Below are 131,431 nucleotides of genomic sequence, written 5' to 3'. Positions count from 1 at the left end.
CAAGCCAGGTTCCGCAAAGGATTCAGCACCATCGACCATATCCACACGATAACCAAGCTCATTGAGGTTTCTCGGGAGTTCAAGATGCCACTCTGTTTAATGTTCATTGATTTAAAGAAGGCCTTTGATTCTGTTGAGATGGAAGCAGTCATTGAAGCCCTAGCCAATCAGGGCATTCAAGCCCAGTACATCAGGATCCTCCGTGAGCTGTATTGCGGATTCACTACCAGGATCTGACCATTCTACAAAGAAGTGATCGTTGATGTCAAGAGAGGGGTTTGGCAGGGTCATACCATTTCACCGAAACTCTTGAGTGCCACCCTCGAGAACATCATGCGATGACTAGAATGGGAAGGAATGGGAGTGAAGATAGATGGTCGGCAATTACACTACCTCCGCTTTGCTGATGACATTGTTTTAATAACACCAAACATCAGCCAAGCGGCACAAATGCTGGCCGACTTTGACCGTGAGTGTGGAAAGGTAGGACTACAGCTGAATCTTACGAAGACAATGTTTATGAGAAACAGCCTCGTTCCTGACGCCCCATTCACTCTCAACGGAACGACCATCTCCGAATGCAACAGTTATGTGTACCTAGGTCGAGAGGTCAACATGACAAATGACCTGGCACCTGAGCTGTGCTGGAGGAAGAGAGCGGCTTGGAATGCCTTCAAGAACGTTGAAGAAATAGCTAAGAGGACGAAGAACCTCCGGCTCCGGGCACATCTCTTTGATTCCACTGTTCTTCCTGCATTAACATATGCCTCAGAGACCTGGGCCCTACGCAAACAAGATGAGAACGCTATTCAGGTCTCCCAAAGAAGAATAGAAAGAGCTATGCTTGGAATATCACGTTTCACTCAAATGAGAGAAAGAATCCAGAGTTCTGACATCCGTCGACGATCAAGAATCAGGGACGCTGTCTCATTTGCCAAGGTGTCGAAAATCAGATGGGCTGGTCACGTAATGAGATTTAAAGATGACCACTGGACTAGAGCTGTTACCGACTGGATTCCACAGGTTGTCAAAAGACCGCGTGGCCGCCCACCTACCAGATTGTCAGACTTCTTCGTCAAGATCATGAACGATCGGTTTGAGGCCCTTCATGTTCCCGGAGCGAACAGATGCCATTGGGCTACACTAGCACGCGACAGGGACAAATGAGACGTTACTGGCGCCTGCTCGAGCAAATCGACGACTAACGGGAAATTAAGTGAAGCGATTTAAGTGATGCTGCCAAGATGTCCATTGCTGTTTTGGTCTTTAAATATTTTGTTCTGCATAATATAAAGAGTACAGGTGGAAAAAAAGATATGAACACACTCACTTGAATGAGTTTTGTATCACTTTTCAGGAAGTGATCTTTAAATAGTATTTCTATTTTAAACTTAAAAGTATTTAAATAAATGCAAGTAAAAAAAAGATATCAATCCACACCAGTGAGATTGGAACACATCAAAAAGAATAGAAACAATCAGTGCTAGCAAAGAATGTTCTCATCCACTGTTGGTAGAAATGTCATAAATTTTGACTTCCATGGTAAACAGTATAAATTTTCAAAATTAAGAATTGAGCTTCTCGTGCCTCATGAGCAAATGGGATAAGGCAGCTGGAATAGAGAAAGGATCACTAAGGAAAAGATGGCTAGAGGAATTGGTCGGGATGGGAGATGTGTGCAGAAAGTCGATAAAGGAACAAGCATGATAACCTCTCAGTGTCTGTACTGCAAACCATAATGCCCCAAAGTAGAGAGAGATTATAGGGAATCATGTCTGCCATGAAGGCAGGGGGAGACTGGGAAAGGGGGGGTGTACTGGGGATATTGGTGGTGGGGAATGTGCACTGGTGGAGGGATGGGTGTTTGATCATTGTGTGATTGTAGCCCAAACATGAAAGTTTGTGACTATCTGACAGTGATTCAATAAATTTTTTTAAAAAAAGAATTGAGCTTCTTTATGACTCAGTCATATCACTTCTTGGCATCTCTCCCTAAGATGATACTTTGAAACAGATACTTGCATTCCTAAGTTCATAACAGTGCTATTCACAGTAGCCAAGATTTGAAAACAAACCAAATGCCTAAAAACAGATAAGTAGGATTTAAAAAAAAATCTCTGGGGCCAAAGTGATAATAAAGCAGGTAGGGCATTTACCTTTCATGTGGCCAACCCAGGTTCAATCCATGGCACCCCATATCCCAACATGATTCCAAGCCCCACTAGGAGTGAGTGATCCCTGAGCACAGATCCAGAAACAAGCAGAGTTGGGTATCACCAAAACACAGTCGAGTATCACCAAAAAAATCAAAACAAACAAACCCTGTGGTATATATCTATCTATATAGATACAGATATAGTGATGTATATAGACATCTCTGGGCTGGAGTGATAGCATAGCATAGCAAGAGCATTTGCCTTGCACATGGCCGAGCCGGCTGACCCGAGTTTGATTCCTCCACCTTAGATTCCTTCACCCCTCTCTGAGAGCCCGGCAAGCTACCGAGAGTATCTCACCCTGGCAAGCTCCCCGAGACGTATTCAATATGCCAAATACAATAACAAGTCTCACAATGTTACTTGGCCTGCTCAAGCAAATCGATGAATAACGGGAGGACAGTGACAGTAACAGTGATAGACATCTCTATATCTATAGGGTTACATATAGATATATATACAATAGAATATTACATGGTTCTAAGAAAAGATGATATAATGCAATTTGCTGTTGGGTGGATTGAACTGGATGATATGTTGAATAAGGTCAGTCAAGGTGGAAGGGACAAATAGGGAACTGCCTTTCTTATATGTGGAATGTAAAATTTATAGTAAGGTAATAAAAAAGGGCCAATAGTAGCAAAACCTAGGCAAAACCTAAAAGTTACTCAATAGAACTGAATTGGTCAGAAGAGTGTGGTGGGGGAGGGAAGGAAACTTGAGGCACTGGGGAGGGACACTGATATTTTGGTACCGGGTCTAGTTCTCTTATTATTAAGGTATTATAAATAATGGTGCCTAAATAAAAAATTGGAAAGAAAAATATGCACAAAAAGGAAATAAACTTATTCAATTAGTCCATTATAGCCTCTGAAGAATATAGTTTGGTTATTCTATCTAGTCAGAAGTTTCTCACAGTGATGAAAGTGCAAATGAGAAAGTGATTATGTAAATGTACTGCAAATAGTCATAAATACAACTCCTTTGACACAGGATATTTCATCATTTATTTCATTTTTCTCCTTCCTTCCTTCCTTCCTTCCTTCCTTCCTTCCTTCCTTCCTTCCTTCCGTACTTCCGTACTTCCCCCCTCCCTCCCTCCCTCCTTCCCTTCCTCTCTCCCTCCCTCCCTTCTTTTCTTCCTCTTGAAGTGCTCAGGGCTTACATCTGCTGCAAGACAAGTGCTTTACCCACTATTCTATGGTTCTGGCCCTGATACAGACTTTTGAAAAAACAGTATATTTATGTGAGAAAACATCAAAACTACTTAGAAAAGTCTTTTATAATGAAGAGAAAACATTTAAGTTTGGTCAGTGAACTTTCATGAGACATTCCTCTTCAAATTCTGATTTTAACTAACTAACCTCTCATTTATATAATTACCTCCCAAATCAGAAAAAAAATTAAATTTAATTAATTGGGGGACTGCACACTTGTATCGATCAAGGGTTATTCCTGTCTCTACTCAAGAGTGATGCTAGGAGTGTTTAGGAGAAGATTTGTGTTGATACCAGACATCAAACTGGGAAAAAAACACAAATAAGGCAAATAACTTATCCCCTCTGCCTTACTATCTTTCAAGCCTGAAAACTGAAAAATTTTATTTTGTATTTTTTTTCTGTTTCTGGACCATATCCAGCTATACTCAGGGGTAATCCTGGCTCTCTATACTCAGGAATTACTCCTGGAAGTGCTCGGGAGACCAGATGGGATGCTGGGGATCAAACCCAAGCCAGCCACCTGCAAGGCTGTCGTAGTCATCCTATACTATCTCTCCAGCCCCATCAAATTGGAAATTCTTTAAGACATATGGAAACTCTAAATTACTTGAAGTTATTTATGAGAAAAATAAAGCACTTCCTATATATTTGGTTCATATTTATATATGCAGATGTATATGCATGCATTGTCATATTGTAGTAAATTAGCCATGCCATATTAGCACAAAATAAAAACTAGAGAGATGGTAGCTTGGTGAAGGTACTTTCCTTGCATGTAGCCAACCCTAATTCAATCCCCACCACTGCATATGGTTCCTGAATCCCTCAGGGAGTGACTATGAGCACAGCACTGGGGAAAAAGCCCCCAACACCAGCAAGTGTGGCCCAAACACTCCTAAATAAAGGACATCACCTACTGTATGTAAGACATCAGTTTGAAGCAGGTTATCGCAATTACTTGTTACTTGATTATAAATAGGAATGAGATAAGTGTATTAACATTCATAGTAATGCATTGTATGGAAAGCTTAAGCCTTTGTTATTATTACGTCATGTCCATTTCCAAGCAATAGTTGCAAACTTCAGGGACATTGTAGTACAAGTCTATTAGTTGTCAAATATAGATAAGAAAATGTGACAAGTCAGTCAGAGATCTTGATACACTTCACTCAAGTATAATAATATTGGGAAAATTTACAGAATAAATAAAAACAGACAGTTGTCTCTGGCATGTACAACCCACATTTGTTTTGCTTATTAGAATGTTGTTACCAGTTTTCTAGTAAAGAAAAGGCTTCTCGGGGAAGAAGATGTGTAGGAGGAATAGATGTATTTGACTTCAATGACTTGTGTTTTGTAACTCAGGGAATACTAGGGATGTCTGGGGATTTGCTGTTTTCTACAGGAGACAGTCTCGTAACTTGAGTCTGAGCACTGGGAGCGCCTAAGTTCTAATGCTGGACTGGGCAGTGATTCCATCAGAGGCACTTGACAGCTCTCACATTCTGTGCTTCTGACACCAGTAAACTGGGAACAGCCGTTTCTCTGACTTTGAAAGTCTTCCATCCCGAGGTCTCTCAATGAGGTTTAGGATAAATCCTCTTGGAAGCAGCTATGCTGTTAGATAAAGTAGGCAGCCCTGAGTACACAAAATGGGACACTTAACTATGGACTGAATTCATATGAGACACCAGTAACTGGTTCTTTCTCTGCAAAGTCTGCACTGGTTTCTCAAGAAAGCTATTTTTTTAATGCTTTGTGGAAGACAGATTACTAAAATGGAAGATTCAGGGGTCAATGACTTCTATTTCAAAGCATCTGGATACTCCTAAAGATTTTTTTTACTCCAGTTTGTTCAATATTTTGCAACACAGTGGCCATTTTAATCACCTTTGAGTGAAAGAGGGTGACATTTCCTAAGACTTAACTCATTTGAGACCCTGAACCTGAACTCAACTCTATTCAAATTGGGGACTTACAGTTTACCCAAGAGGCTAACTTGAGGCTGTGGCATGGAGAATGCTCTTATAAATCTGAACTTTAACTACACTTGATGATACTGACTTCCTAGGGTGATTCTAACATATCTGAAGTCTTCTTACAAGGAAACAAGGCAATTTATTAAACAATAAAAATAAAGCTTTTGTAACTTAATTTAAAAAAAAATTGGAAACATTGGTTGATACAAAAACTAGCTTGAAAAAAGAAAAAAGATGGGGTATGGTGCCACCAGCAGGTCAGTCTGTACCTCTGGGTTGAGTGAATCAGCAGCCTCATGGCGCCTTCAGACTTCCAGATACCCCAAAATGGCTGCTGAGCCTTTGGCCAGACCACAAAAACTTGGGGCAAAGTTTGCCAAGAAAGTAAGCGGCCAAAAGTTAGGTATGTAGGAGACACACCCACAAACCACCTCCGGTTCAGCTATATAATTGGAGGCATGGCCTCTCGGGTTCTTATCAAATTGCATAACGGCCATGATTCCAGAGACTCAGAAACAAATCTTAAAACCCAATGGCTTTTGGCAGAAATGCGTCCAGTCCAGTGGGTTACCGGCTCTGGGCCACCCAGGTGGGAATAGGTTTCGTGCCTTGGCCTGTTCCCCCTGGCGGCCCTGTGGCCATCATCCTCCAGAGGCCACTGGATAGTCAGGTTTGGACCTGCAGTGACAAGACACATGGGACCTCAGTGATGGGGGTGGAGCTGGCTCTTTCCTCACCATCCCAATGAGACCCCGAGTCGCTGCCCACGAACAGCCTCTCTGGCTCCTGATCAAGCTGCTTAACAGCCATGATCCCAGAGACTCAGAAACAAATCTTGAAACCCAGAGGCTTTTGGCAGAAACATGTCTGGAGCATGCAGTAGATTATTGTTGCCAAGCCACCCCAGGGGGGAAAGGGTGCTGTCCCTCTGCCTGCTCCCCTTTGGTGGCTCGGTGGCCGCCATCTTCCAGGGGCCATTGGACAGTCAGGTTTGGGCCTGCAGTGCCTTGGTTTGGGACATGCAGGGCCTCACAGGATGGGGGTGGAGCCAGTCCTTTCCTCCCCACCCCAACAAGACCCTGTGTCGCAACCCACGAACGGCCTCTCTGGCTCCTGATCAAGCTGTTTAATGGCCATGATCCCAGAGACTCAGAAACAAATCTCGGAACCCAGTGGCTTTTGGCAGAAAAGCGTCTAATCTCTGCAGTAGGTAACCAGCGATGGGCCACCCCAGGTGGAATAGGTTTCGTGCCTTGGCCGGTTCCCCCTAGCGGCCCAGTGGCCGCCATCCTCCAGAGGCCACTGGACAGTCAGGTTTGGGCCTGCAATGATGAGACACACAGGCCTCATGGGATGGGGTGGAGCTGGCCCTTTCCTTCGCGCCCCAATGAGACCCCGAGTCACCACCCACGAACGGCCTCTCTGGCTCCTGATCAAGCTTTCTAACGGCCATGATTCAAGAGACTCAGGAACAAATCTCAGAACCCAGCAGGTTTTGGTAGAAATCCCTCCAGATTTAATTGTTAAAATTTCCGAATTTAAAAATAGCAGAGCCACTACTGCAGCCACACGACATCATATGTTATTCATAACCAGCAATAGAAAACAACTTGTCTACTGTTGCCTTTTCAGCAGATCTGAGTGTTGGGGTAAAATCCCAAATAATAATGGTGGGTCTGGTGTCAAAATATTGAATGTAATCAAAGTAGAGAGAGAGTAATGTGGAAATCATCTTCTCCACAAGTAGGGGGAAGGTGTGAGATGGGGGTATACTGGGGTTTTTGATGGTGGAGAATGGGCACTGGTGAAGATACGAGTGTTTCATTGTATGACCGAGACTTAAACCCAAAAGCTTTGTAACTGCTTTCATGGTGATTCAATAAATAAAATTATTAAAAATGAAACAAAAAGTAGGTGGAATTCATGCACAATTCAATCAGCCTAATCAGTGACTGAATAAATAGCAATACTCCTACTTAAAAAAAGAACCGAAAAAAGAAAAAGAATAAATAAGACCATACAACCCTCAGAAAATATGATTTAACATATAACCCTTTAAGAGATTTAAGATGTAGAATACTAAAACTATTTTAAATAAAAACTATGTGAAAAGAAAAATGTTGAGAACTCCAGGGCTAAGAAAAAAATAATAAATATTTTTATATTTCAAGATTAATTAAATAATTCAAGATTGTTCAAGATTTTAATAGTTCAAGATTTTATTCTATGTATATGGGAAGAATCTTGAGGACATTTGATTTGTTTTAATATGCTGTATTAGGGCTGGAGCAATAGCACAGTGGGTAGGGTGTTTGCCTTGCACGCGGCTGATCCAGGTTCAATTCCTGTACTCTTCTCAGAAAGTCTAGCAAGCTACCAAGAGTATCCTGCCCACACGACAAAGCCTGACAAGCTACCCATGATGTATTCGATACGCCAAAAACAACAAGTCTCACAATGGAGACATTACTGGTGCCCACTTGAGCAAATCTATGAACAATGAGAGGACAGTGCTACAGTGCTATGCTCTATTAAGGCTACTTTAAAAATCACATCTTCTGTTTTGTGGTTATTTTTTCTAGTTTTGAACCACACTAATGTTTACACAATGCTTACTTCTGGCTTTTGCATTCAGGACTCACTCCTGGCTGGCTCAGGTTTTCCACACGCCATTCCAGGGATAGAACCCAGGTCAGCAATGTGCAAGGCAAGCACCTGCCCCATTGGACTATCTTTCCAGCCCCCCAAAATCATTTGTCCTGGACTTTAGGTTCACAAAGAATTTCACAGATATTACCTCACTTGATTTTTACATGCATGCAAGGTAAATGCCCTACCTGCTGTACTATCGCTCTAGCCCCAAGAGTCACAGTTTCATGGCCGACCTGAGTTCGATTCCTCCGCCCCTCTCAGAGAGCCCGGCAAGCTACCGAGAGTATCTCGCCCGCACGGCAGAGCCTGGCAAGCTCCCTGTGACGTATTTGATATGCCAAACACAGTAACAACAAAGTCTCCAATGGAGACATTACTGGGCCCGCTCGAGCAAATCAATGATCAATGGGAGGGCCTTTACCTTTACCTTTTACCTTTGATTTTTACAACTACTCTTGGCGAAGGACAGAGAATGGGTTAGTCACCTTCACTCTATCCACAAGAAAATCCATTTTACAGGTCACTGAGATAGTAAATTCCAGAGCAAGGTCTAAGCCTAGAACTCCTGACCTCAAATCCCAAGTTCTTTCCACACTATCAATTTCAGTTTAGACAGTCATAGTTCATTATAGTAAAGAAGTGGAAATAATCCAATGTCCATCAAATGGAGAATAGATAACTCACTATGTCATCTTCATGCAAGGAAATATTATTTGGCAACATATCAGTTCAACCTGGATGAACCTCAAAAACATCAAGGTAAATGAAGTCAGAAACAAAACTACTATTGTATTGCTCCATTTGTATAAAATGTCCAGACAAGATAAATATATAAAGACAGAAAGTACATGCATGGGTGCCTGGTGGGTAAAAACAAACTTTGACTGCAAATGGATGTAGAGATCTTACTTGCAGAAATTCTCTAAAAATGGTTTGTAGTAGTTGTTTCACAACACGGGAGATTCACTGAACATAATCAAACTTTACATTTGAGAGTGAATTTTACTGTATGTAAATTATAAGTAAAGAAATCACTTAAAAAAAAAAGAATACAAGTAGCACTGAAGATGATGCTGTGCTTACAACTTGACTTACGGTGTAAACCCAACCTAGCCATGGAATCAGCTGGCTCAGAGTAAAGCACTGGGTTCTTTGCTAGCAGCACAAGATTTACTAGTTTTGCATTGCTGATAAGACCATCAAATGCACATGATGACACAGAATTCATAGGCAGCAAGATGCTTCCTGCCTTCACCAATCTTTCAATCCCTCAACCCAGACAAATGCACTTGGCACTGCCAAGCTATGATATTTTCACGTTACTTGTAATATGCTTGTGGGCGAGATACTCTCAGTAGCTTGCTGGGCTCTCCCAAAGAGGCGAAGGAATTGAACCCGGTCAGCTGGGTCGGTCTCGTGCAAGGCAAACGCCCTACCCACTGTCCTATATGCCAAACACAGTAACAACAAGTCTCACAATGGAGACATTACTGGGCCCGCTGGAGCAAATCAATGAAAAACAGGAGGACAGTGCTACAGTGTTACTTGTAATATGTCCTTCCCACCCTCCATTATAATTACTTATAAAAGTGAACATAGTAAATCAGAATGGGGAGCTAAAAATGAATGTCCTCTTGTCCTATTAAGGGGATGAATTGGCAAGAAACCATTAGCAATGGGAGAGGTCTTTTGAAACACCCTTGAATACCCTGGAGGTTGCACAAAATGAGAACAGGAGTGAGGAACAGTGGTTGGAAACCAGTGCCAAAGGAAATGAGAGAAGGCAAACATTCAAAGACTATGGAGCTAGAACACAGGGGAACTACAGAAAGAAAGGTCAGTGAGGAAGTTTGAGTCTTTGTGAAAAGACTGTGCTGAAGATTTTTGTGATAAAATTGCAAATGAAAGTGGCCATTTAAAAAAAAAAAGTGTTCCACTAACCAGGTATCAGCTCTCTAGACTAACTGCCCCATTATTGGGCAAACCCAGTCTCCATTTTCCTGTTCTTTAATTGAATTTGCCTTTCTGGTCCCTCTTCACAAGAGGACCACACATTTTCTATCCTTTAAATTACCATATCCCTGCAAGTCTTGAGAGTTATCTTAATTGGCATTCTGAGCAGCTTTCATAAAGGAGATTTTATTTGAAGTGCCCTAGAAGACAGGAGACTTTCATTTATTTCAGTTACTTTTGCTATAACCTTGCAAGTGGATTGTACGATTTTGGGCAGATGTGTTTGCTGTGGTGTAAGGATGAATGAAGTGCAGGGACTGAGACATTATCTTTCCCTGGGCTGTTTTCCTGGCCAGGCTCATAACAATTTATATAGACTCATCTTCCTCTTTATGAGTGGGGAATTACTCATGATTTGCAGCAAAATCACCTGATTAATGACATTCAACTATTCACTCTTAATTATTGAGCTCTATCTGGAAATAATTTGTTGTCTTTGTAGTTTTAAACATTATCTGTTTCTCATTCCATTTGCTTACAGGGGACATATTTTTGCTTGTTTGAATTGGCTCAACATCGACAATTAAACCTACTGTAAACAAAAGGGAAAACATTAGGTACTTTATTAAAAAATTCTGTCTTTGGGGTAAGAGTTTATATGGGGTGTGGAATGTGCTCAGTGAGTATATTTCTTGCATGTTCCAAGGCTGGATTTGAACCCCAATACATGGGGGGAAATTTTATCTTGCATTCCATCTGTCTTTAACTTTGGGACATCTGAAAATGACATACTAGCAAATCACAGTATAAAATGTGGTTCGGACTTAGGGGATATAACTATATTCATCATGTACTTGCTGGGTTTACTTAAAGATATTTTTTAAAAAACTGCCAAGAACCTCAAAATTTATTTTCATCCCTTATAAAATAAAAGAGTATCTATTTCATCAGGTGTTCCCTCACAGGGACTGAGTGATAGCTGCACACAAGTATTAAACAGATGGCATTACTATGTTAGACTGCTTGGCACTTTCGCAAATGTATTTCTAGTTATAGACGCTATATAATTGCAAGGTATTGCTGCACATAACTCTAACAATATTAATATTATAATCTAATAATATTAGATTTGAGTCATACTCACTAGCACAAGCTGGCATAGCTGGGGAGGCTTGTGTGACTGCCAAGCCTGAGAGTGAGTCTTGATAAGGATGATGCCAGTTCTCATCTGATCCCTGTGGCCTGTTTGGTTGTTGTCTGTGCAAAGCTTGACCTTTCCCTGACATTCCCCCTGGGAGCCTCTTTTCAGCTATCTGAGAAGTTCCCAGCAGACAGATTGAGTCAAGTCGGAAGCTTAATTTCCTTCGGGGTCATTATGTTAGTTCGGCAGCCTTACAACAAACCATCCCATCTGTAGAAAAATCAAACCCTTCTATGCCATTAGGAAACAGGTTCAATATAGCACAGGAGTTTTGTGACTGTACAAGAGAAACTGAATTTTTTTCTTTCATTCTTTCTGTCTCTATCTCTGTCTGTCCATCTGTCTGTCCATCTGTCTGCCGCGCTCTCTCTCTCTCTCTCTCTCTCTCTCTCTCTCTCTCTCTCTCTCTCTCACATTGTCATTTTCTTTTTCATTTATTCCAGACTGGCTCGGGAGACCATACAAGGTGCTAGGGATGGAACCCGGTTGATCCTGTGGAAGGCAAGTGACTTATCTGCTGTACTATCTCTCTGGCCTAAATAAGTCTTAACAAATAGAACTACAGATAGTTTTAACATTTGGGAGAGTCAGAATTTCTATTTTCCCCATTTTACAAATGACTGGATATCAAATAATTCCATGTTTTCTCATAAGAAATTTCATTTCATTTTTCATTTCATCATCCTGTTATTCATCGATTGCCTCGAGCAGGCCCCAGTAACGTCTCTTTCATCCTAACCCTGAGATTATATTCAAGGCTCTTTAGGAGAATGAGACCCATCATTGTTACTGGTATTTGGCATATTTGGTACGCCACGGGGAGTTTGCCAGACTCTGCCCTGTGGGCAGGCTACATTCGATAGCCTGCAAGTTTGTCCAAAGTAGGAATGAGATAATAAAATGTCATAAAAAGATGTTCTGATAAGATGTCGTGCGGCCGCGAATGCGGCCGCGCGGTTACGGGAGCTGGATTATATAGTCTCTGAGTCTTGGCCGTTGATGGGATTACACGGCACCAGGGGGCCAAGTGGTGGGTGTGACCCCCGCCTACTGGAATTTGGAGGATCTGGGTGGAGGATGCTCGACTCCAATCCGAGTAGGCTGGGAGATCTCGGCCCCGGAACCCGCGTGGATTTGTCCCTCTGCCAGTACCTTCATGTGTGCGGAGAGTGGTCTCAGCATGGTGGTGGCTGGTCCTGGAGGTCTTCGGCTGCCGGAGCCCTGGTCGCGGCAGGGAGGAAAGCTCAATCCGCTCCCCTCCAACGGACCACGGCGAGGAACAGCCAGGCGCGGGGGCAGAAGACTGCACTGTTCTCGTCCGGGAGCTGGATTTTATAGTCTCTGAGTCTTGGCCGTTGATGGGATTACATGGCGCCAGGGGGCCAGGTGGTGGGTGTGACCCCCGCCTACTGGAATTTGGAGGATCTGGGTGGAGGATGTTCGACTCCAATCCGAGTAGGCTGTGAGATCTCGGCCCTGGAACCCGCGTGGATTTGTCCCTCTGCCAGTACCTTCATGTGTGTGGAGAGTGGTCTCAGCATGGTGGTGGCTGGTCCTGGAGGTCTTCGGCTGCCGGAGCCCTGGTCGGGGCGGGGAGGAAAGCTCAACCCGTCAACCCACTCCCCTCCAAAGGGCCCCGGTGAGGAAATTGAAGCTTATTTAAATAAGAAAGAAAGATATCCATAGAGCTTGAGAGATAACTCAGGTTCATTCTCTGGCACCCCATATGGTCCCACAAGACACCAATAATAATCCCTGATTAAAGAGCCAGGAGTTACCCTGGGTATAGCTAGGTGTGCCCCACCAGTGACATCTGCACTTGTTTGTTCATTGCAGCACTCTTTACAATAGCCAGAATCTGGAAAAAACCTGAGTGCCCAAGAACAGATGACTGGTTAAAGAAACTTTGGTACATCTACACTATGGAGTACTATGTAGCTTTTAGAAAAGATGAAGTCATGGAATTTACATACACCTGGTACTACATGGGAAGTATCATGTTAAGCGAAATGAGTCAGGAAGAGAGGGATAGACATAGAAAGATTGCATTCATCTGGGGAACATAAAGTAACAAAATAGGAGACTAACACCCAAGAGTGGCTGAGATTAGTACCAGGAGTTTTGCTTCGTGGCTTGGAGGCCTGTCACACACTCTAGGGGAAAAGGGAGCTCAGATAGAGAAAGGAGAACCAAATAAAGCGTGTTGGGAGGATCCTCCCAGGATTGGAGAAGCATGCTGAAAGTAGACTACAGACCAAACATGACTGCCACTCAATGCTTCTTTTGCAAACCACAACACCCAAAAGGAGAAAGAGAACAAAAGGGAATACGCTGCCACAGGGGTATGGGGGTGGGAGGGATACTGGGACCCATGGTGGTGGAAAATGGGCACTGGTGGAGGGATGGGTGTTTTATCATTGTACAATTTTGATTGTACAATTTTGATTTTGTTTGGGGGCCACATCTAGTGGTGCTCAGGGTTTACTCCTCTCAGCTTTGTGTTCAGAAGACCACATGTTGTGCTGGGGATTGAACCCAGGTTGGCTGCATGCGAAGTGAGGGTCTTACCCGCTGTACTATCTCTCCAGCTCCTGAATCAACTATTATTAATAGTAGCAAAGAGATGTTTTTGTTTTTTTAAAGTAGACTTTCTGTGCTTGACCATTACACAATCACTTTCTTGAAGAAAAAGAAAGGAGACAGCATATTCACTTTCCTTAGAGAAAATATCTTTCCTCATAAGATACAAATAAGTTTCAAATAAGCAATTCTAGATAGATTGTCACATAGAGAGATTTGAGAACTAAACTGTTTGTGAACATCAATCACAAGGTCCTTTTGTTTTCGTCTTGACTTGTTTTTGTTTGAGGGCCACACCCAGAGGTGCTCAGAGGTTATTTCTGACTCTGCACTCATGAATCCCTCCTGGCAGTCTCAAGGAACCATATGGGATGCCTACAATTGAACTCAAGTCAGCATTTGCAAGGCAAATGCCCTACTTGCTGTATTATGACTCCTGCCCTGAAAAGTTTCTTTTTACATCGGAGGGATTCCCAGGTTGCCCATTTTTTCCCCTGGAAATTTGGGGGTTAATAAAGAAAACAAACAATGGAGTCTCTCAACCAGTGGAACTGACAGTCAAAAGAATATAGCCACATATGCCATTTCTATCTGTCCATCAATATGAAAAGTCCAGCTGGAGTAGCTACTAAGTTATAAGTTTAAATAGGAGGTTTATGATCACTGCCTATAAATGGTCTTTATTGAAATATCAGATTCGCTGATAGGACCACTGTAGCTGATTTTTGGAAATGCTGCCTGGTGAATTTTTCTCTAATTCAGTCTTCTTTAAGATTAGGACACTTGGTTAAAGTTTTGCCTATTAAAAAGGTAACATGTGGCTATGGATGATGATTCCAGGGATACTATTAGATTTCCACTTAACACCAGATTATAAGAGTCTAGAATTCCTTGCCATGGCTCTACAAATTAAAAAATACAACATGACACTTCCCAGGCAGTGGGCATGAGCAGGGGAAAATGAAAGAAAGGAGGAAAGTAGTTGAAGGAGAAAGAGCGAAAACCAAGACAAGTCTATCTAAAATAGTAAATGAACCAAAGGCCACCTTCTGCCTATCACCACTTATGTCCTTATGCCAACATGACAGGAAATTGGTTTCTACCTTTGTGAATGTGTTCAAAGGCTTCTCTCTCTCTCTCTCTCTCTCTCTCTCTCTCTCTCTCTCTCTCTCTCTCTCTCTCTCTCTCTCTCTCTCTCTGCCTCTGTGCCTTTCCTGACACTACCCATGTTCTTTGCTACTTTGACGCTTCTCTCCTTGACACCTTGGAGAAGTTGTAACTTAAGTGTTATTGCCAGCTCCCTGCCTCTCTCCCAGGAGCCTGATCTGTGAAACCGGATCACTTTCTGTTTTTCTCTTTGTAATTCTAGCTTCTAGCACAGTGCCTTCCCACACAGGAGGTACTTGATAAAAGTGTGTTAAATAAACAATTAAAATATTTCCGGGGAGAAAAAAAAAAGAAAATGCAAAAGGAGAAAATTATATCTATTTTCAAAAGAGAATTACTAATATACTGGGAAATAGTCTGGGTCTGATTGCCAATCATAAATCATAAAAATAATTCTCTAAACATAATTTTTAAACAAAAATACTAATCTTAAATAAAGCTTGCAGGGTATACTAGAGCTCAAATGGTAGGGCATATGCCTAACATATGTGAGACCTTGAGGTTGATTGCCAGTACCACATGCCCTGTATACTCCAGAACATCAGGTATAGCCATGGTGGCTCCAATACAGAAAGAGATGGAGAAGTGAGAGCATGTGTTATATATATATGTGTTATATATATATATATATATGTGTGTGTGTGTGTGTGTTATATATCTGTGTTTTACATATATAATATATATTTATATATGTATAAATTCTTTACATGTATATATCTTGTAGAGGCCAGTAAGCTATTGAGAGTATCCTACCCACATGGCAGAGCCTGGCAAGCTCCCTGTGGCATATTCGATATGCCAAAAACAGTAACAATAACATGTCTTATTCCCTTGAAAATGAAAGAGCCTCCAATATGGCAACGTTGGTAAAGATGAGTAAGAGAGGCTGCTAAAATCTCAGGGCTGGGACAAATGGAGAGGTTATTGGTGCCCACTCGAGTAAATCTATGAACAATGGGATGACAGTGATACAGTGATATATATATGTACGTATATATATATATATAGAGAGAGAGAGAGAGAGAGAGAAAGAGCTTATAGTTGTAATATTGTTAAATCTAAAAGTAATTCTGTCCAAAATCATAAGGTGATCAAGTGGAAATCCTCAATTAGAAAAGGCTGATGCTTGGACCATGATGATTGACTTTTTCCCTTCTATGTAAACAAGTTTGAAAGGAAATATAAATTATTCATCACATTATATCTAGCCAGGGTCAAGTGGTAGTAATAAAACAGAATTTTATCCAGTGGATCAAAACTTTGTGGTAAAAGCTTGAGGGGGGATCCAGTAAATAAAGATCAGACATTAATTGTAACTATGATGATTATCCAAATGATTTGTAAGAAACATACTGATATACAGATAACCATTGTTTTAAGGGAGTATCAATGATACATTATAATTTTAAGAATTACAGTAATATCTTCTTTCATGGAAGCATTCTTAAAATGATTTATGGGCCCACTCAAGATTTGGGAGAAGATACTCCCAAGAAATTATATCCTGCATTGTTTTAATGAGAAAGCTAAAATATATAGGTTGATTTCTCAAAGATAATTTTCAATACAAAAGAAGAACTTTTTTATAACCTGAGCTATCTGACAAATGAAGTAAATTCCTGCTGATATATAATTTTTACTGAAAAAAATTATCAGATTGCTAGAGCAAGAATATTAGTATATTTCAAAATTCTCTTGAAAGCTGAGAATTTGTAATTTTGAGAATATCGGAGCAAGTATTTACAGTCACACAAAACATGTATTATAATTTTCAAGCATTAACATTTTTAGATTTCTGCTCAAACATCACTGTCACATAAGTTTCTTCCCAACAAGAAACTTTAGCCCTATAATCTTTTTTCTTCCCTCTCACTCTGCTCTATTTCTTCTCATAGAGCTTTTAATATGTTCTATGTTTACCTGTTTAAATTTTGCCTCTCCCCTAAAAATAATGGTAAATGTAGTTCCAAGAACAAAGGGACTTTGTGAGTTTTCTTCACTACTCTAACCCTACCTCCTAAATCAGAACCTGTCACTTAATATGTTTTATAAATTGTCACATAAAAATAACATTTAAATGTATTAAAATATTAGAAATATAAACAAGAAATGAAATGTAATTAAACTATTTTATACATGCACCTCCAAATCGAACAGTGGTCAGAATATATTCCCAATACATAATCATAGAAAGAATGAACTTGTATACTCACTTCTGTGTACTTTATTTTCATTTTTTTTATTTGATAGATTATGATGTAGTTGTAACCATCATTTATTTTTTGACCTAAAATGTGAGTAAGTAACTAGTATCACATAGAAATGGCTTAAGAAGAACAGAGATAAATAGAATAGAGTTGACTATCTAGAAATAAGCCCATATATTTGTGGCCTATTAATTTTCCACAAAATTGCCAATACAATTTAATGGGGAAAGAATTATCTTTCCAACAAATCAGTCTAAGACTATTGGATATCTTCATATGAAAGAATAACATAGCCTTGCAAATATGTAAATATTAAGTCCAAATTAATAGTAAGCATAAAAATAACAGTAATAGTAAGCATAAAATCTTGAAACTATTAGAAGATAACATACTGATTCATGAACATATTACATTTCTATTTATTTAAGTCTTCTTTTTTTTTCAGAATTATAGATTTCAGCACTAGGTATTGCATATATCTTGTTAGATTTAGTCCTAAGAGCTTCATTTGTCTTTATGCTAATAATTTTATGCCAATATTATTCATAAATTTCTATTTCCAATTCTTCACTATTAGTATCTTAAATATTACTTTGTATATTGATTTTGTATTCTGTGAATTTATTGAACTAATTTTTTCTTTCTACTCATTAAATTTCTTTGGAATTTGACATGTAAATGTCAATATTTTTTTTCCTTCCCCCCACATTCCCTAACTGTATGCTTTTAATTTTTTTATACTGCCTTATTGCTGTGGTAAAGAGTAGTTAGAGTTAAGTATTAAGTAGGAGTAACAATAGCTGCCTTACTGACCTCCTTCTTTTAGGCAAAAGTAATCAATCTTTGCTTCTGATGTCCTGTATCCATTTGAAAAAGCTCCCATATATTTCTATATTCCTGAGCACTTTTATGTTGAATTTTTTTTCCTGTTATCACACTAATTGGTGATCATGGTTCAGAGCTTACTCCTGGCTCTGCACTCATGGATAACTCTGGAGGTTTCATTGGACTATACATGGTGCCAGCTATCAAACCCAGGTTGGCCATGTACAAGCCAAGTGTCCTAACCACTGTACTATCATTCTGGTCCCTTGAAAAGATGTTGGCTTTTGAAAAAAAGAAAAGAAAAGGAAAGAAAAGAAAAGAAAAGAAAAGAAAAGAAAAGAAAAGAAAAGGAGATGATGACATAGAGGTAATTCTCTCTGATCTTGGGACATTAAAGTCAATTTTCTCTGCTTTCGGATTATAATATAAAAAACTAAAGCAGGGGCGGAGAGAATAATACAGGGTTAGTGAGAAAGTCTAGCATGTGCCTGACCCAGTTCTATTTCTGGTACCAAGAAATCTGTAGAGTTTTTCTGGGTACAAACCCAAAGGCCTACAGCACCAATGGGATGTCCCTGGTATCCCAAGAACTGCAGGGTACTACTCTAAATGCACCCTCGGGTCCCTGTGCTGAACCCACAGGAGGTTGTTGAAAAATTGTCAGTGATGGCTCCAGATCTCTTGAACACTTCCTGGGATACCTCCACCCCAGATACTAAAGCAACAGAAGAAAACGATTATATACTGGACTTCATAAAAACTAAAGTGTGCACTCTTTAAAAGGCACCAACCGACAAGGCATAGAATGACGGGACACATCTGCCAATCATGTGTTGATAAAGCCCAGAACACTTAAATTTAGAACCCTTATAACTCAGTGAGATAAGCCCTAAGCACTACTGGGTGTGGCTCCAAAACAAACAAAAAAGTGTTGAACATAAATTTACCATATAATTTAGCAATTCCATTATATATTTACATAATTTTCCCCAAAGAAATGAAAACACATTGCTACACAAAAACTTGATGCAAATGTTCATTGCAGTTTTTTTAATAATAATCCAAACCAGGAAATGATGCAACTATTCATCAACAACTGAATATTTGAGTATTTCCTTTTTTAAAAATATGTGTATATTTTTATGTGATTATTTTAAACTATTTTTACCTATATATACTAAAATTATATATATTTGAAATCCTATAATCTCTGCATCTTGTCACATTCATAAAAATACACACGACAGATAATTTATGTTCATCTTTCTTCAGTTTTCAGTTCAGAAACAAACCTGAGTTCAAATTTAAGCTCTTCCACTTCTTAGCTCTGGTCTCTAGTTACTCCTTGGAGTTTATACATGTAAAATATAGGTAACATACACTATAACATACACATAATTGTAAATAACTGTGGGATTATATGAGATTAAACAGACAAAATGCTTAGCAGTAGGCTGGCACAGTGTCAGTTCTTAGCAAACCATATGCAGTACTAGCATTAGTCTTTTTGGAGTTTTATTTGCACATCGAGTGTCTCACTAATATTTATAGCAAGGAGAAAGAAGCTTTTTGTTAGGTGGAAAAAGCTACTTCTACGTCTCTAGCGGTCTGACTTTAAAATTTTCACTTAGGAAATTTCTCAGAACTCTAGTTGCCAAGTATATAGAATGAAGAATGTTAGTCCATCTCACTGGACTTGTTATGATTAGGAAAACTTTATGAAGATACTTTGTAAACTTCAAGATACAATAAAATATAAAGTACTGAATTAGTATGACCTTCTAATCCGTCAGTGCCACCCACAATACATTTTTAGGAGAACCAGAATAACTACTCATAGATTGATGTGTTGTCCTTTCTACACCGCTAGGATTATAATGAAAGCATTTTCCCTGCTAGGCATGGTGGTGGTGGAGTGTCAAAGTCAATTTTATTCTCCTGTTATTTGGATTCAAAGTTACAGGACCTGTGTTACTCTCTATCTGAAACACTCTGTCTGTCCCCTGTCCTTTTGAGCTATCAGGCTCAGCTAAATATGTCCCTGGCCAGTATGTTAATAATCCCCAGTGCTTCTGAGACCTCCATCCACCACCGATGTGACATTCTTTGTGTTCAAATGTCTAGCTGACGTCTGATGCTTAAAACAGCCTATGCTTTCACCCCTCTCTGCATTGTCATAGCCCTGTATCATCACTCTTAAAAGGCTATCACAGCCACTCATAGCACCAGTTGCTTTGCTGACCAGCCTGCTCACTTGCCTCCCTGCCTGCTTCTGACAGCCTTGAATGCCTGGTTCTTCGAGCACCTTGTGGGTCTGACAAAGCAGGGACCATGTCTACTTTTGGCTACCGAAGAGGACTTAGCAAATATGAATCCATCGATGAGGACGAACTCCTGGCTTCCCTATCAGCAGAAGAGCTGAAGGAGCTAGAGAGGGAGTTGGAAGACATTGAGCCTGATCGCAATGTTCCCGTGGGGCTCAGGCAAAAGAGTTTGACCGAGAAAACCCCTACAGGAACATACAGCAGAGAATCACTCATGGCCTATTGGGAAAAAGAGTCCCAAAAACTCTTGGAGAAGGAAAGGCTGGGGGAATGTGGAAAGGTAGGCTCTCAGGATCTCTGGTTGGCTAATCCCACCATCATGATCCCATACCCTTTCCCAAACCCAGAAACCTGTGTTTATCTAACTCTATGTTTCTTCACTTTTTTAAAAAATTAAATCCCATTGTACTTACTGCTGAAAATTTTATCAGGCTAATATAGTCGTGTAACTTCTAGAATCATTCAATAACATTATGTAAAATTCTTAGTTGGTGTTCTTTGACTAGACATGGTATCTACAAGAGGAAAATGAGTCACAAGCCAAGTGTGGGTTTAGATATGTTGCCAAATATGAGTCTAACTGGATGTATAAATTGGTCATGTGACATAGTATCTTGCTGTGATGTTGATATGTTAGAGTATGTGTATCTGTCATGTATCATCTACTGTTATCAATTAAATTAAGTTCTTCTGTTAAGACAAAAGTGGGATCTCCAGTTACTTTGACTGCGATGGAGCTACAGTAAAATTATTTTTTCCCAAACATTAAGAAATGTGGGATGGTAGGAAGTATATGGTATGGAGATTGGGGGACCTTATTTATACTTTCAGTCCCAAAGTTTAGACTGAACAACCTGCCACATCTTTGAGAGTCTATTTTCTACATGTTCATGGGAGAAATTGAGTTCAGTTTTTGAAACTTGATAAGTTATAGTCATCAAGAAAATGCTTAAGTGCTGGAATATCCTCAAGAATAGACTCTTTAAATGATGGCATTGCTCCTGAAATCTCTCTGAGGACCCAGGCTGAGGAAATGTATTTATGTTAAAGTTCATGCCTCTTATGCTCCTGTGAACATTTGAATTTATGAAATGAGTCATTCACAGATGATGTTCAAAAGTCTATGGTTTTGGAAAAGAGTAAAGGCAATTAGAATATTAAGACAAGAAAAATTTCTGAATTTGTGGAGTACCAAGGTCAGAAGCAACTGCTTAAAAATTCTGCACTATACTGGAATTATCTAAAATCAAAATATTCTAAAGTCAATGGCAAGACTCCCATATACTAATCTAGGTGCTGTTAGATGATCGCGACGATAAGGGTGTGTGGGCTACATTTGCAGCAAGATATGTGTGAGCTTTGCCCACATCAATCATCGTAGGAAGGGCCACTGGGCCTGAGCCAGGGTCTGCCAAGGCCATAGTAGCCGCCTGGATTAAGAGGCTGGAGTGGAAGGTGAGAAAGAAGGACACACAAAGATGGTGAGAAGCTAGTAGACTTGAGGTGGTCAATTTCTTCACAACCATGATTTTTAGAGAGTAATTTTTTTCCCTCTGAAATGACAACATGTCAAAAATATTACATTTTTAAATTTAGAAAATAGAACATTTCTCTATAAAAATATAGAAAATGGCATTTGGGTTATATCTGTAAAGTACCTCCATAATAAAAAGGATTCAAACTGCCTCTGAATATCCAGGACAATCACCATAATAATAGTCCCCCAAAGACATCGTAATGTCACAGTGTCTACACAGTGTCACAGAGATCAGTGGAGAACAAAAGACAAGGCCTGTAGTCTGTCTGTCAGCTGAGGAGCCACACCTGACCCTGTCAATGGAGGAACTGTGGCTCGCTGCCAAGGGCTTATCAACTCAATTAGAGAGGCTGCTGTGTTGATGAACTTTGATTCCTTTCTCGGTGGCTTCACTTTTCTCCCACTGCACTTTCCTCTCTGGCCAGTTGTCTCTGCAGTCACAAGGAGTGCTGAGTAGAAGCTTGCTGGTGGAGAGTGTAAATCCATTCCCACCACAGGAAAAGGCCGAAAGCAGCCTAAAGCAGCTGACAGGTGCTTGGGGGAGGGAGACAAGATCATAAGTAACAGTGTGGATTACAGGGCAATGGGAATCTTGGTTATCAGGCTCTTGGCTTTTATGAAAACCATGTTCGGTGACTCATGGTCTCTGCCATCTAGGGTCAAACAATCTTCTGCTGTCTTGGAGCTCCAGGGGGGATCTCAGAAATATCTGGTTAATATCCATCTCACTGGAGTAGCTGTTGGGACTTGGACATTGGTGGCAGTTCACTCCCAGCATGCCACTGACTTCTATTTGTGAGAACTGAGGCCGGAAGATGTCTAGAAACTAATAGTTGATAAGTAGAGCTGAAATTCAATCCAAGGTCTGTTGGCACAGACCATGATTCTCCAAATATGACTGGCCCACCTGGAAACTGTTCGTTTTAGAGCTGTCTCAGGTTTGCTGAATGAATTTGTCAATCCAGCAATGAGTGGTCTCCCAGTAACTGTAATGATGCCAGGGATGTGATCAGAAGAAGTGCAAGTCCTTTTTGTTGTCTTATTTATTTCTAAATGGACCGACACTTACCTTCTCTTGTTCATCTCTCGCCATCTCACTGCTCCATCTTATCTCTGGCTTTTCACTCCATTTTTACCAGGATGAGGAATTGCTTTGATAAAAGGCAGAAAAGAGAGTTATTATGCCAGAATAATTTAAAAGTATGCAAATTTTTTTTTTGTATCCTTCTGTCTCCCTTCTCCAGACAATTGCTTTCCTTTTGGTGTTCTCCTAGATGTTCCCCCCACCCAACAGTGACTATCTCAGAAACCATAGATTTTAAAACTGAAAAGCCTATCCCGGGCTACTATTCAGTTTCAGGCAAAAAGGGACAGTTGCTTACCTTATTTGAAGTTTTTCACCATTTTTCTCCTAAGCCTGTTCCTGATTATTCTGAACCATTAACCAATGTTAATTTTAGTCCTTTGGGCTAAAAACCAATTTATTGAGCTGCCACTGCTTGCTAAAAGCTTAGGGGCTACGAGAGCAAAACAGACATCATTCTACTACCCAGAACTCTTTTAAGAAAAATTACAAACGAATGGTTTTGCTCATGGAAGTATAATACCAGGGACATATATAAAAAGGATACTTTGAGGAGGTATCAAAGAAGGTTTTCTGGTTACACCAAAGCACATTCAGGTTTACAAGTTCTTATGTAACTGCTCCAAGAACATTTGTTTTTGTTTTTGTTTTCGTTTTGCTTTTTGGGTCACACCTGGCAACACGCAGGGGTTATTCCTGGCTCATGCACTCAGGAATTACTACTGGTGGTGCCCGGGGGACCATATGGCATGCTGGGAATCGAACCTAGGTCGGCCACATGTAAGGCAAACGCCTTACCTGTTATGCTATCACTCCAGCCCCTCCAAGAACATTTTGAGGGGAAAATATTTCTCTGAGACACAAATGAAAGGTCTTTTAAAAACTTTCCAAAAATTTTCAAAATGAAACTTAAAATAAAAATGTTCTCATTTTGAGGTAGGCCCCTTTCCTTCAAATATGGAAGCAGCTAAGAACAAATACATATGTATATAGATGTGCGAATGTGCAATTGACATAGCCTAGAATTAAAAGCTTACAGGCAATTTCTTCTTTCAACTTACCCATCTACCCCTGCTAGACATGGGGGAGGGCTCCCCCTCTGTTCTCTTACAAGTCAAAAAGCTGGTCTAGAACAAAGCTCTTTCTTTCTCTTACGTTTTTTGGACTGTCATCCCACCCTCTCACCACACATACACAATGTCCCCCCCCCCCTCCTGCTCCTGAAGAAGTAAATTTAGACTGGACAAACTATCTCAGGAGTGGCTGACCCCTTCCCCAGGCCATCACTTGGTGCCTGCCACTCCAAACAAGTGGATAACTGGAGGCTATTTTGTGATAGCAACTGGGCAAACAAACCTGAAGACAAGCATAGTGTTTCCAAAGCTCATTCCACATGCCACAGGCAGCAGGAGCCCACAGTGTGAAAAAGAAACACCACCCCCACCAAAAACCAAAAAAAAGTAACAAAAACCTCAAACCACTGCCAATGGAGTCAGGAACATGGCTTAGAGGGTGAGCAAAGCCCTAGGTTTGGTCTCTAGCACTGCATGCCCGCCCTTTCCAGAACCTTGGTGTGTGTGTGTGGGGGGGGGGGGGTGGTTGGCCTCTAAAATATTATAAATAAACTAATTGAAAAGAAATAAACGACCAACATAGAAGAAAGAATAAAGGCTTTGTGGATAAGTGAAAAGATATAAAACCAAAAAGACAGCAATTGGGGGAAAATCAGAATTGGCAGCGATTTGTTTTACTAATCAGAAAACAGAAAGGAAAAGAAAGAATAAGTTAAGGCTTCTTCATACAGAGACTTATAAACAGGAAAGACAGAGAGAATAAAATTATATTAGCTTGAAGGACTTTCCAGACTGGTACCTGGTAAATAATCTAAGTCTGTCAGGCTGAGGCAACGACCTGCTTTAAGGTTTTTCACTCTTTTCTGCAGTTCTTATTAGGGTTAGAGTCTAGTTAATGCCAAGGACGATGATCTTTCTCTCCTTGTTTTCTACTGCCAGGCTCCTTTTAGCCCAGTGCTAGGATGACATTTCAAGGTGATTTACTGAAAGGGGTGACCTGAATGTTTGTTTTTGGTTAGAGCTGGGCTTTGACCTACTGCCGCCCTTGAAGGGTCTGCCTGCTTGGCTTTCCTCTCCAGATGAGGGGTGGCAAAGCTCACAGGTGAAGCGGGGGTCTCAATGGTGCTAGGATTCCACAGGTAGCTAACTGTTGGGGAGCCAAAGACACAACCTCTGTGTCCTCTAAGAAAGCCCAATATGGAACACTCAGATCCTGCTGGAACTGCTAAATGTGGCACAATTAGGGAAGAATTTTCCAAGACAGAGAAAGCAAAACCATCATGTCAGGAACATGTCTAAAATGCACAGTCTAGGGGGCTGGAGAGATAGTACAAGGGTAGGGCACACAGCTGACCCCAGTTCAATCACGGGCGTTCCATATGGTCCCCCAAGCACCACCAGGAGTAATTTCTGAGTGGAGAGTCAGGAGTGACCCCTGAGTACTGCTGAGTGTAACCCTAAAACTAAAATCAAATGAAGTGTGCATGGACTGTAGTGATCCCCATTACCGGATGGTCCTCAGAGCACTACCAGGGTGGCCTGGTTGCCCCTAGTTCTACTGGACCCAAATAGTGCCTCCTTGCCCACCCTGAGCTGGTTTGGCTTGGGAGTGCCAAGAGTTCTTCGTGGGTCTCCTATTCATTGCCTGGAAGGCTGGCCCAAAATAAAATTAAAAGAGAATCCAGAAGAATGTTGGATATTTTTATTGTCACTTGCTGGCAGGAGAAAATAAGGAAGGACAGAGTGGTGATTACAGAAGGGGGGTTTAAATTTGGCAAACTGCAAGTTGTCTAGGAGGTAAGGAATTCAAAACAGGTAGTTAAGAGAATGGAAAATGTAGCAAAGTCTCTCCAACGCTTAAGTTCCTCCCTGCTCAAATGGACAAAATGATAGTATAACATTTACTCAGTGAATTAAATTCTGGGTATTTATTCTGCCCAAAACAAAAGTAATGAGTGTGGAAAAAGTTCCTGAAATGTATACCTAAAATAGATCAGAAACAACTTTCTCCTTTGTTTCTTTTGTATTCTTTTTTGTGTGTCGCTTTGTTATGGATTGAGGTGTAATCGATAAATCATGTCATTTTAGTTTAAGGCTGTCGAAATTATTGATTGTAACATGAGTATGTATTTTGAAACTGAATTTTGCTCATTTAAAAAATATCTCAAAAATGGTTTAGTGATGATCTGCTCCCTTTTAGGTTGCAGAAGAAGACAAAGAGGAGAGTGAGGAAGAGCTTATCTTTACAGAAAGCAACAGTGAGGTTTCTGAGGAGGTGTACACAGAGGAGGAACAGGAGGAGGAAGAAGAGGAGGAGGACGAGGAGGAGGAGGACGAGGAGGAGGAGGAAGAAGAAGAAGAAGACAGCGAAGAAGAGGAAAACGAGAGAGGCATGAACGGAACTGTGAATAGCTGCAGTGTCAACGGGCCAAAGACCTTTAAGAGTCAAATCGAAAACATAAATTTAACCAACGGCCACAGTAAAAGGTCCACGGAGGCGCCGACGGCCGCCATCCACCCGTGCGGAAACCCCACGGTCATCGAGGATGCCTTGGAAAGGATTCGCAACAATGACCCGGACACCACGGAAGTGAACTTGAACAACATCGAGAACATCACCTCGCAGACCCTCACCCGCTTCGCCGAGGCCCTCAAGGACAACACGGTGGTGAAGACCCTCAGCCTGGCCAACACGCACGCCGACGACAGCGTGGCCGTGGCCATCGCCGACATGCTGCAGGTCAACCAGCACATCACCAACGTCAACGTGGAGTCCAACTTCATCACGGGCAAGGGCATCCTGGCCATCATGCGCGCGCTGCAGCACAACACCGTGCTCACCGAGCTGCGCTTCCACAACCAGCGGCACATCATGGGCAGCCAGGTGGAGATGGAGATCGTCAAGCTGCTGCGGGACAACACCACGCTGCTGCGGCTGGGCTACCACTTCGAGCTCCCGGGACCAAGGATGAGCATGACCAGCCTGCTCACCCGGAACATGGATAAGCAGCGGCAGAAGCGCATGCAGGAGCAAAAGCAGCACGAGGCGCACGAAGGCGGAGCCCAGCTGAGGACCAAAGTCTGGCCAAGAGGCACGCCCGGCTCTTCGCCCTATGCGTCTCCCAAGCACTCGCCCTGGTCCTCCCCGAAAGTCTCCAAGAAAGTGCCCACCGTGAAGAGCCGACCCCCTTCTCCCGTGGCCCCGCCGCCGCCGCCGCCGCCGCCCCCTCCTCCGCAGAAGCTGCCGCCCCCGCCGCCGCCGCCCCCTCCTCCGCTCCCCGAGAAAAAACTCATCACCCGCAACATCGCCGAGGTCATCAAACAGCAGGAGACCGCCCAGCGGGCCTTGCAAAACGGACAGAAAAAGAAAAAGGGCAAGAAGGTTAAGAAACAGCCCAACTCCATCCTAAAGGAGATCAAAAATTCCCTGAGGTCCGTGCAAGAGAAAAAAGGCGAAGAGGGCTCGCGACCGTCCACGCCCCAGAGGTCGGTTCATGAGAATCTCATGGAAGCCATCCGGGGAAGCAGCCTGAGACAGCTGAGGCGGGTGAGTAAGCCAAGAACGCCCGTGGGCCACAGGTAGGGTAGGGGAGTGGCGAGATGACACCCAAGTCACCTCTCTAAGGAGCCAGGCAGGCCAGAGCAGGCGAGCTTGGGGCTCCAAGCAATAGCGCTGGGGAGGGGGGTGTAGCTCAGTGGATGGAGCAGCCCCTCCCCCCCCTCCCCGCCCCAGGTGAGGCCTTAAGTGGGTCCTCCTGCATCGAATGCAGAAAAACAAAAATCTAGGCTTGAAGACATCAAAGGCAGGTCACCGTTTCTATTTGAGAAGTTTGAGAAGTATGCCCAAGTAGAAGTATTAGAAGTGTGCTCTCTCCTTCTCTCTCTCTCTCTCTCTCTCTCTCTCTCTCTCTCTCTCTCTCTCTCTCTCTCTCTCTCTCTCTCTCTGTCTTCCCTGCTCCCCGCCCTTCCTTACAGGTACTGAAGGGTTATCATGTATAACCCAGCCTATCTTCTGTCTTCTTAGCAGACCTGCAAGATCCTCCAATGTATCAAAGTGCTGATTTCCTATTAGTAAATCAGAGTATAAGCAACATCCCACAAAAAAGGGCCACTTTTCAAAATTTTATCACAAAGTTGTGGTGATTTGAAGCCTAACTTACAATGTAAAACTTGAATGCCATGCGGTAACCCAATAATCCTTCTATATGTGAGTTCTGCCAGAGACACCCCCTACAGATAGTTTTCACTTTACCATTTGTATTGTTTTGTTGAAAGAAACTCCCCTGTTTTTGTAGGTGGAAGTTCCAGAAGCCCTGCGATAAAAACACCATGGTTAGAAGAGGATGCAGATTGATTCAATGGTATTACATAGAATGCATTGTGAGAGGTTTCTATAACACCTTCATTTTGAAATGTTCCATGACTCTTAAAATAGCCTTATCTATCAGTTCCAAAGAGAATTTTAAAACAATCAGCATGTTTCTTTTGTAAATATGAAAGTAAATGTCTTTTTTTTCTAATGTCATGAGCTTTGTATTGGCAGGAAGCAACTTATATAAAGATGTTCTTCATAATTCTGGATATGTTGGTATATGTGAGCTGTAATGAATTAATCAAAATAGGCTGTTATTTTTGTAATCCTAATAAATTTGCATTGAATTTTTTTTGGTGTGTTTTTTAAACAAACTAATTTGTGTGTATACGAGAGTTGATACATCTTGTCAGGTGTGTGTTAACATTGCTTAATATTAAAATATTACATTCTCACCCATAAAGGGCTTGGGTTCTTAGCATTTTCCTTTGTTTCCTCACGTCCATAAAAACATGCAGAGTTCCTTCTACTCCTCTGGAATCAAGATTGTTCTTTAAAATCTTCTGGGTAGCTAGAAAAAGGGTCTGAAAGACACCCAGTGTGGCTTTTATCTTGAATGCATCAAGGTGAAACCCAGGACATCTGCTGACAGACCACATTCCTATAGACTGATAAGTCCCCCAAGTCAAGTCAAGCATTTATAATTAAAATCAATTATTTCTAGATGTAAAAAATCAGAAAGTTTCTTGATAAAGAGAAAATATATGTAAGGAGAATGCATGGAAGATGAGTACCTTGAATCCAGAGCTACTATAAGATTAATGTAAAGGTTCATGAATAAGATCTATTTTGAAACTCTCCTTGGATAATCCTGGTCCTGTGGTGTTCAGTCTTTTTGCCCTGATAAATGGTGGTGATACCAGTATTCACCGCAGGAACTCCATATCCAGGGACAAGGGCTTATGAAATTGCAATCTCTAAGGGTTATTCTGTCCCAATCTTGCTCAAGAAATAGTTATCAGATTTTGCCTTCATCCCACTCCAGTGTTCCTCTCCAATGTAGAAAAATGATAAATCGCTACTAAATTCTTTGTATTAGCTACAATTTGTGATGCTTTCTTTGTGTCCTCCATGGTACAACAAAAAATCTGACAGACACTAGGTCATCCCATGTATAAAATTTAGGATTTTCTCCAATCTAAAGGATTATGTTTCACTGAAGAACTACTCTGTTAGTTCAGGGGTCTATTTCTTTTCTTCTCTTTCTATTTTTCTGCCATTCTTGTACTCAGTAAGACCCACATAAGCCTCAGAAACCTTAGTTCTTGGGTAAAGTGTCTTGACTCCATGTGGTGAAACAGGAATTTCCTGAACTATGTGGACATTTAAATCTCATGTAGGGACACTGATAGGGCACTTGCTTACACACAGCTGACCAGGGTTGGATCCCTCGAGTTACATACAGTCCCATGAGTAGCTCCAGTGGTGATACCTGAGCAGAGCCAGAAGGCAGCCCTGAGTGTGGCCTGGTGAGGTCCAAAAACAAAACAAAAGCATAAGTTATCTCACGTATTTTCCCACTAGCATTGACAGGTTCTAGCCCCATTTTATAGACGGATAAACTAGGCTCAGAGAAGTTAACTGTGAAACTTCCTAGAAAACCTCAGATCCCATAGCATTACAACTCTCTGTTTCCCTCTAGACTCAAGCCTCCCCAAACTCACTTTTTTCAGTTAGCCTCCTTGTTCTTAGACTTAAGTGGAGAATTGTGTCCCTTTGCATGACTTCACTGTTTGCAACCTTTTCCTCAAGTGTTTGCAATCACACTCATTATACAAATAAGTTAAATTTTAGATTTTGAAAAAGGTGTGTTTGTGTGTGTTGTGTGTGTGTGTGTGTGTGTATCCCTTTATGTGCTGAGAAAGCCAAGGCAGACCTTCTATTCATTTCTGACACTTAAGTATCGTCCAAGACTGAGCTCTTCTAAATGGGTATGACTTCGACCCCCCATTAAGATGAGGCAGATAAAGAGTTTGCTGATAACTGGGTTGTTTATTAACCCAGAAAGGGGGTGTACAGCAGTCTACCCTAGTGAGCAATGGCTAGCACCTGGACAAAAGGTAGTCTCCTTCATTTTTTGAAAGACTGTCTTAGGGGGACATTTTGGGCCTCAGTAGAAAACAATGTGTACTTCTCAAAATGTAAGTAATGGACCCTCAAAGTCAATTTACAAACAAATTAGTATAAAGCCTACCCTGAAACAAGTATAAAAGGATCAGATACTAAAGGGGTACATTTATCACTCAGGAAAAACATTTCTAGAATGGTATTTCAGAAGTCAATATAAACATGCAAGGTTATGGTTCTTTATTCAGCACAGGACAGTGATCTTAGTTTATCCTGTAAACTTGTAGAGCTGGTATGAAAGCTAATTAGCTCATCTACTATAAAGAGCTTTCAGCTCACTGAGACAGAGGCTGTCCAAGACCAGATGAAGTGTTTAGGCTATGATTTATATTGGCATGATAATCTCTTAAAGTACACATCATCCTGGTTTGAAATCGGGCTAGGCTGCCGAGTCTCACTCAGCTGCCACAGGTATTTAATAACTCAGCATCAGCAGAATCTTGATTTAATGCCTTCCCTGAATTAGTTGCTGTGTGTAGAAGAGTAATAACCGCTGCGATGACTATATTGAGACACACCGAAAACTGGTTCAATCAATATAACCTTGAAAAGTTCTCATCACCACTAATTTTCCGGAAAAGTTAATGCTGTCTTTTCTTTTTGTCTGACCCTCAGAAGAAGGTGGTATCTAATTAGCACTAGTCACCAACCAACATGAAATAAAAGACCAAGAACCGACCTAAGAAGTTTACAATTCCCAATTTTTAAACTTGGGAATGTAACATTAATAGTTTCTGAGTGCCTGCCATCTATATTCCAGATATTCTTATGGAAACTGGAAATACCCAGAAAACAATGAAGATAAAGTCCTTGTCTGTGCATAATTTATGGTCCAAAAGAGGGAGCTTACTCATTCCTTCAAGCATTAAGCACTGATTTATTCAAGTGCCTCATGTCTCAGCTTAGTGCTAAGAAGACCAAGTTGAATTAGGACATGCTGTCTGCCTCAGAGCAATAAAACTATTCCTTTTGGAATATGTGATAACAGAATTGCAGTCTTTAGAGTCCTATGTTGACATTGAGAAGCCTAATTACCTAGTCTGATGGTAACAAACATTTTTGTATGTATGTGTATGTATATTTGTGGGGGACACAGAAGGTGTTTGGGCTACAAATGGCTATGCTCAGGGTTCACTACTGGCTTTGTGCTGAAGGACCACTCCTGGCAGTAGTACTCAGGGGATCATATATCATGCCAAGGATCAAACCAGAGTCAGTTGCATGCAAGGGAAGTTCCTTAACCTGAGTACAATTTTTCTAACCCCGAAATGTTCCGTATTTTCCTATAAAGATCTCAGAGTTAATATATTAGTTTTGTGAGCTACTTGGTCTCAATTAACAATTGTTCATGTTCATTAGAGGGTGAAAGCAGCACAGACCACACGTATGCAAAAGAGCACAATCTAGTTCTAGTTTATTTGTGGACATTTAAATCTCATGTAATTTTCACATGCTATTTTCTTCTTTTGTCTTTTTCCAATCATTTAAAAATATAAAAATTATTCTAAGTTTATAAGTTTAACACAGATTTGACTTCTGAGTTAGAATTGACTATAGACCTCTGGCCAAAAGTAGATAAAGGACCAAGAAAATTTTCTAAGTCTACACCTGCTTTGAATTTTTGGAGTACAGAAAAGATAATGGCTAAAAAGGAGAGCCAAATGAGGCATGTGGAGAATGAAGAAAGACATTAAAGTTTGAGTAAATCCTATTAGAGACAATAGTCAAAAACCACAGCTTTACAGAATTCTGCAAACACAAAGATTTGATTAAAAAAACTAGTATTCTTAAATTTTACTGCTGATCATTTTGATGGGTTAATAATGTGATTTATTTAATAACAGAATCATTTTGATGGACTACTAGTTTTTCTGGAGCGATAGCACAGCTGGTAGGGTGTTCACCTTACACGCGGCCAACATGGCCGACCCGAGTTCGATTCCTCCGCCCCTCTCGGAGAGCCCGGCAAGCTACCGAGAGTATTCGATATGCCAGACACAGTAACAACAAAGTCTCCAATGGAGACGTTACTGGGCCCGCTCGAGCAAATCAACGATCAACGGGAGGGCCTTTACCTTTACTAGTTTTTCTATTGTATTCTTTTTCACCAAAGTAGGACTTAATTATGAAGAAAATCAGATTACACAGATAAGCCAAAAGAATCCTTATAATCCATGCCCCAGACTAGTGATGACTCTTTTAAGCAAAAGTTTTCAATTTTTTATCTTTTTTCTTTTGGGGGGTCACACCTCGTAGTGCTCAGAGGTTGCTCCTGGCAGTGCTTGGGAAATTGTGTGGTTCTGGATATTGAATGGGTCTCCAGCATGCATGGCTGTATTTTAATACCTGTGAACTAGGATTAGTCTCACACGACTCTGTAGACTATCAGTTTAAAAGTGCTGCTTTAATGTATGTCCTTTTAAATCATTCCTTATGCATATTTAAACACACATATAAAGATATTTGCACAAAAATTGGAAGATAGCATTGATACTCTAATACAATGCAGCATATTTAAAGCATTTTCAACAACTTGAATATCAAGCATACTATAATTTGTCCTCTGATGCTAGATATTTGTTTCAACTCATCTTTTACTATTTGTTACTGTAACTTTAAACTTTTCTCAAAGTTGTAAGAAGAAAAGATAGGAAAGAATAGCTAAAAAGCTATCTTTAAAGAAAACTAGAGTTTTGCAACCTGCTTGTAGTACACTCAAACTAGAAATTAGGTTTCAACCAGATTGTTACGTTTACCAACTTTCTCTCAGCCAAATTACATGCCTCTGTGAACCTCAGAGGAATGCATTAGCAAGAAGCATTTCCAAAAGTCCATGCATTTTCTATGCCTGAATAGGTAGGCTGGGATGGACGAAGAGTCACAGGAGCTTATCCCGAAGCACTTAGTGTACACTAAGGAATGTGAACTTAATTATGAAAGCCATGGTAAGCATCAAAGGATTTTAAGAGGAGGAGTGGCATGCTGTTTATATAGCTTTTAAATGTATGATGTGTGCAAGCACTGGACAAGGAGGCTAAGGGAGTTAGGTAAGGAAGGCTGGTTAGAAGACAATGATCTAAGAATGAGTGATACAGACCTGAACTGTGAATGCTGTATAAAGTCAAAACAGAGAAGAGACAAAGAAAGCATTGATTCCAGAGAAGTTGGTAACCTGTTAGATGTTAGGGGGCAGAGGGCAATTAAAAAGAGGAATCTATGTTGACACTAAATTCCTGACAGGGCTATTTGGGTAGAAGTGAAACCACACACTAAAATTCCTGACAGGGCTATTTGGGTAGAAGTGAAACCACACACACACACACACACACACACACACACACACATGCACTAGAGAAGACAACAGGTACAGATTTGGGAGAAAGAGTTTCCATTTCAAATACATTGTGTTTGTGGCAACTGTCCATTTGAATGTGTCATGGGGCTGAGTTTGGTGCTAGCAGGACTCGGAGCCATTGTGGTCTGAGTGTGGAGTGCCACTTAAAGATAGGTGTCTGGATGAGGTCACCCAGGGAGAGTGAAGAGCACAGTGGAGAACGAGTATAGAGGAAAAACAGATGAGGAAAAATAGAATAGAGGAAAAACAGAATAGAGGAAAACAGAATACAGGAAAAACAGATGACAGCATGTAGAGAAGCAGAGGGTTGTCCTATGAAGGAGCTGTGAGTAGATTCAAATGCCACCAGTTTCTGAAGTTTGAATATATTCACTAGACCTGGTGATCTTGATAACAGCAAGTTCATATGAGCAAGAAGTGGGGAATGAGACTGCAATTGTAAAGTGCAATGGGTCATCAAAATCTAGAAGGTAGCCCAAGGGTCACGTTCATCTAGCACTTGCCTCACACACCTAACATGCATATTGAAAATCTATGATTTAATGGTGCTATTTTCAAACTACATTGACCTGATGTGGCCATCATTTTGTTTTTCTTCATTTCCACAGATTCCACACTGCATGGATATTTGGGAAATGGAGATGGGGTTGATATTACAAGAACACAGATGACTTCACAGCAAATATTAGATGCTACAGTTTTAACAGTAATGGCAAACACCAGTAGAAATACTTTTCCCACTGGCTATGTAGACTACAATTGGTATTTTCTTCCTAGTTTACCTCTTCTTTCTCATCATTTTGGTATTACTATCCTTCTCAATTCTGAATCTCTACACTGCTACACAGAACAAATTCAGCTTTCTGTAGACCTATTTCTGAAGAGCAATTCCAGTTACATTTGCACATCCAAACTAGTCAGTGTGGTACAGATTAAAAAAAAGAAAAACACCTCAATTTAAAAGGAGCTAATAGTTGTGAATAGAACTTCACTCTGGATAATGGTATAGTCTCTTCCTGTTAACTGTATAAACCCTTGTTAATTAACTTGTAAAAATTTTTTATCGGGGGAGGCACTACCAATGGTTCTTAAGGTTTATTCCTAGCTATGTGATCAGAGATCATTCATAGTGGTGCTTGGGAACCATATGTAGTGCTAGGGATTGAACCTGGGTCAGCCACATGCAAGGCAAGTGCCCTAACTTTTGTACTATCACTCTGGCCCCAACTACTCATCTTTCAAGACGCAATTCTTTCCTGACATGTACCTATTCTATTCTTCCAGAGTTCTCATTGTCTTTAATTCATTACTATTTTTGATACCCAGTACCTTTTGCCTTGTACTATACTGTTTGTGTATATTTTAATCTTTATACTATCCTACAGGATTATATATACTGGAAGCAGGGACTCTATCTTATCTTTCTGCCTAACAGCCACCACTCAATAAAAATATTTTAATACATAATAATTTATTCAACAGCAATGAAAAGATATCATCACAGTATCCTTTCACGACTCCCACCCCCCTCCCCAGAACAACCAATAGTGAGATGGGATCCTTTTACTTTATGCAGTAATTAGTTAAGGCTTGAATGGTAAACAGTGATTCAATAATAAAAAAGAGACCTTAAAAAAAAAGACAGAGAGACATGAACGGTGTTTCCCAACTAGGAAGAAACCCCCGTCACTCATTTTGGGAATTCATGAGAGAAAATTTTATTTTTGAAAACCATATCGTTAGGTCTCATTTGTTGAGCACAAAGGTGTTTTTAAGCTGGCGAGGAAGAACAGATGTAAAGTATTTTACCCTCAAGTATTTTTAGTGTGATATTAATAGACTCTGTGGCACCATGGCAGGCTCGCCAACAAGGTGAAATATTGGAATGGCTTTATTTCTTGGCTTCCACCTTCAAAAGAAAAGATACTAGAGAAAAACTCTGGATGATACCTTGAAGTCAGAGAACAAACAGACCACATACAGTTAGTCAGCAAGTAAAAAATCCTTATCTAGGCAGGACAGTCACTATCTCCTGGGCTGGTGGTGATGGGGGCATTGGAAGCAGACGGGACATGTAAGCATGGAATCCAGCTAAACCAGACTTTGGAAGGAGCAAGGAAGGCTATACTCTAGATCTGAACTAGGAAGGAAGAAGACACATCTTAACAGCTCAGATGGGCTGAATAAAGTCTAAAAACAAACAAACAAACAAACAAAAAAACCAACATAGTACAAGTAACAGATCCCGTGCAATTCAAGAGCAAATGGCATAGATCTTTACTGAACCATGACTACCCATGGTGGAGGTTGAGGCAAAGCATCAGCGTGTTGTGTACATTTTGAAAAGTCAATTATCTTCAATATTGCTCTTGATATATTCCATTTGAGTTCACAACTCAAATGGAATATATTGATCTAAAAGGAACCTGTGAATGAGGATCAAGATGACTGCCTCCGAGGTCCTGATGGATCCATCACATCCTCCAGAATGGCAATGGAAATTATCCATGACTTCTACTCAAATCTCTTCGATAGCCATGTCCACTTGCCGACATACCAAATTCCACAGGATGGATATGTCGTTCCCAACGTTCTCCCTTCCGAAATCCGACACGCCATTTCGTCGGTAAAGAAACAAACAGCACCTGGCCCAGACAAGGTCAGACCTGAACACCTGAAGAACCTGCCATCAGTACTCATCAATACACTGGCTCGGCTCTTCATTCGCTACCTGTCTGAATACAAGGTTCCGTCCAATGGAAAACCAGCAGGACCGTACTACTGTTCAAGAAGGGAGACATCCATGACATTGGCAACTATCACCCGATCTGCCTATTGTCTGTCATCTACAAGTTGTTCACTCGAGTCATCCTAAATAGGATTGGCAGAACACTAGATGAAGGACAACCATGCGAGCAAGCCGGGTTCCACAAAGGATTCAGCACCATCGACCATATCCACACGATAACCAAGCTCATTGAGGTTTCTCGGGAGTTCAAGATGCCGCTCTGTTTAACGTTCATTGATATAAAGAAGGCCTTTGATTCTGTTGAGACGGAAGCGGTCATTGAAGCCCTAGCCAATCAGGGCATTCAAGCCCAATACATCAAGATCCTCTGCGAGCTGTAGTGCGGATTCAGTACCAGGATCTCACCATTCTACAAAGAAGTGATCGTTGATGTCAAGAGAGGGGTTCAGCAGGGTGATACCATTTCACCGAAACTCTTCAGTGCCACCCTCGAGAACATCATGCGACGACTGGAATGGGAAGGAATGGGAGTGAAGATAGATGGTCGGCAATTACACCACCTCCGCTTTGCTGATGACATTGTTTTAATAACACCAAACATCAGCCAAGCGGCACAAATGTTGGTCGACTTTGACCGTGAGTGTGGAAAGGTAGGATTACAGCTGAATCTTAGGAAGACAATGTTTATGAGAAACAGCCTCATTCCTGATGCCCCTTTCGCTCTCAACGGAACGACCATCTCCGAAAGCAACAGCTATGTGTACCTAGGTCGAGAAGTCAACATGACAAATGACCTGGCACCCAAGCTGCGCAGGAGGAAGAGAGCGGCTTGGAACGCTTTCAAGAACGTCGAAGAAATAACTAAGAGGATGAAGAACCTCCGGCTCCGGGCACATCTCTTTGATTCCACCATTCTTCCTGCATTAACATATGCCTCAGAGACCTGGGCCCTACGCAAACAGGATGAGAACGCTATTCAGGTCTCCCAAAGAAGAATAGAAAGAGCTAGGCTTGGAATATCACGTTTCACTCAAATGAGAGAAAGAATCCGGAGTTCTGACATCCGTCGATGATCAAGAATCAGGGACGCTGTCTCATTTGCCAAGGTGTCGAAAATCAGATGGGCTGGTCACGTAATGAGATTTAAAGATGACCGCTGGACTAGAGCTGTTACGGACTGGATTCCACGGGATGTCAAAAGACCGCGTGGCCGCCCACCTTCCAGATGGTCAGACTTCTTCGTGAAGATCATGAACGATCGGTTTGAGGCTCTTCATGTTCCCAGAGCGAATAGATGCCATTGGGCTACACTAGCACGCGACAGGGACAAATGGAGACATTACTGGCGCCCGCTCGAGCAAATCGACGACTAACGGGAAGTTAAGTGATTAAGTGATTAAAAGGATCCTGATTGGGAAAGAAAGTTTATAGAGGCAACCCAGATTCTAGCTCCTGGAGCAAAGGGACCAACAGAGCCTATCATTAAGGATCAGCCAGTGGTAGGCATTCCCTTGGCATATTGAAGGCCTGAGTTTTAAGACTATTCTTACTTTCTTCTTTTTATTGTTTGGTTTGGGGGACATACCGGGCAGTGCTCAGGGTTCACTTCTGGTAGGGAGTTCAAATGCAGTGCTGGGAATCGAACCCAGGTCAGCTGTGTATAAGGCAGGTGTCCTGCCCATGTACTATTTCTCCAGCCCCCAACACGTGAACTCCTACTATTTGAGAATTGTGGCGAGAATGGCAAAAAGATGAAGGCATTACATTTAGGAAGAGCTAGGTAATACCAACACGCTTATTTTTCTTTAAATGCTGCCAAAAATTTTCAGTGACTCTTCAAAGACTCATAGAAAAGTGTAATAGGAATTCCCAACTGTCAGAACTTGAGATTGGTAGCTATGCTTTAACCTCAGAAGGTTCCACTAATAAAAGCTGCTTTGAATATAAATCTTTTTAACATACTGCTAAATAAGGGTGGTGGAACACACAATTCCCATTTGTCCTTAGTGTATGTTATTCATAAATTACCATTGGGTTGATAAAAATAAGAAATTAGTGGTAAGTGCTAAATGAAAGACTATGCACTGGCTGGTAGAGATGACCTCAAATTCAGAGAGAAGACTGAGGTAATTCCAAATAAATTCTTGTGTAATCATTTAGTAAACTTTTGGGATTACTCAAGCATGCTTAAACAGTTCAAATGAAAAAAAATCTAATGGTTATTGGGAGGGTAATGGGAATTGGGTCTGAGCAAAGGAAGGGCAAATTATAAAAGATAATCTATTTGAATACCCCAAAAATCTGAGGCTTGTACTTGTCTCAAAACTTCCCTCATCTGACCTTGCTACTGGTTTAGCTGTACAATTATAACATTTCTTCCACTTTGTTCAACTTTGGTTATTTTTTTTTTCATTTTTGAGGAGAAAGAACTTCCCTTTGGGTCTTCGCATGCACATAATGAATAAAAAACACTCCCAGGCTTTATATTAAAAGACTTGAGTTTCAAGCCTTGCCCTGCCACTTAGCCAACTACTTTGTGCAAATTATTTCATTTTTCTAGGTTGCAAAACTGGGGTAATACTTAAAAAAAATTTAGTTCCTGTGACTTATAATGCTAGGGTATCACACATACAATGTTCCAACCCTCCACCTGAGAGTTTGCTTGTTTCTACCACTGTCTGAGCGCCCCCCCTTTGAATTCCTCCTTCCTCTGCCTTATCTCTTCATGTTAACCTCTGTTCTGTAGACCAGTTATCAGGTTCTGTTGACTTTGGCTACATGCTTGGGGTGATACCTTCTTGACTTAAAACATTTTATTCAGCAATCAATGTGGAATGCATTACATACTGTTAGTATGATGAATCTTACTAAACCTATCTTTTCTCAAAGGAAAAATAAATCAGCAATAAAAGGTCTGTGACTTCAATACGTTATGGCCACTGAGTTAAGGAGCTTTTTTAAATGACCTCATCATCAACATCATCATCATCATCGTTACCTCATCTGAAACTATGTGCCTATATACCATATCCTTTACAGATAAGTGATGGTGCCACCATCACACCAGCCCAGTGCCCCAGAAAGTCAGTTTACATTGAGAATTGCAAAATTAGTGATCAAGTACTGACTGTGCTCACTGGAAAAACTGCTTATTACAAAAACTCTTAGGGACTATAAACATCCTGCAAATACAAAACAGACAACTGAAGGTGCTTTGCTATTATTTATAAGTTAGTCTGTGCAATTTTTAATGGGGATTCCTATGCTCCAATATCGCTTCAATCATTTACACATGAAATCAAATCCTCTTCTGTACATTTTATACCTGACAGACCTCTTAACTACCTGACAATTACTATTAATTTCTGTGAAGAAGTAAAAGGCGAGTGGATAGGAGATACAAAACAAACTTTTTAAGTAACCAGAGAAAGAATAAAAAAGCAGGAGTATGACTTAACGGGCAGTGATATCAAGATAAACACTAAATTGAAAAGCAACAAGCAGATCTAAATGATCTGAGATACTTGTCTCTTCTCATCTTCAGTTCAGCAGTGTTCAGTAGGATCTGTATTTGGGGAAGATGGGAAAAAATGTCACTGGAAATATGGGTCTTGAAACTAAATATTTAGAGTTTCACACAGTATTATTCTTATTCTACCAGGTCTTAGCTCTGGCAATTTAAGACCGCTATACAAGAGCACAGTTATGCAGGCTGTTTCTAGGTGAAATATACAGTACTATAAAAACTGCACCTGCATTTCACTGACTAGTGAGTTGCCAAGATTTGCTCATGTCCAAAATTCTACACCTAGTTTTTCTTTTTCCCCAATTATCGTCATACAATCAACCATGGAAAGTCTTTGACAAAACCTTATACATATTATTTCCTATGTCAGTGATTTAAACTCTTGCCATAGTTACATGTAAATCAAACAGCAATCCTGCACAGAAGTCAGTAATCAAATCTTCGTACTGGTCTTAGTTTTCATCATGGAATCCACTGCCAATGTTGTGCTGCTACAACTATCTCTTCTTATTCTATTTCCCAATTTTCTCATTAGATGTCGAGAGCAGTTAGGTAAACTTCGTAATAAAAATTAACTACAGTTAAACATGCCATTTCTCAATCTAAATAGAATTAGCAATGAATTTATGAGCAATTTCTTCTCATTGTCCTTGGCAATTCGAGGTGCTCCCATACGGGTAGGGCATTTGCCTTGCACGTGGCTGACCTGGGTTCGATTCCTCCACCCTTCTTGGAGAGCCCAGCAAGCTACCCGTGATGTATTCGATATGCCAAAAACAGTTAACAAGTGTCACAATGGAGACGTTACTGGTGCCCGCTCAAGCAAATCGATGAATAATGAGAAGACAGCACTACAGTCCTCGGCCAGGTGTATTTGATTTCCAGATATATTCACATAGGGATTTTGCCTAGGCAGAGCAAGAAAGCCTGAAAACCAAGCAGCTCCAAGGATGGCATATCTGGTGACCCCCTGGAGCAGATGTTTTCAGACTGGCTTGTAGAGGCTACCTGGCTTCAGCCACTGGGACCCCCACTAACTCCAGCATTTTTTCAGCCCTCCTTTACTTCTTCACCAATGCTCCCTTTCTGCCATTCTTTGATAACTGGAGTGCCCACCTTTTACTTCTAACTATATCAATAAACTAAACTACAAAATCTGTACGATCTGGCGATGTGGACAAGGAGACTGACTCTTAAAAAGGTCTTTGCAATACATAGTTACATGAATTTCCACAAATACTCTGATCTTACAGATGTATTTGTTATGGAATGAAAGATTTGCTCTATTCTGAGGTAAACTTACAGAAATAATCATTTTAAGTGGTTTGGTTTAAAAAAGGACTGTAGGACAGCACAAGCATTCCAGTGCATTCACCTTGTAGCTCTGAAAATAACCTCTGGGGTTTCTTTAGACTTGGGAAAATTTGAGAAAATTTCCTCAGATTTTTTTTTTGTTTTTGTCATCAGTCTGTATTAATATCTAAGTAAATCTATGCAGTTGAAAACTATTTTGGCATATCTTTCTAAGGAATTTCATTGTGGTTTTTATGATGCCAGCCATTGCCTCAATTTTTGTGGGAATCATTATCAGTGTGAAGATACAATAGTTAGCACATATGAAAAATAACTGCTTTTCTGATGCCAGGAATGTTAGGCCACTAAAGCAACTTCAAGATATTTCAACAAATCAAGATAATAAGATTATGCTTCATCCAAGTCTTAAACCAGTGAGGCAGTGGAAAATAATCACAATATTATTTTCTCCCTACAATAATTTCTCACTACAAGTTATTCTCTTTTCCAACAATCCACGGAATCAATTAAATTTGTCTGTACATAAGAACTACGGAAGCTTTACAAAATCAAAATGAACTCAAGTGAAGAATATATTTCTAACGTTCAAGTAGACTACTGGGATAAACATACTTGTTTGGCATAAAATTTAGATAATTAGAAAACAAACAAAAAACAAAAAAATAGTATTTCTACAAAATTATTGTCTTTGCTGTTAGGTTTTTAAACAATTATTAAAAGTGGAATCTAAAATACTATGCAAAGACTTGCATGGGACACGAAATTTGTCTAATCATGAGTTCTGATGTAAACCATGTTAGGTAACTTAGACATGCAGGCCATGAAGTTTGTGATCAGAAGTGAAATCTAAAGATGTCTCTAAACTTATATGACCTACCACTGTCTTTAAGAAAAAAAAATCAACCAGGGACTGGAGCAATAACATAGCAAGTAGGGCGTTTTGCCTTGCACACGGCCCAGCAGGGTTCAATTCCCAGCATCCAATATGGTCCTCTGAGCACCACCAAGAGTGATTCCCGAGTGCAGAGCAAGGAGTAACCCCTGTGCATCGCCAGATGTGACCCAAAAAGAAAAAAAAATATCTACTCAGCAATAAAATGGGATGCTGGGGACAGAACCCAGGTCTACTGTGTCCAAGGCAAACTCCATAACCTTTGTACTATCGTGTGAGTCTCACAAATTGAAATTTCTAAACATTCAACAGCAGGTCCTTATAAACATATTCCAGAGCATTCAGAGATTAAACATAAAGCAAGGCCACTAAAACCATTAGGTGCTCATTTACAGTTGGTTTGAAAAGTGGTTTCCATTCCAGAACTGTGTTTATTAGACTCTCCTAATAACAAAAAAAGTTATTTGGCAACTATTTGTAGTGACAGTACAGAGTAGGACATTTTCCTTGCATGTAGTCGACCTAGGTTGGATCCCAGGCATCCTATGATCCTTTGAGCAGTGCCAGGAAGGATTTCTGAGTTCAGAGAGAGAAGCAATCCCTGAGCTCAAAACAAAAACAAGTTATTTCTATTTGAATGTACTGTTATATATGGAGTTAGCTATATACAGAACTATCTATCTATATAGATATAGAACTGAAAGATTTTTGGCTTTTTTACATTTACACCCTTGTTCAATAAACAAACATAAGCCGTTTCCACTTTTACTAGATTCTTACCTTAATTCTTCTTTCAAATTGAAAACTCCAATAGATTTAATTTTGCCTATTTTCCAAGTCATAAATCTTAAAGCCACTTGCAAACACAAATCGTTTTTTATTTCTATGCCTTGGATTCCCTCCCCAATGATGAAGGAAGTTGATTTTCAGGCTCACAAATTGATCTAAAAGGCAGAGCTGTCTTAGGTGTGTACAGAACAGCTTTCAAAGGTTAATGGAATATGATAATGCCTTTTCTTGTCAACACCATAAACACTAAAGGCAAATTTTATTTTCACGCCTCTTATGAAATACATAAGAAATACATAAGTATGAAATACAAATTAAAATCTCCCTGCTCTCCAATAGGCAAACCAGGAAGTTGAAGAAGTGTTCCCTTTGTTCTCATGCTCCTTGGAAGAACCCCCGTTCTTTAAAATGACAGTGCAACTGTTGAGAGAAAGTTATACAGAAAAATAGTTTCCTGTCAAGAAAGCTGATACAAGGGTTTACAGAATACATACCTTTAAAGGCAATGCCCATTTATATCCATAATAAACTGTGAAACTAAGTTGGAAGTCAAAAACATTTATTTCAATCCAGTACTGATAGGAGTGTCCCATGATGACTGAATGCTCGGACAATGCAGGATGACTGCCATCAACGAGCCAAAATATGATCACATGCTTCAGAGTCAGAAATCAGTTCCTTGAGCAAGCCAGCTCAGCTGGACAGTGGGGCACGAGATGCTGGTGGCTTCTACCAAATAGTTAGGTAGAATTTGTAGCCATAAAGCAAAGGCAATCTGCAATTTATTCCTGATTTTAGGAAAGGAAAATACAAAGAACAGTATTATGTGCATAATACAGAAAAGGGCAAAAGAGCTAGTCCTGTATAGCTTCTCTAATAGCTTCTTCTGAGTCACCTCGGGCAAGGTGATGTACTACTCTAAAATGTGGACTTTTGACCGGGGAAGTAAAACGAGGCTAGGTTGAGTCAATGGTCTCTTGACATTTCAGATTAAGGAATTGGAGAGAGCCTATCTTACCTTACTGATACAACTATTTTACTGCCCACCATATACTTATTTTCAATAAACACAGTTCAAATAAGGTGATGCTTAAGAATTCTTAGAATTAGAATTGATGAAAATTCCCACATTTCTATCAACAAAACCCAAATTTAGGTCAACAAATTCACACAGAAAATAGTGTCAACATGACACTTAGAACATCAAGCTCTATAGTGCAGTTTGATACTATTAAACTTCCTCTACAATAGAAATTACTAAAATTCTATGAATTTTTTTGCTTGTTAAAAATACAATAGGATCATGTTTATTATATTTATGTATACTGAACCCACAGAGTGAAAGAAAATTTTAAATGGCAAATTTATGTAGATGTTTTGTTATAAAGCAATACTTCCAAAGATACTAAGATATGTGTAAAGTAGTAAAGGCAAAGATGGAGTGATAGTACAATGGTAAGGCATTTGCCTGGCACGCAGATCACCCAAGTTCAATTTCTAGCATCCCATATAGTCCCCTGAGTCTGCCAGGAGTGATCCCTGAGTTGCAAAGCCAGGAGAAAGCCGAGCATTGCCAGGTATAGTCCTGAAACAAAAACAAAATAAGTAGTAAAGGCAATCTTAGAACCAGCTGTAAATCTGATTCTCAGCACCACCCCACGAAACCAAGTGTGATTCATGGAGTGAAAATAAGTGCTATCTCAGATGTAGAATAACCAAGTGTGTGAGCAAGTAACAAAGTGTGCAGTCCAGACATCTCAACAGCAAGAAGGGGGAAGAGTGAAAAATCCATGAATATAAAACCAAGACACTGTGAGGCAATGCTGTATTTTAGAGGGAAAGTGTTAACAGTTTCAGTGACTATGTAAGGTAAAATTTCAAAGCCTTTCCATGAAAAATTTCTATTGTACTACAAATAATGCCATGTTTCTATACTTGTTAAGAACTATATTCTGAAAGCATTATTATTTCAGAATTTCTCTATTAAATTACATGAGTAATTTTTCAGGTACTCTTAAAATCACTTTTCAGTTTGGTCAGTCTGTTCTTAACGTGTTAGGATTTGTATAACTGAATTTTTTTTTTTTTTGTCTTTGGGTCATTCAGCAGCGCTCAGGGAACCACAGGGGCTCAAACCTGGGTCACACGCAAAGCATGTGCCCTACAAGCTGTATTATCTCCTTCCAACCTCTGAGATCCAACTTTTAAACAGAACATGATTCTCGAAATGCCAGAGATATATGGCTAAAGCTTTGAAGACATTTTGTGGCATCCTGCACACTGGATTCCATACGTCAGTCTTCAGACACCACCGAAGCAGGACAAAACAAAAAATCCTTTTCATGAAAAATAAGAGTTTTCTATTTAAAGCAAGAACACTTTAATACTGTTCATCAAGAGCTATTTCAGTCCCACAGCAATCACTAATATTTGGCTTTTACTAAAGTTATCAGTAAATCTCAGCATCACTCTTCTTCAAGCAGGTTCTCATTGTGGGTCAGCAGTGAGACCTTGCAGTGAGACTCGACTACACAGATTGTCTTCCAGGGTCCTGCTGAGCAGCGGTTACATTTCCCTGTAGAACAGGGTGTGACATTCTTTAGCTCATGTTTATTTAGCGGTGTACTCTCTCAGGTCAAGTAGTGTGCTGAAAACTTGAACCAGAACTCGTTGTTATACTCTTTACTGCAAGGTGAAAAATTTTTTAATCCATTTTAATCTAACAACAAACAAATAAAACCACACTTTTTTTCCTTTTTACTATTTGGGTCAAATTAATTTTATTATGCTCATGATGAATTGCCACCAGTGCAACATCCTATTCACTATACATTTCAAAATTTTTTTTCACATACTAAACAAAATTTCAGTTGATAAATGAAAATGAATGATTGAAAGTCTTTATGGATCTCATACATACAATATATGGCTAGCTGAAATTGTCTATCACATAGCATTTAGATATAAAAGGCCTCATGCTAGTTTGTTAAAAGCGAAGGCTATCAGACAATCATTTAGCTGTAGTATACATGGGAGGCTTTCAGACAATGCACAAATACAGTGCTGCCAGTGGAGCAAGGTGGTGGTAGACCAGAACATGCAGCCTTTACATTTAGAGTGGATTTTGTCTTCATGCCTGGACAGAACTCCACAGCTGCTGTTTCAACCAATAGTAATTAGACTTGGTGCAGCAGTAATAAAAAAGATTTTTTTTTTTTGGTTAAGAAAGACTTATTTAAGAAAATAAACTCAATTACCTTTGGCAAATTTTATAACCATCTTACATGTTTTAAGTTTTATTTCCAACGGAAAGAAGTGATATTCATTCTTAGATCATTTCCTGTTCTATCGTACCAAAGTGAGTAGAAAAACCCTGAATTCCTTGGGTAACAGTTCATAAACCTTGAAATGGCATTACCTCAAAGACTTTTATATGACAGAATACTTTTGATAGTATCATGAAGAAAATGAAAAAAAAAGTTTAATATTACATAAAATGACAATGTTCTATTTTAGCAAACTGCACAAATTTCTAATTTTACTGGTTAGCAGTTGTCCAGCCTCATCCACACCCAACTCACCGAGCTCAAGGCTCAATACAAATGATACTAAGCAGAGAAAGTTCCCAGCAGCAAAAGGCACTGCTTTAACAAGAAACAAAGTCTAAAATCTTTCCCATGTATTTAAATTATTCTCCCAAGGAAGGTAATATCTTTGAATAACTTAACCATTTTACTGCACCAGTTACTGCTTTCAGCAAAATAAAAAATCTTTTAAATTATTTCTTATGATAACTAGATGCATGATCACTACAGATTATATGATAACTGGTTAAAATTCAAGCCACATCTTGCAGGTCCAGCCTGTCAAGACCATGCCAATACTAGATTTTGGTCGGTACAATTCTAGAGAGCTTAATTTTTAGTTGAATATGGTGACTACAGTAATGAAATACACTTCTAACTACATTCTGTGTATGACTGAATGTGAGAAAAGTTTTTAAATCAGGTAATTTTTTTTCTACTCCAAATTTAAAGTAGGTAGGTTTAATAATTAGCACTATAAATATGAACAACCACCTTTAAGCAGATTAGTGCATTGTAGGGAGGCAAGGAAACCCAACTTTAACATGTCATTTAGTATATGTAACAGATGTGCAGACTGCAAGGTTTCATTATTTTTTTAAATCTATGCTTCAGTTATGAATTTAAAAATTTTGACACGGGATCACCAATCTTTTAAGAAGAAAAAATTTAACCTTTCATCTACAGGGACAAAAACCTTGAGAAATTACTAGAAATTAAAAAGAGTAAAACATGATGGGCTTATCATGCCAACTAGATTGATTTTCAATTGTACGTCTGAATACTTCAATTCATACAATCTAAAAATTCCATGTTATGCTCTTACATTAATTATAACTTTAATTAGAGCTTAACTAAATATTGAAGGAATGATAATGTATACCCTCCTTTAGTTCATTTATGTAAAACTGCCTCTGTAAATGCTCCCAAAGCCCAACAACTTAAACAACTTTCCTGTTTCATTACACTAAAGTATTTTTCAAATTTTGTCAAAAAACATCTGCCACACTTGTTATAGCATAAAAGTAACTGAGACAAATACGGATATTTAAAGGGCTCCTTATAGTTCCAGCCTCCAAATAACACTGCTGTACACTAACAGGCAATTTTGTTGTAAGAGATGTGTTACTGGTTTTCCAGATTAGCTTTGCTGTAGTGAAATTTTATGGAGAGCATATTGTTAAAATTTGAGAAACTGCACCAGTGTAGTGATGTCTAGAGAACTGTGCAATATATCAGCTTCAACATTCATTTAGCATTGTGTTCAAAATGAAGGGGGCTAAGTAAACTAAGGTTTGCATCACTTAAAAAAGAACATAGCCCTATACTAGATTTTATTAAGAAAATTTAGGTACAGAAAAGTAGGATATGAAAATAGTGTTTTCCTTCTGGCATTATAACTAAATTACATTAAGGTTTTTGTCAGACTCACATAAAATATTTAAACTCCCTTGTTGATGGAATGAAAAATATTCACAAATTAAGTGAGCATATGGGTGTAAACTTGCACACAGTAACAGGGAGTAGCTTTGTAGAGGATTATGACAAACCTTTACAGATTAAATGAGGTATTGCACAGATTAATAAAAAAAAGCAAAAAAAAGGGCAAAAAAATATACAGCAAATTGGTTGAACATTTACATAATAATTACAGAATCCATAGACAGAAAGTAGTGTTTAGTATTTCACCTTAAAAATATATATATATAATATAAAGATCAGTCTTCCCATTCATCATCATCCTCGAAATCTTCTTCATCATCTTCATCTTCATCTTCATCTAGAACAAAATCATTAAGACAAAGCACATGTCAATAATACACTATTTACTGGGTGATTTTTCAAATGAACTTCTGAAATAAAAACCATTTGCTTTTTTAAGTAATCTAGTTACTAAGGCAATTTGAAATGTATAGAATAAAATACATTCAGAGTGTAATGGTGAACTGAAAATGATAATAGGATCCAGAAGTCTAGGGTTCTCATTTCTTAGTATTGTGTGTAACAACTTCCGATCTGTATTACTTTATGTGTAAATTTATATTTTAGCTGGAGTCTCTGGATTTTAGTTTAATAGTGCAAATCAATTATGTTCTTAACATGAATTCTCAAATTCCAATTTTGTAAATTTTTTTTCTTTGCTAATCTGATTCTCCCTTAAATAATCAAGTCTGCCCTCACATAATTAATGGCATCACATTTTCAGGTTTTCATACCGATTGGTTACTCACTCTCCCAACTACATCTAATCCATCAAATCTGTCCTTTTCAACACTTCCATTGCTATACCCAAGCCCCAACATCATCATTTTTGGATTTTAAATTTATGATGATATTTAAATTATAAGTTTGAAAAATATGGTATTAAGTCTTCCAGGGGCTGTCCACCATTTCCTGATGTTTGTTTCATTGGGTGGTTAGGGACCCACACTTGCAGTGCTGAGGACTTACTCCTGTCTCTGTGCTCAGGGATCACTTGTGGCAGGACTTGGGGAACCATACAGATGCTGGGGATTAAACCTGGGATGGCTGTGTGCAAGACAAGTGCCCTACTTGTTGTATTATCTCTTCAGCTCTTATTAGCTGAATATAATCTTAACTTAGCTGACAACTCTCTCATGCATGAAAGCTTTTCCCATGTCTTCTTTCAAGTCACTGTACCCAGTAACACGAGCCATTCTATTCCTTAAACATAAAAAGCTTATTTTTGCTTTTAACACATGGCCCAACCAGTCAATAATGATCTATGAGCTAGTCCCAACAGTTTTTCACAGATACACTGATGAAAAAGCAATTTTCCCACCCCTCATGTATCCTGTATGGTGTGGTGATATAAGATGTTTAAATGGCTAAACTGAAACTTTCTACGTCTAATTCAAATTGCTGTTGAGTGTTACCTGATACACAACTGAGTTATTAGAAGATGGAGAAAATGTTCCATCAGCAATTAATAGTATTTTGATAACTATTATTAATATCAATTCTTATGTCTTTAAAAAATTTTGACCCAAAAAGGTCAGAATTCTGTTTTCAAGAGGAAATGTAATTACCCAGTAAATAATGTAAACTAGAAGAATGTGAAAAACACAGGTCTCTTTACTAATTCTATTAGTAAATATTGTAAGGAATTTAGTGAAACTGCTTGCTAGCCAGGAATTCCAGGCTAGCAATTTCAATGACATCCAGGCATTTATCAGCAATAAGTCATAAAGCAAACAGAGCAGGCTGGGTTTTTTTTTTTTTTGCTTTTTGGGTTACACCTGACAATGCATAGGGGTTACTCCTGGCTCTGCACTCAGGAGTTACTCATGGCGGGCTCAGGGGACCAAATGGGATGCTATGCTGGGAATCAAAGCCGTGTGCAAAGCAAACGCCCTACCCACTCTGCTATCCTTCCAGCCCCCAGAGCAAGGTGTTTTAACACTCAGTTCCCTCGTCTCTCTTGAACTTACCGACACCTATTTTTCATTTCATCAACAACCTACTTTACTAAAGCTAAATCTCCAACTCTTTTTCTAGAACTGTATCAGACACATAAGACTCAGATGATCATACTATTTACCCTAGAACATTTCTTATCCTGACTTTTAGGAGACCTCTTCTCTAAATATATCCAGGTTTTTACAGCTGCCCCCGGTTCCAGAACTTTTAAATTACAATTTCTTAAGGACACACAAATTTGTCCTAACCTCTCCAAAGAATCCCAGACGCATCACCAAATGCCTACTTGATGTTGATCACCTACTTGATGTAGATGTACTTCAATTTAGTATTAATCTTTACATCAATTATATGATTTATAAATTGTCCATGCAACAAATAACACAACTGAGTTCCACAGAAATCATCTAATATTAGTAAGAATAAAGATCTGATTCCATCCACTGATCATACTGGGGAAGCTCTTCACTAAATTGGTCAATACACCAAAGAAAATTTTCTTTACAATGTTTAAAAAAATTTATTATGCACTGTGACTTACAATACATTAGTCAACATTAATGTTATAGGAACACAATACTGTTTCAACAGAACTACCACTAAAACAGCATATGTTTACCACTGTCTCTAGGCGGTTCTCAGGCTCCTACTCTCCAACAAACTTAGTACTCAGTTCCATAGGCACTCTCAGGGTCTTTTATCATCGGCCATTTTCTTACTTCCTTACCCATAGTGCTTCTTTACACTTCACAGAGACAGATCATTTGGTATCTGTCCTCCCTTTGACCCACTTTGCTCAGAATGATATCCTTTAGTTCTCTCCAAGTTGCAGTGATTGCAATATTTCTTCTATTCCCTTTTCCATTTGTTTTTGTTTCGGGGCCACACTCAGTGGTGCTCAGGGGTTACTCCTGTGGGGCACAAGGCCCACACCGGGTATCAGAGATCAAACCAAGGTAGACCACATGCAAGGCTAGTGCCTTACGGGCTATACTACTGCCCTGACCCCTCTTCTATTTTTATAGCTTAGCAACATCAGTAAAGTTTGTATTCTCTTTTTAAAAATCAATTCACTAAAAAGTTGGTATAATATGTATATTTTATTTCTAGCCCTAACTCTCACACATCACAGAAACAGCTAAACTTATGTCACAGAAATTATACCAAGAAATCTCAATCTCAAATCCTATTTGGAGGATGCTTGGCCAGTCACTCTGCTAGTATTAAGTGCAAGAAATAAAATATAAAAGTCATTTGCCCCAAATAAATCTTTTAAATTTTTTAATTGTTTTGTGATATCCAGGTATTATTAAGCTTCAGAGACTCATTTTAGTGGCAACACCCTTTAAAAATATGCCATTAAAATCCACAAGAGTTGTTCAATAAAGACTGAGTTAAAAATAAATCTAGGGGCTGGAGCAATAGCACAGTGGTTAGGGTGTTTGCCTTACACGCAGCTGACCTAGGTTCGATTCCCAGCATCCCATATGATCCCCCGAGTACCACCAAGAGTAATTCCTGAGTGCATGAACCAGGTGTAACTCCTGTGCATCGCCGGGTGTGACCACCCCCCCCCCCAAAAAAAACTAAAAATAGTTAAATTCTAACACTCCAAAGTCAAAGACATATAAATACAGGCAACAATACCTGAAGAATGAATGGCTTTGCTCCTTTTCTGCATCACTTCCATTAATGCACCTACAATGCCTGAAGTGGGTGCTGGTGTCGGTGGTGTAGACTCTTGGCCATCAGAAACCTGGGAAAAGAGAGCAAAATTTAGTAATAACTCATTAGCAAACTTGCTTTCAGAAGTCTTACTTCTGAGGATCACTTAAAACCAAAGGAAAAACCCTCCCACCCCACTCCAGTCAAATAAAAACCAAAAACTAAAGAAATAAAGTGCATTCTAAAAAAAAAAAAATCTAAAATATTCTTTTGCTTATTTAACATTCTTATATCGCTGGAAGCAAATGAGGATATGACAAGTAAAAATTATATAAAATTCAAATGTGGCCATAGTTTTATAGACTATAATCACCCCATTCATTTATATATTGTCTGCACCTCCTATGTTTGTGGGATAACATAAGCACTGAATGGTTCTGACCAAGACAAGGACTGGTCAGTTTTTGCTTTCGTAAATTAAATGAACAATATCAAATATTGGGTTCATACACCCAATTCAGAAAATACAAAATTATCTGCCATCACTGACAAAAATTCTATTAAACAATTTCAATTTTTCTGATATATACCATTTTCTATTAATTTGACTTTCAAAGCACAGTTAACGTTAAAGCAGATTAAAAATAATATATTAAAAAGTTACCAGTTTAACTTTACCAAGGTGATTGCAATTCAAGTATGGCTATTTCCGTCTTTCTGCGAATATTTTTTTAAAGTGACTCACTCTTTAAAAGTATATTAGGTGTGGAACAATAAAATACAAACCTTATTCTTAACTCTGCACACAGGGATCACTCCTAAAGAGGGTAAGGGACTAAACCTGGGTCAGCTGCATAGAAGTCAAGCACCTTACTCACTGGATTATTATCTTTTCTGGTACCTCTGGTGATATTTTGAACATAAACATGGGCTCTATGGGTACAGGCATAAATTTGTACATTTTATGGCATGTAAAAATATCAGACATTCCTAGGGTTAAAAGACAAATACCAGAAAGTAAAAGTTAAAAAAAAAATCCAAAACCTTTTCAATGCTTTATAATTCCATCATGACATTCTGAAATGAGAGAACAGAGAACTTACAGATTTCAGCTGAATACCCTGTCGTATCTGGTCTAAAAGTGCGTCCCTTCCAGAGCAGGACACTGGCCGACTGTTCTGTTCCACTTTTTTGAGCTGAGCACCCTCTCTAATTTGATCTAAAAGTGCTGCTTTGTTTCCTGCAGGAGTTGGAATGTGATGGTCACCGTCAGTAGGAAGGCCAGGAGGTGGTGGTGGTCCCGGAGGCGGCGGAGGTGGAGGCGGTGGGGGTGGTGCCACTGACCCGGCCATTGACAGAGGTGGAGGTGGTGGTGGAGGCCCAGAAGGTGCTGAGGAGGGCAGGGCTGGAGGTGGAGGAGGGTACATCCGATTTGGTGGAGGAGGAGGTATTCCTACACCAGGCCGAGATGGAGGCGGAGGCGGAGGTGCAGCTGTGGGAGCTCTTGAAGGTGGGGGAGGAGGAGCACCTCTTCCCCTGGCCGGAGGAGGAGGGGGGCCTGAGCTATGTGGAGGAGGAGGAGGGGGAGGTGGCCCTCCCCTCGATGGTGGTGGAGGAGGTGGCGCTGAAAAAGAGGAAAGAAAAAAAAAAAGAATGCCTCTTTTCTTTACAAATATCAGACTGAAAAATGAAAAATCCCACTCACTTCAACATACATCTCGAAAAACCCAAAAAAGCCCTAAAAGGTCTCATCTTTGTATTTTACTTTATAAAGATGTCTGAGCAAACATGCTATCTTCCATTCCTACATGTGAAATGATCATCTTTCTGTTGCTTATTAGCTAAAACAATTTTTTAAAGGAATCAAGTATCACTCTTCGAGTTAAGGTGAACACTGACCAATTATTATCTTCTATTTTGCTCAGATTCCTATTCTGGGGGGAGGCATACCTGGCAATGCACAGGGATAACTCCTGGCTCTGAGTTCACTCCTGGTGAGCTTGGGGTGCTGGAGATCGAACCCAGGTCAACTGCGTGACTAACAAGCTCTCTACCCCAACATTCAAGGCCCAACCTTCAGAATTAGTTAATGTAGCATGACCTATTCAAACTAATTTGAGCTAAACAAAATAGAGTATCTTTCTCTTTTAAAACAGGAGCCAGAAAGGACTCAAGGTGCCTGCCTCGTGTGTGGCTGGCCCTGTCTGGAGTTCCGGCAGCACATACGCTCCCCCGAGTACTACCAGGTGTCACGCCTAAGCACAAAGACAGGAAGAGCCCCTGGGTACTGCTGGCTTTTTTCAAACTCCATTGCCCTCAAAATAAAACAAAACATAAATCTTTGTTGCTTAACTTTTATATTTGCATCTTATAAAGTCTACAGAGTATAATTTACACTGCAGTATCACATGGCATATTGTATGTAGCACTGTCCTCCCACTGTTCATTGATTTGTTCAAGCGGGCACCAGTAACATCTCTGCTGTGCAGGCGGGATACTCTCAGTAGCTTGCCGGGCTCTCCCAGAGGGACTGAGGAATTGAACCCATGCCACGTGTAAGGCAAACGCCCTACCCGCTGTGCTATCACTCCAGCCCATTTTGTATGCAATGTGGGATTATTTCATTAAGGATGGCTGGCTGTCAGCTAAAATGTTCAACTTTTTTCTAGCAAATCGGAACTATAAACAAATCCAAGAATTTCAACGACCATGAAGTAAAAGTTATTAATAAAATATTAACATCATTGTGGCGAGAAAGGGACACTCCTTCACTGTTGGTGGGAATGTCCACTGGTTCAGCCCTTCTGGAAAACAGTATGGACAATTCTCAAAAAATTAGAAATTGAGCTCCCATTTGACCCAGCAATACCACTCCTGGGAATATATCCCAGAGAGGCAAAAATGTATAGTCGAAGTGACATCTGCACCTGTTTGTTCATTGCAGCACTCTTTACAATAGCCAGAAACTGGAAGAAACCTGAATGCCCAAGAACAGATGACTGGTTAAAGAAACTTTGGTACATCTACACAATGGAGTACTATGTAGCTCTTAGAAAAGATGAAGTCATGAAATTTACATACAAGTGGTACAATATGGAAAGTATCATGCTAAGCGAAATGAGTCAGAAAGAGAGGGATAGACATAGAAAGATTGCATTCATCTGGGGGATATAAAGTAACAAAGTATGAGATTAATACCCAAGAATAGCTGAGATCAGCACCAGGAGAATTACTCCATAACTTAGAGGCCAGCCGGGTATCCTAGAGGAAAGGGCTGTTCAGATAGAGAAGGGAGCACCAAATAAAGGATGTTTGGAAGATCCTCCCAGGAGGGGAGATGCATGTCGAAAGTAGACTATGGACTGAACATGTTTGCCACTCAATGCCTCTTTTGCAGACCACAACACCCAAAAGGAGAGAGAACACAGGGGATTGCCCTGCCACAGAGACAGGGGGGATGGGGGGATGGGGGTGGGAGGGATATTATCCATGGTGGTGGAAAATGGGCACTGGTGGAGGGATGGGTATCTGATCATTGTATAATTGAAACCAAAGCACAAAAAATTGTAAATCTACAACTTTAAAAAAAATAAAATAAAATAAAGGGGGAAAAAAAAATATTAACATCATTTTGATGTTACATTTCTGTTATTATAAAATATATTGATAATAAGATGGAATTTGCAGAAAGGTAAATACATACAAGGATATTGTCTCCTGATGTACAAGCCTTAAAATTTAGAACATACAGCTGTAAACCGAATCTTGATAATTGACAGATATAGGCTGCCAGAGAGTAAAGTGCCTATATTTACACGCAAAGCATACCGTAGGTCTGGTGCTGCATATAAGACTCATGTTCATTTTCATGATACCTTAAAGCCAGGAGATTCAAACTTGCTAAAAGCAAAGTCCCTTTTCCAATATTTTTTTAAATAAAAAGGGGAAATACCGTATACGTGTATCACAATCTTGAACTATATCAAATTGCATAATAAAACTTCATTTTATCTTTCAATTTGTGGCTACCTGGATGGATCTGGAAAGTATCATATGCTGAGTGAAGTTAGTCAGAAGAGGGATAGTTACAGTATCACATCTCTCATATGTGGTATATAAAATAATGTTAAAGAAACAAAGACATCAGACATTGAATTGGTCTTTAACAGGACGCACATCACTGTAGGAGTTATAGGGGGAAAGATGAGGACTCGGACATGGAGGAAGGTGTGGTGCTGGAATGGTTTTTGCATGAAACCCTGTCACTACCAATTATGTAAATCACAGTGCCTAAAATAAAACAAACACAACACCCCACTTTATTTTAATCATCTTAAGGACTGTACTTCAAAATACACAATTTTAATATCAGTAGTTTATTGAAAGGATTCTAGATCCATACTCAAATATACAAAATAATGTATTTCTCCCAGAAATTAAAGTGCTTATGAACATGTTTAAGCACATTTACTGGAATCACTTGGGAGTCCAGTAAATAGGTATTGTGCTCATCTTTGTATTAAGATACAAAGTCACTGCTCAGGGAATAGAAGAACAGCAATTTAGAGTGAATAAATTATCAGCTCAATCTAGTTTGAACATCAAACAATTCAGTATTTCTATTCTCTTTAGACTGAACAGTAACCTTAGTCTGGGTGAGGAAAAACTCCATAATCAGTTCTAGTGCCATTCACACAGTCCAAGTGTCTACATGTGGGTTGGAGTATGAACACGGTGGGTAAGGCACTAGCTTTGCAGGAGCCCGACCTGGGTTTGATCCCTGGCACTTATATAGGGTCCCCAGAGTCTGACCAGGACTGATTCCTCAACACAGAGCCAAGAGTAAGCTCTTAGCTCTACCAGGTATGGTCCAATAAGCCAACAGCAACAAAACACCCAAACAAACTGAACTCTGTAAAACTGACCACTACTCTTTCAGTCCCCCGTCCTGTCCCCTCTGGTAACTAGCACATTTTCAGTCTAAAAATGATTTTTTGTCAACTCTGATTGTGGTTTATATATACAGAAAGGAAAACATGCAAAAGACATGCATAGCCCAAGGTAAAAATGTAAGCAAATTGAAAAGAGGGTGAAAATGATAGTAACTAGTTTACATGCAGAAGAATCTGCTAAGCAGACACCAACACTATTATGACAAAGTCTGATAGTCCACAGATTTTTAAATCTCTTGAAAGTCACTACAAAGAAAAGAAGCAAAATGAAATTAGTATTTAAATTTTTAAAAAGGAAATGAAGCAAATGCTACCACTGTTCTTACTATGCAAAGGCTTAGTTGAAAAGAGTGAAATTTACAGAAAAACTATTGGTGGTACATTATAAAGGCTGAAGTATTTAAAAATAATTATTTCTGCTTCAGAACAAGTAACAGATAACTCCAAATATGTGGTATTTATATAAATTATAAGCAGGAATTGCAAAGTAAGGTAAGCAGATCTTAAAACAAAGAACATTGTATAATTCAGGGAAAAATAAAACTGCCCGGGCACTTAACACAATATAAAGCAAAAGAAATGTCACAATCCAACTTTAAAGTTCGGAAATACTGACAACTCTATGTCCCAAATTAATGAGTATAAAATGAGTACATTCAGTACTGAATTAATGCCGAGTCAAAAGCAATCACTAGAAATTGTATAAGTAAGTAAAAATAAAGTTGCACCTATAAAAATAACCACATGGTGGAAGTAGTGTCTTTTAAAAATCCACAAAACTTCAATCATCTAAATTACAGCCAAAATATGAACTCTGACTCAAATAGAAATACATTTTCTACTTTAGAATTTATACGCCCAAAACACTGGTTTGAATATAGGACAAAACCACATCACTCTGGTTAAACTTGGCAGCAGGATAAATAAGCTCGAACTTCTTTGAAAATACATACATCACAGCATGCATTATTTAGGGCACTGGGTCAAATAACACCCCACATACATACCACTCCACTGTGGTGGACCTACGGAGCAGATTATTATCAGTTAATGGATTTCAACCCATTACAAAGACATGTATAACAAAGAAACAGTGGAAATCAAAAGACTACAATGTTTTATAAACCTAATACTATGACTCCCGTTAAGTTTCAAGAGACTTGACTCACAAATTTTGTAAAATCTATTTTTAACCCAACTTCATAATCTTCTAATTCTTCCCAAACTTCTAAACATATTTTGCCTAGAAAACATTTCCTTAATAAAAAAAAAATTCTGATTTTTATCCTTTTTCAAAAATAGTATTTCTTTTGTAAAGTCATTCTTTGTTGTCTTAAAAGGTTCCAAGTTGTGAGTCAGGTTTTTACACCTCAGAATCTAAGAGCTTCCCTAGAGGTGCGCAGGGACCTCTCAGGGCCATCCTGGCAGTGCTAGGCACCACTGGGGCCACACCCACAGCTGCGAAGGTGGGAGAAAAAACAGAGAGAGATGAAGTTTGAATTTTGGTCCCCAATCATACAAAGTGCACTCTATGTATATATGCCTCTACCTACTGAGTTCTCTCTCTTGCACTCTACAGTGGATACTTTAATATTGGTGCCTCCTACCTCTCATTCTCGATTAATTCAACTGAGCAAAGACCTTAGTGAATTGGGTGTTTTAATCAAGTTAATATAATCAACTCTTAGGAAACAGGTATTGAGGGCTGCAGACATAACTCAAAGGACTAAGCACTTTACATGTGGGAGGCCTCAGTCTGATTCTGAGCACTGCATGATGCTCCAGGGATGCCAGGAACAAGTCCAGAGCACTGCAGTTTAACAACCTCTCTAACCCCTCCCTCCCCTGAAGGCAGAAGTATTCAGGTAAAACAACAGTACAGATGGTGTATAACTGTCAAGAGTAATTTATGAATTTACAAATTCAGAATGTTCAGAAAAATCTCAGGGATCATCTAAGAGTATAGTACAAAGATGGGTAGTTAACAGGAAGAGAAAGCGATAAGGAACAGACTAGGGTTGACAAGATCCCGTGTAGTCCATACACTGACATGCTTTTAAGTAACTGAATTATCTGTGAGCTTTAAAAGTAACAGTACTGTGCCCCAAACTTATAAATTCCATGTTATTTGTAAATGCTATTTTTTCACAAGAACTGGAAAAAATAAGCATCACAACAATTTCAACAATTTCAGTGTAATTAGCACCTTCACAATAGCAATTGTGACTGTTTACCTGTGTGCGTATCTGTTTCCATACTAGACTTTAAGATTTCTGAGAGCAGAAACCAGTTAAGTTTACATCTGAATATCCTGAATAGAATGATTGCATAATAATGTTTACTAACTATTAAGAATGAGTAAAAGGTTAAAATAAATATCACCAATGAAAAAGATACAGGTAATTCAAACATCTTAATTTTGGAAGGTAGTTAAAAGTTCTCCATAATAAATTACTAATTAACTCGAGTTATTGTTCTGCTATGCAGCTGATTAGGAACACACAAAAACTAGGAAGAAAAGCAGTGTAAAATGAATGAAGAATATAAGAAAGACTATCACACTGGAAAGTTAAAGTTCTATTTATATTCTTTTTTTGTTTGTTTTGTTTTGGGCCACACTTGAGGTTACTCCTTGCTCTGCACTCAGAAATCCCTCCTGGCAGGGTTTGGGGGAAACTCTATGGGGTTCTGGGGCTTAACTGGGTCAGATGCCTGCAAAGCAAGAGCACTGTCCACTGTACTACCGCTCCAGCCCCATATATTCTACGATGATAATCATAACGAACTTTTAATCAGCAGATCCTAGGCTACAAATTGTTTATACTCTTGGATACATAAAGACAAGTAAATACTTTATGGAAGAAAAAATGTTTGCACTTCAAAATAAAGAGGTTCTTATTATATTCTGATTTTTTTCCAGAGTTCGCTATATACAAGGTCAGTGCCCTAAAAGCTGTTTATCAACTATAGTCCCAATATATTCTAAAAATTCTTAAATACAACTGATCAAATAAATGACCACCTTTAAGTTATTATTTCTGAATTAAAATAAGAACAATTTTTAAAGGCGGTGCCTAAGATTCACTAAGTAAAATATTAGATAATTGTGATTTTAATTCTAAAATAGAATAACCAGAAAATTTTGCATTTTCCTTAAGACTTCTACATTATAAGCAAAGCCTTGACAAGTTACACCAAAATAAAACAAAGTATACTGGGCTAATTTAGTTGTATCAAACATTCTCCAGAAGATTCATGTGAACATTTGTGTGGAGCTTGCTTTCATGAAATTATCCTCCAGAAACTCAAGGCAGAAAAGTAAATTAAAAAGCCTAAATTGAAAGTTACCTTGTCTCCGTAGTTCATTTTTAACAGCTTCAACACCTCCAGTTTTTTCAATGAAGTCATATATAGCTTTTGAGGTTTCCCTGTCTTTAAGTTGTGCCTCTGATATTCCACACATATCAAAAAGATTCTTCAACTCTGGATCCAAATTATTCAACTACAACAGATAAAATAACTTGTAATCATAAAATCACCCATTTGTTATTTTTTTAAAAAGCACATGAATTCATTTATAACATGCAAATAGTTGGTATTTATTAACTTTTCTAAACTTTCTTATACAAAACCAAGACAACTTAGAACAAAGAATAGACTTAAAATTTGATCTCAAAGGGGCTGGAGTGATTGCACAGTGGGTAGGGCCTTGCACGCAGCCAAGCCAGGTTCAATTCCCAGCATCCCATATGGTACCTTGAGCACTGCCAGGAGTAATTTCTTAGTGCATGAGCCAGGAGTAACCCCTGTGCATCTCCGGGTGTGACCCAAAAAGCACTGTAGCACTGTCCTCCCATTATTCATCCATCTGCTCGAACGGGCACCAGTAACGTCTCCATTGTGAGACTTGTTACTGTTTTTGGCATACAAATACGCCATGGGGAGCTTGGCAGGCTTTGCCGTACGGGTGGGATACTCTCGGTAGCTTGCTGGGCTCTCTGAGAGGGACAGAGGGTAAATAAACAAACAAAATAACATTTGATCTCACATACATTTTGTTCCCCAACTTCAAAGAGAGCATTATCTCAGATTTTTATTTGGGGTAAGAGGGCACATAGTGATGTTCCGGGATCACTCCTGGCAGTACTCAGGGCCATATAAAAGTGCTGGGGATCAAAGCTCACTGGAGTTGGCCACAAGCAAGGCAAGCAAGCACATTAACTCCTCCTGTACTACCTCTGGCTCCCTTAGATTTTTAGTAACAAATTCTTAATTCAGGTATCTCTAAGGGATATATTTTCTACCATGTTTAAATAAAATTCAGGTATAATAATACATACCAAAAAAACTCAAACAGATGCAATCCCTACAGACACACACACACACACACACACACACACACACACACACAAAGCGCACAATGTTTCTGGAACAATGCTATTTTAACAAGAATTGATCCCAACTACAAATATTACTCCTTAAAATAATTTTCTCAAATAAACTAAAGAATATCAAATCTTAAAAATGCATACTTTTTAATTTTTGTGCCACATCTGATGATGCTCAGGAATGCTGGGGATGGAATCGGGGTTGGCCATGTGTAAGAAGAGCATCCTATCCTCTGTACTATCTCTCCGGCACCCAAATACTTATTTTTACCAGCACTTTTACCACTTAGTGCTAAAAATAATTAAACTGCCATGAAGAATAATTAGAATATAAAGAACCAGTATATTCTCATGATTCCATTATAGTATTTTCCAGTAATTTGTCATGTATTCCTCTGGGTTGATCTTTAGCAGAAACCATTTTCTTTTTAAGGTTTCAAATGCTACTTACATAGTATATAAAGGCAATGCCTTAAGAAATATGTCCTTAAAAACTTACGTCAATTTTAAGCCAACTAAGGTATTAAGACTTACTAGTTTATGTGTATAAATACAAGTGTATTCAAATGAACACTAACACAAACATAAATTTTTAAAAAATAGCCTGTATATAAAGTCTATATAATTAATGCAACATTTATGGCATGAAAAGACACTTACATCAAAGCCAGTGTTTGGATCCCAACCTACATGTCCAATATGCCTAAGGCAGAAGAAATGTAAAAGAAAAAGAAGCATTATAAAACATGGTTTTTATAGGGATTACGGGGAGGTTTGGGTTACACTCTGCAGTGCTCAGGGCTTTACTCTTGGTCCTGTTCTCAGGGATCACTCTTGGTGGTACTTGGAGGACCATATGTGGTGCTGGTGGAATCACCTGCATGCAAGGCAAGAACCTCAGTCCCTGTACTAACTCTCTGGTCCAGGAAAAAAACAGAACAAAACAGAACAAAACAGACCAGACCAGAACATAATGTATATGAAATCCAATCTGCCCACTGAATTTCTGGCCCGAATTAATAATACTCAAAAACATAATCATAATCAGGGGAAAAAAATCTGTACAAGTAGTCAGGAAAGTAGGATTCAAGCCCTGGTTATCCTAATTTGGCTTCAACATTTTTGCATAATTTATCTGAACATCCATTTACTTATAACCTGCATAATGAAAACATTAAAAACATGAAGATAGTCGCCAAGAAGATGCCTAAAAGGATTTGAACACATGGTTCTGAATGTGGAGTGTGGAAATGGATACAGGGCACTGCATGGTCCTCCCCCCAAGCACACTGGGAGCACTAAACCTGGAATATCCCTCAGAATTGCCTGGTGTGGTGCAAAAAATAAAACATGAGGGAAGAAATGTTTTGTAATAAATTAATGAATTAACACATGCAAAATATCTGAAATGCGCTAGTTTATGTGCTAAGATTTGACACTTGCTTCAAATAGAAAACGTCTCCCTCAAGCTCCTATGTTAAAAACTAATCCCCAGTGTAGCATTTAGAACTGAGGACACTGAGGAATGAACAGGGGTAGGGTAGATCCCTCATGAATACAATTAGACCCCAGAGATTCCTTAACTTGTCCCAAAAAGTGAGTGCAACAAGAAAATGACACTCTAGAAACCAGAAAATGGAACATTTCCGCAGATACCAAATTTCACTACTGATTTGTCTGGGACTTTCTTGTCTCTGAAACTACAAACAAATAATAAATTAGCCTTTGAAAAAACAAAACAGATAGCCAGAAAGATAGTACTATAGGAAAATCACTTGCCTTGTACAAAACTGACCCAATTCAATTCCCAGAACCCTATATGCTCTCCTGAGCACTACTGGAAGTAAACCCAGGTGTGGTGAAAAAAAAATCTTAGAAACTAGAAAATAAAAATAATCTGATGTTATCCCTTTTGTTATTTTCTCAATGGTCTCTACTATACTCTGAATTAACTATTGTGAACGGTGTGATGTAGTTTCATTTTTCCCCTTAACACCATTTGTTGAACACACTTTCTTTGCTCTATTTCAGGTACTTAGCTCCACTGTCTTAGACTAACTGCCCATAAATCTGAGGATTTAACTCAGAATTCTCAATTCTGTTCCACTGATCTGAACTCTATCTTTTGTCCAGTACTATGCAGTTTTAATTACTTTAGCTACAGCAAATTATCAAGTTTTGCAGTCAAAGAAACTTAAATTAAAGGCACTTACTGAATTGGAGAAAATATTTACATATAATATGTCAGTCTAATATCTAGATTTACAATATGCTCACAAAGTCCAACAACAACAAAATTCCAATAACCCCATCCAAAACTGGGGGAAGGCGATGGACACTTCCCTAAAAAACATACACAGTTGGCTAGCAGGCATCTGATAAGTGCTTACTTTAAGGGAAATGACTATCAAAACGAGGTATCACTTCACACCAGTGAGAATGGCATATATTACACAGACTAGAAATGACCAATGTTGGTAGGGGTGTGTTGAGAAGGGAACCCTCATTCATTGCTTGTAGGAATGTTGTCTGGTTCACTCTGCATGGGATTACAGAAATATCTCAAAGAAGTAAGCCCAATACTCCCATATGATCCCATGATTCCACTTCTTTGAATATATCCATAAAACACAGAACTGTTAATATAAAAGAATATATGCATGGCTATGCTTAGTACAGTGCCTGCGTATAAAAGGCACGGTATGAAAATCAGTCACAAAGTCCAATAACATATGAATGAGCAAAGTAGTATTGGTATATACAATGGAATACAAACGCTATTGTAAGATAAAATCATGGAGTCTGCTGCTGGGTGGATGGAACTAGAAGCTATCATATGCTGAGAGTTAAAGGGAAAGGGACAGATAGAGAATGAGCTCTCATGTGTGGGATATAAAGATACATTTTAAGAGAGCAACAAATGGTCAATCAGAGATGCACAGGGGCTACTCCTGGCTCATGCACTCTGGAATTTCTCTGGTGGTGCTCGGGGGACCATAAGGGATGCTGGGAATCAACCCGGGTCCGCCACGTGCAAGGCAAATGCCTACCCGCTGTGTTATTGCTCTAGCCCCCAGAAAACAATTTTCACGGGGAAAAGAATATATATGTGAGAGGTCCTTGGGACCAAGGTGGAGGAAAGTGGGCACAATTTGGTGGTGGATCTGGTGTTGGAAGAACGTATTCATGAAATTATAATGAACCGTATTGCAAAGCACTATGTCTCAATTAAATAGAGAGCTCCTCCCTCAATTCCCCCCTCCAACCCACCCTGTCCCAAATCTGTAGATGAAAAGGTATATATCTTACTGGAAATTGCTTGGTGTTCCAATATCTGCCTTAGTCAACTTCTTCTTTTTAGCTTTTCCTTTTTTCTTTTCTTTGGTATGAGAGATATTATTGACTTGTGAACCATAAAATCTATTTGTGGTGATTTCTGGATTTTTTATGTCAACCGTTGCCATGGGTAGATTAGGACCTAAAAATGAAAGTCAGTAATATAAAAATGAGGCAATAAAAGTTACTACTCAAATTTATACATTTCTTCTGAAATGATTTATTGTAAATTATTAAAGATCTTAATGTGAAGAACATTTTTATAAAGCACTTCCTACAATTCAAAAATCTGTATTTCTTAAAATTTTAGCATAGACACATTTCAAAGCAAACCTTTAACTTTTTAATATTAAATTTCATGGAGAATAAGAAATTTTTACAAGAATTATAACTGATCAGAATCCTTAAATTTTGATTATATAGCCTCACATTCAACATACTACTCATTGATTGGTAAAGCAAAAATCATGCACTGTTTTAAATCTAGTAACATCTCTAACTTTGTTGATCTTTCGTATAAGGGAAAATACTTATGCAATTATCACTACCATTTCCCCTCAAAAAACTGCCCCAGTAAGTCCTATAACATTTTCCATATCAGTATACCAAAGGTATAAAACACAAAACTTTTTTCAAATACATCTCCCACAAGGATCAACAATAAAGAGATCTTGAACACTTTCAGATAATATTAATACCACCTCCAGGAGTGGTAGAAATGTTCTATAACCTGTTTTATAATTAAAAAACATTCTTGGTCTTTTTTTGAATTTTTTTTTTTTTACCATCCTTGGTCTTAAATGCTCAAGAGTCTGAATGAAATGTAGTCAACACACAAATACGTTACAAATTTAACCAAGAGGTAACACATACTCTTTAGAAATTGTTTTATATAAAACACTGCCAAAACCTCTCATACCAAATCTTTCTAAGACAATGAATGACAACTTCTGAAATATTTTATCAAGTATAATTATCATTATGTAGGGATAAAATTATCCAGCCTGTTCCGACACTATTCTTTGATAGATCCGCTTAAAAGATGGTCCCTACTGTTTATGTTCCACGTGGCAGACCCATGTTCAATCCCCAGCACCACATATTATCCCCACAGGCCACCAGGAGAGACCCCTGAGTGCATACAGTGTTCAACCCTTAGCATTACTGGATGTGCTCACTCTCCCCGCCCCCAAAAAAGATTAAGTTATTTGAAGAAGATAGAAAGCTCATTGATTTGAATTTGGGGGCTGGGAGATAACTCACAGGGCTTGAGCAGAGGCCCTGAGTTCAACCCTCATGATCACACGTCCACCCCTATCTTTCACCCCCTCCCAGTGGCCCAAAGCACCGCTGGGCACAAGCACTGAACTATCTCGCCCAGTTAGTTATGTGTCTCTAGGAATGGCACCTGTGGGGTCCTGAGTGTTGCTCTGGGAGTGCCACTGCTTCCCAAATACATAAACAAACAAGACCCGGATCTTCAAATTTGTTCAGAAAACCCAATTTTACACTAACTGTACTTTTTTTAAAAAAAAGGAGCAATTACAGACTTCAAGTGTTAGAAAGCTGAACTGGATCCTCCTCATAACCCACCGGTCTTCTCTGGTGATAAAGTCCTACTTCTCACTTTCTTTTTGTCTTCCTTTTTCTAATTTATTTTTACCAAATAATATTAGCAATACCATCCACAATAAAAAAGCTGTGAATTTCTAGTATAGTCATATACCATAGCCTCATACTTCTTCATTAAAACAAAATTAACACGGATTAAGTTTTAGAAAAAAATGTATGCTGCTAGAGCTAATATAAAAGTAATCTATTAGACTTTGATTACTCTAAATGACAAAAAGATAAGCTACTAAACTACTTTTAATAGTTTCAATTATCAAAGCAAGTAAATTCCTTTCTAGAAAAAACAAGTTAAGGTTCTAAAAGCCAAATTTATTACTCATTAAAGAAAATGATTCCGCTATCTCTGAATATATAAGGATGAAGACTGGAACAAAATATAAGATAGGAAGAACGAATAATGAAAATAAACTCATAAAATGTTTACCCCTTTCCTTCTATCTAAAAAAAGACAGTTTTATTTGCTTTGCACATACCAAGCACTTTCTAACTATTGGCATTGACTATCTGCTGTCTTTACATGTATAATTTCATTTAATTACACCTACGTAGGGAAAAATTACAGGTTTACAGAGATGTACAAAAAATTAGTCCTAATTTCTGTGGAAAATTAAACAATGTTTTAAATCTTTCACTTTATAGATAAAAACAGGAAGCAAGATCAGGTGAGTGGTACAAATCCACAAAATTGATGACAAAGGCAAGGTAAAGTTTGCTATCCTGGTTCCGAGTTTACTATCCTCCCTATTCACTTCTGCATTTTTACACAGAAGTCAAACCATAAAGTGACTGATAGCACTAATTTTTTGTTACTGAACACTATTTCTTTACCAACTGATCAATTCTGTTATTAGTTCTACAGTTCACTGGTTATAGAGTATATCAAAATAGCTTTTAAAACACAAAAACATTTTTGCATGTTTAAGAGATAACTATGTACTTGGGTGTTTTTATTAACAATAGAAATTTATGGGGCTCGAGAGATGACACAGAAAGTAGGATACTTTTCCTGCACATAACAGATGTGGATTTGATTCCCGAGCACAGTCATGACTAAAAGCCTTGAATACACCCCTACTCCCAATTTAAAAAAAATTTATACTTTGAAAGCAACAAATTTAGAAAATTAAAGTGGTGTTCTAAAATCCAATGAAAGTGGACACCAAAAAAGTGATAACCCATCTAAGAAAGTAATTTTTAATAGCTCATGAAGATTAGGTAACGGAAACTCTTAAAACACTTTCTAAGGTAAAGTTTAATCATTCCATTTATACAATCATGTTCATGCTTAGGATACATACTGTGCAAATATACAATGGAGGGAGCCTAACTACCTTCTTTTCAGTAAACCAGTCAAATTATCTAAGGACAACTGTCTAAAAGGACAACTCTTGCCTAACAGTTTTAATATTCTCATTGAACAGTATGTCTGGCTAATTTTGAAACTGAAAAAAACGTATTCAAGCCTTCCCTTTAATTACATAAAAATCAGAGAACTCTCACCAGGGTAAAACAGTTGAGACACAGGTGGCCCAGAGGCCTCTGATGGCAAGCAGTCATGAAGCTGAGAACAAACCATTGGAAAGCATCTAAACTAAAAGGTGAGACTGACCAATAAGAAAAAAGAAAGATGTAGTGATTAGGAGTTAGTGAGGAAGACACCGAATTGCATTTTAGGAGTGTTATTTCTATAAAGTGTCCTTTTAATAGGTAGAATTAGAAAACAAACTAAACCAAAAATTTAAAAAGATAGAGATAAAGCTCTATTTGGACACAAGGTGGTTTAGGTGTCCACTGCCACCTAGTGGCATTATACAAAACGCTGAAAAGTAATGCCACCTCCACACAGTAGTGCTCAGATGACAATAAACTCACTTCAGTGAGAAAATTGAGCAAAGCAGATAAATGAGACCACAAATATTGACAATACATCTTTTAAGAATACTATTTTAACTCAATTTAATGGAAAATAATCTGAAGCCACTGAACCACAGGGTTACATTCAACTAAAGATATTTTTAAAGATTTGAAACCAAGAGCAATCACAGAGAAGAGAGACTACATTTAGAGGATCCTTCTTAGTAGGGACAAGAAAATAATCTAAGGCAAAATAAATTCTACTCATTCATGGATTAATATGTACATAAATATTTTAAGCAAGGTATTTTGTAATAAGTTTAATTGTATTATTTGCACAACATCTACACTTAAAATCTTAAATTACAATCAAGGATGTCACTTCAGGAAGCCTTCCCCAGAAAACACTAAATAATAACTTTGTGAAAATATTAAGTAACAAGAAACACCATCTAACATTGCATTAAAATTGCATTTTAATGACTTCTGGCTCAGCAGTTCTGGTTCCTTTACCTCTGCAATATACTAATTCTATCAGTGAGACCTTTTAGTATACCTAGGTCTCAACAGCTTTTTCAAAATTACCTTTATATATACCATAGAGATTAAGGAGACTCCACAGTAAGATTGTTCAAGATTGAATCCTGTTCCACATGATTCCACTCACAGCAATATGACCTTAAGAAAGATCCCATTTATGACCCATAGTTTGCTCAAATTATAATGGGGATAACAGTATCTATTTCATAAGGTTGCTGGGCAGTTCCTGGCAGAGATTAAGTAAGCATTAAATAACCTGTTATTGTTTTTTTTCCTAATGGAATAAATACTATGCTAAGCACTTAACGGTTTCCACGAAAGCTTAAAACACTATTACATTTTTCAAATAAAAAAAAAGCTAAAATACACAATACTAGGCAGGCACATGGGTAATGCACTACTAGTTCAATTATTTATTTTTAAAACCATCAATTGTAAATATAATTTAACAATGCAAAAGATTAGTATACATTAGTATACATTTTATATTAGAAAATAAAAGGGTAAAACCAGAACGTAATATTATCTGCTTAATGTATGTTTCTTTTTCACCAACTGCTATCACATATTAAGAACTCTGTATTATGTTGTCTTCCTGAATAAACATTCCAATTGTGATATAAGGATCTTAGGTGATTTTAAAAAGCACTGGTTCTATTTTCCAGCACAAATACTTGCAGCTATGGTTTTTAACATTCACTTAATCAGCCAAACCATTTTAAAATCATGAATGTCAAGAATCCTTATTCTCCAGTAAAAAGAAGTACACTATTATAAAATTTCACACACAATTTTTAGGAATGATCTATGGAGTCAAAATGACAGTCTGTTCTAGAATTCTGGACTTTGTCCTTCTTATCTTGTTATACTGAATTTTTAATATAGTACACTATATTATGAAATAAACTCATTAATATTTCCATTGTTAACTATCAAACTGAGAATTATGTACAACTAATATTGGTTCTAAAACACCACCACAGAAAATACAATTTTCAAATTATATTTTAACTTATATTTAATTATATTTAAATTCTGAAAATGGATAATATATTATGTAAAAAGCATATAATGTGTCATTAGCAGTATGAACTGATATTTTGAAATAAAAAACATTAAAGTAGAAAATGAACAAATATAACAAATCAAATTAATCTCCTTCAAGAGTTAATTGCTCAATTTCTAAACAATCGTGAATAAAAAATTTATAGTGATCTTTTACCTAAGAGCGATAGCACAGCGGTAGGGCATTTGCCTTGCATGCAGCCAACATGGCCGACCCGAGTTCGATTCCTCCACCCCTCTTGGAGAGCCCGGCAAGCTATCGAGAGTATCTCACCCTCAGGGCAGAACCTGGCAAGCTCCCCGTGACATATTCTATATGCCAAACACAGTAACAACAAAGTCTCCAATGGAGACGTTACTGGGCCCGCTCGAGCAAATCGATGATCAACGGGAGGGCCTTTTTTTTACTTTACTTTTTACCTAAGTAGTTTGTCATTCTAGAAAATTTCAATAAACAGTAATTTCTAAGTCTCATCAGCTATTTATTTTAACATAAGAACAATATGTGGCCAGGAATTAAGTATTATTAATGTATACAATTTTTACAAGGATAAAACTATAAACCCCAATTTTTTTTAAGATTCATAATTATCAAAGATCTTACCATTTGGAGGATCTCGTCTTTTCTCTGTTAGAAAAATTAAAAGAAAAATATTAGACATATATCATATAAACATCAGTATAAAAAATGAATTCACCAAAAGTCTCTCTTAATCTTAAATTGATATATTTGTAGTTAAAAAAGGTTTCACTGAGAGCCTCACGATTGCAAGGTATGTGCTTTATGCTAGATCACAACCTTGGTCCTTTTATTACTTCCTTAAATAAAAAAAAAGAAACTAGATTTCTCTGAAGAACTGACATGTGAGTGGACATTTAAATAAAATATATGAGAGCACCCTACTGAGACTAGAAAGAGCGAAAGGAAGATGAAATATAACTTAAAAGGAAAACCAGGTAGATACTGGACTATGTAGGGTTCCAAATGGCGTAATTAAAGACTACAGTGAGTATTCTACAGATCCTAGCTTCTTAAACTGTGGGTTACAACCCCATAAAATTTACATAAATTGAATGCAGAGACTAGAAAAAAACTGGCATAAGATTTTTTTGTTTCGGAACACCCAATAATAAAAATTTAATTCAAAATCAATGACATAATGAATCTGAGGTATTTCTGGCAGTGTTCACCAATGCTCCATTTCTTTGGTGAAAAGGAGTAACAAATGGAAAAAGGTTTAAGAAGTCTTTTTTTTTTTTAAATGTAGGAATACTGCTATTTATCCAGCCACTGATTAGCTGACTGAATTGGGCATGAACTCCACTAAGTCTTATATGAGATACCCCCTCCAAGGGTTTTGCACAGAGTAAGTTGCATGATCTCATCTATTTTTAAAAGTTTACTTTGCCTGCTATGAAGATTGAGAATAATGGACAACAAAAAGAAAAAAAGAAAAAGTTCAAATTGATAACCTAAGAATTGACAAACTAGAAAAAAACAAATGAAGCCCAAAACAAATTATAAAGAAAATTAAAAATCAGAGAAGAAGTCAGTTAACATAGAAATCAAGAAAACATTACAAAGGGTCAATCAAATCTGTAGTAGGTTTTTTTGCCACTAAGTTCTTTGCTAGACTCATGAAGAAAAAAAGAAACAAAATCCAAGTAAACTGAATTAAGACAGAAAAGGAGAAATATTACAACAGTTACCTCAGTACAAAAAAAGATTCTAAGAAATTTCTATGAATCTTTTATGCCATGTGCTGGGTAGCTTAACAGACCAATTGTGAGAAAGGAAACTGATTGAGAAATTAAAAAATCTTCCCAAGGACAAAATCCTTGGTTCAGGGAAGTTTACTGGGCAGATCTAGCAAGTCTTCAAAAGACTTCCTGCCCGTAGTCTTCAAGTACTTCCACAATAACAGACAGGAATCCTTCCTAACAACTTTTTATATATACCTGTGTTACTATGAATGTTTCCCTTAGTACTGCTTTAGCTGTGTTTCCTAAGTTCTGACACTTTTTTCTACATCATACTTTGTTTTAAGAATCTTTTTATTTCTTCTTCGATTTCCTTTCAGTAGTTATTGACCAATATGTTGCTCCGTTTCTGAATGTCAGAAGTTCTTCCCAACTTTCTTCTTATGACTTATTTCTACTTTATGGAACTGTAGTCTGAAAAGATACTCAATATCATCATGACTCTATGGACACACAATCTGTGCGCCCTGTAGTCTCTGGGATGACTAGCCATGCAAGAAAGCAGCTACAAACAGTATGTAAATCAGTAAGTTTAGTTATATTTCAATACTTTTATTTATAAAAGTAGGCAGCAGGGGCTGGAACGATAGCACAGCTGGTAGGGCATTTGCCTTTCACGACTGACCTGGGTTCGATCCCCAGCATCCCATATGGTCCCCTGAGCACCATCAGGAGTAATTCCTGAGTACATGAGCCAGGAGTAACCCTGTGCATCGCTGGGTATGACCCCCCCAAAAAAAGTAGGGAACAGGTCAGGTTTGCCACATGAACAGTAGTTTTTAATAGCTACTATTTTTAAGAATTAAAAAAAAAAAGTTTACCAGATTTCCTTTGTCGTCGACCCAACAAATCTGTAACTGCTTTTCGGAATTTTTTTGCTTCTTCTTCATTGGCAAAATTGAGAGCAACTTGACAAGTCTGAAATATTTCCACCAGAAAGGTAAACAACCCCCCTTGAAATTTAGCTTTATTAAAAGAGAACTTAATTTATAAGATTTGAATGACTCAGGAAGGCAAAACGATGGATAAGTAAAAACAATATTAAATATTAAAGCAAATAGCAAACATCCTACTTGTTATATACAATGTCTCTGGCCTGTGAATTTGATCCTTAACTATCATTCTTCAATTTTGTTTAGACCAATTTTTTAAAAGATTCTCCCCCCCCCCCCCCCCCCACCAAATTAGAAAAGGCAAAAACATGGCTAGAATCCTATAGATGGTAAGGTGCTTTCCTTGCCTACAGCCAACCCGGTTCAATTTTTGGCATAACATTATGGTCTGCAGAGTAGCACCAGAAGTAAGCCCTACATCTGGGTGTGACCCAAAAACTAAACAAAGAAAAAGAACAAAATGGCAAAAATTGTAGATCAATTCTATCTTTAATTCTTTTCTTTTATTTTACAATGTAAATACAGGTCTCTTCAAATTACAATCTTAATTTGGTTAAATCAATAAAATAAGGAAACATACTGATATTAGTTAACGTTGCAACTGCATACTTTATACGTTTCTTTGAATCACATAATAATGATGAAAAATAACAGCTTAAGTAAGTATTTTCTTAAAAGATGAATTATCATCTAATCCAACCTTCATTTCTTTTCTGGTAAAACTTAGGAAATAAAAATATAAAAACCAAAAAACATTAGAATCAACCATAATCCAGTAACTCAAACAAGATTCCTATGAACTAGTGACATGGAAATCATGACATTGTCTACATGCATATACATTTAAAAAAATTTTTTTTCTTCATCTACTGATTTTAGCACTGTTAGAACATAAATTACTTTTCCACAAAATAATCTGATGAGTAATATATAATGCCCTAAAAAAAGAAAACTAAAGCTCAGAGATTAAACTATTTGCCTGAATTCACACAGGGAATAAAAATATAAACTACATTTCTACATATCAATTAGATCAGTAGTTATCTTTTAAAGCTCTTGACCTTAACATGTTTCTTGGCTAAAACTTACAGACATTCAGACATTTTTGCATTTTTATGGCTATGCAATATATCATTTATTTGAAAGTAAAAATTATAAGTAAAATATCTGATTTTTAAAAATATTAATAAGAACATGTTACAAACAGAAATTTCAACTAACAACATCAAACTATGCCTGTGACTAGGAAGCATAATTCAAGTGCTTAGAACTTATTTGGCCCTAAAAATCTTAGCTATTTTCTCAAATTCTGTTGTTTTATCTGGAACAGAATTTTTAAAGATAGGTTATTTATATTGCATAACACACACACAACGCCCATAAACACTCATACAAATGCAAATGCAATTACAGCAAACAAGGGAATAGTGGAAAAATATGACTTACATCTCCAGCAAATGTATGAAAATATCCTCTAGGACTATTATATACAAAGTTATTGTATAGTTCTTGTTCCCATAATTGTCTCCCATCCTAGATAAAAGTTAAAAATAAGAGTTACCAAAACGTAACTTGCCAAAAAAAGATCATCATAAGGAATAAAAGCAGACAACCTGTATTAAAGGAATTGTTTGTACGTATATATATAAAGCATAAAAAAGCATAAAATTTAACTAGTAAATTTATAATTACAAATAGCACTGATAATTTTTCTTTGCTAAAAACTTTTCCACATGATATTATGACAATATACAAAGTTTTAGCCAGGAACTTGCAACTGGGATTACTTGATCAAATATGTAGCTAAAACAATCACTAACTAGATCATCAGAAGGAGTTTACTTTTGTGCATATACTGATTAGTTCATACAGTTTCAAAAAAGTTATTTTCAATTTTTTGCAAATCAATTGATCTTTTCCTCAATTTTCTGAATGTCAAGGTTAGATATGCCTTTTCTGCACTGCTTATTAACAATCTTTTACATTCCTAACTTTAGTAAAAGACTTCATAATTAACACTAACTTAAGTAGCATCTATCATTGCAGAGAAAGATGATTAAAGTGAACCAAGGGTGAACTAGGTCTAAATGATCTATAGATGATAGTTGTATACATGACTGTAACAAAAGCAATATAATTAACTTTAGTATTAAAGGTGACTAACTGCATATAATCAACAACTGCTACTCACAACTGTAAATTAAGTGGATAGTGAAATATAATCATTGTCTTCTTCTGAAATATGAAGTCCTATCTAAACCACAACTTAAAATTATTTCCAATATACTATACACGCATCATGACTGTCACAACAGAATTAACTTTCTTCGTGTGTGTGTATGTGTAGTGTGTATTATTTCTAAGCACTGTTCTCATTTGTGATGCTAATATTCTTAGGGGCTTTTTTCAAACTATCGTATATTATCTGTAACAACCTAGGACTTAGGTGACTGACAGTAACCCAGAGGTATGCACCTATCTCTGCTGTCTTTGGGAATGGAGGAGTGCATAGTAATAACACTAATTTAGAAAGTGCAATCACTCAAATCTGATCCAATCTCAGGAAATACTACAACACACACAGATGGTTATCTATTTTACAAATAAATAAGGTGAGGCCCAGAGAAGAGAAACAATTTGACTCCAGTATTTCTGACCATAAGTATATTCCGGAGTTTAAAGCTGCTTTTGGAGATTATTAATTATAATCTTATTGAACAACTACTACATAAGCAAAAAGGTCTGTATGTAGCTAAGTAAGCTACTGTATAGCTATAAATTTTTAAAAAAATAAATGTGAGATTTCGACTCAGCAAAAAGATAAACTTTTCATATACAGTAACTGTAAGACATAAATACCCAACATATCCAATCCAGATCAGTATTTATTTATATTTGAAAGTGAGGAATACAAAGCTGTGAAAATATAAAGATGCTCAGAAAAATCATAAGAAAAAATGGGTAGTAATTACATTATTTTAGAACTGCGTAACACTTCTAGCCAGAACTAAAGTAAGTAACACTATAATCTAAGACAACAGTTACTCTCATAGCTCCTTGAAAGGACAAAGTATGCTCATATATAGTGAACAGGATGAAATAAAAGTATGATTAGAAAAGAAGAGAATATGAGGAAGCCCAAGATCCAGTGGTATTAAAAACAAAAACACGAGAACCCCTTTAATGTGTGGTAAAGCAAGTAGAAAAATAAAATTCAAACTCTGGTTTAAAGCTCATTCCCATCTGATCATGTCTATGTCCATAGCTAAAACCAGTTTTCATTTTTGTAATATAACAAATACAATTTAAATATCAAACAGAGGATAAGAGGTCTCTACTGTGTTACAATTGATAGAGAAAACTATCTAAAGTAAAGGTAGAGCAAAACTCACCTTGATATCAAATATTCTTAAAAAATAAGATCTTTGTGGATTGTCCTTAACAAGACAAGCAACACCACTGCACTTCTTTGACCACATACAGTTTCGATCTGCCACATACAACTGTACCACTGCTGAAGACATAGTCTGTAAAACAGAAAATCATGCCCATCAGACTCAAAATAATACTCAGATGACCACTGCCCCTGTCGACATCTTAATTATAACCTCATCAAAAACAATGACCTAGAAACATCTAATGAAACTGTCGCCAAATTTCTGTCCTCACAGTAAAAAGGAGATGAGAAGCATTTATTTTAAGCTACTAGTTTTTGAAATTCTTTTGTAGTAAATAACAATAATCACACTAAAGTAATTACTGAAAGCTAACATATACTCATTCTGATAATGTATCGGGGAATACACTAAGCACTTTAAAATACAGCCTTCTTAAATGTGTTACTTTATTTCTTTTTCTTTTTGGGTCACACCCTGAGATGCTATGGGGTTACCCCTGGCTCTTCACTCAGGAATCACTCTTGGCGGTGCTCGGGGGAACCATATGGGATGCTGGGAATCGAACCCGGGTCGATCGCATGCGAGGCAAACACCCTTCCCACTGTGCTATCACTCTAGCCCCAATTTGTTCCTCTTATAACCTACTTTTATGCCAGAAAAAACAAAGGTTATAGCAGACAAATACAAATACAGAATAAGTAGTAAAATAAAAATTCTAATCCAGTCAATTTGTGATTTTGTACTGCAATACACTTTCCAATAAACAGCCAAGCAAAGGAGTAATAGTAAATACTGCTTTCTATAGAACAGCTAACTACTTTAGTATAGGTACTAAATCAACTGAAAACAAGATTTGTATGTACTAATTAATTGTAATGATGGGTACTGAATTTATGAAAGCCTGAAAAATAAAATTTCCTTCATTGAAAGATAAAAAAACCCTTTAAGCTATAGCCTTAAATTTGAATTCAAGGCGATTTAGATATAGTATATGGGGGTAAGGCATTTGCATTGTACCCTTTTGTCCCCAGATGGATCCCAAACAACACATACTGTTCTGAACATATAGCAAAGAGTGATCCATGAGGACAGAGACAGCACTGAGTACCATTTGGGTGTGGTGCTTCTACCCCCTGGGGGAGGGAGAGGTTGAAATTCTATACTATAAAACAAAAACAATAATTTTTAAAAAGATGATGTAAGGTAAAAGAAAAACAGTAAGTGATTTGCATATGGTCACTTAGTTGCTCACCTTAGAGAACTTCAGTAAGTAAATGTGATTAAGCAAATATGGCATAGTAGTTCAATAAATACTGGGCACTGAATTAGTTAAGACATAGGAAAATGTGTAAACAATGTTGTGAGTTATTTAACTATGACTGCATAATGATAGATAACCTTATTGACAATAAAGTCATATGTAAAATTAGAGTCCGGAGATGAAAATTTCACAATTTTCCAGCTCATACTATTTTAGTCTGTTCAAAACATATCTTTACTCTTCTTCTCCAATTCAATAATCTCCATTCCAAAATTCCTGACTGCAAACCCACAGCACTGACAACTACAGAAAAATTTATTTTGTATATATTATCCAAAGGTACTGAAAACCAAAATAAAGAACTTTTCAAATCACAAATTTTTCTCTATTATTTTATTTAAATTACAGCACATTCTATATTCACTTCAAAAAGAAAAGCAGTAAGAGTACTAAGTACCACCTCCCTCCCAAAAATCTAAAAATCCCTATTTTACTTTTTAGATAGAAAACAAAAACAACTTACGAAAGAAAAAGAATGTTGAAAGAGTTTGGTATTTCATTGTAAAAAATTCCCTTGCCAAAGAATCAAACTATTATCTGGATATAATTCTATACTCATTTCAAAAGAGAAAAGCAGTAAGAGTATTATGAACCAAAAAACATCTGAAAATTCCCTGATTTTACATTTTAGACAGAAAACAAGAACAACTTGTAAAAGAAAGAGTGCTAGAGAATCTGATACTCCATCATGAAACTCCCCTTGCCAAAGAACTAAACTATTATCTGGATGTGTAATGTACACATAAAATAATAACCATCTGCTTGAAAAATACTGGGAAATATTTTTATAATTTTTAATATAGAAATGATTAACATTATCAATCTCTAATATAATTATACAAATTTAATAATAATAAACTTAACTTAGTAACTAATTTTTAAAAAACCTTACAATCATTACCTTCAGCCTGAATGTGCCCATTTCTCTCATATTAATAAGTCTCATACTACTAAAGTTTGGGCTGAAGCGATATCACAGCGGGTAGGGTGTTTGCTTGCATGTGGCTGACCCGGGTTCAATTTCTCCACCCTCTCAAAGAACCCAGCAAGCTACCAAGAGTATCCCGCCCACATGGCAGAGCCTGACAAGCTCCCCATGGCATATTCCATATGCCAAAAACAGTAACAAGTCTCACAATGGAGACATAACTGGTGCCCCCTTGAGCAAATCACTGAACAATGGGAGGATAGTGCTACAGTGCTACAAAGTAGCTTTACAGGCTAACATCTAATATGCTCAGGGTAGAAATATAAAAAGTTACTATCTCTTTAGATTGATAGCTCCTTAATTATGTTTTCAAAAAACATTCCTTTCATTCCTTTAAAGTAATTACAGCTAAGCAACTTCATCACTTCTGATCTTTCATAATCAAGAAGGTATTATTGAAAAACAACCAAAGGACAATTATTTAGGAAAAGAAATCTATTTCTTCTAAGTCCAGTAGTTCGAAAAGAAATTTTGCAAAAGTTGAGCAACTGTATGTAACCTGGTATTTCAGTAGTTATTATAACAACACATTCACATTTAGAACTTTCCTTGTCAAGGGTAGAAATAAAATGGAAGATGAATGCCAGGATTAATCTAGCCAGGCATTTTCCTCCTGGGCTGATTCTACAACAATCAAAAATGTTATGACTACCAAGCTGAAATGACTGCCTTTTCTTTGTATTTCTTTAAATGTCTCCTTGTGAAAATTTTGCTACATCACACGCCTTATTTTATTTTAAAGAGCAAAATCTCATGTGCTGATTAATTACCCATTAAATAGACTATTTTAGTCTCATTTTACAAACCCTATGCTTCATTTCACCTACACTATGTTCACGTAAACAAATTTTTAAACTAAAAAATGCGTTTTAATTTCAATACCGTATTGTAACAAATAAGAGAACAGCCTTGATTTCAAAACCTTCAGGTATATATTATAAAGCAACACTGTATCAGCAACTTACACAGGTGATTCAGAAAAAATTAATATTCACGTATATAGAAAGAGAAAGGAAAACAGTATGTCATAAACATTTACAAACATGAATAATGAATAGGAATTCTTTGTATAACGGTCTAGGAATTATAGTCAAAACAAGTCAGATTTTTGAGAGTGAGAAAGTATGTGTGTGTATATGTGTGTGTGTATGTGTGTGTGTGTGTGTGTCTCTTAAGTTTCTAAAGCCTGAAATGGGAAAATCTATCTCAGGTTCTCTAATAACAAACTTAAGCTTTCAGTACGTTTAAAATACTCTAAGAAGTATTTACATGAAATGTCCTATTTTTATTCTGAATATAAAATGCTGATGTAAAACATTTTAAGAAAAATATGGCCGGATTATCATAATTATGTAGTGATCTCAAGGAGTAATTTGTGATGGGGGGGGGGGGGCCACACCTGGCAGTGCTTGGGGACTAATTCTGGCTCAGTGCTCAGGGGATGCACCTGGTAGAGCACAGAGGCCCATCAAATATCCAGGATCTAACCTGGCCTTCTGCATGCAAAGTGTGTACTCAACTTGTTGAGCTCTCTCGTTTTAAGGAGCATTTTCTAAATAAAAATTAAAGTACACCAACACCTTAGTTACACAGCAACCTAAAAAAAAAAAAAAAAAAAACCTTAAAAGCTGTTTTAGGAAAAAAAAGCAACAACTTAAAAAAATAAACACAAGACTCCTAAGTGGCAAATTATCAAGGATAAGAAAACGAATATGATTCACTCTGGAGAGAAGGAATTTGACTTGGAAAAATTATCTCTTAATTCCTATTGTAAAAAATAACCAAAAATTAATAAAAGAAAAAACAAAATAGAAAAAAGTAGACACTTAAAAACAATACATTAAAGACACCTTAGGAAATAGCTAAATTTTTAAGGAACAAAGCCAGCTCATTGAAAAGGGTCAGTGGGGGAAACGATACCAAATAGAAGCCCAATGGTGAAAAAACAGAATAGGCCAAAACAGCTGCAGTCTTAAGACTCAAGTACAACTAAATCTTTGGGGCCTTAGTAGGTATTTCAAAAAATTACTGTGCCAGGCATATTCATTTGCCTAATATTTAAATACTTACCACGGACAGAGATTGTTTAATAAGGATGGAGTAGGGCTGAGGTAATTGCAGCAAGCTGACCTTGCAGTGGCTGATTTGGGTTTGATCCCCAGGGCACCTCCAGAAGTAATTCCTGAGTGCAGAGCTAGGAATGAGCCCTGCACCACCCATCAAAAAAAGAAAAGCAGGGTTGAATGCAAAAGCTAATTAGACAGATATTGCTAGCATGAAATGCGTTCTAATGGCAGATACTAGTAACAACAACAAATCTCATAAAGGAAAAATCTGGTTTGTGAAGAAAATGCAAAACCTACTAGAGTTGAGACTTCTCTTTAGAAAAGTCACACAATACGTACAAAATGAAAAAGCACTAGACAGGTGATAAAAGGAAGAAACTGAGAGGCAAGCACATTCTATGTAGATACAGCAAAAAGGTCTACCCCTGCAAAGTGTAGTGAAGATTCTGGGTGCTATGCAGGGTAGGATTTATAAATCAGTCCTCTCTCCAAAAGAAAAAAAGTCCTCTCGTTTCACAGGTGAAGTCAAGTTATTTGTCTAATGTCACAGACTGGTGACCTTTGAACGAAATTTCCGATTCCACGTACTATTCATTAGTTCATCCTTAATTTTACTTTAAGCCATTACTTTAGGCTATGTGGATCATTTGGTTTCTCAACACTGCAACTCTTTAGTGCTACTATTATAAATAATTTAGAGATGCCTTAGGATGCCTATGTTTTAAAATTCTTATTTGTAAACACAAGCAGGGCAGTTAAGGTCTGTAAGACACTTTGCTAAGCCTTTGTATAGAAAATATGAAACTGTTGCAAAGAGCAGACCAATGTGTCCAAAACATGCAGGTAAACTGAAGATATAGCATGTGCCAGAAAAAAGATACAGTAGGTCAAGTGCCTGCCTGGCATGCAGTCCAACTACATTCATTACCTGACACTATATATGGTCCCCTAAATAACACCAGCTGACACTATATATGGTCCCCTAAATATCACCAGCAGTGATCCCTAAGCAGAGTCAGAGTAAGCCCTGAGCACAGCCAAGTGTGGCCCCAAAACAAAGAAACAAAAACGGGGGTATCAGGAACCAGTGATATTATTAAGAGCAGAAGAGCAAGTAAGTGCCTTCCAAATATGACAGGTCTTGGGCTCAGTTCCCAAGGTCTTGGGCTCATAGCACTCCCATGAAAGGAAGGAAGGAAAGAAGAGAGGAAGGGAGAGAGGAAGGAAGGGAGGGAGGAAAAGGAAAAGAAAAAAAGATAGCTGTGACAGGGAGATAGCTCAAAGGGCTAGGGAGCATGATTTTGCATGTGAAAATCCCAGGTTCAAACCCTGGTACTGAATGTGACTTCACCCCTCAGCCTGTTAATTATAAGAGCAACAAATTATAGTAAGAAGCTACTGTCTGGATTTTGTTTACAGTATATTTTATTTGCTGAGATTTTTTTTCTCGTGTTAAAATAGCCATTTTTTAAATTTTTAAACATTTTAAACAAAGAGATAAACTTTAAGATGCTAAACCTAGATCAGAACTATTGTTAGATAGTAATGCACCAATGAGATAAACATGTTTAAATTTATTTAAAGGAACTATGCAGGCTAATACACATTCTTTTCACCTAACCAAAATTATTGTAATTAATTTTTAAATCTATAATGATTTTTAAGAAAACTGGTAAGAACTTAAAAAATGGAATGAAAGTGGGAAAAATCTAAGGATATGTATGTTTACAGGGGAGTAGGCACACATAAGTATGAGATAATTCTCTTATGATCAACTTTTTATCTAATACATTTCATTCATTCATCATCCTGTTATTCGTCGATTGCCTCGAGCAGGCCCCAGTAACGTCTCTTTCATCCTAGCCCTGAGATTATATTCAAGGCTCTTTAGGAGAATGAGACCCATCATTGTTACTGGTATTTGGCATATTTGGTACGCCACGGGGAGTTTGCCAGACTCTGCCCTGTGGGCAGGCTACATTCGATAGCCTGGCGCAGGGGCAGGAGCCTGCACTGGTCTTGTCTGGGAGCTGGATTTTATAGTCTCCGAGTCTTGGCCGCTGATGGGATTACACGGCGCCTGGCTGTTCCTCGCCGGGGTCCCTTGGAGGGGAGCGGGTTGAGCTTTCCTCCCCACCCCGACCAGGGCTCTGGCAGCCAAAGACCTTCAAGACCAGCCACCACCATGCCGAGACCACTCTCCACACACGTGAAGGTACTGGCAGAGGGACAAAGCCACGCAGGTTCCGGGGCCAAGATCTCCAAGCCTACTCGGATTGGAGTTGAGCATCCTCCACCCAGATCCTCCAAATTCCAGTAGGCGGGGGTCACACCCACCACCTGGCCCCCTGGCGCCCTGTAATCTAATACAGGAATGCTTAAAAAAAAACATTTAAAACAGATGATTAAATGCCACTTAGTTGAATGTTTGATTGATGTAATGGAGAGCTCACACTTTAGGGAAGAAGTCTCTTACTGAAAAACAGATCAGAAAATGATACTGAACCTAGGTCTGTTTTCCTGAAATTTTCATTCATTGTTATTATATATTAATCACTTATTTAAACATATGCTCAACAGCTCATAGGCATGGTGGAAGATACTAAAGTTATAATGATACAAACCTGTAGATGTGTATTAATTATACTAATTAGCCCTAATTATAGCATATGTGTTTGTGAAAAAGAGTAATGGTCACTTCCAAATAATATACCCAACAATCCTGCTTCTCAGAATCTCTGTAAAAGCTAAAATTTATTTCTATTACTCTTCATCTGACTTGATTTGTATAGATGCAAACCTGAAAATGCAAATTACACTAATTAGCCCAAACTAATTACAGCATACATGCTGCTATGTAAGAGTAACCTTTACTTCCAAGTAGATGTACCTTCAACAACTCTGCTTCTCAGGATCTCTCAACTTAAAATTTATTTTTATTATTCTCTTCTGACCTAATGTTACAAGTGGTCTATCAGTGCAGAATATTATGAAAATTATGGTGTAAAGAATTTGCATCCAATATCCAGAAGAGAAAAGTGCATGTTGTATCACTCTCCTGTGTTATAGTATACGTAGAAGACACATCTACTTTCTGTTCAAGGTAGGCGTGACCTCTCTAACTCCTACCTCTGTTCAAATTTGATCTTCCAGGTCAAATGGGAACTCAATTTCTAATTTTTTGAGAAACGTCTATACTGTTTTCCAAAAAGGACTGATCCAAGTCGGCATTCCCACCAGCAGTGAAGGAGAGTCTTTTTTCTCCCCACATTCATGACAACACCTATTACTTCTGTTCTTTTGGATGTGTGAGATGATATTTCATTGTTTTGATCTCCCTGATGATTAGTGATGAAGAGCATTTTTCCATGTGCCTTTTGGCCATTTGGATTTCTTCTTTGAGAAAGTTTCTGTTCATCTCATTGTCCCATTTTCTGACGGGGTTGGTTGTTTTCTTCTTGGAGAGTTCAACCAGTGCCTTGTATATCCTTGATATCAACCCCTTATCAGAACCCCTTATCAGATGGATAGTGAGTGAATATCCTTTCCCATTCTGTAGACTGTCTTTGTATTCTGGTGACTGTTTCTTTTGAGGTACAGAAACTTCTTAGTTTAAGATAGTCTCATTTGTTTATCTCTGTTTCCACTTGTTTGGTCAGTGGCAGGTCATCTTTGAAGATGCCTTTAGCTTCAATGTCGTGAAGGGTTTTGCCAACCTTTTCTTCAATGCACCTTATGGATTCTGGTCTGATGTTGAGGTTTTTAATCCTTTTTGATCTGACTTTTGTGCATGGTGTTAGGTAAGAGTTCTGAGTCCATTTTTTTGCATGTGGCTGCCCAGTTTTGCCGGCAACATTTGTTAAAGAGGCTTTCCTCGCTCCACTTCTGGGAATATATCCAGCAGATGTAAAGAAGTATAGTAGAAATGACATCTGCACTTGTATGTTCATTGCAGCACTGTTAACAATATCCAGAATTTGGAAAAAATCCAGTGCCCGAGAATAGAGGACCGGTTAAACAAACTTAAGTACATCCACACAATGGAATACTATGCAGCTGTTAGAAAAGATGAAGTCATGAAATTTGCATATAAGTGGATCAACATGGAGAGTATCATGCTAAGTAAAATGAGTAAGAAAGAGAGGGTCAGACAGAGAAGGACTGCTGTCATTTGTGGAATATAAAGTAACAGAATGGGAGACCAATACCCAAGGAGAGTAGAGATAAGGACCAGGAGGACTGTTCCTCAGCTTCCAGCCTCACATACTGGGGGAAAAGGCAGCTCAGATAGCGAAGGGACCACCAAGTAGAGGATGCTCAGAGGGCCTGCTCGGGATGGGAGATGTGTGCTGAAGGTAGACTACAGACCGAAAATGATGGCCACTTAATGCCTGTATTGCAAACCACAACACCCAAAGGGAGAGAGAGTAAAAGGGAATGTGCCCGCCACAGATAGGAGTGGGGGTGGGGGGAATGAGGTGGGGGTGGGATGAGGGATACTGGGAACATTGGTGGTAGAGAACGGGTATTGGTGGAGGGATGGATACTCTAACACTGTAGGACTGAAATGTAAGCATGAAAGTTTGTAAGCCTGTAATTGTATCTCACAGTGATTCATAAGAAAGAAAAAAGACAGACAGACAGACAGACAGACAGACAGGAAGAAAGAAAGAAAGAAAGAAAGAAAGAAAGAAAGAAAGAAAGAAAGACTGCAAAACCTTTTAAAAAAAGTTTGATCTTCCATTTCAATTCCATGTTCTGAAAGTTGAGTTTCTTACCCTCTCTTTACCTAACTCTGCTCACCTTTCAAACCTCACTGCAAAGGTTACCTATGGAACCCTTCCCTAACTCCCACAATCCTAAATGTTAATACTTAACCTACCTTGTAGACCATACCACTTTTGAGAAAACAGCAACGAGTTTGCCTAACAAGAAACATAAGTCAACTTCTGCCATCAAAACCAGAGTGAAGCAGCACTTTTTTTTTTCCTGTTCAAATAAAGTCAGTGGACTGGTAAGTAATTAGGTCCTCCCCTACAATCCTAATTTAACATTTTCAACTGACAGTAAATCCTGAAGAGTAAGGTGAAGAAGATAATAAAAAAGTTAAAAAGTGACATGCTAATAAATCAAAATTTTATCTGGAAAAATAAATTACTTGTCGCAGGAAATGATGTGATCTCAGATGTAGCTAGTGAGGGGTTTCCCATTAGAAGGCATAGATATGCATAACAACTCTCCTGGAAGCAAGCCCAAATGAATGTTTCCTAAAAAGCAAAGCAGCCATATATCCTCTGCAATTTAATTCATGTACTTAGAAATACACCCATTAATCAAACAGTCTTGTTTATGGGAAACTGTAAGCATATATACAAATCAGAGTAGCTAGCGTTTCTGGTAATTATTAAAAGGGATGAAAATATTACATAACAAAAGATAACATACAATATAACAATGACTCAAAGAGCAAAGTCTTATCACTATCAAAATGAATAAATCATAAGATGCAAATTTCATCTTGCAGCAACAAGATTTTGGAGCAAAGTACAACATAGTAAATTATCACAAGTTAAGCAAGTTTAGTAATTGAGTTTTCTAACTAAACCAGGGGAAAGGAGGAACACACTTCAAAATGTTCCCAGGAAATGGAGGTAATACAGTGGGTAAGGCCTTGCATGTGGCAGACCTGGGTTTGAGTCCTGGTACCCATATGATACCCTGAGCCCTCCAGGAGTAATTATTGAGCACAGAGCCAAAATAAACTCCAAACACTGCGGAGTGAAGTCCAAAAATAAAAACAAAAGAACAGAGATGTTTCCATAAAAATTATTAGATTACTGCAAACTTTACTCCTTATTAATCAAATCTTCAGAACCTTAAAATTACCTAAGATGACTTACTTAAGCAACTGATATTTTCTAAATAATCAAAAAAACATATATATGCTCCCTCAACTTACTAAACAAACTACAGCTCAGCACACAATGGCACAGTAAAAGCAGCTTTAAAAAGCTCTTTAAATAACAGTAATGACTTTTCAAGATATATTTTCACCTTAAAAAAGCGAAATTTAAAATAAAGGACATAGTATGCTATCATTTGTATACAGTAAAGGAGTAAATAATTTGCATTTGTACATAAAACTTTCTACCAAAGGAAACTGAGAGCTAGAAACAGTTGCTAGCTCTTTAAGGGATTTTGTATATATGCATATTCTGTAAGGGAAGGAATACTCAAATTTATGATAGGATGGAAAAGAAACAACTTTTTCTCTTCTATTATTTTAAACTACAGTTTCAGTTTTTCTCAATATTGATTTTTAAAAAAAATTCATACAAGAAAAGACCTTTTCTAGTCAAAATATAGGCTAATGGGAGGGGGTGGGGGGAGAAGAAAGATCATTCTACTTTAGAAACTGCAACACAGAAAGAATTTCCAGTAGATCTTAAGCACTGTCTTGCATTTTGCTGACTCTGGTTGGATCAGCACCAGTCATAATTCCCCGAGCACCACCAGGATGGATCTCCATGTAGAATGAGAAGAGAACCCTGAGCACATCGGGTTGTAACACCAAACCCTCAGAAAAGAAAAAGAAAAAGAATGAAGAGAAAACGGGGGCCAGGAGATAGCCCAACCGGCTGGAGCACATGTTTGCATTTAGGAGCCCTAGATTTGTTATTGGTCACCATATGGTTCCCTGAATACCACTAGGAGCATACATGCCAAATGTGACCTAAACTGCAATAAATAAATAAATAAACAAATAAATAAAAATTAAGTAAAAGTTACTGAAAATTAGATAATATAACTAAAGGCATAAAGTAATAAAACCACAAACTTTGGCTACAATACAGCCAAAGTTTGTCAGTATGAAGGCCAAATTTTCTTTCAAATCTTTTAATTTCTTAAGTATAGTGGCAAGATTAAAATTCAAGTAATTTTGCCTTCTATATACATGCAACTCGAAGTTACTAATTTTAAAAGACAGTCACAAGGATTATGTAATGGGTATGTGTGTGTGTGTGTGTGTGTGTGTATTTTTTTCCCCTTGGTTTTGATATGTACAACCAAGGACTGTCCCCCTGTTGTTCATTGACTCGAGCGGGCCCAGTAACGTCTCCATCATGAGACGTCTTGTTACTTGTTGTTACCCGTATTGAATACGTCATGGGTAGCTTGCCAGGCTTTGCTGTGCCGGCAAGATACTCTCGGTAGTTTGCTGGGCTCTCTGAGAAGGGCGAGGAATCGAACTCCCGTCGGCTGCCTCTGCCGCACGCAAGACAAACGCCCTACCCGCTGTGCTATGGCTCCAGCCCACCCAAGAACATACAAAGATAATGTATTAACAGTTTAAATTCAAGGTGTAACCTAAGAAAGTGAAAACAACACTTGAGGCTCTCCATACATTATATGTAAGGATTAGATACAGACACACAGAAAAAAGGCAGGCGAGAAGCGTTCTGAAGTTTTAACATTTTTATACTTTAATATCAAAAACTTAATATTACAGTATAAAAACTGATTTGATCAACAACTTGAACGTCTATCACATGCCTAGGTTTTTATTTTCTCAGAAGTTAAATGTAGTTTCATAAGTGAAAAAGAAAAAAAAATGTTTGGGGGCCACACCCAGCAGTTTGCTCTGGGATTACTCCAGGCTCTGCCCTCAAGGTTTGCACCTGGTAAACCCTGGGAATCATAGGGCATGCTGGGTACTGAACCAGAGTTGGCTTCAGCCAAGTCAGGCACCAAGCCCCCATTCTATCTCCGTGGTCCTCAGAAGTCTTATTCAAAATACATGAAGCAGAGTATCTCTTAACTCTAGTTCCCAGTGAGGTTGAGTGAATAGGCGTTAACTAAATACTCAATTATATTTGTATTTAAACCCCCATAACTGAGGGACTGGTGGGAAGATGCTCTGAATTTTAGATACCATTTCTTCCTGTACTCTTAAGCTGTACTAAAGTAGCCATTAACCATACACAGCTACTAAATTCAAAGTTGAACATTTAGTCCTCTTACATAATGTTACCTATATTTTAACTGCTCAACCTTCTAAGTAACAACTCTACATATCTGACAATAAATGGTGATTATGCCCACCACTGACAAGGTCAAGTGAGTAACACAGCTCTGGAATTTTCCATGGAAAAGATTTTATACAAATACTTTCTTAGAACAAGATGTGGAAATGAAATTAAGGTCAAGGACAGAGCAGAACTAAGACAATCAAACAAAGGAATATTCATAATAAAAAGAACTAATAAATTTTATTTACTCACAAAACAGTAAAACAAAAATTTAGATGTCACAAAATTCAATTTAGCAAGAGTCATAAGTAAATACTTTAGCCAAGGCATTTGAAGTATAGGTCTCAAAAAGACCAAATCATGTTCTATACCTTAACAGGATTTTCACAAGCTTTAAATTTTAAACCTAATCTATAGGCTGTACCTACTCCTCTCCCACTCCCATTCCAATACTTGCAATTGTTAGAGTCCAAAGGCCTCTCTCTAAAGTCAAGTGACTATACTATTAAATCTTATTCAATTAAAATTGTCTTTCAGAAATTTAGAATTACAAACTTAGTAACAGAACTACAGAATTTTGCTTAAGAAATGACTGGAGATGAATTCTACGGACTCCTATTCTCAGAGCATCTCAAGCGCCCTGCTATCATTCTTAAAGTTTCACTGTTCAAGTCTGTTTTGGATTATATGGGATCCTCTGGCAGTCCATAAATTTTTACTTAAACTAGCCAGAGCCAGTTTCTGATATTTACAAAAAGAAACTTAACTATTGTGCATATTCTCATTTTTCTGAAGTCTTAATGTAAATCAACAAGGACATTTTTCACTATATGCTTTATACACAAATCCGTAAGTGAGATCTGAAATTTACATGGTCCTTTGGATAGAAAGCATTCTAAAAGTCTAGGAGAACACTCTGCCTCTATTTTTATCCTGTCATAAATTCTCTTTGCCAATTACTTTTAATGCACAGACGTGTGCCCTAACATTCAACAAATTTCTTTTTAAGAATAAGGCTCAAGGGTATAGAGGTGTTGGGGTGGAGGTGGGCAGGGTGGAAGGCACTTGCCTTGCACAAGGCCAACTCTGGTCTGATCCCAGGCAATGCATTTGCTCCCTGAGCAAAGAAAGCCCTGAGCACAGCTGTTTGAGGAGGGAAGGGGAAGAGAGGGACGGTAAGGAAAAAAAAAATTCAAGGATTCCCGGCAAGGACTAAAACTATTTAAGCAGATCCAACAACTGTCATTTCATCTTCTGCGATTCTGATATATGAGATATATCAGAGACAATCAAAAAAATCTCCAGATGCCTCCACATTCTATCCTTGGGTATTTGCCCACATTCTAGAATATTACATGTGAAAATTTAGGGATGCCATGTACCTATCACTGTCCTCCTGTTGTTCATCGATTTTCTCAAGAGGGCCCAGTAACGACTCCATTGTGAGACTTTGTTGTTACTGTGTTTGGCATATCAAATACACAACAGGTAGCTTGCCAGGCCTTGCGGTGCGGACGAGATACTCTTGGTAGCTTGCCAGGTTCGCCGAGAGGGGCGGAGGAATCGAACTCAGGTTGGCCTCGTTGGCTGCGTGCAAGGCAAATGCCCTACCTGCTGTGCTATGGCTCTAGCCTGCCATGTACCTAATTCAAATATTTTCTTGATAACTTTCTCTATTTTCTGAAACACATCTTCCTCTCTAAAAATACCTTAACATTTCATTTACATGATCAATGAAGCATTTTTCTTTAAATGATGTTATTCATTCCAACATGGGGTTCACTTAACTAATACAATATTCATTCTCTGAAGACTTGTATATTGAGTTCGATTTCTCCGCCCCTCTTGGTGAGCCCGGCAAGCCACTGAGAATATCTCGCCCGCACGGCAAAGCCTGGGAAGCTACCCGTGATGTATTCAATGTGCCAAACACAGTAACAATTGTCACAATGGAGACGTTACTGGGCCCGCTCAAGCAAATCGATGAACAACGGGAGGACAGTGACAGTGATATAGTACTAGGGATAGCATTTTACATACATTTTGCATTTGTTAATGGGCCAATTAAACTGAAAGGGGTGCTTTTCTTAGAATCATACTAGTTATTGTTATATTATCAAGATTTTAAATTCTTTTTCAGAAGAATGGAAATCGCTAGTCTGTGGTATTTAAAATATTTTTAAAAGATAACAATTCTCTTCCTGGCACTTAGTTGATCATTAGTATCTATATAACATGATGAAAACCTCAGCTAATTCATTCCCATTCCTAATATTTTAAACGATACAAACCACAGGAATTTACTTCCACAACAACCATTCACTGAGGGGAGAGCGAGAGTTGGGGGGAAAAAAGAATAAACCAAAGTTAAAACTATATTTTCAAAAGAATTTATCTTTTCAAGTATACCAAGACCAGCAAGAAAGATGAGCCCCAAAATAGGAATAGTTTCCAGTGAATTCAGTTGTAAACGAGTAATAAACGAGTTATGAGTAATTTTGTAATATTCAGTCTTAAAAATAAATGGTGCTTCATCTTTTACATTGTTGCATACATTATATAAACATGCAATGTATTATTAATCACCCAACCAGCATTAGGTGTTTCTATCACTACTATGCTAAGAAAACATATCACACAGCTTTAAACTTTAAACATGCTGACCTTTGAATGTAGAAAGATAATTTGAAAATTATCAGAATATGCAAAGATAACAATTAGAATACAAGTAATGTTGCAGATTTTGAAACTCTGAAACATCTTAATTTACATTAAAGTTTATTTCTTTACAACAAGAGTAAACCATCTTCTTGAAATACTGACTGACTTTTGTGTCATCCAATTCCAAATAATATTAATATCAACTATTTTGAACTAAGTACTTTTATCAATATAGAAATTAATTGAACTTTCTCATTTAATTGAAACAGTAGAAGACATAGACTTCATCCAAAAGGAAAGTGAAATAATATAAGTGGAGGAAGTTGCCTGTTATCATAGAGAGGTAGAACATAATGGAACTACATTGAGTTCAAATGTGCCTTACTGCACTGTACTCTTTCAGTCCAGAAAATACTTAAATTATGTGTAACACTGGCTTCTAAATGGAGAGACAACATGAAAGCTGAAATAAAAAGAACTACTATAATCAAAAATGAGAGAAATTGAAAACATTATAGGTGATACAAAACTCAATAGAAGTTCTAAACAGCAGAGTAACAAACAGCAGCTGAGCAAAAGATCCAGGAGCTCCAAGATGAGAAAACCACTAGGAAACAGCAGAAGGTGGAAAACAGTCTGAAAAGAAATCAACAGCCTGGCAGAGAACTATGGGAGGAATTTAACAACAACAATGTAAGAATCATAGGAGTTCCTCAAAAACAGGAAGGTCAACGCGATAAAGAAACAATAGTTAAAAGAAATCATCAATAAGAATTTCCCAGAGTTGAGCATGACAGGCATCAAGAACTAAGAGGCCCAAATGGTCGCCATGAAAACAAACTCAATTAAGAAAACTTAAAGCACATTATACACTCAAAATGACAAAATCTTTAGATTTTAGATTCCTTTAGGAAGAGATAGAATTCTGAAAAACAGCATAAGAAAAAAAAAAAGAACTTACATACAAAAGAGAGTCCATAAGATGCACATATCTGTCAAATGAGACTCTATGAGCCAGAGGAATATGCAAGGATACAGTACAAAAACTCAATGTCATGAACACTTCACCAAGAATATCATGATTTGAAGGAAAGATACAGAGCTTCATGGACAGGCAAAACAGCTTAGGAAATTCAAAGTCTTAAAAACCAGTTTTGCAAGAAGCATTGAAAGAGCTCCTTTAAAGGATAGGAGAAACATCCCAACGTGGAACTGAGAAGTGGTTGCCCTCTACGAGATTAAAAAGGTTACAAATATATAGCAATCGAATGTATAGGCTACCGAATGTAACCTGCCCACACGGCAGAGTCTGGCAAACTCCCCGTGGTGTACCCAATATGCCAAATACCAGTAACAATGATGGGTCATTCTCCTAAAGAGTCTTGAATATAGCACTTTCTTAAAAATCTCAGGGCTAGGATGAAGGAGACGTTACTGGGGCCTGCTCGAAGCAATCGACGAATAACAGGATGGTCGTGATTCGTGATATAGCGATCAATCATCACAAATTGACTTCTACTGGTTTATTTTCTGATAATTCCATTTGCTATTCCTCTAAGTTTTGTTAAAGCAAGTAATATAAAATTGTAGTATGCCTGCAAAGGGGCCATGCTAGGGAGTGGGAGCTTGGCACCCCTGGCAGCTCTATAGTACATGCACCCCCTGCCCCAGCCCCTCAGAATGCCCGAGAGTACACATGCAAGCAATATGCACGTATGTGCAAAAAACAGGAAGGTGCGCACACACCCACACCCACACCCACACTACTAGGTATATACACGGTGAAAACATAGCTTACAAATAAAATATAGAAGACAAGAATTAAATAGTAAATAAAAACACCTATTTTCAAATGGGAAGTTTCAATACGCTAGTTCTTACAAATCAGAACAAAAGGGAATGCCCTGCCACAGAGGCAGGGTGGGATGGGGGGATGGGGGGGTGGGAGGGATACTGGGATCCATGGTGGTGGGAAATGGTCACTGGTGGAGGGATGGGTATTCAAAATAAATAAATTAATAAATAAAATGAAAGGACAAAAAAAAAAACCACCAAAGCAAGGCAAATATGTTCTAGTGATGGATACAGAATGAAGAGACAGTTCAGCAAATAGGATACTTGCCATACATATGGCTGATCTGGGTTTGATACCCAGCACCACATACGGTGTCCTGACCTCAGCTAGGAGTGATCCCAAGCACAGAAACAGGAGTAAGTCCTGAGCTCAGTGTGCTCTTAAACAAAGACACACAAAACGAAGTGAGAATATTCATAAAGTCACTATGAGAAAAAGTGAAAATTAAATGACCAAAATTAAGTTACGCATATATTGGGAAAATGTAAGTAAATAATTTTGTGATTCTAAGCAAGAAGTTTTCATTTAAGCCTTGATATGGGGGAAAAAAAAACACCTTAAATTCTGGTTTCCCTTCAAATCATATAAATCTTTCACCTTTTATTAAAAAAAATACTTAACTACAGAAAAATTTCCATGCTATGCAATGTACAAAAAGACCAAAACAAATTTTATCAAAAGATAAATCACAAACTATCTCCCCAAAATACTGTAATATATACTTTCATGCTTAATAAATTCTTCAGGTCACTATGAAATAGTAAGCAAATCAGCAGGAAAACATTCTACAAAGACAAGCAAGTAACAGGCAATTCACAGAAATGACTCAAGTAGGAAAAGTTGTTTAACTTTACTAGAAATAAATCAAGCAGTAGCAACAATTTTTCGATCAGTGAAACAATCTAATGCAAAAATAATTTTAATATCCTAGTACTAGTGAGAATATATAAAGTTTAGTTAACAACTGTTTTGTAGGACAATTCAGTAGGACCTATATATGTATTTCAAAAAGATGTTTTAATTTTAATAACCTGGAGGAGTTGGGGAAGTGCATGCAAACAGGGTCATTCCTGGTAGTGAGCCACTCTCAAGAGTGCTGGGAGATTGGGGAATCCTAACACAGTCCCCACACTACTCCCACTTAATACTGGGGAATCAAATCCAGGACCCAGAACATCTGAGGAGCATGCTCTACCATTTTATTCATATGTCCAGTCCCGTTAATGATTTTAAGGTTCCTTCCTGATTTCTTAGAATTGGACAAAAGTGGGTATTTAGAAACAACATAACATTTTTTCTAAAGGCAAAACCCAGGTAAATAAAAATATGACTATGTTCTTAAGAACTTCCACAATATGACCTTAGCAGGGAAAATTTCATTAAAGATACAATTAAGTTAAAATTAAATCAACAAATAGTAATCCAAAGGCTGGTGTTTTTATAAGAAAGACAGAAAAGTAGCAACACATTATAAACACTACACAAACACACTATAAACAGGGTGGAGTCGGTCACGCTCACGGTCCACCCGTTGTTCATCGATTTGCTCGAGCGGGCCAAGTAACGTCTCCATCATGAGACTTGTTACTGTGTTTGGCATATCGAATACGTCACGGGTAGCTTGCCAGGCTCTGCCGCAGGGGCGATAACTCTCGGTAGCCTGCCGGGCTCTCCAAGAGGGGCGGAGGAATCGAACTCGAGTCGGCCATGTTGGCTGTGTGCAAGGCAAATGCCCTACAACTGTGCTATCGCTCCAGCCAAACAGGGTGGAGTAGAGATCAGAATGATCTCTACAAGGAATATCAAGGACTGCCAGAAATCTAATAGGAGGCGAGGAGATATTATCCTTGTGCTGCAGAAGGTAGCAATCCTACCAATAGCTTTGTTTAGACTTTTAGTCCCCAAAAATGCTTTTTCCTCAACTGAATTTATTTTAAGCAATGCTTAGTGGGTGCAGGGGCCACTCTTGCTAAAACAGGCCCACCAGATTGGATAGCTTATGTGATGCGGTCCAGTGTTACTGAGAACTCCAGGGCCACACACAGTCATCCTTAAGGCTCTCCAGGGAAACACTCTGTGGAACCTGGGGGAGCCATGCATGGCAAGAAATGGAACCCTTTGAGCTATCTCCCAGTCTTTCAATCTGTTTTATAAGCAAACAAGTTTGTGTTATTTGTTATGGCAGAAAATGAATCTACCCATTAAAGTTACAAGAAGCTCACAAAATAAAGGATACAGAAAAGAGGATGCAATATATGCATCAATGGCTATGGAAGCTTGAGTTAAAAAAATAAATTGTAGAACAATATGCACACAATTTTTCATCTTGTTTCTCCTTGTCAAATTCCATACTCTTCTTGGCCAAGGATAAAGTTCAAAGGGGGGAGTTCAAGGGGCTAAATGAGGTTCAGACATACTCTCATTCTCAGTACTGACACCACTATGCCTGAGCAACCATCTTCAAACCCATACTGGAATGAATATAGCTGACGGTGACAGTTTCTAAACACCTATGGGTGAATTTTCATTTTACCCAAATGAAAATCTGGAAGTTCACATTCTCAAAGTACAGGCCCAATCAAATATGATCTATTTATTCTACCTCTCTGAAATTTTCACCTCAACTGACACCATGATAATCCTAATAAACAACAATGTGAAAGATTCCAAAGTTTTATTTCTTATAGTCACGTGCACTACTCAGTCTACTGTTTCTCTTTGAACTTGCACAACCAAATATATATAGCTAATTTTCCCCTTTATCACTTAACTTCCCATTAGTCGTCGATTTGCTTGAGTGGGCACCAGTAACGTCTCCATTTGTCCCTGTCGCGTGCCAGTGTAGCCCAATGGCATCTGTTCGCTCTGGGAACGTGAAGAGCCTCAAACCGATCGTTCATGATCTTGATGAAGAAATCTGACCATCTGGTAGGTGGGCGGCCACGCGGACTTTTGACATCCCGTAGAATCCAGTCAGTAACAGCTCTAGTCCAGTGGTCGTCTTTAAATCTCATTACGTGACCAGCCCATCTGATTTTTGACACCTTGGCAAACGAGACAGTGTCCCTGATTCTTAATCGTCGACGGATGTCGGAACTCCGGAATTTTTCTCTCATTTGAGTGAAACGTGATATTCCAAGCATAGCTCTTTCTATTCTTCTTTGGGAGACCTGAATAGCGTTCTCATCTTGTTTGCGTAGGGCCCAGGTCTCTGAGGCATATGTTGATGCAGGAAGAACAGTGGAATCAAAGAGATGTGCCCGGAGCCGGAGGTTCTTCATCCTCTTAGCTATTTCTTCGACGTTCTTAAAGGCGTTCCAAGCCACTCTCTTCCTCCTGCGCAGCTCGGGTGCCAGGTCATTTGTCATGTTGACTTCTCGTCCTAGGTACACATAGCTGTTGCATTCGGAGATGGTCATTCCATTGAGAGCGAATGGGGCATCAGGAACAAGGCTGTTTCTCATAAACATTGTCTTCGTAAGATTCAGCTGTAGTCCTACCTTTCCACACTCACGGTCAAAGTCGGCCAGCATTTGTGCCGCTTGGCTGATGTTTGGTGTTATTAAAACAATGTCATCAGCAAAGCGGAGGTGGTGTAGTTGCCGACCATCTATCTTCACTCCCATTCCTTCCCATTCCAGTCGTCACATGATGTTCTCGAGGGTGGCACTGAAGAGTTTCGGTGAAATGGTATCACCCTGCCGAATCCCTCTCTTGACATCAATGATTACTTCTTTGTAGAATGGTGAGATCCTGGTAGTGAATCCGCAATACAGCTCATGGAGGATCTTGATGTATTGGGCTTGAATGCCCAATTCCCCTTTATATAATCTTGAAATGGCTTTATGTTTCATCCACTATCCACTTAAGATTCCCTGCCTGCAGGAATATTCTGCTTATTCAGAGATCACATATGGGGGGATAGGGGAGGAGGGAGAAGGTGCTGAGCAGTGGGATAAGTGGAGTGTGCCATGCATCCAAACACCAAAGATTATTATAACTTATAACCTTTTCTTAAAATTCCTGACTGCTGCAACTAAGGTTTCTTTGTCAGAATAGGTCTCCAGAGATAATGACTAAGAAAGTGTTGGTAAACTCTAAAGTACAGTTCAGTAACTCCCATCATGAATAATAATTTCCACTTTATCCCAATCCAGTTTGACATTTCCTTTATGATTCCTTACTACCAGATTACATTTCAACTCTAAGGTTTAAAGTCTTCCAAAATCTGGTCTTAACTGACCCTTCAATTAAATGCTCCGCATCTCCTCAAACACTGTTCTAAACCCTAGCTAAGTATTAGTGTACATAATATTTTCAAATACCCCAGGGCTGGAGCAATAGCACAGCGGTAGGGCATTTGCCTTGCAAGCCGCCTGCCTGGCAGAACCAGGTCGATTCCTCCACTCCTCTCAGAGAGCCCGGCAAGCAACCGAGAGTATTTTGCCTGCATGACAGAGCCTGGCAAAATACCATAGTGCATTCAATATGCCAAACACAGTAACAACAAGTCTCACAATGGAGATGTTACTGGGCCTGTTTTTTTTTTTTTTTTTGAAAAAGAGGACAGTGCTACAGTGTTATCCCAGGTAATGGGCTGGAATGCACACTCTGCACCCAGGAGCCCTAGGTTCAATCCTGGCGCAACCTGGTCCCACAAGCACAGCTGAGATGGCAATAGCCTTCAAACACACCCAGTGCAATTAACAATAAGTAGCTCTGCAGCTAAGAATGCACAAACTTGTTTTTACCATCAGAATTTTACAGTGAAAGTGAACTCTATTAATGCCAGTTTTTTATTCACTGGATCAAATGATGACTCCTAGACACAATAATTTATAATGAAGTTCACCCCCTATCTTTTAAGGTTCAACTTAAGTCAGTCTCCTATATATCCAAGCTAGTTCATTATAAATACTAAATATAACACATTAATTTTAAAAAAAAACCTTTTAAACCATAGAAAATAAGCAATAAAAGTTAATACTAAGGAATAGGAGATAATAAACCTAACACACAAAAGCTGGAGAGATAGTACAACAGGTTATACGCTAATCTTGCACTTGGCAGACCTGGATTCTATCTCACGCAAATCTATGTCCCCAGAACACCACCAAAAAAAATTTGATATATCTACAAAATGGAATGATATGCAGCTATTAGAAGAGATGAAATCATTAAATTTACATATAAAAACAGTAGAGATAAGGGCCAGGAGGATCAGGCCAGGAACACCTTTTTCTCTTTTTTTTTCTCTTTTCCCCTCCCTCCCTCCCTCCCTCCCTCCCTATCTGATTCTCCCAATGTTCAGGCTGAGAATTTTGGGATCTTTTAATTTTTCTTTTCACCATGTGATAGTTACAAATTTTCATGATTACGTTTCAGTCATACAATGATCAAACATCCATCCCTCTACCAGTGCACATTTTTCACCACCACTGTTCCCAGGTTCTGTCCTGCCACCCCCACCCCACCCCCAGCCCACCTCTGTGGCAGGTACATTCCTTCTTACTCACTCTCTAATTTTGGGCATTACGATTTGCAATACAGATACTAAGAGGCCATCATGTTCCGGTCCTTAGGTCCTTAGTCTGCTTTCAGCATGCATTTCCCATCCCGAGCAATCCCTCCAACTATCATTTACATACTAGTCCCTACTCCATACCAAGTGCCCTTTCCCCCAGGACATGAGGTTGGCTTTCAAACTGTGGAGTGATCCTGCTGGCCCTTATCTCTACTGTCCTTAGTCCGATTTTATGCTACTTTGTATTCCACAAATGAGTACAGCCATTCCATGTCTGTCCCCCTCTTTCTGACTTATTTCACTTAGCAGGATACTCTTCATATCCATCCATTTATATGGAAATTTCATGATTTCATCTTTTCTAACAGCTGCATAGTATTTATTCCACAGTATATATGTATCAAAGTTTCTTTAACCAGTCATCTGTTCTCAGCACTCTTCTGGCTATTGTGAACAGCGCTGCAATAAACACACAAGTGCAGATGTCATTTCTACTGTCTTTTTTCGCAGCTCCAGTATATATTTCCAGGAGTGGTATTGCTGGGTCATAAGGAAGCTCAATTTCTAGTTTTTGGAGAAATGTCCATATTGTTTTCCTAAAAGGCTGGCCCAGTTAGCATTCCCACCAACAATAAATGAGAATCCCTTTCTTCCCACATCCTCTCAGCCTCTCTAGAAAGTGGTGGCTATTTCCCAAAAAAGGCAAGAGCTTCAGTATGAGTTTCCATTTCTTGACATCTACCCTCAAATTACACAAAAACATGCACACCTATCTACGTACATATGAACTGTAGCACTTAGTACAGTAGCCGCAATATAGAAAACCCAAATATCCAACTACAGATGAATAAGAAGTTGTGGTACATGTACACAATGGAATATTATGCAGCTGCTTAGACAAAATCTTGGTAGTTCTCTGCAACTTGGATAAAACTGGAGAGTATCATGTTAAATGAAATAAACCAGAGGGAAAATACTGGATAATCTCACTCATTTGTGGTATATAGGAAATAAAATAAAGGAGACAGTATCCAAAGAGGAGAAACCCTTAGCCCTGGATTACATACTTGAGATTACCAAACAGAACAGGGAGTAGGTAAGGGGAAAGAGAACGCAGATTACAGTAATTTTAGGAATATGGTGGAGGGTACTGAGTAGTTTAGTGCTGATGATGTGCAGTAACTGTAAATCATCAACTGTTAACTATGTTGTAAATGTGTTTCCCAAACTGCATTTTTAAAACAAATAAACAAAAAACACAAAAGTGTTTCTCCTTTCCTTCCTTTCTTTTTATCTAGGACAACTGAAATGACAGAATGTAAAGCCGTTAACACTTTGATTATCTTGTCCCACCACTCATTTCTGATTAGGAAAGTATGGTTCTAAAAAGGGAGAGATACTTATTCATAACTGGTGGCAGAGGAAAGTCTAAAATCCAGAAGAAACCCCTAACTCTTACCAATATCCATTTTCTCCTTGAGTCAGCAGCCAGGGTTTAAAGCTGCCCAAAATTTTCAAAGAAACTTAATTCAACTTTAAATTAAACACACACACACACACACACACACAGAGGAAAGAGAGAGAGAAAGTTTATTAGAATTTACCTAAGTCAAATGAAATAAAACATTCAAAAATTTACTCCCTGACAGTTACAGGAAATCTTAAGTAGGAAGTAGCACTGACAATTTTTTTTCAAATGCGTCTCTAAACCTCCAGAATGCGAGTATTATATATGATAACTGTATTACTCTTTGAAACCCTGAATAAATTCATTTGCGAGCCCAAATATTAAGGTCAAGAAATTAAGAAACTTGCCTACTAAAAAGCAAGAATAAAAAATGGGCAGTTTAACTCAGATATTCTGGATTCTTCTAAATCTCCTCTTGAGCTTCTGTCTACCTGTATGACATACACTTTTATACAGCAAGCTCTCCAGTAACATTTCCCTAAGTTGACATACAAGGCCTTGCTCTTGTATGTCATTTCTCTTAAAGTTCCAGTTTCTAAGAACCCACTTACACTTATAGGTAGCTTGGCCATGCAGGTGAGATATATATATATATATATATATATATATATCAACTTTAAATTAAACACACACACACACACAGAGAGAGGAAAGAGAGAGAGAAAGTTTATTAGAATTTACCTAAGTCAAATGAAATAAAACATTCAAAACATTCAAACATTCCCTTTTTAGAACCATACTTTCCTAATCAGAAATGAGTGGTGGGACAAGATAAAATGTTAATGGCTTTACATTCTGTCATTTCAGTTGTCCTAGATAAAAAGAAAGGAAGGAAAGGAGAAACACTTTTGTGTTTTTTGTTTATTTGTTTTAAAAATGCAGTTTGGTTGCTTTTGTTTACTTTTATTTGCTTTTATTTACTTTACTAAAAGATGTAAGTAAGTTAAAAGTGGAGAATTATTCAACTCACATCCCAACTCCAGTGAATTTTAATCTTTTCCTTCTTCCACATTACTCAGTATGGAAAATACAATTCCAGCATTAATTTTCTATCAGTTTTAGCTAAATTGAGGTCTTCAGCAAGACAGTAATCCCTTTAAGCACCTGTCCCTCTAAACCCACATAAGAATCTAGCACGGAAAGTAGCTATTGGATAGCAACAGAATCGAATCACTTTATTCTCCTAAATTTAAATATCATCTGCTTTAGAAACTACAGTTTTTAATGTTTTGGTAAAGTAACAAGAAATACTGAATAAACTCAAAGAGATGAACAATAGATTGAATTATACTCAATCTAAACATTTCTAACATTTTCTGCATGTTATAGAAATGTTTTATACTATATGGTAAGCATGACTCTAATCTCCCAGAATTATATATAGGGTGAGAAAACAAACAAAAACCCCTAAAAGATACGTTAAAACAAATGCTAGGGAATTAAAGAAAATAAAGATTAAAGTTGTCAATAAGTTGGGAGCATGATGCCGCCAGCAGGTCAATCTGTACCTGTGAGGCGAGTGCATCAGCAGCCTGATGACACCGTAAGGCTTTCAGATACCCCAAAATTGCTACTGTGCCTTTGGCCAGACCCCAAAAACTTGGGGCAGAGTTTACCAAGAAAGTAAACGGCCCATAGTTAGGTATGTGGGAAACAAACCCACAAACCACCTCTGGCTCAGCTATATAATTGGAGGCATGACCTCTCTGGTTCCTGATTGAATTGCTTAACAGCCATGATCCAAGAGGCTCAGAAACGAATCTTGGAACCCAAAAGCTTTTGGCAGAAATGCGTCTCCTGTTCCTGCAGTAGGTTACTGGGGCTGGGCCACTCCAGGTGGGAATAGGTTTTGTGCCTTGGCCCGTTCCCCTTGGCGGCCTGGTGACCATCATCCTCCAGAGGCCACTGGATAGTCAGGTTTGGGCCCACAGTGACGAGACACGAGGGGCCTCACCAGATGAGGGTGGAACCGGCCCTTTCCTCCCCATCCCAGCGAGACCCTGAGTCGGCGCCTACAAACGGCTTCTCTGGCTCCTGATCAAGCTGATTAATGTCCATGATCCCAGAGACTCAGAAACAAATCTCGAAACCCAGCGGCTACTAGCAGAAATGCATCTGGACTGCATACATGGCCATGGCTCCAGAGGCAAAAGGACTTAATCCAGAGCCCAGCAGCTTACGGCAGAAAAATGAATGGACATGCTTTAAACTATGGTGCCATGCCTCGCCGGAAGGGAAAGGGTGTTGCTCCCTTCCGTCTCCCCCCCCACCACGCCCCCCCACAGCAAGGTGGCTGCAGCCTCAGAGCTTATAGGAAAGCCAGATACGAGTCGGAGGTGATGGGGCAACTGCAGTCTCATGGGAAAGGGGGCGGTACCAGCTCGTCCTTCATGCCCTACCAAGGTCCTGAGTTACGAGCAGCTCTCTGGCACAGCCATAACACCAGACGCACAGAAACCAATCTCATAATGATCTGGCTCTATGCAGAAATCCAAAATTGCGTGGAACATTATGATTCTCAAAACCAGCTATAGAAAACGAAGTATTTCACAACGCCTTTCCAGCAATTCTGATTGTTGGAGGGGGAGAATTCTAAACAATAATGGTGCATCCTTTGTCAAAATGATGAATGTAATCAATGTAGAGAAGACTTAAGTAGAAATCATCTTCCTCGCAGGCATTGGGTGGGGTGGGAGGGGGGGGGTATGTTGGAGTCCTTGGTGGTGAAAAGTTGAGTACTGGCGAAGGGAAAGTTGTTTGATCATTGTATGACCGAGACTTAAACCTGAAAGCTTAGTAACTTTTCCCACAGTGATTCAATAAATAAATATAAGACAAAAAATAAACAAATACAACTATGGAAAAAAAGTTGTCAATAAGTGATTTCCTGACATATTAATCTTAAAATAAGTGATTAAGACATGAAAAGTAGGTATCAATAACATTACTAACTCTAATCCTTTTGAACCAGGGGACTAAGACGGGTTATAGTTTTATTTTCCCCAATCTCTATTCTACAATATCTAAATATCTGTCACTGTCACTGTCCTCTCGTTGTTCATCAATTTTGCTTGAGCAGATCCAGTAACATCTCCATTGTAACACTAGTTACAGTGTTTGGCATATCGAATATGTCACAAGTAGCTTGTCAGGCTTTGCCATGTGGGCGAGATATTAAGGTTGCTTTTAACAGAAAATAAACCACAGTATATAAAATGAGACCAAACTACCAAAAAAAAATGTTATAATCTGGGGCCAGAGTGATAGTACAGCAGGTAAGGCACTTAACCCGCAGGAAGCCAACCAGGGTTTGATCCCCAGAATTCAATACAGTCTCCCGAGTACTGTCAAGAATAATTCCTGAGTGCAGAACCAGGAGTATGCTTGAGCATTGCCAGGTGTGGCTCCCCCCCAAAGAGATATTAGAATCTTTTTGATCCTTAATTATTTTTAAGTTGTTCTAATACTACCGTCTACTGAAATACATCAGAACTACTGATCAAACCAGTGTCAGCCACATGTAAGCCAAGCACCTTACCCACTGCACGGTCCTCCCAGTCCTAACCAGAACTATTCTAATAAAAGTAGGTAACACATATCTAAATAACTAAAACAAACTTTGACCAAAAAAATCAAGTTTTAAAAACTTTGGCATAGGCCCAGAGCGAAAGTACAGTGGGTAGGGTGTTTGTGTTGCATGCCGTCAACCAGGGTTTGATTCCGCGACATCCCATATGGTCCCCTGAGCACTGTCAGGAATAATTCCTGAGTGCAGAACCAGGAGTAACTCCTAAGCATTGCCGGGTGTGGACCCCCCCCCCCCAAAAAAAACCTGTGGCATAACAGATTTACCTCTACCATGAAACGAATCATTAACTAACATCTTAACTAGGCATTTTCTCATTCAGTGGAATTCGTATACTTCTGCATACTCCCTATTGAGTTCATACCTGCCTTTATTTTAGGTCCCTCTTCTTAGTCCTTTTATCTAAAATTTTCCTTTAGTCTTTATAATAGTCCACCAGCACAGCTTCATAAAGGACCGTATCATGTTATGGGCGCTTTGCCAAATAAGACTTCACTTGTCTGCATTCTCACTATTCCTAACCCAACTTCTACAATGCACCATACCATTCCCCCAACTTTTCAAAGTCAAATATCCCATTATCCCTAACTAATGCAATTCTTCCTTAATTTTATCAGATGTATGAAACAGTCATAATTTAAGAGGTAAGATAAAAGCTGCATGGCTAACTCAGATTCGATCCCCAGCACTACCTACGGTTCTATGAGCCTGAAAAGAGTTAATCCATGAGCACAGAGCCAGGAGTAAGCACTGGGCACAGCTAGGTGTAGTTCGAAAACCAACCAACCAAACAAACCTGTCTTAATTTGCAAAATACAGACCAAAGATAGAAAACAAACAAACAAAACCCTACTGACATTCCCAATGTCCTTAAGAATTTCCCTATCAGAGTTAAGAGCACAGTGGTTAGGGCATACGCTAGCATGCACCTGAACATAGCTTCCTCCCCAGCCCCAAACCACCCCCGCCTAAATCAAGAAACACCATGTCCTTATCTTGAGCTCTAGTACTGAACAACCATCCAGGTTGGCTGAGTATCATAAGAAGTGAGCTCAGGAATCCAAAACACACTTGGAAGCCCTCTCTCTCACCCTATCAGAAATCAGTTTTCACCAATGGTTCTTAAACTATATATACTTCAAAGAAGACTGTTCAATCTTCTAAACACACAGACCAGGTCCTGTCCTGCATAGACTGGTTGAAGAACACTGCCCAAATTCACCCCAGAAGCACTGGTATGATTATTACCTAGGAATCTGGCATAGTCATTTGCATTTGTAATAATCTCCAGTGATTCCAATGTAAAAACACATCCAGAAAATCTCCTTGCTCTACAATTAGTACGTTCCAAAATTTTTCAAATTGTTTTAAATCTAATAAATCTTAGACCTAGTCATCATCTTTCTAAAATTTCTTACTTGTCCCCTCTCCCATCATCTTTGTAGACCTTTACATACAGTGCTCCTAATAAAAATAAAACACACTGTAATGTTTTAGAAATGAGAAAATCAATTCTAGGACAAGGACCACCTTTGAAGTGACCGTAGGAGTTCAAACCCTAGTTTACTGAGTACAAAGCCAAGGTATTTTCAACTGTGAAGTCAACTTCTTTACACACTGCACTGTCTTATACATTACTCATCAGTTTACACACTTGCTTCCCTTTTTAGTCACACCAAGCTACCTGAGGGCAGTCATCCACCCCATTTTGATCTACACATCATTACACAATACATATTTGTCCAGTGAAAGAAGGATTACGGCTTCTCAGAGGTGGCACTATAACTACTTGTTTCATATCTTGAATTCTTAGATAGAACTCTGTATACTTTTCCACCGGAGGAGTCTGGTGTGACCTATAAATGTTACTACTAGATACTCTGTGAGACAATGTATTTCAGCAATGCTGTAAGTAACAAAGACTGTGTAGAAAGCAAAGGCAAAACATTTCTTAAGTATTCTAAATTTACACCAGAGTAGCGGAGACTTTTAATTATTAAAGCTGATCTTCCAAGTCCCATACTTGCAAGAGTAGCTAACTACAACAGTATGGTTTTAAGTGACAGAAATTGAAAAGGTAAATGTTGTTTAATAATAGATGGTATTAAGAAACTGAACACTGAATACTAGCAGCTTATTTTGACAAGTCTACAAACGCTTACCAATTAGCTATACTACTTTTCATCTTTATCACAGTATCTTACATTGCCTCTTTTTGAAACTAATAACTCAAAGGTAAGAATAATTAGTATATTTATATATAGATACAATGTCCTTCCTGCCTAAAGCTAACCTGTTTGGTATGTAAAACACAGTACAACTACTTCCTTTCTAATACAAATTACCCAGTAAACATAATAAATCAACATTTTTTTTCACATGCAGATAATGTAGGGTTCAAATTGGTGGAGATGTTTCTAACACAGAAATCAAAAAACAGTACTTAAAATTCTGACATTTTATGGAACTGGGGAGAGATAATACTTGGGGCCCAGGACCTGAGGGAGACCGGAGGGTGTGGCCCAAAGTCCATCCCAGGGCCCCCAATATAAAAAGACTCTTTCAATTATGGTTTGGTTAAAAGAAAGTTGACTATTTCTGTAAAACCACTTTTATAAATAAATCATTAAGGGAAAAACCCTAAAACACTGCGATACAGAGAAAAGTACTACGGTCATGACATCAAGGTGACTTGGGTTTCTAGCATCAATTACAGTACTACATTGCTTAGTTTCCTCTTTTGTTTAAATCTTTAAGGGGGAAAAATAAAAAATTAAAAATAAATAAATCTTTAAGGGGGAAGGGGAGGGCGCTGATCAGCTCTTTTAAAGTTATTCCACCGAATTCTGATGCTGAACCACTTCTTCTAACCTCTTCAAATCAGAAACTCAGAAGTTCCTCCAAGTCTAACTTCTGCAATACCAAACACAGCTGTGCTGAACGTGACAGACAAGGCAGTCTTGATTGGGATGGTTCGGGATGCAATGGACAGACAGACGCCTGTAAGTTAACAATTAAGCTGGTAACTTTCCAGAAACCCTCTTTCCCGTGTGCTTGGACACACTGGACAGTCGGGGCCCGACTCGGCTAGAAAATAATAAGGCTCCCGGTGTTTCCTGGGGCCCGGGGACACCGACTCGGCAGGTGCTTCCAGACCAAGAGGGCAGAAAGGTTTCTCTCTCCCGGGGCGCGTCTCCAAAAACCCGACCATCACTTCCAGTCGGCCTCCGGCGCGCCCCGCGGGCAGATGCAGCCCGCCCAGGCCCGCACCGGGACAGGGGGACAGGACAGTGCAGAACCTCCCCACCCCCAGGAGCGCCGGCGGCCAACGCCAAGAACGCTTCCGTCAACAACACACATTCCCCTTCCCGCAGCAGGAACAGCTCGCTCCCAACTGGCCATCTGGGCTCGGAACAGGCCGCACCGCTTCAGCCCAAAGAGGCATCCTCGGTCCCCCAAAGGCCCAAACTCCTAGAGACCGCGGTCCTGCCCGCGCAAGGTTAAGGGGGAGCGCAGATTGCCTTGCAGCGCTGCGAAAGGAGGGGTGGGGTGGGGGAAGGAGAAAAAGGGGGGGGGATAGAAAGCAGGCCTGGTTAAGATCGCTGGAGAGAGAACCCCAGTTTTCCCTGAACCCCCTCTCGGGGTCCTGGCCTTGCGGTGAACCCATTCCCTCGGGAGATCCCGGCGAGGTGCTCTACCTAGCCTCCCGCCCTCATTCATCATCTCGGAGCTTCCTTCTCCGACCTCCCCGCTCCGGAACGCTCTCCGGAGGACGGTGGAGGAAAGGATTCTACCCCCCACCCCCCCCCCCCCCCCCCACAAAACACACCCCACTGTACTCCCAAACCACAGGTGATAGACAAAAAAAAAAAAGACAGAAAAGCCAGGGTCCACGCGGTGCGGGAGGGGGCACCCCGTTTCTAAAGATCTGAGCCAGAAACAAATCCCCCCTGTGGCCTGGAAAAGTTTGAGCCCGCAGGAGCTAGAGAGGCGCGGGGCAGGGCCGGCCGGGCCGCGTTCCCGGGCCGGGCTGGCGGCGGTGACACTTCCCGGCTCGCCGACAGCTCCGCCCGCACTGGCCCGCACCCGGGGGGGTGGGGGAGTGGGGGGGGGGGTGGGGAGCGGGGTCCTGGCCCGCAGCCGGGACCCTCTCCGGGTCGCTCTGGCCACCCCCATCCGTTTGCCCCCACCCCACCCCCACCCCACGACTCCCGCTCCCGTTTCCCCGGGCCCACCCCGCAGGTCCCTCCCGGGGTGTGTGTGGGGAGGGGGGGAGGGGGGTATGGCGACGCGCGGGGTCGCGGCCACTGACCACGCATTTCTTGCCCAGGAAGGTGAAGAGGGACTCGTTCTCCTGCGGGGTGAGCAGCAGGGAGCCCACATTGGCGACCCTCCGCGGTGGCGGCGGCTGCTGCTGCGGCGGCGGCTGGCTCGAGCTCATGGTGCGGCCGGCGGCGGCGACGGGCTCGGGCGTCCGGGGCCGTCTCCTCGGGCGAGTGGGTGAGCGTCCGTTTTCCCCCTTCTCCGTGACAGGGGCGGGAGGAAAGGAATCACAGGCGCCGCATCTCGCAGCTCCTCCGGCGCCGGGAAGAGGAGGCCAGGGGAAGGAGGAGCCGGCGGCGGCGGCGGCGGCGGCAGCAGCGGCGGGGTCCCCCCCCGCGGCGGGCAGCGCGCTCGCGGCCGCCTGAGCTCCGGCCTTCGCAAGGTCGTCGTCTTGCCAGTCCCGCGACGGCGCTAACGTCCCAACTCCTCCTGCAACCCCGCTGGGGTTGGCGCTGAAGCTGGAGCTGGAGCTGGAGCTGGAGCTGGAGCGACGGCGGCGGCGGCGGCGGTGGCGGCGGCGGCCGCACAATCCAACATGGCAGCAGGGGCGGGCGAGCCCACAGGACGCACGGCGCGGGGGAGCGCACCGGAAGCGCGCGGCCCCGGAGTTCCACCCCCCGACGTCGCGCTCGGCCCCGCCGCGCCGGCCGGGACCCCGCCCACTTCCGGCCCGCGCGCTCCGGACGCATCGCGGCGCTGGAGTGGGGGGGGACGTGGGGGGAGTGGATCGCGACTTTGATAGGACTTTGGAGATCGGCTCTCGGACCAGGTGATCGGGCAGCGCGGAGACCGGTACTTAGCGTCGGAGCTGCCTGCCCTGCTCCTGCGGTCGCCCGCCAGCCCTCCCCGCCTTCCCGGGACCGCTTTGGTGTCTCGGAGTCCAAAGTGCAAGCCTAAGAGGTCTGGGATTGGAAGGCGGAAAACTGGGCAGCGAGGACGCGCCCCCTCCGTGCCTCTAGGCCTCCGGGGTCAGGTGCCGGTGGTTTCTCCAACTTTGTCCAGACTTGACCAGTGGGACCGGAGGAACCAGCAAGCCTCTCCCAGTATTGTGAAAGCGACCTTATCGATTGGGTGTGAACTGAAACAAAAGGGCTTAGAATCAATATCCCCAGTGCCTGCCTGGCGTGCCGCGTGGGATACGTGGATTTGTAACGTTTAGGTCACCCCCCCCCCCCCCCCGCATACAAGGGTCCCGAACTCATTGTCCAGCTCCAGTCCTCCAGAGTGGTGAATTAGAAAAGAGTCCCTCTCCCCCTCCCCCCAGAACTGACAGTAGTCTATGACAGCCCCTTCTGTCAGTCAGGAAAATACTGTTGTCAAAATGCGGATTTGTCGGGGTATGGAAATGATCACTTTTCCCACTGTAGCGTATACTAAAATGAATATCCGATGTCCACATTAAACGATTAGTCTTTATTGCATGTGCTATTGATAGAGTTTCCATAATGCATTGAGATCGTTTGAAACATTGGTAAAACAAGTTTAACATCTCAGCTTCCAATATAAATATAAATACTGTCAGCAGAGGGAAAAATCATCAATCCGTGCTCAACCAGTGAAGTATCAATGAAAATACGAAAATTGAAAGTTAAGGCTGCCCTTCTTGAATTTGTTAAAACAGGAGAAAACCTACAAATGAAAATGAGTGCAGAGGGCCCCTGAAGGTCTCACAAAAAAATAAGAATATTTTCAAATTAAGCATGATTGGTAATATTTGGGAAAGGTGATTGAAAAGAAGGCAGATGGACTCAAAAAATAAGTTCAGGGGCTGAAGCTATAGCACTGCGGGTAGGATGTTTGCCTTGCACTCAGCCTACCCGGGGGATCCCACCATCCCGTATGGTCCCCCAGCACTGCCAGGAGTAATTCCTGAGTGCAGAGCCCGGAGTAACTCGTGAGCATTGCTGGGTGTGACCCAAAAAGAATAATAATAATAAGTTAAGGGAAACAATAGCAGAAATGTAAACCTGGAGTTGCAATGACAAGAATTTTAAAAGCTATGAAAATAAACCTAAAAGCTAAGACAGTCAGTGTCTGTTTTCAAAAAAAGGTTTCTATGGTCAGATGTACAAAAATGCATAGTAAAGGGGTTAAGGCGCTTGACTTGAGCCAGCCTGATTGATGCCTGCCACAACCACTTCCCAGCACCACCAGGAGTAATCCCTGAGCACAGTTGGGTGTCACCCAATCACCCCTCAATCTCCAACAAGTTTTGTAGAAGTTGAACCAGAGTGATCATGGTAATCATTCAAATTATGGAGAAATTATGGAAATTAGATACCTAATATTTTCAAACCTGTGTACCAGAATAGTTAAAAAAGTTCAGAATAATTAGCCCTAAATTGTATTCTGCCATTTAATGGACTTTGGACAAGTTGCTCCTCTCAATTTTTTTCTCATCCTTATAATAAAAGTTATTTCTACTTGATAAAGATGTACACTAGGAGAGGTAATTATATCTGCTTCAAAGTTGTAAAACTTAGCAAGTTAGCATATGTCAAGTACCTGATACAGAGAGGTTAATCAATAATTCTTGTCTATCACTGACCTGCTCTACCTTCCCTTAGGTAAACAATCAACAATCGAGTTGAAATACATATTTTGCTTTTTTCCTGTTTAAGCTATATATTTCAAAAATTTCCTTGCCTATTTAGAGCTCTGTGTATTTCTCCAGATGTGCAATGCTGAATTTGAGGTAAACTTATTAGCAGAAAGTTCTATTTAGGCTCTATGTTATTCCACATAGGCAGGCATATTTTCTTTGTGTATTATAAATAAACATTGACATGTATATATGAATATATATGGATATATGAATCCATATGGACATGCTATATGTATCCAAATAGCAAAACTTTTGAAACAACAAATCTAGAGACACAGTCATTAATTAAACCTAAAAAACATTAGTTTTATGCTGGAATGCTACCTTTTAAAACCTTTAGACCAGCATTAATTTAAAAGATAGGTGACTGGGTAGTAATAAGTTGAAGAATTTATTTCCATGCTTAGAACTGTAAGGGACCATTATTTTTACAGCCTATTATTAGCTGATAGCACAGTGTGTAGGGCGTTTGCCTTGCATGCAGCTGACCTGGGTTCGATTCCTCCATCCCTCTCAGAGAGCTAGTGAGAGTATCCCATCCCCCACGGCAGAGCCTGGCAAGCTACCACAGTGTATTCAATATGCCAAACACAGTAACAAGTCTCACAATAGAGATGTTACTGGTGCCCGCTGGAGCAAATCAATGAACAATGGGAGGACAGTGCTGCAGTGCTACATTATTAGCTGGAACTACATTAACTTGATTGGATTTTTTTTCACTCAGGATGTTTCAAATATGTCAGGTATTTTTAAAGCTATGTTTCTATTTCTGGTTTTTCTTTGGAGGGGTGGAAAAATGGTACCACTGTAAACGATTTTCTTCAGGCTCAAACTATCTCTTACCTTTTCTTAAAATTTCAAATGAAGTATAATGCACACAAAATTGTCGTCTTAAGTTATTATTTTCTACCTCTTCATTGTTGCCTTTGTGTTGGGACTCTTATCCAGTTCCTTGAACTTCTCAAAATTTGGAGAATGTAACCTGAATGTTATTTAAAATATGACTCTTGTTCTGAGCTTGCGAGCAGCAGTATTTGAGGTCTACCATGCATACAAAGATTCTATTTTTCCACATTCATCCTGAAATCAAGCAGTACTGGCTGTATTTGCTTCAAACGGTTTAGCAAGACCCTTCCTTTCATTCTTGATAACATATCCTTTATTTGGCAGAACACAAGACATCTTTCTGTTTTCTTTGGCAACTTGATTTCTTATCTCAAATTCTTTTTATCCAGTTTGAAAGATTGGATTTGATCCAGGAAGTAAGAAGGATTCTATTTCCCTTTAAGTATCTTGAAGGTTCTGGCTAAGTTAGGAAGACTGTCTCTACAGTCTTTTTCTCCCTACAGTCTCTCCTTAATTTTCATGTAAATAAATATAAGAGGCTTATTATGTGTCAGGATGTCTGTGAAAATGACTATAACTAAGATAGTTCTTCCATTTGACTTTGACTCAATTTAGCATCTATCTTGCCTTTATTTTCAACTGTGCTGTGAACTTTTGAGGTAAACAAAAAGCTTTAGGGTGGCTTATTTATGGAGATGAGGACATGTTTTCAGAGCATTCCTTGCTGTTACCATACTTTACAAATTTCTCTTGCACTAGTCCTTTATTAATCCATTTTTTTCTTTATAAGTATCATTGTTTATGTACTGTTTCAAGTCCTCTGAACACTCTGTTCCCCTTGCTTATGTCCATAATTTAAACTGTAGTAACACCCTTCACTGCAGGGATAATGTAGAGGTAGCTGCACAGGGATCTATGGCATTCAACAGCATTGAAACCATGATTACAGGTACTAGCATGCTGTTTGACTATAGTAAAGTTGAGTTATAAACAGAAAACCGGATACTGTAAAGGAGATGATTGACACTTTTCGCATAGAGTCTCAAAGTGTCTTAAGTTTTAAAATGTCCACCCTGTAAAATATCTTTGCACATAAATGTTCATATAGTATTATTTATAAGAATTTGTTCTACTACTTGGACACCCAATATAAATGTCAACTTTTATTTTTATTAACTACAATGTTGAAAAGTAAGCTAGCAAAATATTTTTCTCTCCATCTCCCTTTTCATTTTACGCATAGAGCTCTTCAGAGCTTGTGTTGTCAGGAATAGATAGCTGATTTACTATCCTGATTTGCTATGATGTTAGTGGGAAATTATTTTTTTCCAGTTTTTTGCCTCTGAAGGTATTTAATAGATGCAATTACTTCCTTAGAAAGCATTGAGTAGTATCATAGTGAAATAATATGGCAGGGGTTTTTTTTTTCCTTTTTGCCATCTGCTTTGCCTCCCTTGTACACTTTTCTATGATAACCTTCTACGGTTGCTCTGCTCTGATTTATCTTTTCATATAATTTTATCTGTTCAGCTTCTTTTTTTTAAATTGAATCACTGTGAGCTACAGTTTGAGTTTCAGTCATACAGTGACCCATCCCTCCACCAGTGTACATTTGCCACCACCATTGTCCCCAGTATCCCTGCCCCCCTCCCCTCTGTGCCCCATCCTACCCCTACCCCTGCCTCTGTGGTAGACAGATTCCCTCTTACTCTCTCTCTACTTTGAGCATTATGGTTTGCAATGTCTGTTCAGTTTCATATCATTATATTGTACACATGGCTGAAACTATACAATACTTGTTTTTCCTTATTTAATTTTGCTTTGTATAGTTTCTTTAAACAATTACATTAAGGTTCCCACTTTCTGTTTCCATCCTCTTCCAATTGAATTAGCCAGCTCCTGAGTGCCTGTGAATACCTCTCATTCAAGCTTTCTGACATACCTGAATCCACAGATCCTTAAAGTTAATCCTTAAATGCTCTCTTACATAATATTTCAGGGTGTAGGTATGTAACTTCTCTAATCACACAAATCTATGGACAAACACAATTTTATGTCATATGATAGAGCTAATACTATGAGGAATACATACTGGGAACTCTAATGAAAGTGTTTACACGTTTTATCAGTCTTTCTATCTGCTCTTCTAGTAGTATGTTTTCCATTGCCATCCCTTTAAACTCATTAACTCTCTGACTATTTCTCCTCTTCTCATCCTTCTCGTCTCCTCTTTTGGTGTGTGGGCCACACCCAGCAGTGCTCAGATAGTACACCTGGTTCTAAACTCAGGAAACTATTGGCAGAGCTTTGGGCGACCACATGTGGTGCTGGGGATTGAATTATGGTTGGCAGCACACAAGCGTCTTACGCTTGTACCATCTTTGTGGCTCTGAAGTTTTTTATATTTCGCTCCTTGTTATGTCTCCTTTCGTTTGTCCTTTTTTTTAAATTTAGCATTTTATAACTTATTTTAAGATCTTCTTCAGGCAGAATGTTATTTCCTTTGAGTTTTTGTTTTGCTCCTTATTTCTACCAGATTCCTGTTTCCTCATTCTGCTTATTAACTATGTTGTATTCATTTCAGGAGCTATCTGCAACTTACTATGAATACCTTATACAGAGTTATAGACTACAGGATATAATTGTAGACTTCAGGGGTTCCTGTATAACACAGGGTGGCTGGAGCGATAGCACAGCGGTAGCGCATTCGCCTTACAAGCGGCCAACATGGCTGACCTGAGTTCAATTCCTCTGCCCCTCTCGGAGAGCCCGGCAAGCTACCGAGAGTATTCGATATGCCAAACACAGTAACAACAAAGTCTCCAATGGAGACGTTACTGGGCCCGCTCGAGCAAATTGTGATATGTTGCCTTATATTCTGACACTTTGACTGTTACCTTTTTATCCACCTACTATTACCTCTCAGAAATCCTCTTCGGTGCCCATGAGGTCCCAACTAAGGGTAAAAACCAAGATCGCAGAAAGGATACTACTGGAGTGTACTACAAATTCAAGTCTCCCAAGAGACTGTTTAGGTTCAAGCTGAAGAGAAAAAAATCTGAAATCCCTCTCTCCAGTAGGCTGGTTCTACAGTCCAGACTTTCCAGACATCTAAGGTTCACAGATATCTTTCAGCAGTCCATAGGTTCTATACTCCAGATCTTTTACAGCAGTGCAGACAGAAGGAATGGCTGCAAATCTGGACTATGAATAGACCTCATTCTCACAAATAGTAAGAGATGAGTAAAATGAGAGTCATTCTCAAAATGCCTAGGTGCTGTCAGTAAAATATTATGTACCTTATGTCAGGCAGGTAGTGAAGAGGGAAGAGCCAGATAAACTGGACCTCTAATTGGTTTCTTATTTACATACGTCATCTGATTGGTAGATCCCATAAACCCTTATTTACATGGGTATACACAATACAATTGATTGCTTCTTCAGTCAGATGACAAACAACTGAGGGGGTAGGGGATACTGAATCTACAGATGCTTAGTCACTGTTTCCTAGTTGCTGTTGTGGTTGTTCAGGTGGTAGTTGTTTCTGGACTATTACTAAAATGCCTACTACTGCTGCTGATCCTATTGAGTCTGCCAGTGGAAATGTAACTATGTGCTCCGTAAATTAAGAGCCATAACACTGAAGACATCTAATGGTGGGTGTGCTGTTCTTTAGGTCTGCATATGTAGGAGGCACAACACCTCTAAAGACAATGTATATTTCTTTTCTGAAGCTGTACCAATGGCCTTCTGCAGAGGGCATTTTGCATTATATATATTGATTTCCAGAAATGTGTATCCAGTTCCATGCCATATCTGGACATAATGCTTAAAGGATCCCTTCTAAAGTTTGTGTACATTCAGAAGAGGCCAGCAGGACTGACAACTTTGTCATATTCATTCGTACTGTTTTTGAGAAACCTTTCCATTCATTTCCTTTGTATCCATCTATCATCTCCAAGTACTTCTCCCTGGTGGCCAGGAGAATTCTCCAGAAAAGGTGCTTTCTCAGGGGCAGAGCCTGGCTATCAGCCTTTATAGTTGGTGATAATTATCAAGGATAATTTCTGGACATGTCACATTTATGATGTGTAATGTTTCTGAACAAATTGAGCCCTTTCTTCTGTTGCATTGTATCTGGTCAGCAGGTAAATACTTATACCTCTGGCTATTTTTCTCTTTTCTCATTACTCTGTACTACAAGTTTGTCTATGTATTTCCTTATGACATCATCTTGATTGGCTGGTCAGATCTCCCACTCAGAGCATTCTAATGAATTTTTGAGTCCTTTTTTCTCTCTTCATTTGGTCTGCATTGGCCTCTAGTCATGACTGTCTTAAGGATGTTCTCTCAGCTTTGTGGGACATTCTACCTTATCATCCTGAGGCAGAAAAACTGTTTGCCCTATTTGTCCTAGACCAAGGTTCATTATGGAGTCATATTTTCTTTCTGAGAACCCTGATCTGCAACCAGCCCTGGCCCTCATGAATTCTCACCTAATCTAAATGGACAATCACCTCTTATACTATGCCTCAACTTTCACAGTAAGAACTAAACTTGCTTCCCTTTTATAGTCCTCATGAATTCTTTCCCAGGATACGCATGAACCACATAGCTCTCCAACTGTGACACTTATATAAGCTGCTTCCAATTCATGTGTGCTCAACCAGGCTTTTCTACCTTTTTGCACATGTAGACTGGCACTGGTTACTGAACAGGTGGCTTTAAAAAAACTACAATTCTAGCCTCTGACTTGGAAAAACAAAAATGAATATAATTCCTAGTTGTAGTCTCAGATATGGGTAAAACAGAATAATACTAGGACAGATGTGGAAAGGAGTTTCTTTTGAGAAGCCCACTGGTGGAGCTTGTTTAGTTGGAGCTTGTTCAGTCACGCTATCACACATATCATTCAGAGGACCCAGTGCAAACTCTAGCTTCTGTGCCTGATAGTCAAAGCTAAGTGGATTTTCTCTCCACTCTATATTGGTGCTGTGCTGAAATCCACAGGAAGCTGCTATCTGTCTTAGGTACCTGTATTAGCAAGGGTGTATCTCTTGTCTTTAGTCCTGACTCCTGTCTTGGATGTTCATTGATTCTAGCAATTGTTATTGCTGGCATCTCTGCTCCCCCTCTTGAGCTTAGCTGAAGAGCTCTGGTCCCTTATTTTTGGCTTTTATCTGGAATTAAACCTTTCCGTTAATGCTTAGAATCATAAGCATCAAAGCTTACCTCCCTTTAAATCTAAGAAACAAGACTACATGATATAGACCCAAACTCTATTGGACTAGACAAAAAATAATAACTCACATTGTTTGCATAGAACTGCTCTGTGACATGGCAAATTTGTTACAACTGAATTTGAAGAGAAAGTACAAGAAGAAATTCTTCATACTGCCCCTCTCCTGTATTTCTTTTATCTGTTGTCTTCAAACTCTGCCAGAGAGCAGAGTTTAAGAACCATTAGAACAAGAGATATACAAGAAACACATCACATGGAAGGCCAGAAAAGATCTGATAACCTCAAGGCCCTGAACCTCATTTTCTACTTTTTTTTGTTTGTTTGTTTATTTTTTATTGTTTGGGACCACACCCGACAATGCTCAGGTTTTTCCTCCTGGCTTTGCATTTGGGGATTCACTCTTGGCAGTGCTCTGGGGACCATATGGAATGCTGAGGACCGAATCCAGGTCAGCCACACTTGAAGACAAACACCATACCTGCTGTACTATAGCTCTGGGCCCTGTTATACTTTTTAAAAAATAACAAGATAGAAGTTTTCAGTTCTTCCTCCTTCTACTGACCTGCACAAATGTTCTGTGAAACAAAGAGTCAGGTAGGTTGACCTGAGCTTTGTCCTGACTTTTTATTATACTTTGGACTGTAATGAAAGCCTTTTTCTTACAAAAGCTAATGTGACCGTGTTTGCCTTTCTGGTGAACTGGGCAGAAATCCCATGTTTGGCTTTACCTCTCCACAGGATGAAGAGACACAGGGGCCCAAGAGACACACTCACTGATCATACAACTATCCTTACTCTTTCAGGTGCTCTCTGCTCCTACTAACTTCTGATCCTTTATCAGGTCCTATTTTCACTTTGTTAATCATTTAGTTGGAAATTCAGCGAGGAGGAGGATAGTTTGACTTCTTTACTCCTCTGCATCTTGCCAAGAAAATTGAACTCTTAATCAAGCTAGTGAACTGTCAGTGTTAGTTACTAACACAATGTGCCTCAATCTCCAGATAAGGAGTACATCCCTTAATTTCAGAAGTGATTTGAAGAAACTTCGTATGTCATTGTTCACAGAATTCTGCTTACTGGGTCTCTTGGCATTGCATTTTAATTTTGGTGACCAGGGAAATGGCACACATGGACGAGAACATGCCTAGCAAATATGAAGCTCTGTGTTTGATCCATGATTCCGTGTGATCCTCTAAGCACTGCTGGATGTGGTACTGCTGGTACTTCAAAGCCACTGGGGAGAACCCTCGGGGAAAAAAAAAAAACAACTGTGAATATTTTCTGACTCTCCCAAAAATGGTTTAATTATTCCAGATGATTAATTATAAGGCTGGAGCGATGGCGCAGCGGGTAGGGGGTTTGTTTTGCAAGCAGCCAACCTGGCTGACCCGAGTTCGCTTCCTCTGCCCCTCTCGGAGAGCCCAGCAAGCTACCGAGAGTATCTCGCCCGCACGGCAAAGCCTGGTAAGCTCCCCGTGATGTATTTGATATGCCAAACACAGTAACAACAAAGTCTCACACTGGAAACGTTACTGGGCTTGCTCGAACTCTTTATTATATCAAGTCAATCTACATCATAATTTAATATACTCAAGATCAGTCTACATCAGAGGCACATTTAATACATGTAATTATTTGAAGATGCCGTATTCCCTCCATAACTTCACTCTAAGTGTGGGGGTGAAGATAGCTTTAAAATTAGTCTTTAGCTTTATAATAGGTATCAATTTATCATTCACATAATTGAAAACAAAATATTGTTATTAAGCTATAATAAGTAATAGAATCTTCATGATTCTTCTCTATTTCCATCTGGTTTTTATAGCGATATCACCTTTAAACTACTTATTTTGGCATTTACACATATCTTTCTAAATGATATGCAAAACTATCATGTATTGATAGTTCAATTAAGAACATTTTTTTTGGATTTTTTAAAATTTTTATTAGTGAGACACCATGAGGTACAGTTGTAAACTTACAAATTTTCTTCTTGGGTTTCAATTATACAATGATCAAATACCCATTCCTCCAACAGTGCCCATTTCTGTTAAATGATATGGTTATATTTATCTTAAACTAACATTCTCCCTCTTCTCTTGGCTATAAATATAAATATATGATTGTAGGAGGATTTTTATTCAATTAATTATGGTATATAATACTACATATAATTTTTTAATGAGTTAAGTATTGCACTGTATTCGTATTTACATTCTTTAGCTTTGTTGAGCATTTTTCCCTTCAATGATTCCCTCAAACTATTTTCTTGGTTAAAAGAAATTTCTACTGCATTATAGAACAACTATAAAATATTACTCCATCCTATGTTCCACACAAATATATTAGGAATCTATTATATGCATTTATTTTGTTTATTTAATAAGATTTATTTCTCCCATGCCCTTTCATCATTTCTTAATCTAGATTATTGATCTCTTGATTACATGGATACTTTGTGATTTTCTTTCTTGTATTTAAATGATTAAGTGATTTTCTGTTGGGACCTCTGTTTCTTGAATCTTAGGGTATATCTATTGGTTTACTACCTTATTCTGATAGTGCATATCCTTTAGAGAAAAGTGTGCAGAAAGTAAAAGTGTTTAGATATTGTATGTCTAGTAATATATAAGGACAATATTTTAATATTGACACTGATAATTTAAAAAGATAGAGAATTTCACATAAAAAGTATCTTTCATATTTCAAGATGATTTTATCATTGGTTTCTAATTTTAACATTGTTGTTGAAATGTGATGTTAATCTGATTTGACTCTGTGTATAATTTTTTGTTATCTCTAGAAATTTTTAATAAATCTATTTACTTATGAAATTCTTTATTTTTGTTTTGGGGCAACACCTCAGTGGTGCTTAGGAGTTACTTCTAAATATGCACTCAAGAATCACTCCTGGCGGGCTCAGAGCACCATATGGAAGATGGTGGTTGAACAGGAGTCTACAACATGCAAGGTAAGTGTCTTATTCTGTGTACTATCAGTCCAGCCCCTACTCTTGAAATTCTGAAATTTGAAAATATACCATGGTGAAATTATTTTACTTCCTTGCTTTGGGTATTCCAAAGGACCTTTCTATCTAGAAACAAAATTTTCAGTGCTGGCAATATATCTCATATATTTTCATATTATTCTTCTCAGTTTTCATCTTCTTTCTGAAATGTCTTCTGATCATTGTGAGACCTCCTGCTTTATATTGTAGGCAGCCAAAAAGAAAGGTTTTTCTGTGAGACTACTGCACTAAACTCCCAAATTTTGTTTCCTCTAACTACGGATGTTATAAATTCATTGCTAACATTGCGAACCAGAAACTAGAATCTCTTCTGAGTTTCTTTAAATTGCATGCTTCCACACCCACCTTAATCACCTTAATCAGTGTGAATTCCTCATACTATCTGTTTCATCATGTGATTTTAAATCATACTTGTCCATGGATGTGACTGAAGAAAAGTCATATACCTGAAGTCTAGAAATTCTATGCAAGAGACCATTTCAGATTTAACTTCAAGGATCTGTGGATTCATATATGTAAGAAATCCTGAACACAGAGAAGGTATTCATAGGCACTCAGTAATTGGTTAATTCAGTTGGAAAGAGGATGGAAAGAGAAAGTGAGAACTTTAATATAGTTAATGACTATAGAAGGGCATTAATTTTTTACTAACAAAATAATGAAGCATGAAAACTACTTGCTTTCTAATTTTATCCAGATAACAGCATTATGTGTATTGTATCACTTGTATGTTATATACAGAATGTTATATACTTTATTATCTCAGGTCTAGGAGGTAAGCAATCTTTTTATTTTATTTTTGCTTTATTATTATTATTATTATTATTATTATTACATTTCTTGGTTTTGGCAGAGGTAAGGCATTTGCCTTGCATGCGGCTGACATGGCCAACCTGGGTTCTATTCCTCTGCCCCTCTCGGAGAGCCTGGCAAGCTACTCAGAGTATCTCGCCCGCACAGCAAAGCCTGGCAAGCTCCCTGTGATGTATTCAGTATGCCAAAAACAGTAACAACAAGTCTCACAATTTGTTGTGAGATGTTACTGGGCCCGCTCGAGCAAATCGATGAACAGGAGGACAGGGCTACAGTGCTACCTAGCAGTAATTAGATGCTACTACCAAGATGATGCTGAGGGAGTACTCCTAATAATTGTCAGGGGACTATATACTATTGGGAAGTGATTCAGACATCCCTAATGCATATGATGCACTCTAGACCATTGAACAGACTCCTGGTCTTTTAATTTTAATTTTTAATTTTAATTATTACTAGCCATTTTTTTCTTTATTTTTTTTCTTTGTCGTTGGAAAATTAATAGTGGTTAAATAGGTTGATACTATTAAATTCATATTATTTGATACCATTAATCTATGCATAGTTTATTAGCTAAGCAATAAAAAGCATTGTAGTGCATCATTTTAACATGTACAATAAGTAAAGTAAAAAGTAAAGGCCCTCCCGTTGATCATCGATTTGCTCGAGCGGGCCCAGTAACGTCTCCATTGGAGACTTTGTTGTTACTGTGTTTGGCATATCGAATACGTCACGGGGAGCTTGCCAGGCTCTGCCGTGCGGGCGAGATACTCTCGATAGCTTGCCGGGCTCTCCGAGAGGGGCGGAGGAATCGAACTCGGGTCGGCCATGTTGGCTGCGTGCAAGGCAAATGCCCTTCCACTGTGCTATCGCTCCAGCCCTCAACATATACAATGTTTTCTAGAAATATATTTCCATTGGAAAACAATAATTATTAATGTCTATTTCCTGCATTAGCCTGAAGTATTTCTGTGACATGGGGTCACTTTTTATTTATTCTCCTATTTTTTGGGGGGGGTGTTGTTTGTTTCTGGTGCCATACCTGGTGGTGCCCAGGGGCCAGTCCCAGTGTTGTACTCAGGATTCAACTTACGCTCTCATATACAAAAAAGGCACTCCAGTCCTTTGAGCCATCTCTCAAGCTCTCTTTGTAGTTTTTTATTGTTGAACCTGTATAATGCTAAATTTATACTTGTAGATCAGGTGATGACTTCTGATCCAAGTAACTATACAAGAATATTTCTAATAAGATACAAAGATATGTACCTTAAAATTAGAAAACTTATGATGGTATTGTTCAGACTCTTTCATACAATACTAAGCATGTGCTATTCTAAGAGCACCTGGAGAAAAAAAAGACAATATGCAGAAACTGGACTTAAAATGAACAGAGAGAGATATTGTGACTACAGCAGCAGACAGGAATGATCTTCATCTTAGAAGACTCAACAGACCAACTCAATTTTAGTGAATGACATGATTTCTTTTTTGAGTAAGGTTAGGTATGTCCACAGAGCCAGTCTGAGAGAAGTGTGGGACTTCATTGTTAAGAATTTCTTGAAATAATAGTTCTTAGTAAAATGCAATGGTCATAAGAGTAAATCAAGGCAGTACTGGAATCAAATTCCGTGCCTGGGTATTTGGAAAACTAGAATAAAAGCATTCAGGACAGAATGTCATGTACATATTTAGGGACTGGATGAGATAAACTAATAGTTTTCAAAATGGATTTCTGAGTGCTGGTAATGTGGTTCAAATAGCATGGCACAGTCTTTATATGGCCAGGCCTTGAGTTTGATCCTCTATACTTGTCCACTGAATATGACCCCATAACAACCACAAAATTGCCATGGCACAAACTAGTAGTAGTAACATCACCTAGGAAGTTAGAAATGAAATTTCTTAGGCTATAGTCCCAAATTAGAAACAAAAAAGTCAGAAACAAAATTAAAATTTTAGAGTAGAACTCATCAAGTATGTTTTAGAAGCCCTATTGGTGATTATGATAGACTGATCTTCAAGAGGAAATTAAGATCATTAGCTAGCTCCATAAACTACCTCCTTCCCCTTCCCCCAGCACACAAAACAGATGGCATCATACATGTACTTAAGTCCCTTTTATTTTTAAGAAGGGATCTTATAAATAGCACTTGGGAATTACTCTTGTTAATTTAAGACTACATAGGATAGAACCATAGAACCTGTAGGTAAAGTGTCTTTATGGGATTAGCTATTCTGAATTATGATGTACTGTAGCACTGTAGCACTGTCCTCCCGTTGTTCATTGATTTGCTCGAGCGGGCCTAGTAACGTCTCCATTGTGAGACTTGTTGTTACTGTGTTTGGCATATTGAAAATGCCACAAGTAGCTTGCCAGGCTTTCCCATGCAGTCGAGATACTCTCGGTAGCTTGCTGGGCTCTCTGAGAGGGGCAGAGGAATTGAACCAGGGTCGGCCCTTGGTTGGCTGTGTGCAAGGCAAGCGACCTACCCGCAGTGCTACATTTAACATAAATTAGTCTCTCAACTTCAATTTGCCATGTAATCTTAGTCTAGTCACTCCATTTCTGTATGCTCTACTCACTGATTTGTGAAGTGAGAGCAATGAATGAGTGATTGCTCAGATTTTATCAGCTCAACATTTTATAATCAATTCTATTTGGGAGCAGTTTAAAAGAATTTCCATTTTAAAAAGCAATGAGTAAAAGGATATGCATAAGAAAATACAAACAATAGCATTTAAAATTATTAAAATGATTAGCATTGTATAAAATGAATGTGTTAGCTTTACTGTAAGCTGACTTCTATTGGAGTAGAAATTAGGAATAAAATCTACTGAATGTAAAAAAATAAAATCTTATGCATTAAGGAATGGATAATTGGAAACCACTCCATACAAAATCTTGATGTAAGATTTATCTTTTACATTAAAATCTAGTTTGCATACTTGATAGTAGTTAAGTAAGTCATGCCTCTCAAGTACCCATGGCAGGAAGTTAATATTTTAGTTAATTTTTAAAAAAATTATACCTTGGGTTAGATGGCTATATCAGTACCACATGAAATTGATGTACAAAGTTACCATGCCCCACCAGCTTCAATATGCCTCCATATCCCTTCACCCCTGTCTCTATGTCACCTCTAGTCTTAATTCCTTCCCACACTCCCCTTTGTTTGTATTATTGTTTTAGTAGATGAGGAAAAACACTGAACACTCAAATAATTTACCCAGAGTCAATGGTCACATTTAAATAAGTTCCTCATTCCTTGTTTGGGAGTCATTCAGTTTAGTATCTTTACTTAGAATCGGTGTGTTAGAGGTGAAAGGTAGTTTGGCAGTTTTTCACTTAGCCCTAAAATTTGAAAGGCAAAAATAAGAGAATATGTAGATATCTTTTTTTTTGTTTGTTCTGTAGCAAGTTTGTTCTGTAGCAAGTTTTCATCAGCAAATGAAAGTAATAGGAGATAATCTCACTAAATTGTTGTAGAGAGTTAAATTAAAATAACATGTAACAATGATTGCTACAAAGCCACTTAATGCCTGTTTGATAAATGTACTTATTAGTAATAACTAGCATTTACCAAGGATGTATATACACACACACACATACACACACACACACACACGGTTTTCTAGAATATTAGACCATACTACCCAGTCATATTGTATATATTGTGTATATATATATACACACATTTATGTGAATATATATGTATATATTTATTTGTATGTATTTATATATACACACATATATACACATTTATACACATAGAAGCATAAATATCTACAAATGCTTTACTATATAGAACAAGTTTTAAAACTTACTTTGCTGCTCTGATTTCTCAGTTTTTGAGTTTTTGATTAAAAAATAAACCTATTTTACCATTGCATCTATAAAGAAAATCTGCCTATTGTTTTAAAATTGAATCCCAAATTTTAATGCTAGATTACTGGCTAGAACCGATCATTTATTTTGGTTTGGGGGTCACACCCAGCTGTGCTCAGAGCTTGGGATCCCTCCCAGGACCATGTATCAGTCATCTGCAGGGCAAGCACTTTGCATGCTGTACTAATCTCTCCAGTTCCATGATTTTGTTATTGTTTTTTGTTTTGTTGTAGGTCTTTTTTAAATGAGGGCTACACACAGCTGTGCTCAGGCTTTACTTCTGGCTCTGTGCTCAGGAATCACTTCTGGCATTGCTCAGGGGGCCATGTGGGGTGCCCGGCTGACCACATGCAAGGCAAGTGCTTTACATGTTGCCTTACCTTTTGGCCCCATATTGTTTAAATTATTGCTATTTTTTTTCTATTTTACCTTCACTAGAGGTTTAAAAAATATTAATGGTTTTGTAACACCAGGTTCTCTAGAAGCAGAACTTGAGTTACGATTCAGGCACACATGATTCATTAGAAAAAAAATTTTTTTCAGTAAACGTTTAGAAAGGAATGCGCAAAGGTGACCATGGAAAGAAAACGGATTGGCATATAACATTTCAGATGAAGTTTTGTCTTAGCTTGGTGCACAGAGGATGAGGATCTAGAGCATAAATCTCTCCACTGAAATGTCACCCTTGAGATAAGGTGAAAGATAAGTGCTTTTTTTTAAAAAAAAAAAAAACGTTCTCAGCTATTGGCTTAGGAAGGAAATAGAAATTTCCCATTATCCAGATACAATGCCAAATCTCTGAAGAAGAGAGTATCTTTGAGCAGTTAGCTGGCAAACATTTCAATAGTTGGAAAATGGATTTCATTGGCATTTCTCAGCCTCTTTCCAACCATGACCTTTTTTTGATCTTTGTTCCTTTCTGTGACTCCTCTCACCCCTGGTCTACTGGTTGACTCCTTTGTCTTGTGCTATGAACTCACTTGCATGATTTTCACCTGCAACCCACCGCCTGGTAGTCCACAGATGTGCTATATGGTCCACCGGTTAAGAAATGTTGGGGTACAGAATCTGCCAACGGGACAAGGTCAAGATGATCAATCATGTAGTTCTTTTACCTAGAAAGGTTTTTAATTGTGATTTTTCCATTGTATGAATAGCATGCCAAATGATAATTTCTAAACTAGTATGAGTTGAATCTAGCAAACACTGTGTTTTTTTAAAAATTTTTATTAGTGAAACACCATGAGGTACAGTTGTAGACTTACAAATTTTTGTGCTTGGGTTTCAATATACAATGATCAAATACCCATACCTCCACCAGTGCCCATTTTCCACCACCACGGTACCCAGTATCCCTCCCACCCCCATTCCCCCAACCCACTCTGCCTCTGTGGTAGGGCAGTCCCTTTTGTTCTCTCTCTCCTTTTGGGTGTTGTGGTCTGCAAAAGAGGCATTGAGTGGCAATCATGTTCAGTCCATAGTCTACTTTCAGCATGCTTCTCCCATCCTGGGAGGATCCTCCAAGCACCCTCTATTTGGTGCTCCCTTCTCTATCTGAGCTGCCCTTTCCCCTAGAATGCCCGGCTGGCCTCTAAGCCATGGAGTAATTCTCCTGGTACTGATTCTTGGATATTAATCTCCTATTTTGTTACTTTATGTCCCCCAGATGAATGCAATATTTCTATGTCTATCCCTCTCTTTCTGACTCATTTCGTCTAGCTAACACTGTTAGCTAAGACATTGGCCCTACTAGTCACTACTTGCAACTTCCTAGAAAAATCTACTGATCTACCAACTAGATTAGTAATAACCTTAGAAGATACACTGCAAGTGAAGAGTCTTCTCAGTAGTTACTGCTCGACAGGAAAAAAAGGTAATGCAAATATTTAAGGAAAAAAAAACAGTGCTGGAGGCAAATTTTCTTTCATTACAGCTTAATAATTTTTTTGGGAGACTTGGTCCTCACTTATTCTTAATCCAATTTCCTATATACCAGGGATAAGAAAAAAAACTTAGTTAAAAAATTTTTAATTACGTTTTTTAATTAACTGTGATTCCAAAGTTATTGATAGATGAATTTTAGCCATATAATATTTCAACACCAGTCTCAACTTCCTTCCACCAGTGTTTCTATATTCTCCCCCTACCCCAACCTCCCTCCACTTTTTCTTTTTTTCTTAAATCCTTCAAGCATTTAGAGGCTTATATATTGACTTGAGATTTAGATTTTTGTCTTCACTCTCTGACTTTAAGACTTCAAAGAAACTTTAGAAATCAAAAATTTTCAGAAGTCTTATCAGTCATGGCTCTAATGAAATCATAAATAGTTAAGACAATGGATTAAATATAAGAAATGTTTCTCACAGGTGGCAAATCCTGAAAAGAAAGGCAGAAGACCGTAGAAACAGAGATTGGCAATAGTAGAAACTCAGTTCATCTTTGAATCAGGGGAAATGAAGGGAGTAGGGAAAAATTAGGTTGACTTAGCGGAAAGATAAAACCTCATGTACTGTCAAAACAAAGTAAAAGAACACTGTAGTGGACTTTGGTTATAGAACTAAGGTTCTCCAAAAAGCAGAGGGTTAGGTTAGAGAGATAAGAAGAGAGTCATGAAAATAAAGTAATAATTTAAACTAATTTTAGAAATTCAAGAAAGTAGAAGGGGGATAATTTTAGTGAAAATTTAGATAGTTAGAAAAAATAGTGCTGGAGTAATAGCACAGCAGGTAAGGCATTTGCCTTGCATGTGGGCGACCTGAGTTTGATTCCTCTGTCCTTCTCGGAGAGCCGGGCAAGCTACCGAGTGTGTCTCACCTGCCCGGCAAAGCTTGGCAAGCTCCCCATGGTGTATTTGATATACCAAAAAAAGTAACAATAAGTCTCACAATGGAGATGTTACTGGTGCCCACTTGAGCAAATCAATGAACAACGGGAGGACCGTGCTACAGTGCAGAAAAAAATAGATCTAGAGTCTATACTGAAAATAAAAGCGAAATCCAAAAGCAAGAATAAATGTCAGTGTTAATTAATCTAAGAAAGAGGGAGAAGATGAAAAACGGAAAAGAGAGAAAATAGAAAAATGGAGCATGGGAAAAAGTATAATATACAGTAAATATAATTAGAATCAGAAGCAAAGAAGAGAGATAATATGGCAGAAGTAATGCATAAAGAATTAACAACTCCTTTTCAAAACTAAAATAAGACATCAAGACTTAGATTTAAGAGAGGTTCTGTACCTCACAGAAAAATGCTCAAAGAAAAGCATTACTAGGCCTATTGTAACAAAGTTAAAGTAGATAAATGGGGGAAGGTATCAGTGGAAATTGGTGGACATAGGGCGCAGGAGGAGTAATGCAGAGAACACGGAAGAATTGTGAGCAATAAAGCGACCTACTGTACTCAATAACCAATGAGAATAAAATATCAGATGTTAAAATGAACAAATAGTAATTATTCTCCATGTCCAAAGTCAGACTTTATAGCCCAAAAAAAAAAAGAAAAGAAAAGAAAAGAAAAAATTAGGGCGCAGGAATACAGTGCAATCGTTGTGGGGAAGATCCTTACATGCAGCTAGCCCCAATATATTGCCAGCGCCCTATGGTTCTCTGAGCATCTCAGGTACAACCCTGGAGACCCCTTGAGCACAGCTGGCGTGGCCTAGGTAACGACTCGTACTAAGAGGCCTGAGTATCGGTGCAGCCTCTGGCCTTAGCATTGAACAACTATCTCAATTTGTCACAAATTGCTGGGAGGAACCCACTGGCCTCCTGAGCACCACTTGGGAGCCAAACACCTTCCCCCCCAATCAATGAACACACAGTAAATTTAACTGAAACAATCAGAAAACTGGACTTATTTGGCATAAGTAGTACAATGTACATTTTTAAAATTAAAATAAATAACAGTTAAATTGCCTATTTGCTTTCTTATATTTCCAATTTTCCAAGATAGGAGAACTTAATCAATACAGTATTTTTACTTTAATTTTTTCAACCTTAATGCCCACCATACTTATTCTTGTGTCCTTCAGTATGCTCAGTTTGGCTGAAACTTTGAATCAACAAATGAAAAAAACTATAATAAGCATCAAAACTGACATGGCATATTTGACTCAGTTCGTATAATGATACTATCGACATGCATAGACATAGTAACGTACTGACACACACATAGGAGAATGTGTCATCCAGTCACAACTTCCTGTTTCATTGCAAGTCTGTACAACATCCTAGTCATCCTCAGACTCTCAAAGAACCAGTGGATTTGCTATGTAATAAGGCATAATGAGCAGACAATTTCATGAAAGCCTGAAATAACTGAAAAGCCTGTTTCACCCTTGGCCTTGCTCCAAGAGTAGCAGTATTGTAAATATTATAGATCTATATCTGTATCTATATAGATATATGTGTGTATATGTATATATATCTGTATCTATATGTAGATATACATATGCATATACACCTATGGTCATTAATATCCAAAAGTTCTCCATAAGACTTACTGTAAAGAAACTTTTTTCAATCATTCTTTTAATTGAATTAAGTTCTATCTTTTTTTTTTTTTGCTTTTTTTGCATGACCAGCTATGCACAGGGGTTACTCCTGGCTCTGCACTCAGGAATCACTCCTGGCAGTGCTCAGGGGACCATATGGGATGCTGGGAATTGAACCTGGGTTGGCAGCGTGCAAGGCAAAAGCCCTACCTGCTGTACTATCACTCCAGCCCCTAAGTTCTATCTTAAAAGAGATATTTTTATCTAAGAGGTGCTGCTTAGATATGTTCCTGATATATTAGACTTCTGTATTTTCTAGTATTTACCTGCTTCAAACAATGAGTTATCTGATCATATATCTAGAGTACTAGCAACTTCCTGCTTTGCAGGTCTGTGCAATATGATTTTTTTTTTTTTTTGCAGTTACTAATGTCACAGCAAGTAGACTGGGAGAGATTGTCTAGGAAAGCTGACCTATGCTTGAGAAATGAGCTGACCTGTTTATCTCACAACATTCTTGCAATAAGTTTCCTTTTGTTTTATTTATCTGGGGTCAATTTATGTTCTTTGCAACAGGAAACATTAGATGTTTCTGCAGTTTTTGCTAAGAAGGTGGTTGCAGTGAATCTCTCTCCAGAGAAGCTGAATTATTTGTGTGTGATGAGGCCAAAAGCTGAGGCATAAAATCTGTCATTTATATTCTAAAATGGCAAAGTAGCAAGTATCATTACATTTTTGCCTCTGGTTAAGATCTACATTCTATTAAGATGAAGAAGAAAGCTTTAGGGGAGAGGTCAGCAAAATAGGACTAGGGCTCAACCTGACATATAACATTTTTCTTTTAACATTTTTTAGACTACAGTCATGAGCATTCTTTTTTCCTTTTGGGTCACACCTAGCAATGTATGGGGGTCACTCCTGTCTCTGCACCCAGGAATTACTCCTGGCGGTGCTCAGGGGACCATATGGGGTGCTGGGAATTGAACCCGGGTCGGACGTGTGCAAGGCAAATGCCCTACCCGCTGAGCTTTTGCTCCAGCCTGGGAGCATTCTTTTTTTAGGTTTTTTTTTCCAAAAAGCTAACTTTTTTTTCCCTTCTGGGTTTGTTTTTTGAGTGGGGGGCGGCGAGTTACACTTGCCAGTGCTTAGAAGTTACTCCTGGCTTTGCACTCAGTGATCACTCCTGGCTATGATTGGGTGAACATATGGGAAGCTCAGCTGCATATAAGGCCAGCACCCTACCCACCGTACTTACTATCTGTCTGTAAGGCCGGTACCTTACCCACTGGACTATACGTCCCCTTGAGCATTCTTTTAAGTATTGTATTTGACTGCTCTCTTGCTAAGCTAGCAGAAATGAGAAATTGCAACAAAACTGTATATCCTTTTCTATTTTTATGTCTAAGGACAACAACACAGCAAATATTTACTATGTGAGCCAAAGTTTGTTTATTTTTTCTCTTGAGTAACTCAATTGTCTTTTATTTTTCTACTATGTAACAATGAATATATGTGGAATTCAACAGCTACCAGACGCCATTGAACAAATTAACCAATAAGAATGACAAGCAGGACTAGGGGCGTTTGCCTTGTATGTGACTGACTTGGGTTTGACCCACAGCAGTCCATATGGTCCCCTGAGTCCCCCCAGGAATGATCCCTGAGTGCAGAGCCAGGAGTAAGCCCTGAGCACCACCAGATATAGCCCTCAACTAAAGAAAGAAAACAAACAAACAAGAATTTTAAAACAAGCTCTAGTCTTTACATTCCTGCCTCAAAGTACAGTTGAATAATTAGGGACATTGTATAAGATTTAGATAGAAAATATTATTATTTTATATTAATAAATGTAGTGCAAAGAATTGAGCGGGCACCAGTAACGGCTCCATTCAGTCCCAGCCCTGAGCTTTTAGTAGCCTCTCCTTACTCTTCTTTCCCAGTGCTGCCGTATTGGAGGCTCTTTCAAGGTCAAGGGAATGAGACCCATTATTGTTATTGTTTTTGGCATATTGAATATGCCACGGGCAGCTTGCCAGGCTCTGTGGTGTGGACTGGATACTCTTGGTAGGTTGTCAGGCTCTCTGAATCTATGGTTGATAAATTAATAGTTTGTGGGGTTTTATTTTGTGTGTCTGGAGGTCACATTCCGAGGTGCATAGGGCTTATTCCTGGTTCTGTGTTCAGGAGTCACTCCTGGCAGTGCTCAAAAGACCACATGTGGTGCTGGGGATTTCAAACTGAGGTTGGCCACATGCTAGGCAAATGACTTAATAACCCCTGTTCTATCTCTCTGGCCCCATAATTTGTGGATTACAGCATTAAATACTTGGTCATGAGAAAAGGGATTAAAATGACCTGTAAAATGATTACACAACTATTAAAACAATCTATAATAAATTCAATGATTTTTTTTGCTATAGTTGTTTTGCTATATATTTGTTATAAGAATCTTTGACTTTGTAACATTATCAGTGTGTGGAATGGGACAAAAAAGAAAACTTCATCAAGTGTGCTAATCTTTCCAGTAACTGATTATCAGTTAGGATTTTTTTTCTTTTAACTGAGCTGTAGAAGGTGTGCTACCTGCCGCTCAACATCTTCCTGCTGTGCCCACTGCACCGCCTCATGCACTACAAGCAGGTGCAGGAACACGTCTGCAAACACCACCCACCCAGTCACCCAGACTTCTGGAACTGCAGAGGTGAGCCAAGGAAGCATGTGTGGGGCAGGGCCCCCTGGTGGCCCCTCCCTGAAGGGGCGGGGCTCCAGGTCACATGGGCTGCATGCCAGCTGCAAGTCTTTATGGGGCTAATCGGTGCTTTAGTACCAAATCCGTTTTCTGGGTCTTTCCCCAAAGGAGACTAAGGAGGGCTGAGGATGTAGCTAAGTTGTAGGGCACTTGCCTTGTTGATGTGAGGTCCCAGCCTTGCCAAAAAAAGAAAAAAGAAAAAAAATATATATACACACATATATCCCTCACGGCAGACCCTGGCAAGCTCCCCATGGTGTATTTGATATTCCAAAACCAGTAACTATAACAAGTCTC

The 131,431-nt window shown here is 38.8% G+C and overlaps 2 protein-coding genes across 2 annotated transcripts; one reads left to right on the top strand and one right to left on the bottom strand.

Annotated features, from left to right (window-relative positions):
* The first annotated feature begins 20,231 nt into the window (after positions 1 to 20,231).
* Positions 20,232 to 28,682, top strand: LMOD2 (leiomodin 2). The gene is made up of 3 exons (XM_056118322.1): positions 20,232 to 20,604; positions 26,219 to 27,565; positions 28,314 to 28,682. Exons 1-3 carry the CDS (start codon positions 20,332 to 20,334, stop codon positions 28,338 to 28,340), a joined length of 1,647 nt encoding a protein of 548 aa, XP_055974297.1. The 5' UTR covers positions 20,232 to 20,331; the 3' UTR covers positions 28,341 to 28,682.
* Positions 28,683 to 45,881: 17,199 nt separating this feature from the next.
* On the bottom strand, positions 45,882 to 108,074 carry WASL (WASP like actin nucleation promoting factor). The gene is made up of 11 exons (XM_056118198.1): positions 107,463 to 108,074; positions 75,646 to 75,780; positions 73,700 to 73,786; positions 72,182 to 72,278; positions 70,204 to 70,227; positions 64,482 to 64,650; positions 61,833 to 61,875; positions 60,133 to 60,286; positions 52,936 to 53,456; positions 51,815 to 51,923; positions 45,882 to 48,506 (listed from the first exon to the last, which is right to left on the bottom strand). Exons 1-11 carry the CDS (start codon positions 107,589 to 107,591, stop codon positions 48,445 to 48,447), a joined length of 1,530 nt encoding a protein of 509 aa, XP_055974173.1. The 5' UTR covers positions 107,592 to 108,074; the 3' UTR covers positions 45,882 to 48,444.
* Between the last annotated feature and the right edge of the window lie 23,357 nt (positions 108,075 to 131,431).

Source organism: Sorex fumeus, unplaced genomic scaffold (assembly GCF_029834395.1).
Source record: "Sorex fumeus unplaced genomic scaffold, SorFum_2.1 ptg000037l, whole genome shotgun sequence".
NCBI lineage: Eukaryota > Metazoa > Chordata > Mammalia > Eulipotyphla > Soricidae > Sorex > Sorex fumeus.
This window is presented reverse-complemented; position numbering and strand designations above follow the sequence as displayed.

What these genes read in the sequence shown, in the direction of transcription:
- WASL (XM_056118198.1), bottom strand. Translation starts at nt 107,591, where the DNA reads ATGAGCTCGAGCCAGCCGCCGCCGCAGCAGCAGCCGCCGCCACCGCGG. An exon ending in AAGACGAGATCCTCCAAATG is followed by an intron (nt 64,651 to 70,203) that starts GTAAGATCTTTG and finishes TTTCATTTTTAG; the next exon opens with GTCCTAATCTACCCATGGCA. An exon ending in AAATGAACTACGGAGACAAG is followed by an intron (nt 53,457 to 60,132) that starts GTAACTTTCAAT and finishes CCTCTTTTTCAG; the next exon opens with CGCCACCTCCTCCACCACCA.
- LMOD2 (XM_056118322.1), top strand. Translation starts at nt 20,332, where the DNA reads ATGTCTACTTTTGGCTACCGAAGAGGACTTAGCAAATATGAATCCATC. An exon ending in GGCTGGGGGAATGTGGAAAG is followed by an intron (nt 20,605 to 26,218) that starts GTAGGCTCTCAG and finishes GCTCCCTTTTAG; the next exon opens with GTTGCAGAAGAAGACAAAGA. An exon ending in GCCTGAGACAGCTGAGGCGG is followed by an intron (nt 27,566 to 28,313) that starts GTGAGTAAGCCA and finishes CTGTTTTTGTAG; the next exon opens with GTGGAAGTTCCAGAAGCCCT.